General features: G+C 46.2%; 2 protein-coding genes across 2 annotated transcripts in view; both read right to left on the bottom strand.

Moving 5' to 3' along the window:
* LOC120841637 (acid-sensing ion channel 2-like) overlaps positions 1–51,920 on the bottom strand; it is a 56,649-nt gene extending 4,729 nt beyond the window's left edge. Inside the window, exons 1-11 of the mRNA XM_042286416.1 lie at positions 51,672–51,920; positions 46,866–47,012; positions 34,575–34,729; positions 25,094–25,200; positions 12,057–12,217; positions 8,687–8,791; positions 6,086–6,209; positions 4,883–4,955; positions 4,177–4,228; positions 2,380–2,426; positions 919–991 (exon numbers count right to left, since the gene is read on the bottom strand). Coding sequence (XP_042142350.1) covers positions 919–991; positions 2,380–2,426; positions 4,177–4,228; positions 4,883–4,955; positions 6,086–6,209; positions 8,687–8,791; positions 12,057–12,217; positions 25,094–25,200; positions 34,575–34,729; positions 46,866–47,012; positions 51,672–51,899 — 1,272 coding nt within the window. The 5' untranslated portion in view covers positions 51,900–51,920. The remainder of the gene's footprint in view (positions 1–918; positions 992–2,379; positions 2,427–4,176; positions 4,229–4,882; positions 4,956–6,085; positions 6,210–8,686; positions 8,792–12,056; positions 12,218–25,093; positions 25,201–34,574; positions 34,730–46,865; positions 47,013–51,671) is intronic.
* Positions 51,921–66,781: 14,861 nt separating this feature from the next.
* On the bottom strand, positions 66,782–115,336 carry LOC115323635 (amiloride-sensitive sodium channel subunit alpha). The gene is made up of 12 exons (XM_042286261.1): positions 115,094–115,336; positions 98,532–98,678; positions 94,797–94,951; positions 93,973–94,079; positions 90,864–91,024; positions 88,338–88,442; positions 78,895–79,018; positions 77,947–78,019; positions 71,693–71,744; positions 69,514–69,560; positions 67,865–67,937; positions 66,782–67,000 (listed from the first exon to the last, which is right to left on the bottom strand). The coding sequence occupies exons 1-12, from the start codon at positions 115,334–115,336 to the stop codon at positions 66,782–66,784; spliced, it is 1,506 nt and encodes a 501-aa protein (XP_042142195.1).
* Positions 115,337–144,179: the final 28,843 nt, after the last annotated feature.

Here is a 144,179-nt window from a genome sequence, read left to right as displayed (position 1 = left end):
CGTTCTCACAGACTACATACAGGCTTCGCTCCATGGGGACAGGGGAATTTAGGTTTCCTTTTGGCGCGCGGCTTCAAAAGCTGATTACGCCGGTTCTGAAATATTCCTCTATCGGCAAATATTTAAAATCGGGGCAGTCATCTAACAAGGGCGGACGCGTCTGATGACCATAATATTCCCCAAACTTCTAAAAACCATTTTTCAAACCAAGCGACTTTGGAAATTCTGCGGTACTAAAACCTGAAATAATTTACCGTCTTCAGCGACGAATTCATATAACTTCAAAAGTTAATTAAAGCACGATGCGTTTATAAGGAATATGTCTGCCCTCATCTTGACCCTCATTTGCTTATCAGATAAATATTTTTTTCAGAGTCACAATATGATTGCATTCATTCATTTCATTTCGGCCGTTTTTACATTATCTATCCATTTGCTTAACCTGACATTATGAAGTTCCTTATGTATTTTGTGTCTTCAATTGCAGTGCCATTCATCGTAATATTTTATTAAAATGGACCGAACTATAGCCAAATTGGCTATGGGTATAGATGGTTCAGTAATCTGTAATGTACATATACTTTTTATATTAAAATAAAATCGACAGTTTGAATTGTTTCGTCGACGGAGTCGCTCGCCATGCATGTGCGTTTCAACAACACAAAATTCGATGCTAATAACTAAACGTCTGACGTGACAATGCGTTTCGTGAAACCACCCTATATTACAATGTCCAGCACAGATAGTGCAGCGAAGTAAAGAGGAATAATAGCAACATTTAAACACGCTGCAGGAACTATTGGGCAATTGTATATAATGCCTCAAATTGCGAAAGACACTTTTAGAATTTAGATTGTTTTCATTTTGCATTTTATTGTCGAAGCGTAGCTACAGCGGGATTCGGAATTTAATGCTTACCGTGGACTTGGGCTCCTTGCGCCTATAGAGAACCTTGGTGGTCTTCATGTAGATCTGAATCCTGGCGTGAATTCTGCGCAAAAGAGAGCGAAAGGTTAAAGTAGGAACTTGATCTTGCGACGAAAAACAGATACCAAAAGGGAGAATGAGAATTTACGTGATATTACGAGCCAAAGCTTAGACTACGGTGGAACGAAATATGCAAGGCGGAAACACATTGAACTTGAAATAGCTTGTTTAGGTGAGCTAGTTGGATAAGCTAGGTTGTATCTAAGCGTTAATAAGAATGGCTTGCTTGCCTAGTGAAAAATTTTAAAACGCATGCGAACTAATTGCAGGTCATCTCACGAACGTACTTCGAAAACGAAAATATATTCAAACTGACCCCATCTCGCATTTTCTAGGTTTTTATTCGCCTGTTTTTTTTTTACGACGTGTGCGCTTAGTGTTTTACTCCGTAGGATTTGATAATTCCATATTGCTTTTGTCAATCCCGCAAGCTTAATTATAGTATATGGCCATCAAGGCGCCCTTACACTTGAGGATTTGCGGGTGATCCGTGCGGACGGAAAGTGGATATTAAAACCGCGTGTGGGGAAATCGACTCGTCCCTGGTGGATATTTTGGATAAGTCCGGGACGCATATTCAAAGTTTCCCGCATGCGGCGAGTTGATTTCGTCGCATGGCTCCAAAGTCCCCTTTCCGCCTTTACGGATCCGCTCGCGAATCCGCAAGTCTAAACGTGCTATTGGGGTTAAACGGTGGCCTACTTCGTCTTCGTTTCATCCTGAATCCGGCTGCAGGCAACGCTACAGTCGAATGAAGCCAATCAAGCAACAGAAAAAGTGCATTGTCACGATACTTGTGTTTTTGCGACGTTTTCTATTACTCAATAAACTATAAACCAATCCCGTGTGTGATTGATTTAACCGTCGACAGCAGACGACAAAAGGCGAGAGGGCCTGGCGATTTACTTTTGGAGCCGCCTGATTGGCTCCATCAAATCGCAGCGTTGGCTCCAGTTGAACTTAAAGTGAAACGAACTATTAGGACAAATAATGCTGGCAGTGAAAACACGCCTGACGATGTGTGATGGGCCAAAATATTGGGGTCAAGAAACAGTTAGAGAACCCATTCCCACGGATGGCACATTGGTACCTGGTTCGATGTGGCACGAGTATGAAGACTGCGTTCTCGTCGAGTTTATTTTACATGCTTTTATTTCTTGCTTTAGATTCGAAGCAAACATTTGGTGGCGAAGTGCCATCCTAGGCAAATACGCTTTGCTGAGAGTCAAATTGGCTTCTCGGACTTCATCAAGGAACATTGAACTTTCTACTTTCATTTAGTCGAAAGAGAAAACCCCACGGCACTAAATTCCTACGAAGTGTATTGACACCGTCATAACCATACTCGAGAATCACGTACATTTTGACTGCGTAGATTAAGGATGGACTTACTTTTTCCGATCCGGCGATTCTTCCTGTAGAGTGTATTCTGGTTTCACCTGAAGCATATCAAACATAATATTAAGCTCTAGATTTCAGAACCGTGCGACCCAAATGTATCCTCAAGGCCAATAATGGGCGAGGCAGACGAAAGGATCAGGGATTTCGTAGTTCAAGGCATCTCGTACTTCAAGGGACATTCATTGTTGACCGGAATTCCCAGAGTGGAAATGAAAAACTAAGACAAGCGCAAAACTACAACAGCTTTTCAAACTATTCCCCGTGGGCGTCTGGCAACTACTGCCATTGTTTTTGCTAGGCTCCTGATTCGTTTGGCGTAGAGAAAAATGGGCTGCACGCGACTGCAGTCGAGTGATAGTGTCCACGCAGTTCGCTAGTCACCGATTGTCGTTCTTCGCAAAACTGTTCCACCATTCATATACTCCTGTCCGTAACATTGCGTCTTCCTCGTACTCTGCTTGCAATCTTCTCAAAATTTAAACTGGTTTAGTTTTTTTCATTAGAAATTGGATCATGCATCGTTACTCCACTGCTTGCTAGTGAAACTGCTACGCACAAGGTATCAGGAGAGAATTATCTTAAAGTCTTCCACAACTTTCAGCATGATACACATCTTCAGCGATATCTTATGGGCAAATATTGCGCTCGATCTTTAACGATCCTTGCACAGTTCCTTAGAAGGTATATTGTGTTCAGCTGCTGCACTCGCAATAATACTACGCCGTCAAAAGGCACTTTGTGTGACAACAATCTTTGATCACTAGGCAGCATAACGACCCTACTAGTCCACCTGTAGGGTGCGTTGTCCCTAAGCACAACTTCATTTTTTTTAATTGATTCATCTTCAATCTTCACTAGAACCATGCTCTAAATTATACACCGGTGATTGTTGTCACAAAACAAAACGGCTTTCTAGCAAAAGCATCTATCAGCCCTCAGCGTTCTTTTGTTTCTTTTTAACGGCGGGTTTTACTGTTGGAGAGGGGATACAACCATCGCATTTGTTGCGGATAAGTCGAGAACAAAACCCATGGGGACAACAATAAAAAGAAAAATATGCTCGTGGTTACGACGCAGCTCTCGGGTGACGTAGCCGAACGCTTGGTGAGCATTCGGTTTGGGAATGATGTTCGATCAGTGAATTACCAATTTAACACGTGTACTTAGCTAACGCTAAAGAGGCGCTCGAATTCAATTTGTGCCCTGCGCTCGATGAACCCCACAAACATTGTGTTGACTAAACACCGAGTTCTGAAAGGAAAAAAGCGCCCCTGATTCGACCTCCTCGCCAATAACCACAAAAACTCTGACATACTTCAGGGTGAATATTGTGCCATAATGCACTCAACATACCAAGCTTAGCTCTAACAATGGCGACCAATATCACGCCCGTACGGTCATGCACTCCCATGGCAAAACGTACGTGTCGTGCGCCACGTTTGCCATTGAGACCGCATGGGCATAACCATAATTGTGTCTCAGTGCAGCACCTCTCATTGCTTGAATTTATTATAAAGAGATTTCACTGATTGGTGCTTTGATGTTCTATGGGGATCGATGTGCCGTCAGTTAGAGACGCCTGAGAGTACCACTGGACCCGACCGCTGGTCATGCACTCGGTTTTGGCCTGTTGGTTGTTCCTATATTCGGTGGCTTTTGAAAGTTCTCGCGTTCGGAATATAGACATATTAGTTAACCCAATTATTTACACTTCCGAGTGAAGCAGTGCATATAAATTGCTAAGCACAACCATTTTACGTTCAATATATCTAGATATTGTATGCTTACCAGGTGACTAGCCCAAGCAAGACTGCTCGGAAAGGTGTCGTAGTAATGAATCCTGGGTAAAATGAAAAAGATAAAAAATAAGAGAAGTGAACGTTTGTTATATGTATATTCTCGGCAAATCCAACACTGAATCATGTCATCCCTTGCCATCGAAAAGCGGTTTTATAATATGACGAGTGATTGCTACTAGAAAAGAAAACTTTCAATTTGTACTTTACTTTTTAAACAAAAAAAAAAAAAGATCAGTCTTTACATGATAACCGTCTAAGCTATTGCACACTCCACGAACATGGGAAACAAAGGGGGCACATTCAGGTTATTGCTTGCATTGACGTCACACCTGCTGCCATCGTGGTGGACTTCCTGCTCAGCCCGCATCTTCTGCAGCATACATTTGGCAAAACTATATTTTTTTCAGAACGAACAAGTAGGATTGTTTACCACCATGGTGCCTTTACGGCATGTGCAAGTCATGCATTGTATGAAGCCCTGTACACGTAATAAACAAAATCCAATACGCCCTGAGAGAAATACCGCATTTTCGAGGACATCATCCCGAATTTTATCAATGATTTTATACTTGAGAAATGATGACGTCATGGTTTTTGCAGGAACTTGCTCGCAAACAAAGCCCGTCATCTGATTGGACATTCGCTTAACTAGACTTGCTAACAACAGCAAGGGGTAGGACATGGAAAACACTTACTCGCACGCAGTAAGACATTTGCAGGTGATAAGTTTCTGGAGGATCTGAGCTTCAACCGCCCTTTCACAGTCACCTGAAAATAAAGCAGAACACTTAAAAAACGAAAGACTATAACAAGGATTCTGCGATAACGTTTCCTCGCTATGCAGCTTCAACATCCAATGCGCCCCTTCATAAACCTCACCTATTTTAGAGCTGTTCAAATGAAAGTAAGAGGAATTGTTATTTGCACAAAGGAATAATTCACCATTGCGATTTCCAGAAAAGCAACAGCTACGCGATTCAACGATCTCTGAGTGCCTGATTGACGCCAAAACATGTTTAATGAAGGTTTAGCACTGTAGGATGTCGCACCGGAAAGAATGGGCACGAGCCCGAAGCTGAGTGTCCGCCTGCGCGATGATTGAACCGGAGTCTTAATCGAATCCTGACATATAGAACCCGTGTCCGATCTGTACCCACATTCCGTCGCAGAGTGGTCTGGTCAAACTTTGACTAGTAGGCTATACACGTCTCCCAAATAATCATGTGTATTATGCCACACCGATGCGGTGGCGCTTCGAGCGTGTTTCCGGCAATATCGGTCTAGAACTGTCAGAAAAAAGACCATGGCGTGGCGAAGGAACTATGTCGTCTCGCTGAAATCGTGTCTTTGCCTTAACATGAAACAGGTTTGTATACACTCCAAAGAATGTCCTTTCTTTTTCGGAGCTTTCAACACGTAAATTATAGAATACCGAATCTGGACGCGGCCCAGCTTCACTGTTTGTTTCGAATAGAAGACTGACATCTTGATCACAGTCACAATTTCGTTATTATATTATTCTCGTTGGAGATTAAACTAGACTTCCTATACTCTGTCTGTCTTAAGTCGCAGTTCACTTATTGTCAAATATAGACCGTGTTATTGTGGCGGCCGCCATGTTGAATTTTGACATAGCTGAGGTAAATAAAAATAGCAAATCCCTTCACTTGCTGAAATGAGGGCGCTATAATTGAAAGGATTCTTGCGAATAGTTCTACTTTTTAGGGGGTGCTAATTTTTTTTTTTATTGTAGAGTTACGCTTAAAGCATTTGCTAAATTGTTGTCGCCCCACCCAACACGCAAAATCTTCAAATGGCAAACGACACACAAAAACGGTCTATAAGTCCTGCCAAACGAGCAACGCGATCATAATCGTCGTCAAGATTAAAAGAGCTACCTTTTAGCATGTCGGGACAGACCGGTGATTCCATGACGCGTGGCTCCAGGACCCGGATATGATTGTAGGAGCGGCAGCCGCACGTCTCAAAGATGTGCACTTGATAGCAGTACTCGTCGCAGGCCTGTACACGAGTCAGGGGCACCTAGCTTGGTTGAAAAACACCGACATTCCGAGAACAACCGAGGAAACAAAGTACGGGCGCACACAAAATGTCACACAGAGCTACAAACGTTCATTGACACCAACCATACATCACAGTCTTCCCTTAAACTTCCGCGTTTTATTTCTCTTTAGTCATTATCTAGCCCACCAAACTCAGCCCTACGCGAAACGTAAGTTTGTCTGCTTCTTGCGCAGGCGTTGCAGTGACGTCCGAACACCGAGCTCTGATTGGCTCTGATTAGAAGGATAGGGGGTAGACCTCTAAGCAAGCTGCCTTGAGTTCTACTCACTATCCTTCAATCAAAGCCAATCAGACCTCGGCGTCTTTCTGACGTCAACACAACCTCGGCAAAAAGAAAGCAGACGAACTTGCATTCCGCATACTCCGCTTAGCATTAAGTCCTAGCCAACGCCCCGATTCAATGGAGCCAATGAAGCTGGCGCTAATATGATTGTCATGGGCGCTGACAGTCTTTGTGCGTTTATTATATCTTGCTAACTTAATCACTCACACTACAATAATAGTAATTATGCGTTTTTTTGTGATAGTTCTAGCCGGTGATAGCAAACCCAGAAATTTGACGAGCGCCATGAGGATGCACTTTTGGCTCTGCTTGACTATTTACAATCGATCGTAGCGTTGGCTGCAGCCAAACTTAAAAGGGATATGCAAAGTTTTTTTTTTTTTTTAAGTAAATACCGTATAGAATTTGTTTTAAAATCATAAGCTATAAAACACGAGTCAGTTTTTCTCCTGCAATGGCAGCCGCAAGAAAAAAAAAAAAAGGATTGAAAAAAACTAGCAGGGTTTGCATCTTCAACTCGGAGCCAAAACAAGTGGCCACGTGATCTGGAGCCGATTATATGCCGCCGATGTTTATCATAACCATGCGCTGGGGTTGGCAAAGCACAGAGCACGCGTTGAGTTCCAGGCACGAGCCACTTCTCGAACGGATGTCGATGCATTGGCCACGTTTACGTGAATGCGATCGTAGCGCATCGAACCGAGCAGGGACCAATCGCACGTCGTCGGTCTTTCTACTTCTTCCTCTTCTACCCATCTACTACCAATCAAAGTACTCAAATCTCTATTCGCTGCGCTACAGTCGCATTCATGTAAATACAGCCATTGAGTGTTACCAACCTTAATCCACTGGTCACGCAGTGCACCCGTACACTGCACGAAACGCATCTAAATATTGTCACGGCGGGAGTCCCAAAACCGGATGACGAAATCCCAAAGTCTGTACTGTTGACAGGGCAAACCATGCGATCCCCCGAAATTGGTAATCAATTTTTGCGAAGGAGAGAGTGAAAAGTAAAACGGTTTGGTCAGTCGCGTTGCGTGCGAGACGTGCGAACACTGATCTCAATGACAATTGCTGGATCGCGCTTGCCGCTCCCGCAAGTGAAGCCACCGGACGCAACCCCGCTGGGATACGATTTCCCGTTTTACTAGCCTTTTGCTGCGGTTTTCCAGCGTGCTGTAGACACGTTTTCTACTCGTTCGTCGTCATTCGCCGAGGAAGTTTTTTGAGACTCTGTGTATTGTTGAGACTTGCCGTTGTGAACACGTGGAAAATTTTACGAAAGTGCAGTGTCGCAGGAAAAAGGCACAACGCGTCGAAAGAAAGGGCTGGCGGCGTGTTCAAAGCTTCCTTGGCACGCCGAAGTGCCGTGTCTCTGTGCCTTCGCGCGCTTGGATACCGACCAAGAACCGACGCTGAACACGTTAGGAGAAAGTAGTTAATTTAGGCGCGTGCTGCTAATAGTGTGTGCTACAGCGAAAAGACATCATGCATTTACGTGTGTACTATACTTTGTTGCTGTGCTGTTTTGACGCCTGCTTTTCTGTCGCTGTGCTGTTTTGACGCAGTGCTGTTTTGATGACTGCTGTTTCGACCGTGCTGGTTTGTCACGTGCTGTTCTGCCGAGGTAATTTTCCTCCCTTGCGTCGCGCTACCGAGAGCGGCGGGACCGCGCGCGTTGTACCGCAAGCGACCGCTCCTGACCGCAAGGACGCTGCAACGCGCTCAAACGCGTTCAAACGCGAATGTGCGTATCAGCCTTCAGCAACCACAAAGTACTTGCAGCTCGTGGATGTCTGCAACACGCCAGGGCGGCATCCGACAACGTGACATGCCGGAATATATGGGCTAGTTAGTACGATAAACACAACAGGTGAATGTGCGTCCCAGGTGCAGTAGCAATATTCCACCACGTGCGTCATAAAATGTTACCCAACATGGTTCAGAAACAAAGCTCGCTCTAAGAACCGCAAGCTTGCTCAGAGCGAAGCTTACAGCACCTAGAGCACCGCCATACTTCTAGCTCATACTTTAGACTTTCATGAGGTCTCCACAAGCATCGCACTGGACTCAATAATTTTTTTACGAGCGCCGATACGACATGTGCTTCAAAAGACTCCGTACGCACTCGTTTGGTATACACGACTCCCGGGACGACATACTTCTTGAGCTCCTCGGGCCAATCGTTCTGGCAGGGGTTCTTGTAAGGGGGCTCGAGGTTTTTGGAGGTCGACTGAAAGCAGCGAAAGAAAGTATTCGGGCATTGGGTTTGTCAATATCCAATGAGGCTCCGAACGTCGGAAAAATACAGGGCCTCCCGTTTTACATCGTAATCTGTACTGGGCTTGTACTGGGCGAGTGTGGTGTTTGCAAAAATGAACGGAGCATGCGCGCGTTTATTGCGGGTGGCTTTGGGCCCGAGTGAGGGCGAGTACAGCAGTGATACCCTCGCACTTTCGGTAATGACACTCGCGGTTCAGGCACATGGAGTTTGGCCAATCACGATTGCGCTGTGGGTCATGTGATCGCCCTCCTCGCCACCCGTTCTTTCTCGCCTTCGTTCGGCCGTTCCCTCGGCGCTCTAAGCGTTTGCGAGCAAGAATGGGCGGCCGGAGCATACGCCGCAGTAAGTGGCGGCTGCTCGACGGTGTTAAACGCGCCCCGTGAGAAAGAACGTCGTCGATGTGCAGGGGCCGACGGTCTCAACCTGGATGTAAGAATAGAGCGAATTCGAGGTCAAGAGCATGCTGTTTGTGAACGTGAAAGGCATCATGTAGAATAGAACGTTACAGAGCAAAAAATGGACTGGCTAGTGCTACCAAACAATATGTGCAGCGCGTCCGCGAGAACGTGTTTGGTTCGTTTGGTAAGGAGTGTGATCGGTTGTGGTTTACGCGAGGCCTGGTGTCTTTGCCGGCGGCTTACTATGAGAAACTTCAGTCGTTGTACCCGAACAGCCACCTGACTGCCTTCAAGCCGTGCGCTAGGGGCCTACGCAGTGTTCGTGCGTAGGCACGAAGCACCGCGCGACGCCAAAATAAAATAACGAAGTGTCACATCACCGCGCGAAGCAGTATCGCCGAAATTTCCACTCAATCACAACGCAATATCATCGAAATTTTGCACCATCTGACGCTGTCCATTCGCATAACGTGGCGTGATCGTCCGCACAATATATATATATATTTTTTTTATGTAAGGTGATTGGAAAATTATTTGCGATCTCGCTGTAGTTTGTTTTAAAACTCTCGAGAAATGAAAGGACACTTTGTTCATCTGTCAACATGCTTTCGCATTTCTTCATTTAAAATGCGGACGCTCAATGTTGACATAAGTCATGGACGTGGACGGGAGACGGGTAACTTCTGTATTCATTCAAACACACTTCTTCGCAACAGTACACTGGTTCTCTACACCTTTTCCACAAGGGCGCAGCCATATTGAATGTGGTCACTTCTAATATGCGGTAAAATATCGTTTTGATCTCTCCACGCCGCTGGAAGGTATTTAAGAAAAATTAGTGATTGTCACGCATTCTTGTTTTGCCTCACCTATATTTTCTCGCATATACCAGGTTAAACTGTTTTATTATTATTTTTTTTTGACCCGCATACCATGAACGGAACCCACGTGACTGAGAACGGCAGGAAACAGAAAACGTCTATACTCACAAGAAAGGCTTCAATAAATGTCGGCGCCAGACACACCCTCAAACCACACAAAAAAAAAAAAAAAACTAATTACTGCATTCCGCTTTTCTGCTATGAAAACCACAACTGGAGTGGACATTGTTTCTCGCATTGCAGTCCCAATCAAACTGATGTAAAGCGTTCAAACTTGCACAGAACTGGAGGGAAAGACAGCGACAAAGTATGAATATACACAGATAAGGCAGTGTGGCCGACACAATTTCTAAGATAACCAAAATGCGCATAATTTGTTTATACTCCTTGTAATATTTCAGACCGAAGCACCCCTGGAGTCATGTATACAGTAACGCAATATGCCTGTGTATGAGTCTACCGGTAGGTATAGAAAAAATAAGGCTTATATGGCTAATTGCCTAAAGTTATAAATAAATACTTGTCTTGCGCACAGTCAATATTTAGAGACGCTTGATCTTAATAGTTCCAACGACACTGGAAAATTGAAGAAAAAAAAGTGATATACACTAAAAACCCTCTTTTTTCGTTAAAAAAAACAAACAGACGAAGAGTTTTTTTGTTTTTTTGGTTTGTGCCATGTACGATAAACCACCAAAGCCCGAGACGTGTTGCGAATGGCGGTCCTGGGGTGAGTTATTACTAGCACGTTCTCTCCTTCGTGGGTGTTTGTCACGTCCAAGAAAATGGAGTCCGATGCACGGTATTGGAAACTCCCTCCGCGCAGTACTTGCCATTTACACCATAAAGCCGTAATCACACTGCTAATGCGTCATACAAAAGGCACTCTCTGGGGCGCGTTTCTTCCTTGTATGACAACATCCCGGCCACACTGGTCATGCAGAACCTGTCTGAAGTGGCTTTCAGGTCACCGATTCTAGTCTGAAAATATAACAAAATATTTCGATAATCTAGACTTTTACAGAAAACTGCAAACAATTTATTTACAATTCGCTAAATTATGAAGCAAAATTCTGACGGCGCAAATGATAATTCGTTTCAATCTTTGAGTGAACTATTTCTACGTGACGAATTTCACAATTAGAGTGCGCATTTAGTCTGAAACCTGCGTTCTTTCCAGACAACACCTGCCATAATTGCCTCACCGCCAGAGGCATAATTGTCTACGTGCAAACCTCATTTTTTGTTTTTGCAATAAAACTCCAACAATGCGCCAAAAATCTGAGAGAGAGAACGACACGAGAGCGCAGGGGGACGTGAGAACGCGCAGCGCGAAGCTCTGGTTCGAATGATCCGTGGGTAAGCCTAAAGCTAGCCGCTTTAGTCTCCACTGCACTCGTCGAATGCTTTCGAACGCAAGATCTAAACGCCGGAAGCCGGCGCGAGGCGTGCAGTGGCATAGCCTACCCTATACTCACAAAGCCTGGCAGTTCGACGACGGAGCCATAGAGTGCCCAGTCGCAGATTTGGAGCGCGAGCATCTCGTAGCCCAGAGCATCAAGGAGCCACTTCTGGGGGGAGCCTGGACGCCAGCGTACAGCTTTTACAGCGGCGAGGACCCGAAACACACTTGTTCCCTCGGGAGAAGTGTGTTTCGGCGCCGGTCACGTGGCTCTCCTCTAATCCGTTGTCTGCCGCTCCATCTTTCCCATTTCGGCGGTCGCTTCTCGTGGCGATCTGCCAGGCTTTGTCAGTATATGGGAGGCTATGGCAGTGGAGAGAAAGGAAGCTAGCTTTGTGTCTACCCACTAATTCCAACCAGAGCTCGGTGTTCCGACGCCCCCGCGCTCCATTCTCCTCATTTTCCCTCAGTCCCTCGGCAAGTACATGTACGAAATGTATCTTGTAAAGTTCATGGCACCCTCACGTGCCTACCTTGACGACGCCGATGTAGGTCGTGGCTCCCGGCGGGACGTAGACGGCGTTGTCGAAGACCTCTTCCTGAACGCCCGCCTGGTTGACCATCACGTAGAAGCCCGCGTCTACGGTCAGCGGAAGGAACTCCTCGGGCTCCATGTTCAGCGACATTCGAAGACCTACAGCGTGGGTCAGACCGCCGTATATTTTTTTGTCGTTTCGTGATTATTTTGTCTTGCTTTCGTACAATATAATTTATTTAAGTGGCATCTACCGTTTTCTTTCGTTAGTAGTGCAATACAGCTGTCGATAATAAATATAAAAAAGCTTTGGCGTGTTTATTTATGGAATCAGCCTTGAGCCTCGCCTCGAGCACGGTACCCGCGGCTGGCAATCGTGATTAATAAATAAATAAACAAATAAATAAATAAATAAATATCCATTTATTGTTTATTTATAAATTAAAAACATACCTTTTTCATGTACAGCTTTATTTGTAAGCAAAACAAGAAGACAATAAATCGCAGAACACTGCCATTATGAAAGGTTTGGTATTTAGTTACTTCTTGTCATAATACAGTTCCTGAAACAAAAAATCCTTTAGTTCGAAAGCGAAGCGTGTTTTTACGCCGGCCAAAGACTTGGCTACAGGAGCAAACCAGCGTTCCACCCACACACTACTTCCATAAATCCTTCTTCGCACGCGTGGCATTCTGGGAACCTGTGGGCCAGGAGCGGAATGCGTACGGATTTTGCTGCTCACTTATTCCAACAATGCATAACGTGGCACTACGCTGCGATGAGGCGCTTCGAGGTTAGGAATAAGTCTATCCCTACGCAAATCCCTGCCCATTAGGCGTAAACGCCGCACCTTGATTGACTCCAGACACGGATCATTGGCCTTCTTTCATTTGATTCAGAAATAAGAAGGGTAATTATAGTCACCGATCAAACCAAAACGCCAGGAAGGTCCTTCTGATGTCCAGCCCGAGCTTCCTACCTTCGATGACGCTTCGGTGTCTCGTGAGCATCGAGCATGCACACTCAGCCAAAGCACGAACGAAGGCAACGACCGCATGCTGAAAGGCCACGTGCATCGGCAAGAGAACTCTTGCCCTTCTCATCCACGGAATGGGTATATCACGCCCCAATGGCAACGCGGTCTCAGTGACAAGGAGGTTGATCAGATTTTGGCTCAGAGTGCTTGACCATCGCGGTGCAAAAACCGCTTCTTTCTTGTCATCTGTTTTTTGTTTTATGATAAACACGAATATTTCAGGGGTATTTATAGGCATAAATGTGCGTACGCATTTCTTTCTCCCTCTCTTTTTTTCACCTTGTAAACAGTGTTACCTTTTGAGAAGGTGAGGTTTAACGCAACTTGTTCTATGATTGGCGTACATTTGTAACATTCTTCACATATTAATAGATGATAAAAATTATGAGCCATTCCACTCTGTGAAGTTGGATGACCACCGGAGCTGTTTAGCAGACGACGTCGACGTGACAGAGAATTTTGAACAAAGGTACAAACTCTCGCCGCCCCGAGGAGCCGGAGGAAACTAGACACACGCGACGGGGCCGCCACCCGGCGGAAAGTAGGCACGCGCGAATAGACCGCCACCCCAAGAGAGCGGAAGGAAACTAGGTACGCAAGCGCTAGGAACGACGACGAATAAATGGCGGTGTGAGTTTTGGTTGACGAGCATGAAAAACCCACGGAACACTACCCATAAACTGCTTCGCTGTAAAACAAAAGCATAAGCTCGCGTTATGGACTTCACAACGTACAATTAGCACACACACCGCTCCTATCACACACACACAACACAGGATACCCACATGTGTGTATCTTGTGTTTTGTGTGTGTGTGTGATAGTTGTGAACTGTGTGCGCGCTAATAGACTCTTTTCAAAAGTCCATCGAGCCACATTGGCGGTCATCATTGTATCGGAAACCGGCGAGGAACCACCTTGTGGCGCTGGGTGTGTTCACATATTTCAGCTAGTACCTTGCTAGGTTCTCGGATCAGACCACCCTCCTACGGAACCTGCTCAAGACGGAGTCGGTATTCGAGTGGACCCTAGACCATGACAACGAGTGGAAGACCCTCAAAACCTCGCTGACCACCAGCACCAGTCCTTGCCTTCTACAAGGAAGCAATGAATACTAAAGTGTCCACGGATGCGTCCAGCTATCACCTTGGCGCAGCTCTCTTCCAACGCCATGACACAGAGTGGAGGCCTGTAGCTTATGGATCCCGAGTGCTGACAGAATGCGAATCGCGATACTCCCAAATTGAAAAGGAAGCACTGGCAAGGAGGTTTGGTTGTGAGCGGTTTCACGATTTCATTTATGGAAGACCCATAACCTTGGAAGACAGCGAAGTGGAGGACTACACATGCTTTGCCCCAACAACCAGACCCTCATTTGGGGACCAGCCTACTGGGATGGACACGGCGTCTACAGCCCCAGGGCCAACAACACGGTCACCGACCCCAATGGCAGTGATTGTGCCTCCAGCTCTAATGGGAGTTACTGTGCTGCCCACGGACTCAAGTACAAGGACACTACGACGCCTGCGTCGTCCACCTCATAGGCTGACGTTCGATGAAGCTTTCCGTCAAGAGCCTTGACCATAGTGTTGTTGTTCTGCCCTAAGAGAAGGGGGGTGTAACGGCAGCGCCAGCAACATGGTCTGGCAACTCAGCCACCCCACATAGGGACTCGAGGCACGAGCGCCAAAGCCGCCATTAAAGGGTCGACGTTCTTTTGGTTCACACCGTCGTCTTGGTTCCTCGCTGGTTTCCGATACCACCATTGTTTGGACTCGAAGCGTGTGATTGGCTCCGAGTTCACGCCGAACGCTGACGCCAGCCCTCATGTCCAATGCGAGCTCTCTGTATGTGAGCAAGCAATTGCGGTCAAGCGTTGGCGCGGACTTTCGAAAAAGGTGCGCTGTGAAGTCGGTAACATGTCCAACCGACTCGCACAAGCTGCAGTTTGAACACCGAGGTTGTGCGGCTCGCACGCTCGCGGCGCCGACCTTCCACAACTCCGGACCGGGGACAGCAGAGAACCCCAGCTACGCAGACGATGGCTACGCCAGTTAAAGAGAACACATGCATGACCCAGGCAGCAGAATACAAGGTCACGACACCGGACGGCGACCCAGCCATGCCACTAGGACCGCCACATAACGGACCCGCTGCTAGCGACGAGAGATCTATTGGCGCCGTGCCAGCAACGCAAGTACTGCAATTGTAAGAAAAGCGAGGGACGTATTCGACTTCGGCGAATGGCATTCCTGCTCAAACTGTAAACCTGGAGCAAATCAACACCCAGGGCAGCAACGTCATTGTACACAGAGTAAGCGACACTTACTTAAAAATTTGCCTCGAGAACAAAGACGCCATCTCAAACTTCATCGCAATGAAAGAAGACTTCGAGTACTTTATCCGAATCAAAGAAGAACTGCAGTGTATGATGAAAAAATTCCGTGAAACGGATTGGGAATCCTTCGAAGCTTTCACAGTAGAACAGAACCGCAAGAGAAAGCAACCTCGTGGAGCAAGCGCGACGAGAGAAGCAGTAGACGAACCGAAAGCCACCTCTTCAGAGGAAATTGAGATGGTAGAGGACCATCAGACCGCGGATGATTTGGCAGATTTCAAAGTGGTAACATACAAAAAGCCGAAGGCTAAACAACCAAAGACCGCCACCAATGTGTCAGTACAAGAAACCTCAACTAACAAAAGTTCGAATGGAAAAAAAGGCAAGTCAACGACTTCTGCCGCCGTCAATAAAATGCCGGTAGAAGAATCCCAGGAAGTGGACAAGCGCTCAGCAGGAAGAGAATCAGCGCCACTCGCAGCTGGAGGCCAACCAAAGATGCAGGCGGTAGTTTTCCGCCCAACTTGCAAAAGGAACGTTATGGAATTCACTCCTAGGCAAATCAAATCCGCCGCTGCAGAAGCGGGAGTTAAACATCTTGAAAATTTTTCGCTCAAGTACAACCAAAAAGCGAACACGATAGCTGCACTTACGAAAGACACAACCACCGCAGACGAGCTCACCCAATTCAAGAAAATTTACACCTCTGACGGAGCTATGGAATTCCAAGCAGTAAGAGCACAGAATCCCAACCAATGCAAGGGCATTGTATACTTCAAGAACATCCCAGAAGAAACAGACGAAACACTTTTGGAGGAAGTGTCCTGCCGAACACACAACATTGTCCAAGCCCATATCTTTGGCCCGAAGAGATCCACAGTCTTGCTTACGTTTGAGGGAACGACAAGGCCGCGCTACGTGCGCTTCTGCAATTTTACATACAAGGTGCACGAATACAGGCCTAAACCACTTATATGCTTCAACTGCCACCGATTTGGACACCGTGCAGACATTTGCCCCAGCGAAAACAGCTATTGTGGCAAATGCGGACACGAGCACGACGAAAGCAACGAGTGCACCCAGCCACCTAAATGCAGGAACTGCGGAGGCAAACATCCAGCTACAGATAGGAACTGTCCCAAGCGAACTATCCCACCCTCTTCAGACAAGAACGCCCCACCGAAGACAAAAAGCCGCCCCCGACTACAGAGGACATTGAAGCCTGGCCGGAGCTTCCCCAGAAGCAAGAGAAGAATGGCCAACAAACAACAGGAGAGACTCGCTCTCGGGCCGACACGGCAGGGGGTAACCACCAAGGAGGGTTCATCTTGGAGCAGCCGATCGCTGTAGGTCTTCATACGGCAATGGAAGCACGATTCCAAGCGCAAGATGCGCGCCTGGGCAAACTGGAAGCCATAATAGAAAAACTCTGTGCAACGGTCAACACTCTAGTCCGCGCCCATAATGGAGGACACTGAACAGGGACAAGGCACTCAGAAGATGACTGAAAACCCCCCATGGATTTTACAATGGAACTGCAGGGGCATGCGAAACAAGATGGCAGAACTAAAACTGAAACTCGAGCGTATGCAACAGAACACGCCGATAGTCATCATCTTGCAAGAAGTGGACATGATCCAACCCAAGATCACCGGTTATAAAACATATCAACTCCCCACTATCATATACAAGAAGAAAAGGTTGGGCCTCGGTCAACCATGCGGAGCGACAGCCACGTTTGTCAGAGAGGACGTGGCTCAGACTGCACTTGACACCTCGCACATCTGCAATGAACTTCGGGAAGTCATTGCGGTGAGAATTCGAATCAAGAAGATGTCATACATTGTAACAAACGCTTATGTAAGACCTCGTAAGAAAGACGCAGATGACATGAGCTGGATCACCGATCTGGCTCGTGAAAAGAGAAAAAAGGAGCAGCTCATTGTTGCGGGCGACTTCAACGCATGGGCAAAAACCTGGGGCTACCGTAAGAACAGTCAGAGGGGAGACAGCCTAAAAGAACATTTTAAAAGAGCCCAACTCCGCCTACTAAACAAAAAGAAATCAGCGACCAGGTTCGGAAACAACGGACGGGAAACTTCACCGGACTTAACTTTTTGCTCATACAATACGAGGATTCAATGGCAGACCCTGCCAGATGCGATGGGAAGCGACCACTTTCGAATAAAGATCACCCTCGCTGCTGAAAGGCCAGTGACAAGAGAAACAAAATTTATCCAGTGGGACTGCTTCAGGATGGCCTTCGAAAGAGAAGACCAAGGACAGAGCATCGAAAGCAGGATCTGCGCAGCACTCAGAGCTTCAACGAAAAGTTACAACGTCAAGGAAGAGGCCCCGGATCCGGACATTCACCTCCTTAACCTATGGGCCAGCAGGCCACAAGCGCAACAACGATATCGAAAGAACAAGAAGAACAAAGTCCTGAGAGCTAAGTTCAATGCAGCCTCTGCAAAAGCGAAAAGGTACACGATTCAGCTAAAAAGACAAAACTGGCAGAGACACTGCCACAGTTTTAACAAGAAGACCGGATCAAAAAGAATGTGGAGAACTTTTAGGGGTCTCAACAATAAGAAAAAAGCAAAGAAGACAGGGGAGAGCATCGCCCTCAGGCTGGGGATATCGGAGCAAGAACTGGCGGACACCGCTGGCTCCCAGTTCTCCCCCCCTGACAACAACAAATGGCCACTAGAGGACAAACCAGAGTATTCTGAAGCGACACCCATGGACGCTCCCTTTAACATGGGTGAGCTAGTCCAAGCACTAGCGAAGGCAAGGAACACTACGCCGGGCCCAGATCGGATCACCGTGGCCGCCTTGCGCAATCTTCCGGAGAAGGGCAAAGAACAACTGCTCGAAGTCTTCAACAAGGTCTGGGAAAGCGGAGAAATCCCGAGAGAGTGGAAACACTCAACAGTGATTCCCATCCCGAAGCCGGGAAAACCGCTCGATTCTCTGCAAAACTTAAGACCAATATCCCTCGCCTCCAATATGTGCAAGATTATGGAGAGGATGGTGCTAGCTAGGATCACCTGGATGCTGGAGGACAAGGGCAAGAACGAATTTCCCGCCTACTCTCCATTTCAGACCGGATTCAGACCTGGCCTTAGCACCACGGACAGCATAGCCCTCATTCACAAAGACGTGCTGTCTAAACAACCTTCTAGCAGACCAAAGACAGTCGTGGCAATTGATGTAAAAAAGGCCTTCGACTCGGTACCTCACTGGGCAGTGATTCGAGGAGCCATCAACAGAGGCCTCAGGGGAAAATGCCTACAGTTCATCAGGTCATTCCTAACTGAGCGAACATTTTCTGTGCAAGTCGGCAGAACAGAAGGGAAGACGACTGTCCTTAACAGAGGCGTACCACAAGGCGCAGTGATATCTCCCACGCTTTTCAACATGGTGATGGCGGACCTTGCATTCGAACTCGACAAGCATGAATGCTTAAATTATACTATCTACGCAGATGACATTACATTGTGGTCCGTCGCCCCAACCATCTTACTGCAGCAACACTAACTAAACGGCGGTTTCAACGCAATAGCCTGCTTTCTTGAGAACATTAATATGGAAATATCTGCCGAAAAGACACAGTTTGTAATAGTAGCCAACAAAACGGGCAGAGAAAGATTCAGCTCATTGCGGTTGGAAGTAAACAGATAGACCATTCAAAGGGTCCCGGAAATCAAAATTCTTGGCGTGATTATCCAAGAAGACGGCCGAGCGACCAAATGGTACGATAACATTAGAAGGACATAGAAGAGCACCATTGGAACAATCAGCAAGGTCACAAGCAAATCATGGGGGGCACAAGAACACACCCTCCGAAGGCTTGTACGTGCCCTGCTCGTCTCAAAAACGATGTACGGGTGGAACTACCTTCGCCTCTCTAGGGCTCAGAAGGACGGACTAGAGCGTTTGAACAACAACGCCAGAAGGCTCATCACTGGTCTCCCTAAGTGTACCAAACTTGAAGATTTGATTGAAATCGCCGATATCAACAGGCTGAGCGAGATTGCGGCCGAGGACAAACTAAGCCAAGTATTGAGACTACAGAAGACACCGGCAGGAAGACAGATTCTCAACAAGCTAGGATATCAATACGCCACCTACCTGTACGAGACTGCATCCCCGCCATGGCAAGACACCTTCATTACAGAGACAAAGCCCGTCCCTCAAAATATGGGCAAAGAACAAGAAAATAGGAGATGTACTATGGCAAGGAGCCATCTCAAACACGCGAAAGCCGACATAGAATCGGGAAAGATTGTTTATTACATGGATGCTGCCGTTTCCAAAGACGTCGTAGCTTTGGCGACAGTTAGCAGCAAGGGGGAATTGGCCCTCTTAAATCTAAACGAGTCCACTGCTTCTCGAGATGCCGAACTCAAGGCTATTCTTATGGCAGTTGAACACTCGGACCCTCAAGAAGAATGCCTCGTCTACACGGACTCTAAGGCCGCATACGAAGAATGCAGGAACCCATCCACTTCCAACAAGACTGCAAAGGCCATCAAAGCAAGCGTCATGAACCGACAAACAAAGCTTAGTGTGAGGTGGATCCCAGGCCACCAAAACATTCCTGGGAACGAGGCAGCACATGCCGCAGCACGGGTCATGCTCTCTTCTCCTTCCTCTGATCCCGGCTATGGTGGCCTCACGTGCTCCTCAGAAAGACAGGACCCTACAGCCGTCAAGGACGATGAGCGGAGAGAGCGCCGAGAGAGGCTCCATGCACTCAGAAAACAGGACTCGTACCCTTTACCGGATGGACCCTACTCCCGATGGGACAGGGTCTGCCTCAGGCGACTACGCACGGGAACCGCCATGGTACCTAAACGTACTGCAATGTACACTTGGAACAAGCAACGACTGAAAAGGTACAACGAAGAGAACTCAGAACCCGCAGACGACATGGACGAAAGTCTTTGCCGACAATGCAAGGTCGTGGCCTCAGAAAATCACGTTTTCTGGGACTGCATAAACATTTTTGAGAAAAAAGAAGAAATTTTACTGACCATTCCCGCGGATCAAAGACCCAAGAGCTTGGCGGAATGGACCAGACCATCCGGCTCACCAAAGCACCGAAAGGAACTATTCGACTCCCTCCTTCGGTTCATTAAGGAGGCTCACCTGACTCACTTCATTTAATCCCCATCCCCCACCCCAGGACAGCACCGACGGCTTAAGCCCAGCTGACCTGGCCCTGATGTTTCTTTTATTTTATTATGATTAAAGACATTTTCAAACAAAAAGCTGCAGTTTTGGCATAAAAGCTCGCGCTCGCTTGGAGCATGAGGAATGGCGCCGATGGCGGCGTGTCCGTGGGTGGCAAACTTGATTGCACGGGAAGGAAGTTTGGCCCAGCATGCCCCCCCCCCCCCCCCCCCCAACCAACGACTGTCCATACAATAGAGCAAACTAAAACCCGACGTAAAACAACGACAAAACTGCCATCATATGGGAGTAGCCATCGGTTTTCGTAGGCGCAGAGCAAGTCGTCTGATTCTTGCGCAGGAGTTGCGGTGACATCACAACGACGCCGAGCCCTGATTGGCTTTAATTGAAAGGATAGTGGGTAGAATACCTCAATGCTAGATACCTTCAGGTCTACCCACTATTTTTTTTTTAATCAGTCAATAAGAGCTCGGCGTTTTGACATCGTCGCAACCCCCGTGCAGGAAGCAGACGAACTTGTGCTCCGCATAGATACCTTTTTAGTGACATTGGCATATTTCAGGACTGAAAAAGTATAAACGTTTTGTTTGTTCCAAATACATAATGTCTATAGTCTTATTTTTTTGGTATTCAATAACACGATGTGCACGAACAAACTACGCGTGCGCAGGCGCTATATTCGCGCGAAATTAGGCGTCTGCCCATGCGCATTGACGAAAGCAGCGCCATCACTGTGGTGCGACATCAGAGTTGAGTCGGTGTATACGATGTGAGGGTTTTAGATCAAATTCTACGCCAGGCTTCGCTCGATGACGTCGGCTGACGCACGTCGTGTGCGCGCCCTCGTGGTTGGCCCTTCTCTCCCTATAGGCCAGTTTTTCTCGGCCAGTGTTCACTGTAGGGTCCACGAGACGCGACCACAGAGGAGGCGCCTCCGCTAGCGTCCGCGCGACGCGTACCATTTAAAGGAGCTGTGCAACAGTTTCAGTGCTTTGCTTAAATAATTTGAGAGAATGTGTCGCCACCTTTCTGAAGTAGAGAACAAAAAACCCCTTTGCCTGCATGTCCTACTTTTTATTTTTCAAAATGAACAAAGATTCAGGTTTTTGGCGTCTCTCAACTCCTTCACCATCTTCCGAGTCACGTGCCCTGTGACGTCAATGGGGTTGGCGCGGGATTCCGGTGAAGGTCTCTCTCTAGAGCCATCTGTGAGCAGCGAGAACTGATCCGCTCGCGACCGTGTGACCACGTGCTGGCGGGCACAGCGCGAACAATATGGTGAAAGGAGGAAGGCCTCATCCGGGTCCGGCCATACCTGTCCGGTCCTGTCCCCCTCCCGCTCCGGCTTTTGGCGGCTGTTCGCAGGAGCAGATAGAGCTGACGGTTTTGTGAACCTAGAATAGATGGCCCCACTAAAACTCCATCAAATAAAAGTTTTGTCGATGATACCAGGTTTTTGACGCATTGATATTTACGTTGGAATGAGAAGATTTGTGGAAAGGTTACCTTTTTTCGAGCAGGTATTCGCACAACTTGCTATCTTTCTGCAAGACCCCAATTGACGTCACGCTGAGTGTTTTTCACGGCCGCCGCTCGCGGTTGCAGGTCGGGAAATATTCAATTTTCGCCTCGCGATTACGCGGCGGAATCGCAATATTTCGAAGGAAGGAGGTGTGTTTTCTGTCCTGTGTGACAAGGTGAACAATATCAAAAGCAGAAGATTCCAATTCTTTCAACGTTCAAATCGTTGCACAGCTCCTTTAATGCTGACACGAAACTATGGTGCCTGTAGCGCGTCTTCAACTGTTGTGTTTAGCGTCGGATGCTGGCTATACATCAAAAGTGCTCCCGCGAAGTGTCATTCTGTTGCATATCGCGATCCTGGCGGTTGGTCGTAGAAATGCTAACAAGAAGCTCCGACAGGATCGCAACTAGCGAGATCATGACACTTCTATGACGTCATCAGGTGGAAACCGAGGGCCACTTTTTCGGACGCGGTAAACACACCAGTCGAAGACGCGTTCCAGGCGCCATAGTGAAACGGCGTGCTAGTGTCCCATCATGCACGATCCATGTGGGTAAACTATAGCTACTCTCAGTGCCCCTACGAGTCTGCCCGCGGCAAGGACGGTTAAATAGGGCAGGACTCGGCATGACGTCATGCCCAGTGACGTCGGAAGAAGAGCCCAATCCCAGACTGCCTTGGGCTGACGCGCACTTATCCAACATAAATCCAACCAAGCTCCCATCGTCTTTTCGCCGCTCGGTCGGCCGATTGCGTTAGGCTTAAGGCCCATTCACACATATGCGTCCGTAGCGACCGCAACGACTGGAACAACCGAAACGACCGTTGCAAGGGTCTGCAACCCTCAGTTAATTGCCATAGCGACGGAGGGACCCACGCACGTGTCGTTCACGTCGCAAGGAGTTGGAACGAGCCCAACCTTTTCCGCTGCGTTGGAAACAATCGCAACGACAGACCAATCACAAGTCGAGGAGAACTGGTCGCGCGCGTTGCATGCCGGTCGTGCCGGGCATCTTCTATATGCAAACATGGTGTCGGTGGTGATCGCCGACGTGGACGGCGTGGTGAAAGCTCATCGTTCCGTGTAAAAGCGCTATCCTTGACTGAATTTTCGTCGTGTGTCGCTATGATAACCCAGCACGCACTAGAAGGGAAGATCCACCAACTCGTGCGGCGATGTCGTGGCGGCACTTTCAAAACAGCAGAAACGCCCGTGCCGTCATGTTTGTTTACTTCGATTGCAGTGGTGCTTTGTAAGCATTTGTGTCCTCGAACATCGCCCAGATTTTTCATTTAGCGCATTTCATGCGTGTGCTCAAGTTCAAGGTATTACTGGCGTGTACCGTATAAAGGATGCGAATTTTCACGCGTTTTCATCACCGGAGAAAAGTGATTAGTGTTAGCAATACTGAACGCTCGCAACGTCTATCTAATCACAAAATCATATTTCTACGTTGCTATATCGCTGCTAAGATTACATCGCCTATTGTAATCATAGAAAAGGCGTGTGGTGAGATTTGTACTATTAGCAAAGATGCAGTACGCCGTCTTGATTGTCCAAGACGGCGTACTGCACCTTTTTCTTTTCTTTTTTTTATCCACTGTGCCCTCCAAGCCTATCATCGTGACTCAAAAAAAAAATAATATTAATAAATCTTTAGGCTATAGAAAACTGTCTGTCTATATTCTGTTACGACATTAAGTGGCAGTGCGTCCTCTTTTTCGAGGCACCGCTGAAACAACTGACGGCGGCGGTGGTCGCCGTGCTGTCGACCGGCTGCGCTTGTTGCAGTGGTTGCAGTTTGTGCACGCGCGGCACAGAGCCGTCGTTCCGGTCGCTCCAGTTGCAAGGAACGCAGTCATATGCAACCGACGTGTGTGAACGAGCCTTTAGACTACATCTTCTCCGTCCCTGCGGTCTGCGTCGTCTGCTCGCGGTCGCGGCTTGCTTTCGATGCAATCGACGCAACAAAACAAGTTTCTATGCGAACCCGCATTCTGAACACGACGGAGGGGCACCAACACCTTCTGGTCTGGTTGACATCATTCTTTAATAAACGCCTACCTCTCTCTCTCTCTCTCTCTCAACACCTCCTGGAAGCACGGCCTATACGGCTTTCTCAACCCGCTGTGCAATTCTCAGCGTTCATGTGTACGACCACTGACACGCTCGCTTTCCAACGCCCCGCTATGACGATTGGCTCTAGACGACGCTCCCGGCGCGGTGTCGAAAGCGTCCGCCCTTCGCCGACTTCCTACTGGTCTGGGAAGTGTTGGGCTCCGAATCTCGCCTGTCCTGCACCGATTCAGTGGACGCCGCCATGCAAGTATGGGGCAAACAGCCGCGTTGCCACTGCAATATCATGGCAACGCGGATGTTTGCCCCATATTTTCATGGCGTCATCCGTGAACCGAGTTTCCTAATCATAATGAAAATTACTCGAGACTGTGGTACAAGATGCGGAACTTTGTAAAAAAAAGAAACAGGAAATAGATATTCTCAGTAGCTGAGAGAATAAGACATTTCGTGACCACGCCTACTCATGTTACACTTTGCTCCATGTATGAAAAATACGGACGCCACCTCCGACGTATTATAACCTCCTTGGCCCGCGAGCACTAACCGAGCGTTTGAAGGGACGCAATGCGAAGAACAACGGAAACGTGACCTAACAAAATATCTGTGTTTTCCCGGCAGAAACGCTGCTCAAAATTTGAGATCCGCAGGTTTATATCAGTGCTGCCAGACGTGCTGCTAAATGCCAACGCAAAAAAAAAAAAAAAAAAAAAAACTTCAGGAAACGGTTGTTTGGGGACTATGCCTCTATTCTGTGCGCCACTTTTCATCCCACTTTTTGTTTACCAATGATGTAAAGTGTTTACCACTTTACATCATCATCATTCGTCGACTATACGGTACAAAGAAATTTTACGTTACCTTGGTCAGGATCTGACATTTGCATTGACGGCCAGCTGAAACGACTGCTGTTGCAGCCCAAGCAGTAGCAGTTGCCGTAACGCGGCACCAGTCGAAGCTCCAACAACCTGGAAAGACAGCAAGGAAAACAGGGGCTTTCGTACGGTCATACTTTTCAGCCCGTTATACACGGAAAAGACACTCCCTCAAACATAAAAAAAAACTGAATATATTTTTACAAAATTTGTATTTATCTTTGCATGTTCAAATTTCAGTCACCTTAACGGTGCATTCCCACTGGCGTTCGAATCGCAACCGGGAAGCGAATCCGCTACTTTTCATCATCAAACATGCGAAAAATTCTGTTGGATGTTAACAACCGCGTTCGCCACCGCTTTCAGAACGCAGTTTAACCGCCAGTGTAAATACGGCGTTATTGTACTTTACGTCTTATGCAATACACTTGTCCATGTGTTTCTTTCAATGATCAAAACAGCCGTTAATTGCTTTAACCTCGTCGATCTTGATGCATTGCCGTGCTTCTGCCGTTTTTTTTTGTTTTTTTTTTTCACCTCTTTCATCTCAGCAAACATATTTTCTTTTGATAATTGTTTTTATGCTACTAAGCAAAACAAAATGTCACGAGGGGTGAGGTCAGGTAAAAACGAACGATGGCGTACGGGGGGTCACGCCGTTTTCATTCAAAACTTCTGAACTCTCAGCGCGGTGTAGGCAAACACGTTTTTTGGTAAGCGAACCAGTCTCCTGTTTGCCAGAACTAAAGACGTTCTTCCCGCAAATCGTTACTAACCTTCTCTTAAATCCCAGATAAAAACCTTGGTTCATTGTTTGACCAGGAGGAACAAATTCCGAATCCACAATCCTTCTCGTGTCAAAGAAAATATATTTTCATTATCCTTATCACTCTAGTTCACCTGCCGTGCTTTTTTGGGTCGTGGGAAAAGGTACGTTTTCTATTGACTGGATTGCTGTTCCGTTTCGGGGTCGTGGCGGCAGCACGAACACTAATGATCGGTTAAAAGTTCGAAACAAAAATCACGGTCCTCGTTCAACACCTTTTTCAAAGCACGGCACGCAGCCAAGAGATCGCCTTTTTGTTCAGCTGTGATCAAGCGAGACTCGAATTTTGTTAAACCTCGTTTTATGTGTAACTGCTCTGATGAAGTTTGGTGACAGCAGCTCCAAACACTGCAGTGAACTTCACAAGTTCATCAATCGTCTGACGGCGGTTATCAAAAACGGCTTGACGAATTTTGGCCAGTTTCTTCGACTCGGCTAATTAAAGGATGCAAGAAACGAGGTTGATCGTACATAGACACTTCTCCTTCCAAGCAACAATCAAAACAACCAAGTGCAAAAAGAAACTCGACAACTGCATACAAACAAGAGCAAGACAAAAAGGAGAGCGGAGGTGCAATTTTAATGTACTTTAATAAACACTGACCAGGCCAGTTCTGTGACTAAGGTCTCACTAGCTATAATATTTCTTCTAATTAGTACTTACACAAAAAATATTTTTTAGTTGGTACATTTACCTTATTAATTTATTTAAATTGGCGCTAAGTTTTCTGGGATAGCGCAGGCGCAGACTGGGGTAACTTCATCGTTTATTCTTTTTTTTTCTAATTAGCCCAAATCAAGATATGTTCTAAACATGAAAACCCTTCGTAAATTCGTGTCTTATTCAGAGCGGCTTCATTGCAAGCCATCTGTAGTGTAAAAGCCACTTCCGTCATATTTTTTCTCAACAGGAAACAAACCGTCACAGCTGCACGTTGTTCGTATAAATCAGCCATCACGAAATAGGCCAACGCGTATCGTCTCCACAAACAATCAACTGAAGCCGAACGGAGCTCCCACAGGAGCGGAGCCTACCACACTGATGGGTCCCTCGAACACGTACCTATTAAGGGAAACTTCTACTACAAGGAGTCTGCACTCCAGGAATTAATTCCGGCTACTTTTGGGTGCCCCCTGTATATATATGCATGTTTTACAGCAAAGCTGTATACCTCTACCGGCCAAGGAAATTTTCGTGTCGTTGGCGTTGTAAGCAATAAACTCCCGGCGAACAATTGAAGGCAAAACAGGATATCTCTTTTGAAATCAGGCATACGGCATACAGCTCAGTATCCGTTTCGATAAGGAAAACCACAAAGAAAACCACAAAACAAGCATCAAAACCACATGATGGATGATAAGGCGCGTGTTAACAATAGGAACACACTCCCACGCGTTCCGGTAAAGATCAGGCTTGCAGCTGCTTCGAAAGGGGTTGACATTATTTGAAGCCCTCGTGTGAAGTGCAAACCGCATAATGGATGAAACGGCGCCTGCGAACGATGCGAAGCACGTTCCTTCTCCCCGCGTGTGTTTTCGTGTCGGCGTTCTTAGGGAAAAAAAAAAGACTTCAGAAGATTGAAGCGAAAAGTACAAACACCATGCATACAACATCCAGCACAACATTTGTTTCAATAAAGAATAATCACAAAACAAGCATCCTAATCATATAATGAATGATATGGAGCTCCTGAAAACAATGCGAAGCACGTAGCGCTCACCGCATACGTTCCCGTTGAAGATTACTATTGCCCAAGCTGCCAGGCGACGGCAGCTTGCGACGTGGGGACTCACGTCACTACCCATTCATATATAAAAGAAGAATCCGCCTGTACCCGGTTTCACCTTACGTTTGGACGCAGCAGATGCCACGAGCTATCCCAGCCAATCCCGTTCTGCGGACGTGGCCCGTGATACGCTTTCCGCGCGTCGCTGTGCCCCTTCTCTAAGGTCACGTGACACTCACACAGCCTCCGATTGGCTCGTAACATCCGCTGCGCTTGGACGTAAGGTGAAACGGAGTATAGCAACTGATTTCAGTGTTGCTGCAGCACCGCGATGAATAGGCCACGCATAGTTAGGACTCCCGAGGAGCAGCGTGAATACTAAGAGCGGCAAAGGGAAATGAAACGGCAATACGACCAGCGGCGGCGTGCTGCGACCGGCGGCGGCATTACGTATAGTGCATTAGGGAATCGTTGCAGGTAATACCACAGCTTCGCTCACCAACGACCTTCACAGCGTGGATTGGAGCCCAATTTGTTTGTAGTGATTCGAGTCATCCCAGCTGCGGTATACGAACACGCTAAATACGCATATGCTACTTCTAATATTCAAATGGACTACACAGCCATAGATACAGGTCACCGGTTTAGATCACAGACAAGTTGAAACCGATCGTCATATTTCTCCGACGTCAATGTCAGTATTAACATACCACGTGTCTTCTAACTGGCTAGTGACTAAACCTGGTAGACCGCGACTTTAGCGATAAGTGAGTGGAACAATGTAGAGATTATTCGTTTACTTTCCTCGTCAAGTATTGATATTAAACAGAAGTTGTCCCCTTCTATGGCATATTACTGACTACACACTGTCCTAAACATCCAGTTTTTATTTACTTATGACCTACTAGCTCGCGATTCGTATCGTGTTGACACAAGTTTGTTCACGAATATTATACTGTACTTCATGTGTGCAGTTCTTCAAAAGGAACCGACTTTTTGCTTTTGGTTGGCTAGCACACACCAGCTTGGAGCACGAGGAGTGAAAGCTCGCGCTGCAGAACCCAGAGATGCTGGGTTCAATCCCACCCCTATCCGTTTCGATCTGGATGAGCATCGTACCGGCGCGCGGTGGTGTATCACAACGGCGTGGTGCACGTTAAAGAGATACTGAAGCGAAACTTGAAATACAGCTATTACGGTCAGAGATAGGTTCAATATGACCAATGTTATCCGTAAATCATAATCGCGCGTTTGTATTTTGAACGGATGGCTATATTTTTCACCCTGAGGGGCCCGATTGGGCGCGCGCTCAAAAATCAGCCATCGGAGAGCGCGATGCGTCTTGGGATATTGGGCGCATTCGTGATGTCACTTGTGCCAGACGGGAAAGGCTACGGCATGAATTCTGTGGTTACGAGCGTTGCCAGTTGGTGGCGCGTCGACGATTTAGGACCTGTGACAACTTGGCCGTTTGAAATGTGCAAGGGCTGCACGCACGCTGCACCGCGGCAAGTGGCAACCACGGCACCACTGACAAAACCAGCTCTGAGGCCGGATTCTCAAAGCGAACTCACGACGAAAAAAGTGCGTACGACAAATCTGAGAGAAAACCCGTATTCTCGAAACGAAATTGTCGTAACTTTTGCGCAGGTTACGACAGAATCCTACGTCAGCTCCGAAGCTTACGCACTTTTTACGATCAAGTCAGCATGGCCGACAGCGTCGCTCAGTTACTTGGTAGCGACCACCAACGGACATTTATTTTTCTACGCGCTCTTCTCGTGCGTCCCGACTTCAACCAGCAAGAAAAAAGGAAGGAGAACTTGAAACGGACCACGACGATCAAGAACGCAGGATCCACAAACACCCGAGAAGAGCTACAACGGCCACGATTCTACCGACCAAGCGAGCTCGGCAGAATATAGTAGGCCTAGCAGCAACACCGACTCGGCGCACCGTTGCTCCGGCGGTCCTTGGCCAAGACCGTCTGCCCATGACCGGCTGGCCTGCTGAATGGAATATGCCCGCGCGACCCTTGTGGACCCTTCCCGGATAAATGGTTTGATCCCTGAACTAAATTTCAGAGGTCAATCTTTTCCCCTTGTCATCTCGGTCTCCTTGTTTTCCGAGACAGCGGTGAAGAACGCTGTTGTCGAAAAGGGACTCTCATTGATTCTATCTGCTTGTTTTGTGTGATATAGAGCTCAAATAAACGCCATACGGATTACCTCCGCAACACGGTATGTACACTTTGTTATTAGTATGCCATTTTTATTCTGACACGACGCTACGTCACTGTCGAGCTATAGCAGTTCGTGGGAGCTACGCGATGTCGGTCCAACCTTTCTTTGCCGAGTGTCATGTCAGTATCGAGTTGCAATCGTAAAAGATCGGTCCAGAAGCGCTTACCAAAACGCGGTCTAACAGAGCGAACCCAGCACTTCGATCAAACGCGCGTGTCCGCTCCGAGTGTGAACAGGTATTTGCGTGGCTCTTGCTGACACTCTCGTAGTTAAAACATATCTTTTTTAACGTCGGGTCGCAGCTCGTGACTCGCAGCAACTAATACCGGCCGTGCCAGAAGCATGCTCGGGTCGTGTCGTGCAAAGAGCCGCAACGAGAACGAGCTCACTGTGGCCAACTACGCTTTGGCTTTCTCCGCCAAGGCTTTGCAAACGCGTTCAGGCCTAGGCTAATTCTGCCGGCATGCCGTATTTCCGCAGAACGGCGCTGCTCCTATGCCACAAGTGATGTCACGAAAACTTCCCACCATCCACCAGATGTGAATTTGAAATCGTTTAATTAAGTTTAAAATTAGTTCTCCTGTGTTTTACAGCGCGATATTGATATTTCCGAGGTGGTGCCTGTCCCTAGCCCATATTTATGCAGAAAGATCGGCGCTAAAATTTCGTTTCCGTACTCCTTTAAAGACCCAAGGCTAGCGGTCGTACCGCACTGACTAAATTGCTCATCCACAGCTGAGACACCAGACGCCCACTCAGGCGGCTGTAAAAATATACACACAATAATTTGCTTTGTTCTTGCTAAGTAGCCAAAGCAGCTAGCTGAAGCACGTTGGTGTGTGGAGTGGTACAAAGCTTCCATTTCATAGAAAAGGATGCGTTGACTTCTTTGGTGACTAAGACATACATCCGTACACCATCGTCCCCACGCAAGTGAAAATATAAACGAGTTTAGAAGAAATGATCGTGCCTTGTTTTTAAAGTGGTATTGGATCGGCCTCATTCCCAATTGACACAATCTAAGAAGACTGCTTTAGAGTAACCCTACTTCAGCCAACGCTTCAGTCATGCTGTTGCATAGAACCAGGGTGGCCCGTGGTAACAACGTCACACTTGTGGGAGGAGCCGCGCTGACGTAGACATGCCAGGGGGATGGGGAGCGTTTGCTCGGGCTGAACAGACACACCCCGGCTTGGGATCTCCTTGCAATTGTCTGTATTTTGTTCGTGTGTCTGGCAACAAACTTCACAGATTTCGCTCAGTGAGATGCCGGCTTGTGGCATCGCGATCACCTAGCTTGTTGCGGCTTGCGCTGTTGCACATGTCGTTGGAGGCGCCCAACGGGTACTTTGATATTAACCAAGGCAGTTCTCAAGACGCTCTTCAAACAACTCGTGTCTGGTTCCACGTCCTCTGTGTTGCATCCACCCATTAAAGACGCGTTTTTCTTTTAGCAGGAACCAGTTTGTCCTCTTGTGCATCTAACAGCGCTGCTGCCAAAATCGCGTATCGCCGTTTCAAGTACGCCTTCATTTTTCTTCTCTCGTCAGCACTTATTGAGATTTATTGTCGAGATTGCGAATCACTAAATGCGCCTGATAACACTGACACCCCTCTTGGCACTCCACCATTCGTGGGAACTCGTGGGAAATGCACATCCCTCCCCGAGAAGCATACCCCGTGCGAATACCCATTTAAGGAGTATTTACACGGGCGAGAGGTAGCTCGGTTTTCTCCCAGAGATGCGCATCGCATGGCTGCAACGTCACGCATTTGCGCGGAGCTGCGCTGACGTAGGCATCCCAGGGGGATGGGAAATTTTCACTCGGGTTGCACGAATAGTCCTCTACTTGGCCTGGGATCCCTTCGCCATCGGTGATTGCTTGTTCACCTTTCGGGAAACTTAAAAGATTTTGCTCAGCGGGATACCAGTGGTGGCACCGGAATTGCCTAAATTGTTGAGGCTTGCGCTGTTGCGCATGTCGACCGAGACACCCGAAAGAGTCTTCGATATTCATCAACACACTCATCGAGCCACTCCTCATACAACTGGCTTTGGATTCTACGTTCTCTGCGCACATCCGCCCATTCGACACGCATCTTTATTTAGCAGTAAGTAGTTCGCCGTCTTTTGCAACAGCGCTGCTAGGACAATCGCCTACCGCAGTTACTCTCGTCAGCGCGTATACAGAGCCTTGCTGTTAAGAACCTCACCGCTAATTGCGTCTGATAACACTGACATTCCTCTCGGCTCCGCGCCGTTCGTGTGGATGCTTCAGCCGGGAAGGGAGTCCCGCTGGTTTCGCCAATCACCTACATCACACACATCCCTCCCAGAGAATATTATCAAGTGTGAATACCCTTTACTATTACTGCGTTATATAGGAAAGATTGATATTACTACAGCTTTTTTTAAGATACAAAAAGTGACACTACAGAACAGACTAACTGCCTCCAACAGCTTCAGTGCTACGATAAGCAACCAAATGGCCGCACGCACAAGTCACTCGAGCGTGTTGTTGGAGCCTCGTCAGGCGGCGACAGTCAGCCTTTTGCGCCATCAGCCGAGATATAAAATCCGAATAAAGTCTTCACATTATTATTATTATTTTAGGCTTTTTTATGCTTCTATTCGTTTATGCCTAATGCATAATTTTGCTTTGTCACCAGAACTTTCATTGCTTGTGTTTGTTTGTTTTTTGTTACACTGATTTTTCACAAGTTTGACGATGCATTTACATACGGATTCGTATATATGTGTATGTGTGAGTGTGTGTGTCTGTGTCTAACTGTGGCGTAAGACACCCGTGACATCTTAGGGACATCTAAACATAGTTGAGCGTCAGTTCGCATTCGGGTTCCAAGTTGCTAAGTTTGTATACCTTAACTGTTATTTTAGGGTAGCATCGCACAAGCCTCACGCTGGCTTTGATGCGCCCGTTGTGCAACCTTGCTTTGAGCTAGACACAATAAAAGTATGTATGTATTCTTCTTCTTATTATTATACTTAATTATTCTTATTATTATTATTATCCAGACCGAATGGTTGTTCCTGGACACTCAAAAAATTTAATGATTGAATGATTAATATTATTATTAGTAGTAGTAGTAGCAGTAGTAGTAGTAGTAGTAGTAGTAACAGTAGCAGTAGTAGTAGTTGTAGTAGTAGTAGTAGTAGTAGTATAAACAGTCCTCACGTGACGCGAGGGGAGGAACTACAGTCGAGGCGGCTACTGAGAAGCGACGAGACGGCGAATCTAATCGCACCCATAGTTCGCTCTTTCCGAGTGCCCGCTGGCAACACCATATTTTCCGAAAAAAATATCAATCATTCAGTTACTCAATCAACCGATCAGACAGATGTGGATTACTCTTGCCGAAATGATTGATAATAGACCATTTGCAAAACGTGCTGGGCCGTACGCATCGCCAAAAGAAATTCAGGAAACTGGCTGTCTAGAATCACCTGTAACAGGCGATTGAGAAGGCGCAAAAGAGGGAACAACACCCCCCATGTTACCATGGCCACAATGCCACATTGCTGAATTTACTACGTCACCTAGCGTAGACCAAGGCGGGTACGTATCATACACGAGTGCTGCGTCAGCACTCGGTTCGAACTTATGTCCTCACTGATTGAACACGATCCCCAGCCGAATGCAGACGCGGGGTTCGTGCCCACTGAGTGCCTCGCGATGAATTCCGGTATCTGACGTGGACAACTCTGCACTATGGCCTTGATATTTATGAACAATAGGACTACGACGCCCTACCGCTTCCTCGCTCCCTTCAGTGTCACGTGGTAAATTCTGCGGTAGCGAGCTGGAGAATGTAGCAAGTTCTCGTAAATTGTCACCCGTTTCATTTGCTGTATTTTGTGAGTCTTGCAAAAGGTTCATTGCAGTACACCGGGAACCTGTCGAAATGACTGTAATACGTACGTTCTACAGGCTGTTCGAAATGCAAAACCAAAATTCGGAAAGGGGTTAGCGTGCACGTCAGATGCATCAGCCAAGATGGAATTGAAATTAAGAGAAAGAGTCAGTATTTAAGTGGACTTCAATTCCGACGACGCATAACGGACGACTTTTGGAGGCGCTGGGAGCGTGAATGCAGGCTTATACTTAAGTCTGCGAGCCACGTAAAGCAATATTATACGTCAGGTCTAAATCCAGAAGATGCCATTTTGCATAGAAGCAACACACCGAGCCTTTTTTGGCAACTGTGAAGAGTGTCGCGGGCTCACAAAGAAATGGAAACAGACGGTGACAAACCATCAAATTGAAGCTTGATAATGTGGATGCTTGGGCTAGTTGGTAATTCATGCTTTCTCTGTTTCTCTTCTGTGTCAAATTGAAACAGAAGAGAAACGGTCTCATTACTGACCGACAGATTCAACGGCTATATCCACTGGAAGTTAGCGCTTGAATAGGTTTGGGGTGAGAATATGTAGAAACTACTAAGCCAAAACCAAACCCGTCAAGTTCAAGCGAATACGAAGATGATGGCGGTCCTGCGCTCGTGCACGTAGAGTGTGGGGCCCGTTTCATTGATTTCGTGGCTCTTTCCTATCCCCAACCAAATAGACGTTGGGTATAAAGCACCTCTAGTCTTTTGTAAAGAGCTGCTGTTCCTGGTCTTAAATTCAACGAGGCTATTTGGACCTCTTACCGTGTGTTGAGGCAGTCTCCGTCGGGAACCTGGCATTCAATGATCATGTCTTCGATTTGGTGGCCCAGCCGCTCTGCCCGACTCAGATTGCGGCGCTGTTCAGCGGAGATCCACGTCTTTAGCTTGTGAGTCGTTACCAAGTCTTCTTCGGACATCTGCAACTCGTACACAAGAGAAGAAAACCCATGAAGGAAGGCGGCGACATCGGCGACCATGTAAAGGCCACTAAACTTTGTTTCAGTTCCATTCTGCGAACGAAATCAATTCACAGCGTACGCTACAGGGCAATGGGACCCATCAAGCAGCGTCAAAAGCTCAAGTCACTGGTATTTTCTATTCATCATTAGTGTAACGATAATAGAACACGTACGGAAACATGACGAGCAACATGATGGCGTGCTTTTTGACGCTGTCTCATTGATCGCATTAGCCCGTACCGTTGGCTGCGCATGCCCTCAAGGTGAAACGAAGTATAGGAGGTACTCAGTGGACGGCATTTTTCGTGCCGATTTTTGAATGCCCTGTTTGAAGCCCAAGCTTAGAACAAGCTTACAATAAAAGGCTGCTAAGACAGGCAATACTGATGTTATAGAATGCACGATGCAAAATAAGTGTCACTACTGCGATAGGCTCAGTGATCACAAAGTTCTTCACATCGACTCAGATCACTCCCTGTTCTTATGGAGCATTTCATTTCCAAAATCGATCACGACAATAGCAAGGCAGACTACGCATCAATTAACCGTGAGTTGACAATTTTCTTCGACCATTTCATTTCTAATTCTTATTGTAGACCCGTAGAAGAAAACTGGGTGTTATTCGGGGCTAAAATTAAAAATGTTGCTCACATGTTTCTTCCAACCATTTTATACGTCCTTATGCAACAAACCCATGGTTTATAAAATCTGTGCTTTCATGAGATAACAGAAAGGGAAACCAAACCTTTTCGAAAGAGCGAAACGTACGAACACTCTCCTCTCTTGGGATGCTTATAATTCTGCCCTGAAGGTCTAAACCAGTAATCTCAGACTACCTAAAAAAACGTTTTCTTTTTTGTTTTTTTTCTCCTGACTTTTCCAACATACGTCGTAGTAACCCAACGCAGTTTTGAAACTTGATCTCGCCCAAAAGTGCCAACCCGGCCTATCATCCATTTACAGACGCTAATGGTAACCTGGTAACCCTATATTGGAGAGCGACTGCGCTAAAGTTCTTAACAATTACATTTCTTCAGTTTTTACGAACTAGTGTTTGGACAGCGTTCCCATCCTTTCCGACAAACCCAATGTGCCCATGCTTTCTTTCATTGTCAACTCTGCCGGAATAAAGGAATCTCATTGATGAACTGAAACGTACATCATCTGCTGGCTGATAACATCAAGTTTAAAATCTTAAAAATACTAGAATAATTTCTATTGAGTTTTTCAAACTGATCTTTACAGGATCACTATCAGAATGCCGCCTTTTCACCGACTGGAAGGTAAGCGGGGTCATCCCAGTTTTTAAGTAGTCTAGTCACTCTTCTGTGTCTAATTATCGGCCAGTATTTTTAACCTCCAGCTAGAGCATACACTTTACTCCCACAGTATGACTCACCTAACAATTGATTATTTTTTTCTTTAAGTGGCAGCACGGATTTCAAAAGGGACTTTCCTGCAAGACTCAACTTTGTAATTTTATTAATGACCTGCACATTAACCTTCAATGTTATACTTAGACTGACACCGTTTATCTTGATTTCTCAAAAAGATTTGACAGTGTCCTTCATCAACGCCTACACTCTAAGTTGTCATACTTTCGTCCCACTCACATATGCATGGATACGTGACTTTTTCTCGTCCCGCGTGCAGGTAACGTCCATTAATGACAAAGGGTCTTCCATACAAAACGTGTATTCTGGTATTCCGCAGGTCGTCTATTGTTTTTAATATATATTAATGACCGTCCTAGCACTGTTTCTTCTAAAATACGTCTTTTTGCAGGTGGCAGCGTCGTCTATAACGGAGTAACGAGTGTACAAGATAACAACCAACTTCAAATGACTTAATTAAAATTGACAAAAGGTGCAATGACTGGTTGATGTTGCTAAACAAACCTTAATGCAAACTAATTCGCTTCACCGGGAAAAACCACTGTACTGTCCTACCTGAACTCCTACCTCGACTCCCATTTAATTGAGCCTGTTACGATGTATAAATATCTTGGTGTAAAACTAACACCAGACCTCTCCTTAAAATAATAACATTGAAGCCATCACTGCTGACTCATCAAAAATCTTGGACTAATAAGTCGTAACCTACAATCTGCACCTCCCCTTGTCCGCAAGCAGGCGCACGATACGTACGTCAGACCTAAATTAGAATCTGCCGCTACCATCTGGAATCGCCATAAAATGTACCTAATTAACAATCTCATAGCAGTTCAGAAATTGGCTGCACGTTTCATCTTGTCCGACTTATGATCTTTTATTCAGTGTTTCCGCCTTGAAAAGCAACTAACCATGTGTTCTTCGCAGCTTCACAGAAAAGAATCTCAGCTCTGCCTTCTTCGTGAAATATACGACAATATTCCAGACATCAAAAATGAATTGCTGTCGGCTCCCGACCGAACTTCTTCGCGCTTTAACAACACATGTGCAATGAAACGTATTTTATGCTCTACGAACGCATTTAATCGATCAGTTTTTGTTCCTCAGGCTATCAGCGACTGGAACAACCTCTCATCATTCATTGTCAATACTCTAGACCCGAGTCATTTTCTATTTTGATCGCACGATTTCTGTAATTCTGAGCTGTGATGAGCTTGTCAAGTGTGTTAAGTTTTTTAATTTCCTTTTGTGTTTTTTATGTATTTGTGTTTCTTTATTGCATAAATCTTAAATACCCCACCCCCCTTTTTGTAATGCCTTTCAAGGAGCCCTTAAGGTGTAAATAAAGGAAATAAATGAAAATCAGGCCTTTAGCAAGTGTTCAACACTCGCGCACACAGGTATGGCGGCCAGTGAATACTCATAATAGGAGCTCTGCACACGCGCCAGATTACAGCCCCCTTTCTAATCTCTTGTATCAATGAGATACCAAGCCAAGGAAACGGGCGCTGACGAGCCTGTGTAAAAGACAATGCTGAGGAGAAGGACGCAATGAAATCTAAAATGGCAATGACCTGGCCTGCTCTGGCAATGATAAAGTAAAGTAAACGGAATAAGAGGAAACAAGAACTGAAGGCTGGTGATGACGGCACCCACGCACAGCTGCTGCAAAGCGTCTATAGACAATAAACCTTTTGCAAAACGTACAGTGTCACAACGGCAGGGAATTTTGGGAACCCTCGGTACAGATCACGCGCTTTCTAGTTGCACCTCCGCGACCCCGCGTGAGTCGCGGCAGCTACCGCCAGCAGCCGTCGCAGCCATCCGCCATCCGCCATCCCGCTTATCCGCCAGAACGTCGTACCTCAATGGCGGCGTGCCATATCTGTGGCAACGTAAACGTATCGCCACAGGTAAAGCTATTCAGTTATTTGAATACGTTATTCATCGTAACTTAGCTTCACGTATTGCAGTGTCACCGAATCCACACGCAACCGTGGCACGGTTCGACTGGGTTCGACAAATCGCTGGTGCAGCAGACGACGGAGCCAGTACGAAGGAGAGGGATGAGAAAAGGGCAGCCTCGCAACGCAATACCCTCGTTCCCATTTTTGTGCGCTCTTCCGCTCGTCGCTTGTCCGACTCGCCTCTCGGCTGCTCGAACGCTGTTGCCTTGGTAACCTGCGTCTGCACTCCTATGCCAAGTGGTAGAGGGAGGAAAGACGAAAGGAGGGGCGTACCGAGGATTTACATAATTCGTCACGCGGCGCGCGCGGGCTTCTGGGATTTTTGCAAAGGGTCTACTCGCGACTCCAGCAAAACGGACGCCACCAAGCGGGGAAACCGGGAACCAGCCGGTCCAGGTCGCTCCGCGCCCCTCCGCGTCTCTGGTGGCTTTCGCAGAGACGTGTTGTCGGCGCGGTGGCGAACAATGTAATTTGACGAAGGTCCGAATATTTCTTAAGTTCGCCTGAGTGGTCATTAGTGTGGTGAAGCCTCAGTAGATTGTTTTCTTCTATTACGTGCTTGAAAGCCCGTTTAGTCGACAACACACGTTCGCGTGCTTTCGATTTCTTGGATGGGGAGGAATCGCGGAAAAACGTTTTGATTTCTTGTCTGTCTCGAATCACATTCAAAGTTACGACTACTTGGTAACTGATAAGTGGTTTCTTTATAAGGATGTAGGACAGTGGACTGAGGACGACAGACGAGGCATTTCACTGGAGGGAACACGAATGTTGCAGTAAAGTGAATGGGAAGGTTCGATAGCTGCTTTTCTTGAGTTTGGTTATGTTTGGTTAGCTTCAAGTTTGAGCCACCCACGCCGGTCGGTGCGTTGGCTATTCATCTTGGCTGCTTTTCGCCGAAAAAGCCTCTGGGCCACACTGAAGGAGTTGGGCTGATTTCGCAATTACTTGATTCAGGAAAACCTGCTCGCTGCAAATAATGAACAAGGGAAATTATCTGTTTTCAAAAGGTGGTGGACGAGTCTAGATGCTGTCACGGCATTTTGACCTATCGCGCCTCCATTTATATTACGAGGACGTCGAAGCCAGCAACAGTATAAGTCTACATTGGCCAGGCTGACCGGCCAAAAAAAGAAAATATACTCATTTTCTCCGTTCAGGATTCGAAGCAAAGTTCAGTGCAGAAAGGTTCTGCGTGAATCTTCGATGAAGACGCTTCAGTTTGTCTCCGTGCTGCCGGCTATAGAACCATTTGGCTAAGTTTAAGTAGTATCTCTCTGTCTGTCAAATATACTTTTATTCAGCAGCTCACCTAATAGCTAGTCAACTAAGCTCATATTTCAACCCGAAGAATATACTAATATCGATTTAGTGGGACATAGTACGTAATATAATACATAACACGCTCGTCAAAATGACTTCTCGATTGCTACTAAAACCTGAATTAAAATACGAGTATCAGCTGCTTAGTGGGGCGCCGGCGGGTTAACATGGTCCTTGGCTCCAGAAGCGCTTGCTCAATTTTCGTAATTTTCGTGCAGCCTGTGTTGTTGACCGAGCAGACGACTGGAGCTGTTTCTTAAACGCGGATACGCGCAAAAGCTCGATTTCGCGGACGGATAAGTCGCATGGTCGAGGCAAGCGAGTTAGCTGAAAAGTTACTCTCTCTGGAACAATTCTGTAGCCATCGCCGCTTTCTTTAGATGATCAAAACTGATTAGTATATTGACGTCTCTCCGGAGCTCATATTTTCGGTTTTGAGCGAAATCTCCGAAAGTTTGACATGAAAAGAACGAAAAACACCGGCAAAACAAAACTATGCTTTGCAAGTTTATCTGCACCGGCTACACTTAACTGTCTCAGTTCAAATACCTATAAAATTGGGCATTAAACAAAAGAAAATCTGTTAAATTGAACGCGCCACCTGTTCAGGCGGCCCGGCCGAGCCGACGCGACCTGGACTCAGCCGCCATGTTTGTTTGGTGGTGGCGCCCCCTATAGGTCGCTGGAGTCGCGAATTGCAAGGAGGGCGACTGGCCACCGCCATGTGTTTGCAAGCACGTGCAGCACGTGCGTCAAGATTGCTTTTGCAGGCCTTCAATTTCATGTTCTTGCTCACACGAGAAGGAACATGGCGGCCGCCGGGTGTCCTTTTTTTAATCGTTTACGGGCTCACTCTATTTTATTTGTGTTATATTTTGCCATTTCTGGATGGAAGCTTCTAGCACAAGTCTCGGTTCAACTCGGTCTTCTGCGCCGGCGCCCTTGATTAAGAATGTTACAGGTGTTGTTTACACTTTTAACAGGAATTGAGCTAGCCTTCAGACTCTACAAGGTACCGCAGTGACTAATAAAATGACTAGCCTGTCAAAGACTCCTATTCTGTGGATAGCCATTCCACAAAGTTTAAGCAATGCAGCAGTCTTCGTATTTCAGCTTTGGTGGTTGGAATTCCCATCATTCGCTGAGACGGAACCCCTACTCTAAATTCTAACGCGTTTCGTCGAGAATCAGCGTAGAGACATCAGTGATTTAGGTATAATTTTTACTGCTTTTGTTTTAATATTATTGCCAGTTATGGATCCTCGAAGGTGGTCGTGAAACATGAAATAGCCGAACCATTCCCACAAGCCCTAGTGTGATGGCAAAAATTATTTCTGCAAATGATAAACACATCTAACTGTTTTGGTATACGTGGTGGCATCACAACCACAACTGGCGAAATCCCTTTTATGGCACCTATTTCATTTGTTTTGCGCCTGGCACGCATTCTGACGCACAGTGGAACGCGCGCAAAACCAGCTGTGGTGTACCCGCAGGCTCGCGCTTGTTGTTCTGACATCACCGACTCGCTGACGCGGGCATCGAGGCATCTCACACCTAAATATCTGGCGCTGTTTCTGTCTGTCACGTTGAGTTCAAAGTGGCATACGACGGCAAATACACATTAACCCTTTCCCTACATGGACGACATGAGTTCGTCCACACTGTTTGTACCGCTCCCCCCGAAGACGAGCTAGGCTCGTCCACGTTGATTCAGGCTCCAGTACGCTACCATGGACGAACTGGGCTAGTTCACGTGTTTCTAGTGAGCTTTGCCATGGATAGATGGCGCTTCACGGAAAATAAAAACCTAATAAATTTCTGAATTTGGCAAAAAAAAAAAAAATTCCAACGCAGGCAACAGGGGATTTAAAAATGGCGACGTCAACTTCTGGTCGCTGCATTCGTAGTGACGATCTTGCCTCAAAATTGGGGCGAAAACGAAGATATTGTGACGTCTCTACAGATTCAGAAGACGAGGAAATGAATCTTTCACCGCAGGGGTCAGTTATCTCACCGACTCTCTTCAACTTGGCGATGCACACCCTCCCACACCGTCTTGATGCAGTGCCTGGACTAGGTCATACAATATATGCCGATGACATCACGCTTTGGGCAACAGACGGGTCCATCGGCCAGCAGGAAGACATACTCCAAAATGCCCTAAACATTATCTACAGTTTTGCAACCGAAATTGGCCTCAGCACATCCCCAGAGAAAACTGAATACTTAGTCATACACGGCGGCCGTAGTACTCCCTCCAAGAGAGCCGAGAAGAACATGTACAACCTCTCTATCGGAGACCAACCCATCACCAGGAAATCCACCATTCGCATCTTGGGCATGTACCTGGACGAAAATTGCACAGCCAACACATGGTTCCAGAAAACGACCGGATCAGTAAAAAAGATCCTACACGTCCTTCGACGAGTCTCAACACGCACCCGTGGTGTCCGCGAACGCGAGATGAGGCAATTCGTGCAGGCATTTGTCGTCTCACGGCTCCTGTATGGTCTTCCCTATCATCCAGTCAATCGGACTCAGATGATAGCTCTAGAAAGACTTATCAACGAGGCCCGAAGACTCATTACTGGCCTTCCCAGGTACACACGCCTAGACGTGCTCAAGAGTTGCGGGGGCATTAATGATCTCAGCGAACTCGTATCCGCGCACTACAACATCCAGGAGGCACGGCTTCGCACAACACCAGCCGGCCGGTCTATCCTTGCAAAACTAGGCTACGCCGTGCACGATCTGCCCGAACTCCCACAACAGACCCCGCCGTGGGAACACATTGTCCTCACCGACGGGACTCCTCTACCTCAGCGGATACAGAACACCGGCAGGCGCCTCCCCCTAAAGAGACGGCATTTAAAGTACATTCGCTCGCTTGACGATTGCACCCACGTGATCTACGTCGATTCATCCCTGCCAGCTGATCACAAATGCGCTGTCTACGCCACGGCGTGGTACAATTGCAATACAGAAGCACAGGCACGATACCTGCACACAACGGCTACGCCCCCGCTGAGCACCCAAGCGGAGCTTCAAGCCATCACGGACTATGCGCGCGACGCACTTCTTACGGCAAAGGAAGACGCACCAGTCACGCACATAATTTATACTGACTCGCAAGCGGCACACCACATATGCTCGGACACCAAATATACCGGACCTACCTTACACGAGCTCAAGGTGGCCGTCTCATCTCTGAGAGCGTCCGGCCATCAATTCATCATACGATGGGTCCCTGCCCACTGTGGCATACCCGGTAATGAGAAAGCCCACAGACTAGCGCGCGCACACCTCCTCTCCGCGCTGGCCAAGGGACCCTCCTCTTCCTCATCTCTAGGCAACCCCTCACAGGAAATTGCAAACCCTTGGCACGACTTGCGCTCTACCAAAGCCCAGCGAGCCACCTACCTCTCCATGGCCGCTAACCCGCTATCCATCCCTAAGATTCCCTCCCAACATTTCTCTCGTAGGGAAGCCGTCATGATTCGGCAAATTCAGACAGGGACCCTACTGACACCGCATCTCTTACAGCGGTTTCGCGGGAACGACGGGGCGGGACCTTCCACAGCCTCTGGCATCTGCAAGAACTGCAATTCTAAGGCAGACCAGGTCCATCTCATGTGGTCTTGCCCTTTGTATAATATTCCACGACAACAGGCTTTGGACCTCATCACAAACGCCCCAGTACCCGCATCCCTGAACGCCTGGGCATGTCCAGACACCACCATATCCCCCAAGCATGCTTTGGAGCTCTGGGAGGCACTACTCACCTTCATAAAAGACCCAACTGCGCCTCCAGTGGGGGACCGGCTCTTTCCGGCTACAGCTAAGAGGATACGGCCTCCCCCTCCCCCGTCGACGAAGACCTTGAAGCCATGAAGTGTTGCCCTCCTCCTCCTCTCCTCTTCTTTGGCCCCCGCTTCCTAATCCCTTATCCTCCTTCTAACTGACCTCCGCAGCGCGCTCCGCGCAATATAAGGTCAATAAACGTGTTTTCAATCAATCAATCATCGAACAGCGAGAGCGATGCAACTGAGTTGTTGGATTTGAGCTCAGATGACTCCGATTTCAATGAGGACATCGTGTCGGCGTGTCGGCATGGACTAGAATCAATGTAGAAAATCTCCCTCCAGCCCCTGCACGTTTTGCGTTCACTTTGCGTGCAATGTGATGTGAACTGTAAAATAGTTTGTTGTTGGGCGAGTTGGTGAACGTTTGGATTCATGGTTTTGCGCAAAAAAAGACGGACACAGGAGAGAGAAACAAACACGAGCGCAACTTTCAACTCTATTGAAGAAACCTTTAGAAAAACATACAGATATATCGTTGATTTCAATGCGTCCACGCATGCGTCATGTCACGATCACACGCTCGTCACAGAAACTTATCAAGGAAGCGTTTTTCAGCATTATACAAACTTATCGAGGTATCGCTCACACATAGGTCGCCTTTCTTATATTTACCTTATATATACCGATGTGTGAGCGATACCTCGATAAGTTTGTATAATGCTGAAAAACGCTTCCTTGATAAGTTTCTGTGACGAGCGTGTGATCGTGACACGACGCATGCGTGGACGCATAGAAATCAACGATATATCTGTATGTTTTTCTAAAGGTTTCTTCAATACAGTTGAAAGTTGCGCTCGTGTTTTTTTCTCTCTCTTGTGTCCGTCTTTTTTTGCGCAAAACCATGAATCCAAATGTGATGTGAACTGTCTGCAGTACTGCTACGCCCGGCCTGAACGTCCATGTGCAAGGTGATGTGAACTGCCTGCGGTAATGCAGTGAAGCGGCACTTAGTCCCTTTTTTTTTTTTTTTGCAGTCTGTTCAAACATTTCTCATGTAATAAATATTTTGGCATTTGTTTTTGGCCTTTGTATTGCGTATTAAGTTTATAGGGCACATAAAAAAATTCGATATTTTTAAATCGTTTTTTTTTAATTATTGCGGTAGGCAAATGGTTAAACTATTCAGGGAAATGTGTCGCCAGCTGTATTTGATATAAAACACCTGCAACTTGCCACAACTGTACGGGAAAAGATTGAAGTTTAATACTGAATTCCACGTGTAACGTATCATGCAACGTCTGTAACATGTAATACTAAGAGAGGCTTCGTAATTTTAATTAGTTGACGTGACTCAGTGTTTAAAGCACAAAAATAACGTTATTTTAAACATTATTTTTCTTTTGAAATAAAAATATTTTGTTGAGAGGATCGCTGACTTTTAGAGCGCAGCTGTTAGGGTCCCGTTTCCGAATTGAGCGGCGTCGGCATAACCACAGGCGTTGCATTATGGGACGTTTCCCCTCTAGATTTAGCGGATTAAGCTTCCCCGCTAAATTTAGCGACGAAATTGGTGCGACGTGACCTCTATACCATTTCAGTTTCTCCGCTAAATTTCGCGGAAAAATTGACGTAACGTAACCTCGACACCAATTCAGTTTCCCCGCTATATTTAGCGGAGAAAATGACGTCACGGCTTCGTGTCACGTCACCCATGAGCAAATTCAGCGGCCGGAGGAGAGGAGGAGGAAAGGAGGAGGAGGGGGTGCATACCCTCCCCTTTACACCCTCCCCTCCTCCTCCTCAAGAGCTGCGCTCTAGTTTCGCATTACAGAGATTTGTAAACGTCTTTCATTTTTTAATTGATTATATATCCCACTAACCGTTCACATGAATTATCGTGGACGTTGGGACGTTTTAACTGGGGAAAAATGAAGTTCAATTTATGAAACTATGATCGAATTACAGCTAGATAACAAATTAACAACTAAGGATGAACGTAACCTCAAGACATTAAAGTATAGCTGGGTAATGTCTCTTTAATTTGACATTCATTATAATACTCTAGAAAACATAAAATAGTTATAAAATGTTAAAAAAAGCAAAACGGCAAGAACGGTGGGGTGGCACCTTAATATAGCGAAGTAATGACGCAACTGAGTCAGCTTGCAGGTCTGCCATCGGCCACAATACACCGTTTCACAGCGTATCACTGAGGCAAAAACATGTCAAGTCACTGCGCTGTGGAAAAATGCGCGCTGTCTAATATCCGCAGAGGAGAGCTAGTGCGAATATCCATAACGCGTTCCACAAAAAGATTGCAGCGCGCTGAAGCAACACCTCCTGGACAGCTTTCAAAGCCTGCGCGTCACGTGACATCACGTCACGTTCCGGAGGCCTCCACGGGCGCAGATTGGATGTGAGTGCCGCGTCAGCGTTCGCGTGGGACTCGTTTCCTATCGTAGTTCCACGCGAACGCTGACGCAACTCTCGAATCCAATCAGCGCCTGTGCAGGCCTTCGGGACGTGACGTCACGTCACGTGACGCGCAGGCTGGAAAGCTGTCTAGGAGGTGCTGGCTGAAGGCGACTGTTCGAATGACCTACATAGAGTTTTCATCAGCGATGTAGTATTCCAACATTGCTTTGCTGAAGGCAGTTTCCCTTTAAGGAGCACGTATTATTTTCTTCTTTTTTTTTTCTTGTCCGTCTTTTTTTTTTTTAGAATTGTACGGAAGGAAACTGAGGAAGAGAATGAGATGAGAGCGTGCCGAAACGGCGGCTTTGTGATGAGCTCTGATTGGAAGAATAGGCGGCGAACGCAAAGGCCAAGTTGCTCCCTTTCTTTACCCACTGCCTCCCTGCAATCAGAGTGAGCAAGACCGTCGTCGCACATGCCGGCATTCGAACGCCGAACCCGGCCTTCGCCGTTCCAACGCCGGACCTTGCGCAAAGAGCAGACGGCGCTTTGGCTGGCTCTAATTGGAGAGAGACGCTGGATAGAAACCAGACGTGTACAGTAATCATTGAGAGTATACAAATTACTTGTGTTTGATTGCTTTTCGAGGTAATTTTGGAACCGTTTGATTGCATTTATAACAGGGTAGTCGCAAGAGTAATTAGGTCACTTCTCGAACGACTAAGATGACTTGCAACGGTTACTACCTTGTTCTCCCCTTTCTAGTGTCTGTTTTGTTATCTACAAGTTTTTCCCCAAGGAATCCTCAAACCAAGTCCCAGACTTGGTTTGAGGATTCCGTTTTCAAAGCGAAAATAATTTTGTTTTAAAAATCTGAAGTACCCAGATAAGTAGTGGTTACTTCTACAAGTGACGCTTAATTACTTCCTTTTCAAGTAATTAAGTAACCTAATTGAACACTTTTGACCAAAAGTAATTATAATTGTTATCGATTACTTTTTGTTCCGTGCGATGTCTACAAAGGCAGCTGGCCTTTGTGTCGTCTACATACCACCTTTAAAAACAGAGTTCATCGCTCTGACGTCGCCGTACGCTCTCATTTCCTCCTCTCTTTCTGGTTTCCTGCGTTCAACTAAGATGAGCGTTTCAACGTCTTTTTCGCCCTGGATACGGTGGTCTTCAGTGTCCTCACCGTGACGTTCCTGGGTACGCTGTTGCAGAGCTCGTCAATGAGTGCCTTGGCAGACTTGCTCACGAAGCTTTCTTCGCTGCAGACCATGGACTTCCTCCACGGGTTCATGTTGCAGATGGTGACGGCCGGGAACTGAACCTGCTTCGTCTGGAACCGTGAAACGTATGCGTTCTACACCTTGAGACTTGGTAGAGAAAGTTTCTGAAACATTTCGCAGCGATAATAGGGTGCCTCGATGTCTGCGTATAATACGTAAACACTGCGTTATTTTTGTTGCAGCCACTATGATATGCAGTGGGACGGTAAGTTTTTTTTTTTTTTTTTATTGTAATTCTAAGCCAGATTTTTAAAGTTTAGTTAATATTGTATCTCAGAGTTCTTCATTTGCATCAACTGATGGGTGAAGACAACGGGCGCCATCCCATTTTCCTTCCTGAAGCCGTCTGTATCTGCGTCTAAAATGTTCAATTCCGCCGTTTGGCTAGCATACAGGGTGTTTCTTTCTAAGCTTAACAGATTTGTTTGAGAAATCTGTGCGATCTACACTAATACGGCGTGGTAAGGTGAGTTATACGGCCAGGGAGATATAGTATAGAGCAGGAGTGGCCAGGCTGACCCGGCCTAAACGCCGCAAAAAACAAACAAACACGAAACTTCCAAGAGCCGCAGGAGGGGGGGGGGGGGGGGGGGGGGCAAGCTTTTGTCCAGAGCAATAAAAATTCTAACTACTTTCAATATATCTGAGTCAAAAGCAGTCCAACTGTACATAGAGTAGTAGCACAAGACTACCAAACCGCAGCCTGTCTTTCGATTTAAAACGCGTTCCATTTCTCTTTTTAGGGAAGTGCTCGTGGAACCGGGAGGGAGGCGGGGAAGTGGGGGAGGTGGGAGGGAGAGTCACGAGCCGCAGCCTGGCCACTCTGGTATAGAAAGATAATCGTAACGATCATTCGGCTAATAACCTAAATATGTTAATTAACGTTTTAATTATTCAGAATACATATATGGTTATATTTAGGAACTTGCGGTGCGTATTTGAAAACCACTAATTCAGTAAATCTTTACATGAAAAAACTTGGATTTTCTGGGAAGCATGGTGGAGTGCTAAAGTTACCACTCGTGCGATAGGAGGAAGCCTATCGGTGCGATAATGCCCCCGCGTGGTTTTTCCGTCTCTTATCATAGCCCCAGCCTTGTGTCTGTTGCGCGAGCGGTACATTTAGAGCAATACTGAGCTTCCCACACGCTCAAAGTCTTACTGAAAATGACTGATTTAGTGGTTTTCGACGACGCTCAGCAAGTAGCCAATTGAAACCCTATGTACAGGTTTTAAGTGATTAAAAGTAATTGGCATATTTTAGTTGAATATTTTACTTAACGTAGCAATAAGACCTCTATTTATGTCCACCTGTCCGTATAAGTTACCCGCACAAACTGGATTAGTGTGGTTTTCGGGGCTTTTTTAAGCAAATCTCCTAAGCGTAAAAAGGAACACCCTGTATGAATATATATGAAGGCGATATATATAGCCAATTCAAACTAATCATTGTGTCGAAAACGTAAAATGACATAGGGTGTCTATAGCTATATTATTATTTCTAAGACATATGCTAGAAAACTGAGCCGGCAAAGTGATTGCGACCAAATCAAAATGAATGTTCGACCACTGGAGTTAAAAAGAAAATAATGTTTAAAAAAAACACGTAAAATTGAGCTAAAAGACGACAAACGCCTTCTAGAAACGACGGCGGTGTTTTTAGACGTACAATCATAAACTTTAATGAATGTTTCCAGTAAATGACATTTTTTAGTACCTGACATCAATAGTCGTTAGGTATGGTAATTAAGCGTATCCAATTACAAACTTTTTCACTAACGTACTATTCATGTAAACTTTTAGAGCCTATAAAATATTCACCCGGAATAAAATTTCAGATGCGGACCGCAAGTTCGTCTGCTTCTTTTGCAGGTGTTGTGGTGACGTCAGAACGCTGACTTCTGATTGGCTCTGATTAAAGGGTAGGGGGTATACCTCAATGCAAGCATGCCTTGAGGTCTACCCACTATCTTTCGATCAGGGCCAATCAGAACCCTGCGTACTGACGTCACCACAACACCTGCAAAAGAAGCGGAAGAACATTGCGCTCCACATTTACTTCTAATTACATACTTGATCCTAACCAGAATTGTTTTCAACGTGGTCTTTCGTGTGAAGCTCAACTTTTTAAGTTGAAAATTGGTTTACTCAGAGCCATTCCCTCATATATACAAAAGTGACGCCTTTTTATATAGATTTGGCAAAAGCAATAAAATGTGTCCGTCACATTCGTCTTTAAAGAAATACCATGTCTTAAGATGAAGGAAATTGTAACTACATAAATTCGAGAGTGTTTGTACAATAAAAATCAATCGGTTGTAGTAAATGGAAACAGCTCAGTTACCATACTGTAAAATCGGAAGTTCCCAAGAATCTGTTCTTGGCCCACTTTAGTTTTTAAAATATATAAACTGCTTTCCTAACGACCTTTCTTCGAAGATCGCCTATTTGCCGACTGTGTTGTTTACAGTTAATTTCAAATCATTATGAATGCCTTGCTCTTCAAAGAGACTTGGACAGACTATATTTTCATGGCGTGATACAGACTAGAATAAAATAAATTTTAAAGCAACGAAAACTATGCCATTTACTATAATCATCTTACGAAGCTTCATTGCATTTACAAAGGTAAGGATTTCAATTGATAAAGTAAGTTAATATAAATAATTAGACATTCACCTAACTTCTAATCCTTCATGAAATGCACATACACAAAATAATTTAGTAAAAGCGACACTAAAACATTACGTTTTTTTAATATTTTTTTAAGAAGACATTTGTATATGTCAGCAGTGGAAACTAACAAGCTTGCGTACACCAAGAGAAAATAGCCCGAAAAGAAAACAGGACGATAACAAAACAAAAAAGTGGTAACCAACGATTTTGTTTTCTTTTTTAATTTTTTTATCCAAGACATAAAGGCAATGAAGTGGAAAAAAGAAAAAAAAAGTCTAATTCACAGAAGTACACTTTTTCAGTGAGCCAATCGAAAAAAAAAACACGAAGTGTCACAGAATATCTAACACATTTAAAAATCGTAGGAACTAAACCCCAACATTTACACGTACGTTCCCATTCTACCAATAATACCAATAATTTATTACGGTAGGCTATGCCTAGGACAGACAGGTCGGTGCATAAATGATCGAGCTAAGAAACACACTCTCTCCTTGAGGTCTACGCCATCAGGTCACCTGGGAGTTCATTCCAATAGATAGGGTTGCACACTACTGTTTTAACACGTTGAAATATTGCCAAGACACCCCAGACAATTTACTAGGGAAATTCATGAGGCATATTACATTCGTCTACACGGTCCTGATGTTTGCGTTAGTGCAGACTAAATTACGATCTATAATGAAGAGTTTCACTTTATTCGTAGAATGTTAACGTATGTATAAAAGTTGGGGTTTAGTTCCTACATTTTTTTTTTTAATTTGTTAAATATTCTGTGACAATTCGGTTATTATTTTTTTGTCGAATGGCTGACTGAAGAAGTGTACTACTGTGAATGTTTTTTTTTTCTTTTTTCCCCTTCCTTTCCTATGTCTTTAAGAACAAAAAGAAAATTAAGTTGTGAGTCAGCGCTGTGTTGGTATTTTGCATTCACGTCCAGTGTCTTTTTTGCGCTATTTTATCCTCTTACCGACTAGCCCAACTTCAAAGTATATTGAGTTCGCCCCTCTAATTAGGCCAAAGTTTAAATATGCAAGTATAATTTGAACCCCACATCAAAAATACTTAGTCGACAGACTTGATTCAATACAAGACACGGCAACTCGGTTCATACTAAAAATGTATGCCCGTGTAAGTATACCTCAGCTTCGAAATTCAACCAGTGTATTGACATGCAGTTACGAGAGGTAACTCGCAAGGTTGTTTCTTTTCCATAAGTTTTATAGCTCACCCAAATTTCGTCGAACTAACATCCTACCGTCCACTCGCACTTCCCGTTGTCATGATCACCCTAACAAAGTTCAGATTCTCTTTGCCAAGAATAATTGGTTCGACTGAGTGGAATGAGCTAAGCAGTGAAATAGCCCTCACCAGAGACCATGACTTTTTTCATTTCACTGCTGAGAGGTTTTAATGACACATGGCTCGAAAACATGTCTGTCGCGCGGTTGGCAACAATGCGTATTTTCTGGGTGAATGTGATTATTTGTTGGGGATTCGTCACTCATGTATATATATTAGTTTTATTCAAGTATTTATATTTTGCTTCTTCTTGATAGGTTTTTGTTCAATTCTGCATATGTGTAATATCCCCATCGGGTACTTTAGAGGTAATCAAATACCTAAATAAACGGAATGACATATCCCACCTCCTCCCCTCAAATAAAAACACGATATAAGTTTATGGTATGTAGCTGCGCATGTGAGAAACAATTTATCTGTTTAGTTTCACGTTTACTAAGTTCATGGCAAGCAGGCAATTACGAAAACTGGTCGACGGCTTGGGATTTTCTGCACTTCGTGTTCGATCGAACAGTCGGTAGAAATAAAGGCAGTTAGGCGTCTAGCCACTAACTATTTCTACCAGAGATCGGCACTTCGACGTCACCACGCGCTCTCATCTCCTCCTCTTCCTTAGTTCCCCACCGTATGGTAAAACATTCGACAGGGCCATGACTTGGTACTGCTTGCACGGGGACGCTCAGTCTGCCTCATCGAGAACCGTACAAATTGAGCCGATCCGTGGTCCTTGCCTCCATGATATCCTGGTTGACGCGGTCTTCGTAGGCGTAGTACTCTGCGAGCAGGCGGTGCGTGTCCCGCATGGTGAGCAGGAAGAGAGTGGCGTACAGGACGAGCCAAGCCAGCCGCCGCGGGTTCAGGTGGAAGCCCAGCACGAAGCGCAGGCCCGGCAGGCCGGACTCGTCGAAGAGCAGCCGGTACGACGTCACCACCTCTCGCAGCTCGGCGCGGAGGCCCATCGAGCGCTGCTGCGTCTTCACTGGCCCTGCAGACGACACCCTTGTCTTAGTGAGGCATTTTGAGTTTTTTCTAGAGTCAGCACGCGGTGTATTAGCGCCCAGACGTTTTGGTGGCGCCCTCCTATGGTTCCCTCTCGTGACGTCATTACTTCGCGAACAACAAGTTTGATGGTGTCTGTAATTAGTACAGTGGAAGCCTGAAACCATTCCGCTCTGAAATCAAAACCGCACACACCGCCAAAATCGAAGGTCTTCCATAACTCTTATTTCCGTCGATGAGAGCTCCTTTGCTGACGTCGTAGTCAGCATTCGGCCAATCGTGGAAGGCCGACCACAGCGACGCTTTCGATCGCGCACGTTGCCAATAGCCTACGAGAGAAAGTTTCAACTAATAAAAAAAAATTTTTATTATTAGTACGTGTTTACAGCACCGCGCCCGGTGCGTATATATATACACCTGGTGCATACTCTGCACGCAAAAAAAATAATTTATCGTACACAAAGAACTTTGAATATTGCCGGTGTTACTAGCGCGTAAAGAGGCTTTTATTGCACACCACTAATGATTAAAATAATCAGTTACTCCCAAGATCCGTCACTTCTCGTTATATAGACGATTGCAAGCCGGGCGATTGGCCGCCGCCATGTCTCTGCTCGAGCAGGCACGCCCGTGCGATTACGAGCTTGCGAAAGTTACGTTCACCCGCGCGTTGCACGCGCTTGCACGCATGGGGCACCACTTGTGGCGCCATGCTTGCAATTGTCTATAGAACGATCTTAAAAAAAAAAAAAAAGAGTTATTGTGTAAGACAAAGTATAAGTAGACAGGCCAGCTGGCTTATGCTACACATTTTGTGAAAAAACCGGAGAGGACGGAAGAAGAAGCCAGTTCTTTACCATTTATAGCATTATAAAACTGTCTTTAGAGACACGCTGAAAAGGGAACGGCAAGTATTGCGGCCAAGTTTGATGTTTCAGTGGTTTCCTGTCTTAACTGGACATATCATTAGCTTCCACCCCTTTCCAAGCTGCTAAAGTCCGGTAGCATATCCTTATAATGAGTTTCCATGCCCAGACGCGCTAACTCTGAAAAAGTTTAGCCGCTAGGCGTACGCTCGAAAACGTGCATAAACAGCGGGGTGCTACTAAAACGCCCTATCTCGTGGACATAATGGTACAGAGAGACGAAGTCAAACAATCGCATTCACCCAAAATTGATACAGTCAACGTGCGAACCGTCCTAGTCTGCGTCGCAACATCATCTCAAATCTGGATCATGAGTGTGTTGCGATTCCCGAGAGCAGAGCATGGCACATCAAAATAGCTAAGCCTCAGAACTGCACAGCGACAATAAAACCCCTGTCTAAAGTGCGCGCCACAAAGCACTACGCTTCAAAACCACAGAAAGATGCGCGTTGATATCTGAACCACATTAAATGTCGGTTATCGCAGCGCTAAATCAACATTCGAAACAACGCTGACGCTGCGCTGAGATAACCCAACGCAACATTAATACTGCGCTGAATCTGTGCTGGAACACTTAATTAATGCAAAGTCAGCAGTGCATCAGCAAGGTCAGAGCTATTTCCAGCGCTGCCTAATACCACTGAGGTAACGCTGTAGCGTAGGTGTAAACATGCCTTTAAGGAGGATGTGGGGATTAAAACAATTTTCTTATTTATCAAATAATGATTATCATATTACACACTGATGTAACACATCTCGCGCCTATTCCGAAGATGCAATCAGATATTGACTATTTTTACTAAAACCCGAGTCATAGGAGATGGGTCTCATTGGATTAGGTCATTTTGTTATGGGTCATTTAAGAAATATCATTCGTAAATTATCAAAATATGTAATGCAACTGCATTCATAAAGGTGTAATTTGTGCGGTGATGCTATTTTAGATCTCACCTGAGAGGGTTATGTTACTAAAAAACGAGTGTAATTATAGTGTAAAAGACATGCTTTTTCGGTATTTAAAAAGTAATTAATTGGATAAAACTCTTAAGTTGAAAGACTATAAAATTAGCATCACCGCACAGCTCCATTTGTGCCGATCGAAATGGCACCAAACGTGTTAGTATTGTCCAAGACATATAAACGCCTGTAAGGCGTCGGTACTTGTGAAAGGAGTGCGGAGAGAGAAAGAAGCTTGAAGTATATGTATTCCTACTGAATGTTCATAAAAAACTAAAACTTTATTTTTCTTACATTTAAAAATTAGATAAACCAATAATATTTGTACAGAGCAGGATGGGTATGTCTAAATATCAGAAAATCCATTTCCTCAAAAATGACTTTTCCTTAACTATTTCCCATTTAAAGACCATGCAGCCTCCCCCTTAAACCGCCTAGCGACAAAGCAGCAAGAATCTTGGGGGTATGGCGTTCGACCAACGTGCATCAAAGCAGTGTTTGTGAATCGTTAATTGAAAAATAAAATTAACAAATATTGAACCGATAACACTAGTTTCTAAAATTATCCTGTGAATCACTTTATGTCAGACTATAGGCATTATATGTATCGTATCTAACATTGAAGCCATTCAGAACAGTGGCGTGCGTTTTATCTTTTTGTAATTATCATGGTTCAGCCAGTGTGTCATCCATAAAATATAACTCATCTTTGCCTTTTCTTTCTCTGCGCCGTAAAGTATCTCGTCTATCGCTTTTTCATAATATTTACTACTCTGTCCCTACTCTGCAAGAAAAGCTTAATCTCCCGTCTCCGCATATCTCCTTTCGCCTTGATCATCAGTAGAAAGTTGGAATTCCCCAGTGTCGCACCTCCGCCTACCTCGACTCTTATTCCCAGGTCGTCATTGGAATGGAACCAACTTCCCGCATCTTTAGTATCTATATAATCAGTTGACTATTTTAGAGATGAAATAACCAGCCATTTTTGTCAGCAGGCAGCCTGACTGTTTTTTGTTTTGTTAAATTTGTGTATTTGTTCTGATATTTGTATAATGTTTTGTACGTGTCTCTCCCCTCTGTAATGTCCTGAGGCCCTGAGGGTACAGAAATAAATAAATAAATAAATAAATAAATAGATAGACAGATAGATAGATAGATAGATAGATAGATAGATAGATAGATAGATAGATAGATAGATAGATAGATAGATAGATAGATAGATAGATAGATAGATAGATAGATAGATAGATAGATAGATAGATAGATAGATAGATAGATAGATAGATAGATAGATAGATAGATAGATAGATAGATAGATAGATAGATAGATAGATAGATAGATAGATAGATAGAAAGATAGATAGATAGATAGATAGATAGATAGATAGATAGATAGATAGATAGATAGATAGATAGATAGATAGATAGATAGATAGATAGATAGATAGATAGATAGATAGATAGATAGATAGATAGATAGATAGATAGATAGATAGATAGATAGATAAAGCGTTTACGCAATTATGGCTCTTTAAAATGATGCTTACGGTTTCTAGCTACGTGCCAAAATATAACCTACTTTCCGACTTTTCTGGTCATAATTATAACCATCATGTCTTTATACTGTGCCCATAAACAACCAGTATAGCTTTGTAATGTAGCGCAATGAAAAGTAATACATATATAAACCATGCTTGAAAAAGAGTGACGACTGTACTAGAGACTCAGATCTTACATGAGACAAGATGTGAAAATGCATAACTTCAGGTAAAAAATCATTGTGCAGCCTCCTCATGAAAATCAGTTGTCAAAAATGTCTACGTCCCCATGACTATATCTATTCACAGATGACCGCATTCTTGTTGCGGGTGATCCCATGTATTGATCGGGAAAATAAAAAAGCAAGAGCAGTACTACTTGAACGAACGGGTACATTTAAATTCACAGTGCACAAAATATGAAAGTCCATGCCGCTGTGAAGTACTTTGTGCAAAAATAATATATCACGATAAAGCCTTTTGGAGGTAGACCTTAAAGACCGAATTTAGCAAGAAAAAGTTCATAACTATAAAAAAGTCCTTCGATATATATATATCTAAAAAAAACTATACGGACAAAGCACTGGTGAACATATTCAGCGTTGGTCTGCCCCCTTATCTCTGCGACTTCTTACATTTTGCCTTTGAAGTTTTCTTCCCGGTCTAAGGATTTTAACATCATAATAAACATATTCAATTTTCGCAGCTTCTGGCAATAAATGCATTCCACACAACAGAGCCAAACACTAGTCTTGATCTGATGAAATAGCAAAATAAACGAAGTAAACAAGCATGACCCGCCAAACTTCTAGCCATGAAGGAGTTATTATATTGAGAGCATTTGCATAGGAAAAGAAAGGCAATCTGCTGACCCAATTGGCAATTTTTATATTGGCGGAAAGAGTTTTCTCTGGAATATAAGGGTAATCGGTTGCCGAAAACCACCTAATTTGGCCAACAAGTGTTCAGCTGGTAATACGCTTTTTTTTAAGACAGTGCATGTTTACAATATTCGGTTATTGAGTATTTTAATTATTTTAATTCAATTATATTTTTTTAACGCTGTGACACCAAGCTGTCAAACCCTTTGTCCTTGCAGTGACCATTTATTGTGTTTTATTTGTCTGCTCTCCGGCTATAAAATACAACTCATGATCGGATGGAAGCCGTCTTCATGAATACCATGCGCTCCCGCAAACACAGATGTGCGTACACACAGCCACACTCACGTGCATGCACATACATAACGTTAATACCAATGAGTCAACATTTTATTAATTTGAGGTTTGCGTAAGTTAAGGCACCGATCTTACAAAATGATATAAAAAGATAAGTTCTTTAAAGTAGATTCGAACTCTTAACAAAAGTTAAGCTGCTGCAATTCAGAACGGAATAGGTGGCAATAATAACGTTGAGGTTATATGCTGTAAAAAAAACTTCATTTTTGCGAATTTTGCGACTTCGCGACTCTAGAATTACCGCAAAAGTGGGTCACACGAATGTACTACACAATGTAAACGGATACATAGCATATCACTTTGAATCGCGAAGTTTTGTGTCCGCAAAATATTCCCGAAACACAACATTTATGTGAACTTGCTGCATGCTTAGCCCCAGAAAATAAAGTCGTTGACAATATGTATCCGTATAGCCATCTACTTACCTCTCGGGGTGTCTCGAATTGAAGACTTTCGAAACATTATAAACTGGTCATTTAGAAAGAACCGAGCCTTGTGTTCGGAGGGGTTATAAGCCGGCCAGCGATGTATTTTCTGACAACTTTTTTGTTTAAATATATTCCTTGGTTTAGAACCACTAAAGAGAAAGCTAGTAGGTCATTTTGCTATATGATGTGCAGAGAATCAGATCCTTAGAGAATATGCACAAGCAAACGCACGTCAGTCGGCTAATTCTTCTTGAAACATGTGCTTGACGCACATATACCCTTAACGCCCTTAACGCAGATAATTATCATCCATGAAAATGAAGCCTTAAAAGGACGCCTCATGATCGCACCCGATCGTGTACAATATAAGGGGCTCACTGACAAAGTTGGCTGCGGTCTAATGTCACCTCAATATTTCGAACAACACAATGAGCATTTAATGAAGTCAAAGTGGGAGGCGAAAGGGGCAAAAGGGGTAGTTCAGGGTTCATCAATAAATGGTCGTCGTGCAGACATATAAATGAGCGATCGAACGCACGCCTCTAAAACTTGTTTTGGACGCCCCTGGTGACTGTTTTGAGTCCCGCGTGTTCGAATGGAAGCACTAATGTTTGCCGTATTGATCCGTTTTTCCTTTTCATCGGGCGTAGAAAGTAGGTGGGCGTTTCCGTCGCCCCCTTTCTAACTCCACTTCGCAAAGTTTCGTTATTGAACTTAAAGGTATACCGTGAAACGATTGTCTGGCTCCTAGCTGCTTAGCTGTCCTCCTCAACTCAAAAACAAAACGAAAAATCTCGTGGCCATGACATATACTTTCACCAGAATGCGATGACTTCCGAGCTTCGACCCTGCTGTTCGCTTTTATTGCTAAGAGGTTTCTTGTTTTTTTTTTTTTTTTTTTTTTTTTTTGTAAAGTTTGAATACGTGTGGAAGAGTGCATTGATCGACTCCAATAGTTGTACAGACGTTCGATACCAAATGCGCCTTTTATGCTTCATGTCTGTTTGCCCTTTCTATGCTGTGGTCTGGCGTCGCGTGCTCGGTCGAGGCTAAACGAGAGATTAGACCGTTATCGCAGTCAAAATAAATGAAATCGAAGTAGAAAGAAATTGAAATGGGTAGGGCGGTAGAGCTGGTAGGGCGGTAGAATCTACAGGAGAGGATTGCTGTCATTCATAGGTGGCTGGTTCGAATCCGCGGTTCTACGGCGAAAATTTCGTCTCCTTATAAGCTCAGCGGCGGCAGCGGTGCCTGGGAGTGGTCATGTGATTTATGAAGTCATTGAAGGCTTTCGCGAAAGACGACCAGGCAAGTTCCCGGGGATGTGTCCATTACCAGCCGCCGCAGCAAAGCGAACGCTGTGAGGATGCCATTTCGGCTCTATTTGACTGGCTCCTGCGTATCGTAGTGTAGGCTGCAGGTTGGGCCTATAAAACAGAGTTAAAGCAACAAATTTTGCCTTCTTAACCCGACAGCGTTTAGGAGCTCGTGTAAAAGAAAATTCGGCGTCGGCATTGGTGTCGGTGAGAACAAGAAATCCCATAATGCAACGAGCGCAGCCTCATGTGACGTCACCCATGACATCACACGTGGTTGCGCGCGGTGAATTATAAAACTTACCTGCTAAATTTGGCAGAAAACATTTCCCGCCAGATTTAGCGGAAAACGTTCTCGTCAATTTTAGCGCAACGTTTTCTTTACTAAATGTAGTGGGTAAATCCCATACTGCAACACGTGGCTGCGCGCTGTTCGAGGCGGGGTTTGAGCCGCACGTCCGGAGGCTTCCTGTTTCGTGACAGCGTCCAATCCCCGAAGTGAAGAACCCAGGGTTTCAGTGGAGGTGGGAGACTTTGTAACGTAACGAACGGTTTAATTACATGGTAGCGATACAGTCGTCAAATCCGAGAGAACAACGGAGCAGCCTCACGCTCCGCCTCATATAGGGTCCGTTTCTCCCTCACTCCCCGCGAGGGCAGCCAGTGCGATGCAGCAATCCGCCGTCAAGTGCGATGCAGCAAAGTCCGCCGCCCAGTGCGGCGTAGCCAAAGTTCTCCGCAGTTAGGCCGTGCCTCTCTCCCTTTCCCGAGCGCACCAACCACCACGCGCACACACACGTCCCGCTAACGTCACGGGCGCGTTGAGACTTGTTGCCGCAGCCCCGTCACGCAGGCCACGGTGCCGGACTCGTCGGGACTCGTTTCGCGCAGGCCCCGACAAGTGGGCGACGGTCCCGGACTCGTCTTGACTCGTTTCCGCAGCGTTGAAACTCGGAAGAAGGTCGCCGAAGGTTCCATTCTTAACAGCGCGTTGCATTATGGGACCACGCGCACACGCGCGCACGGCTAGGCAACGAGCTCGCCTTTATATGAGAAGGCTTTGCGAACGGGACCCGATAATGCTATCGCTTTCCACTCTTGAAGGCGAAGCTTAAGCGTCGTTAACACGGCAGCTTGGGCTAGATAGTTTTCCATAATTTGTACTTCACAGCGCATGAACGTCTCACAAGCAAGCACTCACTCAAGCACAGACAGACTGAAGGCAGCGAGCGCTGTGTGTATGTTTTTCTGTCTGTGCTTGAGCGAGTGCTTGCTTGTGAGACGTTTATGCGCTGTGAAGTACAAGCTTAAGCGTCCCCAAGTTTTTTGCTAGTTGACCCCAGAGGCCAGCCCCAATCTTAGCCCCAGGGCTTAAGTCACACTACAGTCACGGTCACGCTGTTGGCACATCATACAAAAGGCATGTCTGCAGAAAGGGTATGTTTCTTCCTTGAATGACGGTCCTAAAACATTGGCTCAAAAGAACTGTCACACGTCCGAAGCGCAAATGTACCTATTCATAGTATATACCCTCAGGACCCAAGGGCATTGCACTCCGTTTCGTACCTGGTATACACCGCTGTCGAAGCTACTGGCGCGAGCGCGTGGCTTCACCTATGTTTCCCTTTGCGCAAGAACGGGTGCGAATGACCTGCGAGGTCAAACCCCATGCTCGCGCCCGAGAATTTGACAGCATTGTACACTAAGTATGAAACAGAGTACAGAGAGGGAAGCGGGTATAACCTCTTGTGATGAAGTAACAAAGTGTAGTACTATTTGTATAGTAAAATGGCTTTTCTTGCATAATATTAGATATGACATTCTGGAACTATTGGTGATCTTCGATTGTTACTTTTGGCGCGGGAAGCGTAATCCACTCTTGAGTCTTTTTGGTGTCCGAGGAAAAAATGACTAAAAAATGCATTAGTTCTGCACGATGGGAATCCGACATTATGAACATTTTCTAATCGAGATTAAACATACGGGGGTAGGGAGGGGGGGGGGGAAGTTTGGCGCGCAGCTAAGGGTGATGAAATAACTTTTTAAAAAGCAGAGACGAATGGTTTTATGGCAAGATGCTAGGAATGACAGGTCAAGGTTAGGTTTCATTGTACTCATGCTTGCAACTATGTTATAGTTGGACAATATGAAATGAACAGAATTGTTCTGAACAATTTTACACACGCATAGATTTACGTTTGCTAATGTTTAGTTCCATGCACCAGGTTTTTCACCATACGGAGGTTGCGTCAACCCTTACAAAAATATGTATGGGCACTCCTAGGACGTTCTATAGTTCAGCGTCCGTAGGCAGAACATAAGGCGTCTAGAGGCAGGCCACGACTGCCGTTGCCTTCGTGAAGTCGTCCTATGGCTGCCCTATAGAATAATCACCAACGAATGTTCTATGGACGTCCTATTCTATTAAAGGTGTAAGGTCATCCTATCCCTCTCTATAGTAAGGCACCATACAGAGTCCATGCGAACTCTGTAAGGTGTCTACACAGGATCTATTCGGTGTCTTTACGGTACCTGCAGAAAACCTATACGAGGTCTACAGGGAGTCCCTACGGCGTACCCAGGGAAGCCATGTAGGGTCTACACAGGGTCCTTATGGGGTCTGCACAGAGCCCATACAAGTTCTACAGAAAGTACCTACGGGATCCACAGGGAAGGCGTACAGGGTCTACACAAGGTCCCATGATGTCTGCAGAAAAGCCATACAAGCTCTACAGGGAGTCCCTACAGGGTCCGTAAAAAAGCCGCTGAGTCTGCAGGGGGTACAGCTACAAGGTCCACAGAGATCAAAGTTACTAGAACAAGTCAGTTGGGAAACTGCTCTGAGAAAGTAGCACCGATCCGTACTCGAGAACCGAACTAATTGCTATCGCAACGCCGCCATTTCTCCCGCAGCGGCCACTCGGAGAACTGCACGACCGCGTGTATTGGTTTGGGAGTATCGATGTTCGAGAGCATGTGACCGTTCTATTTCGGCTTTAATCGGCCATTTTGGCGCGGAAACATATACGGTAGAAAGGGCTTTAGGGATGCCAACGGACGCGCCGCGAATCGCCACCAAAGCTAGGACGCACCCAGGTCGCAACGGGCTACCCGAAGTCACCGGTGAGACATGGCTGTATAAAAACAATATTAATTGTGCCAAAATAAACTATAAGGTAATATTTTATCTATACATCACGCTCCTGTCATTTTGTACTAAACTCCAATAAAGGTTTATACAAAAACATTTTTTTCGTTTGTTTTTACGCCAAAACGCGCTTAGTAAAAGCTTTTTTAAGAGTGTAGGGTCCTTATGGGTCTGCAAAGAGGCCATACAAGGTCTACAGTGTGTACCTACGAAGTCTGCAAGGAAGCCATACAGGGTCTACACAGGGTTCTTATGGGGTCTGCCGAGTAGTAGCCATACAAGGTCTACAGGGAGTCCCTACAGGGCCGTAGAGAAGCCACTCAGTCTGCACGGGGTATAGGTACGGTGCCTGTAGAGACCCACATACACGTACCTTTCACTCAGAAAGTAAAGGAGTTTCTCCGGTACATACTGAACACTCCCATCTCCACATTAATTATGCCCCGATGTTGGGCATGTCTCCAGACATAAATGTAACATATTGATGCCCGGAGCTTAATTAACAACTCTTTAACTCGGACACCTTCCCTACACCTAAAGTAGACATCTACCCGGAATCACTTTATTAATCTACCAATATATAGCTCACACCACAGAGAGGCAATATGATGCCCATAGACTCACCAGGACCATAGCATGAAAAAAGGAAGGAATGAAAATCTTTTTGTTTCGCGGAGATCTCTATAGTGTTGTTGTGGCCACTCTATGGCAAACCAGCGGTACTTATATGGTCCAAGAACTATCTACAATAATCCATAGGATAGACAAAGCGGTAATATAACGGCAAAATTATGGACATAGGACGTCTACACCTATTTTTGTAAGGCAAGTTCAGATTGGTGAGTGGTTATATAGTTGTCACGTTATTTCTTGAAAACCACAAAGTTTCCTGTGAATATATGAATGTGGGAAGAAACAGTAGAGGGAAGATTATTCATTTAAGCAAGAAAAAAGGAGAGCTCCTTGCAGAGATCACTGGGACACACCGGGGTAGACGCCACTTTGCAGATATGTAAGATTGTTAGCTGAAACCAACTGTAAACGGATAACAAGAAAACATTTAAGCCACGTGCGAAGTTTGGGATCAAGATAGAAGTCACGTAATTTATGAACTAATAGCGTGTGACACGCCTTATGAAATACTTAATAAAAGTATAAATATATGGCAATCGTCAAGAGATGATCGATCAAGAATGGTGTTTAGTTTCTAAGTGAAACACACGAATTGCGCTTTGAACGAATGCGTTTCCCGCAAGCCATGTTGTGAAGATGTAAAAAAAAAAAAACGAAAAAAAAAACATGAATTAGATTCTAGAAAGGTGAACAAGTTAGAAAACAAAATATGCTCTAAAAATTTACATGGAATGCCGGTGAGCGACGTTTTTCGGTAATTAATTGCAGAATGCTTCTTCCCTGCTCTGTGAAGCGGAATAACTTTTCTGACTTTCCACTCAGCCGCGAGAAGACTATTATGCAGCGACTGCTTAAACACTTTTGATAACAGAACGGCAAAATAACACTAGCACTTTTAAGAAATTAAGGGCAATTAAATCTAAACCAGAGATGGATGAATGTGTAAGTGATATAATGATATTTTGAACACAAATTGAAACAACAATAACAAGAAACATTGCAAGGTTGTCATATTAGTTTGCAGTAGGTAATAAGACATTTGTAGTAACAAAGAAATTCCTTGTGAATATTTTGATAAGATCGATCGAGCAATGATGAAAGGGGATGTTATCACCAGCACTGTTGACGAGGATGCTCTAACAAAAGAGTTATAGTTCAGATATATTATAAATGTTTTTTTTTTTTTTTAATACACGTGTTTTTTCTACTTTTTGGTCCAGATGCAAAATTTTTTTTCTGAAATATATCCCTAAGATATTTTCCGGGTGCACTAAAATTATGGCAAAAGTATATTCCAAAGTAGATAAAAGGTGCACCTTAAATACGACCTATGATATATTTAAACTGCATCTCTCAGTTCCATAAAAACACGTATAAGCTGTACAATGTTAATACATTCTATATATAGATATAGATATATATTCTTTTTCTTAAATATTGCTAGTGGATGTCTCTCCGCGACCTCAGAACTGCAAACCATCCGTACAGCAAGCGCAAAGTGGTACTCACTAATTGAAACTAAGCGAAAGAGACCACTCCTAGGGTGCTAGCAACACAAAATAGAAATATAAAACGCACTGAACAGTTCACGCAGATTGAAAGTAGAAACTGGTTTATTTTGTACTACCGGTACAGTGGTAAATTCTACCCATTCAGTCTTCTCAGGGTTTTTTTCTATAAAAAGCCTTATATTTACACAACACTATTTCCATATCATTACAGAATGCACTTTTCTGCTTAACAAAAGATAAGCATTTGCTTCCAGCTACACTTACACGCGCGGCGAAAAATTCAAAACGAAAGAGAAATAACAGAATAGACAGAACTTCTGGCAGACAGACTTAGAGGTAGAGAGGAAAAAGAGTTTCCCCTTACGCAACATTTGGGACTCGGATATATATAATCATATATTAAGAACAGGCTCGACTACTAAAAAACGCTTAAAAGAAAAACAACCTTGCCTTGTGCTGTCGAAGATGACCTGTCGTTCGACCTTTTAGGTCGGCGGCCGATGCCTGAAAAACCTAACCCGATGAAGACGGATTAGCGTCCGGTACTAGCGATGGCCGCAAACAAAGGTGGACGGACTCGGCACTACGCTTTTCGCCTTTTAATAGCCTGGTCGTGATACAGTCATCCAGCGAATGCCTGTAGATTCGTAAAGGCGTCAGGCGCGCCTGCTGACCGTCAGAAGGCACCGCGAAATTCCACAAGGTGCCGGCAGCCGCATCATGATGGGAATCAGCTCCTCGGCGCTTGAAGAGGCACGCAAATGGCCGAGCGACGTACCTCTGCGCCTCATTTGTACATCCGTGAGGACTTTCAGGAACTTCTCGGCAATTATTAGGCTCTTTTCCTGCAGAACGACTCGGCTATACTACTGGCCGCCAGTGGCGGAAAGATGGCATCCATGTTGAACGTTCCGTCCCTTCACTTTAGAAACGTGCACCTCAGAGTTTTAAAAGCTACACGATCGATCGGAAAACGTACCGTATGCTTTTTTTTCAACAGTCATGGAGCCCTCCAGGAACTTTTCAGCGAGGATTCAATAGTTTTCCGGCTAAAAACGGTGAAACTCACGGCGTCAATGGTTGGGATGCTACCAGTTGGGCTCATGCTGCAGTGTTGCCAACCGTTAAAATAAGTGAGGATTTTTTTTTAAGTCTACGTATTGACAATAAAATCATTGCATAAAATAACTTCTCAAAATTAGCCTTGTTTTCACAAGCCAGGTTTTGTGGAAGCCTACTTGTGTATTTTTGGTCTTTTTCGGCACCAGAGAAACGGCATTTAACGTTTCTTCAGATTATTGGTATTAATGTATTATTATCGGTGTCAACTGCGCTTCAAACAATCCGTGGTTTCAATATATTAACAGTGTGTTCTAAGTACACTGAGTTTATATTTATAAAATACATGTACAATAAATGTTTAACGTTTTTACATACTACTTAAGCACATAAGTGTATTTGAGGAGAGCTTATATCATATTCGCAGAAGTATATTTTAGTAAGTGTATATTCAATATCTTCCCAAAAAAATATTCATACAGAGCAAATTAGACCATGCTTGATATATATTTGAAATACCTTTCGTATGTACTAACATGGCATTCATGCATTTAGGTCTATTTTAGGTATGCTGGGAGTATATATTTAATGCACATATTTTTAACGTATCTTCTTTGATATATTTTAATAGTAAGTAAAAAGTTAAAGAGTATATAATTAGTACACTGTTAGTGTATCTAAAAATACGAAATACACACTAAAACAAATTCGAAATACATTAGGACATACTTCATACATAATAGATTTTTCAAAGGGTTATCATTATCAAGTTTTGTACCGATAACCTGCCAGAATTTTTCAGTTTCAGTTAGCATGTACGGCAAGGTATTTTTTTGGGGGGGGGGGGGGGGAGATATCCTTTGAATGTTTATGGCTGTTATCTATTATTTGGAAGCAAGCTGATAACTGTTCAGCGGACATCGCTAGAAAGTGATTTTGCTGGTGTGTAGGGTCGATTTTTTTTGTTAGGTAGGCACTTAATGTGAATGTTATACAGCTGACCTGATGGCTAGAAATGATAGTACGAGTAGGAAGAAACAAAATGTACCTTGGCTACAAACATGTCCCAGTTATTTTGTAAACTACGATTCAAACTCCTTAAAAAATATATCAAAGAACGCAGCTAATTCAGTACCAATGGCTTGGTTCGCACATTTGTAGTTTAGAATGGTTTTCACTTTTTTGTGTGGTACTAGGTCGCTACGTCTTCGAGGTTTTACGTCGAAACATGTTAGTGTGAAGTAAATTTAGGAAATGACCGCAAGCCAGGTAAATAATGCCAGAAACAAGATCAGGCTACCATGTTTTCACTAAACTAACTGTGTTCGCGACAAGAGACGTTGCTCTGGTAGGTTGTTTCCCAAATTGTGCAAACAAAAAACCACAAAGAAAAAAAAAACATTCGCTAGAGTGGAGAAGGGGTACATCCTGGATGTTTCGCTATCGCGTGTTTTACATTCAGAATGTTAAAATTACCACGCAGTGATAAAGAAAATTGCGGTGGCGAGTTGTGACAATATTGGTTACACAGTGTATAGCTGGCTCATTAAACCGGAAGAGTAAAGGGGGGGGGGGGCGAAAAAAACACCGATGACAATTTTTTGATGACCAAGTTCCAAAATAGCCCACACAATTTCTAAGTTAATGGGAACATAAATACAAATGAAATTTGTTTAGAAACTGCCTAAATATCACCGCCTTCTTGACGGGTTGAGAGGTCGAAGCGATAAATAAAAAAAACTTATTGCGCCGTGGAAGATTTCGTCATCACGTAATTGCGAGCGCAGCCAGGTCTCGGCTGGAACTATTATGTTAGCATTACAGCTATTTATGGCCGAATCTAAAAAAATGCGCTTGTTAAAAATGCTTAGAATGTTGAGAAAAAAAATGTTTCACGTATGTTTGACGAAAACATGCTTCCAACATGCGTGATGCGTGCTTGCCAATAATTCTTGAATTCTGCATGCAGCAAAAGCCGTCTCTTCCGTATGATGCATGAGCAGCAAGATTGCGACTTCACGCAAGTTTTCATTTTTCGAGAATTCCGGTCCCACCCAAAAAGCAAACACCTCGGGCGAGCATATATCGTTAAGTTGACTGATAACTTGTCAGTACATATCTATCGGCAAGGGTTCGAGAATGAAATTCGCGCCGGGCTTCACGGGTGCGGTTCCTTCGCGCCAGGATCCTGGAGAGGCTGGACCAGGCGCCGTCGAACAGCACGTCGAGCACGTGAAAAATGTGGAGCGAAGAGTAGCCCAGGTAGACGCCCATCAGGCCGCCGATGCTCCGGAACAGACTGGCCAGCTGCGCCGCAGACGGGTGGAATGCGTCAAGTCCTCATATTAAATGTGCATTTCGCGCTTCTTAATAGTACCCAACGTGAGCTTAGCTAAGCTAGACAAACCTAACTTAACATAACGCAAGCTAAGCTAACCTCTGATAACATAATCTTTTTAACCCAACCTTATCTTTACTAACAGAACCTAACCTATAGCCTACTTTAACCTAAGCTAAGCTCACATTGGCTAACCTGCCCCAACTTATAGGGATACTGAACCGAAATTCGGATTTCGCAAAGTAAGGCTGTTGCGTCGTGCGCTTTGATATGGTGGAATATAGTCTATTATTCATGTAGATCTTTTTCGATGTCCCACAATCCGCTCCTCACTGCGCATAGGCGCCACTTGACTTGCTTGTAGAATTCCGGTTCACGCAACGGGTGGCGAAAGAAGATTGTGAGACAGTGAAAACCACCTAAAAAAATCCTTTAACTAGATTGGATAGCCGGCGCCATTTCAAGGCTGCTAAATTCTCTATAGCACCATCTATTTTCTTCTTCTCTAATAGAGAGTTTGAGTAGATTGTTCCGACGACTCCGATAGCAATACCCGGTATTCCGCCGACGCCTTTCCGCGTGCATGGTATTGTTGCCGGGTGCCGTTATTGGAGGTATCGGAACGTCCTTTAAAAACTATCTAATAAAGAGTTTCAGTAGATCGTCCTGATACGTCCGATACCCACGAGAACAATACTTGATAACGATATAATGCATGCACAAAGCGGGCGGCGGAGTATCTGGTATCATCATTGGTGTCATTGGAATGATCTAATAAAACTCTGAAATTTATTACACCGATAGTGGGAGTTGAAAAATAAATTATTGCTTACTGTGGATTTGGGTTCCTTGCGTCTATAGAGGATTTTGGTTGATTTCATGAAGACCTTAATTCTGGCGTGGATTCTACGCAAAAGTGAAAGTAATGAAGAAGAAAATATTTATCTTTCTAGCAAAGTTAGATACCAAAAGTAAGATTGAGAATTTCCTTAAATGAAAAACCAAGCTTGGTCTGTGGTAGAAATATACTATATATGCAAAGCGGAAACACATTCAACTTAGAATATCTCGTACTAAAATTTTAGGGTGGGCTCGTTAAATAAACTTGGTGGTTTACTAAGCTTTACTAAGAAAAACTTAACTGTTTAGGGCAAAAGACAAAACACGTGCAAGCTAGCCATACTCCAAACATAACTCGAAAACTAGCTTTAACGTAAAATAACCCCATCTTACGTCTTCTAGGTTTTATTCGCTCGTTTCACAGGCTGGAGCCCAATATTTTTATTCATTGACATTTCTTTCGTCACTCTGGGGTGCTTTTATTTCCAGTATCTTATCTTTAGGCCTAATTGATGGCATAATGAAAATTATGTTAGCCGTTGAAACGCACCTGGCTGCCCTTAACGGCACAATACTGGTGCGAACAAACTGTTTGGAAGCCGTTTTGAATACTAGATTTCGAACTCTGCGATTCAGAAATTTGCTCAAATTTTGCAGCGAATTGAATCTGCTGTTGCTCGTGAATCAAAGCAGCACAAATGTACAAAATATGTCATGCACTCTCTTGTACCTCAGTCAGTCAGAAAACGTTTAATGCCATAGAAGAAGAAAAGTTCAGATCTTGATACCACCTGCGCACTCCCTCATACCCCCTTCTCTTGTATGCAATGACGTCTTGATAGTTTTTATATATTAATGCCACGCGCGTCGGCGAGCGAGCGCGTGCGTGGCCGAGTGGTTACCGCGCTTGACTCTCGTGCAGTAGCCCAGGGTTGGATTCCTGGGAGCGCCGCGTCTTTTATCTATTCTTTCTACTTGGCGTTCTCATAAGTTCGAGAACCTTCTCGTCTGATCGAGCTACGAATGTTCTACGCGCCGTACGTTCTAGGCCGAATGTTCCAGAGACACACGCGTGTACAAAATGTGCTCCGCGTGGCGAGCCGCAGTCAGTCTCGCTCCAGCGTTTGATCCTGCTGCTTCGCCGCCATCGCCTCTTGCGACGCTAACCCCTCTCTAATATGTTTTTGACAAAAGTTCGCCCCAATAAACGTCCAGTTTACTTCAGTTTTCGTCGCCTCATCACATGTCATTCGTGACAATATTGATGATTGCTGTGAACTCTACAGTTGGGTGGGGGCTGGCCAAGTGACACCAGTCACATTCTTGTCCCCTCCTCCAAGACATTTGTCTGACTAAGAAAATTTCGTTTTAATTTCGATTTGTGTCGACAAGTCTATACGAGTACTGTTATTTGTGGGTTGAGATCTCGAGCAAAACTGTCGTGACGAACCAACATACTAAACAAATATACGTTCTGTCGAGAACGAAATTTACTTTTCAGCTGATGAGGCAAGTCTGAACAGCTTAGTTTTAATTAATAAAACCACAAATACCCATAGAACTATGATTATACAAAATGATATAAATAACCATATTCAACAAACACGGATATTTTGGCAGGCTACATTAAAGACAGACTTACTTCTTGCGATCGGACGATTCTTTCTGTAGCCTATATTCTGGTTCCACCTGAAGGAAAGGAAACAATATAAGTCCTCAATTTTTAAACTGTCGGACCCAGTTGTAATGTAAATAAACAAAACAAATTAAACGAAATCAAATTGTACCCTGAAGGCCACTAATGGGCGAGATAGACAAGATGATCAAGGTATCTTGCAGATCAAAGTATCACGCGTACTGTATTTGCATACCAGATGTATTCTCTTCGTGCAAGTGCACTCGCGATAAAGGACGGTTTCGAGAAACGCCTTTTCTCTTCCGATAAACTCCTTCCCATCATGTTGGTGAGCAACGTCCGCCACTTTCCCCACTAGTTTGCATGCAGACGCTTAGTTAGTGGCATGATTGTTGAAGTCGCTGAAACACACAGGCATGGCGAAGTACTCCGTCCATGACAGAACTCAATATGTACGACCGGGGACATCTTTCGGCCGCATAAATTCATAATCCCTCCGCTTTTTTATTCCTTTGAAGTTTGAACTCGTCCCGGCGGCATCTGCCAGGGCCATTCTGGCCACCGACGTGGCAAGTTTTTCATCGCCGGCTCTTCGTAAGTACGAATAAAGCCAGGTATGTATCAAAATAGAGCACCAACCAATCACGCAAAAAACTTTCGAGAGAGCTTAAGACACTGCCTCCGCGCGTGAACATACGTAAGGCGAAAGTTTATAAAACAAAGCGTCCTGCGTAATTTCATACCGAAAGTATGAAATTACGCATTAAATTCTCATATAAATACGCGGTAAAAAAACGCTTTTTCTATGACAAAATGTTCCGTGTTTCGGCAGAATAGCGAACCTTTTGATCCGCCTCCAGGACTCATTGTCCACAAGAATATCATTTTTTTGTTTTATTGATTCCCCTTTTATCAACATTTGTTCGAAAGGTGTTCCTAATTACACACGAGATATTACATACTACAATGAGCAGAACCACTGCCCACAAAAAACTTTCGTTAGACTTCAGCGTTCTTTCTGAAAACGACGGGTTTAAATGTTAAGAGAAAATATCCCACCGTAGCTCTTCTGGCGGCTGAGTCGAGAACTAAACCCACTACAACAACTACCTGAATTATTTGTTTGTGTTTCCGACGGAGCGCTCGGTTGACGCAGTCGAACGCTTCGTGAGCTTTCGGTTGTGGCTGGTGTTCAATCAGTGAATCACCAATTAAAGATGAGGCCTTGCCGAACGCAGACGAAGCGGTCGCGTCCAATCTGTGCCCGTGCTCGATCGAGGCAGATGACGTAAAAAATGCAGTCCACGAGCATTGGGCTGAATAAAAAAAATCGTGAGGGATTCCAGACTGCGAAGTTAGATGACCAGCGAAGCTGTTTAGCAGACGACACAAACGTCACACTGGGTTTCGAACAAAGGAACGAACACACGCACACAAGTACGCACACATATGTCGAGGACTATCGCCACCCCGAGGAGCCGGAGGAAACTAGACACGCGCGACGGGACCACCACCCGGCGGAAGGAAAGAAAATTAGGCCCGCAAGCGCTTGGAACGATGACTAAGAGAGGGCGGTGCGAGCCCTCTCCAAGTTTTTTGTTGACGCACACGAAACATCCACGGAACCCCAGCCATAAACAGCTTCAATGTAAGACTAAGTTCTGCGTAAGACAATGCCGCCCCTGGTTTGATCTTCTCGCCATCAACCACAAAGCTCTCGCATACTGTTGTCTGAATATTGTGTTGCGATTAACGCGACATACAAAGTTTAGCTAAAACAATTGTGAGCATATCAGGCCCGAACGGCAATGCACTATCAGCGGCAAAACGTGCAGTTGTGCACCGGTTTTCCGACTAAGACCGCATGGGCATCGCCCCAATGGAGTCTCGATGTCCCTTTTGATTGGTTGAATTTCTTAATGGAACTCCAAATGGCGGTGTTCCTAAATACTAAGTGCATTGGCGTGCCGTCATGAAGAGACGTTTGAGAGTACCAGTGGCTAGTTAACCCACCAGTGGATATACACTATACAGCTGGTTGTATACAGCCTGTTGGCTGTCCCTGCTTGGTGGTTTTTGAAAGTAATCGTGTTTCGAATATTGATATATTACTCGATGTATATCTACATATTACTCGAGTTCGGGCAACCATTTACCGTACGAAATATCTTGATATCGTACTTACCAGATGACTAGTCCAAACGAGACTGCTCGCATAGGTGTGGTATACATGAGTCCTACGTAAGATAGAGAAATAAGAAGGTAACACTTGTTACACGCATATATAACCTTTATATGACTCGACATGGGTATTGATGAAATACATAGGTGTTTATTGCACGACAAAATAACCCCCACTGGCGTGGGGACGAAGACACCGAGGGACCTGACAAGGCCCGCGCGGAGGCGCCAAACAAAACGAAACGGGAAGAACGAGGAAGCCCATTTCGAGGACTTCAGATGCACTCTTGGAACAAAGGGCATAGTCTTACACCGCTTGTGCCATATAATGCACCCCAAAACTTGAGTTCCACGTCGAGCGGTTTGTGTTCGAACCAACGGATGCCCTTCGGGAGAAATAAGAAGGGAAACATAGGCGGGTAACAGCTCAATAAATTGTATTCAGGTAATGGAGGAGTTTTCTGGGTAAATATACTGGAAAAGACCAACCATCATGGGCTACTGATAGCCCAGTGGTACAACTTTTTAAAACGGCTAATGTACGTGCTACTCACAACAACAAAAAGAAAACATAAATCGGAGTTTTTTTGGCCCTACTGATAAACCTGAGTGTTTTTTTTTTTTTTTTTCGGCAGTCTTTGATACGTATTTCAGTTGTTTAACAAGTTATATCGCACCGTTATCAATTTCTCGTAAAAGTTGGGACGGTCAGTTCAACATCCGTGCGCTGTGCGTCGAACTCAAGTTTCGAGGTGTATTATATGGACAAAAGAATGCCAAACTAAACTCGTTTTCATGGAGTGTGGCTGCCAGAATCTCTGGCTAAAGGGCTCCGCGGTAGCAGCGCTAATACAGTTTAAAGTCAGAGGGGCGTCGGTAACGCCGTAAAATGCTGACATGCACAAAGTCTCTTTAATAATAATAATAATAATAATAGTGTTTATTTCCACCATAAGATGATGGGGGCGTTACCGACGCCCCCATCATCTTATGATGTTTGGATAACCTACACAAAGCGCTGTCGATCTCATAGTTTGCGCATAAAACTTTTCGAAGAACCAGGTAAGGGCCCTCGAAGACAGGAGACAGCTTTTTTCTGTTGGGATGCCACGCCATATCCGTTCGACATGCTCGGCCCAAGCTCCCATGAGCGCATCCAAACTGCTGCGACTAAAGTGATATCGTCGTGATAAAAAGAAAAGGGCGACGAAAATTTCTATTCCGACTGGCTTCGCCAACACGACACCAGAAAAGCCCAGGAAGAGTACATTAACGTCGGTGCCAAGAAAGTACTGAATTTACTCTCTTCACGGCACTACTGACCTAACATAATCACGGAATTCTCTCGTTACGTCATGCATTGCGACGAATGCTAAAAGTGCAAGCATTATAAGCTGAAGTTCGGCTTCTTCGAATCTCAGCCACCCACCGAGGCCCTTGACCTGCTGGCAACCGACATCGTTGGAGGATTGACCGGCTACAACTCAACAAAACGCTTCATACATATCACCATCAATAACGTAAAGGGGCTATGTCTGGGCATTCGCACACAGAGAAAGACATCAGATTTTAGAGAGGCGCCGATTCGGCAGAAACTCTGACTATCCGTGACTCTTCGCCGATGTTTGAGACGAAAATTTCTGCTTGAACCTCAGGCTTCAGTATTCTCAAGATCCCAAACAAACACTGGAGCTATAAATCTCGAGCAGTGCACCAAAAACGCCTCCAACCACGTCCCCATTCACAGTACACCCTGGACATCGCTGGCTGACAAAGCGGAAATTGAAAAGCAAGTGATATTCCACCTAGAGCAGAAGTTAATTCGGCCGTCCTTGTCATCCTATAGGGAGTATTCACTGGACACCATATTTGAGGGCGATGTTTAGAGCGCATGCTCGGAACAAGCTCACGTTAATAGGCCGCTAAGACCGGCAATCTTGGTGGTGCGGAATGCACGTGGCGAAATAACTGTGGAAGCTCGCGGTCAGCACGCGCTCAGCAGTCGCGCACACAGCTATGGCCGCCAGTGAATACTCCCTATAGACAATTAGCTATATTACCCAAGCATCAAGGAGAATGCAGGGATAGGTGTTCCACGCGCCACACGCGCGCGCCTTCCCCGTATAAAAGATTCGAAGTAAATAACCAAAATAAAGTGTTGACTAACGCGCGTGCAAGATGCAATTTGTTTAAAGTATTTGCTTAAGAAAAGTTACTACTGCTGAGGCCAGCACGTGCGGCGCATGGAACACCACTCCCTGCATTCTCCTTGATGCTTGGGTAATATAGCAATACGTCTATTCCGCTACTGTGGTGTTAGCATCGAAAAAAGACGAACAGGAAAACTCGGTTTTGAATTGACTACCGCAAGCTGAATCCCGTCGACTATGTGACTCGAGACGGGCGTCGTTGAAATAATTTATTGCACGACGAAAAAACCCCGCCTGGAGTGCGAACAATGGCCTAGAGGGTCTGAGAGGGCCCGCGCGGAGGCGCCAAACGAAATAAACAGAAAGAATAAACACAAATTCGGGACGAAAACAGACGCATACAACTCTTTCAACTCTCAACGACATTTATTTCGGCTGCGTTCAAACGACGGCCTTCGAGCAGGTTCAGGGGAGGGAGAAGAGAAGAAAAAAAAAGGGGGGGGGGGGGGTTGAAAGAGGAGGAGGGGATAAACGGGCTATTCGCGGCCTTCCCTTTAGGCCTCTGGTCCCTTTCGCCCAGTTCGGGACGGAGGAATGTCATCTCGCTGTCAGAACTTAAAGGGCCCATGAAACGATTTTTGGGTTGGGATAAATCATTTTAGATTGGGATTTTACTAATAGCACATCGTTCAGTGGACCAAAAGAAAAAAGGTAGAAAGTCAAAAGCCTGACTTTCAGTGCGAAAATTTGAAAACAGAGCGGACTATTTCGTACCTCCTCCCCTTCGCAACCTCTCTGCCTTTTCACAGTGATACATCCGCAGTCCCAAAAGCGCGTTATCGGGTCCAAACTGACGTCACACGCAACCGGACCTCACTTATTCCCTTCACCCCTAAGCTGACATTGTGGTGGAAGCTACGCGCTTGCCGGACCAATCAGCCGCCTCCCTTTCATCACCTGACTCTGCAGCCACATTTGCCACGCTCACGTGGCAAGTGTGGCTGGCCCAACGAGCACGTAGCTTCAACAGCACTGTCAGCTTCGGAATGAACGGGGTGGGGAAAGCAACTTTTGTCTGAATTTTGAGCGACGGGCTAATCTTCTAGGGGGAGAATAAATGTGTCCGGGATTACACAAACGAGAGTGCGAGCAAGAGGGGACTCCCCCTTTTCGGTGGAATGCGCTATTTATGAGTTGAGGAGGAAAGCGAAACAAGAAAAAGTTGGAAAAGCGTTTCATGACCCCTTTAATGAAACTTTTCTTTTCTCAAATTTCGCTTTATTTTAAAAGTTATGGGCAAATTAGAATTACAAAAACAAGCAAAAAATAATCGACTTCATGACGTCAGTGGTTGCTTGAGTGGCCGTGACTAGAGGAGGGGTAGTGAGGTCAGCGAGCGCTCACGGCTGCCTCACTCCGTGTCGTTGGCTCGATAGGGCGGCACTAAAGCATGCTCTAGATAGGCTGTATGAAGCGGGCAACCAGGGCGGCTCACATTGCATTTGCTTCGCAATTAAACACTAATTTGGCATGACACTTCATTGGCTACAAACGACAGTAAATACGGGGTAAAGGTCAGTTCAGAACGGGAGCCACTTCGCGCTGCCATAGTGCCAAACCCGCTCGCCGAAACAGCCGAAGGCCTACGGAACGCTCGCAACCGGTTGGATCCTCGACCGCAGCGCCGCCGCGTACATCCGGGATTGGTGCCTGATCCCACTACCCCTTTCTAGTATCCGCCACCTTTTCCACCGCTTGGTGGAGGGTATGTTGATGCGTCATTTCTTGTTTCCGTACTTTATAAACTGCCTCTGTTCCTTTTCTGATCTAAAATACTGAAGAAAAACTGCTTTCATAAATAACTGAAACGGTTCGCGCCACTTATATTTTGTATTTCGACTAAAAAGAAAGCTTTTAGCGGCTCTGACCAGTAGTAAGGCCAGGACCAAAAACGTCACATATCGCGTGCTTTCGGCACCGTGGGTCGCCCTCGTCGGTGGAGAAGGTTTCCGCGACGTCCGGTTTAAATATGACGCACTGGTATTTAGTTACTCTCTCTGTGCCCGCTGGCTTGCCCGAACCCCAAGAGACGTGGAAACTGAAAAAAAGGTAGACGCTTAAATATGATTGCAGGGCCCCTTTAATGGCGTACGATTCGGCGACTTCCCTGCCAAATCTTTGCCGGTGTCCTCTCAATAGACCCTTTCCGAAATTCAGTCTGGCCACTTTGATCGCTATCATCATCTGTGGAAAGGCATCTGTGCCATACCAATGGCGGCCTTCCAGTGACTCATAAAGGAAGACGTTGAAGATGCTTCTAAGCGGATGATGCGAGGCCTGTACATTCGGGGGTCAGTACGACGCGACGTAGGAATGAAACACAAGAGCTGCGTAAGCGTTTATTTCTAATAACTCAGATTCAGTCAATCTGCGGGCGGCACAAAATCGGCTTTAAAGCATTTTGGTGTATAGAGTTTTCCCGAGGCATCTGAGTGGGTTGGAGCTTTGTTTTGAATGCAGGTTCTTGGTCACCATCGAACTGAAAGTGATCGAGAAAGAACTCACACTGAAGAATTTCTCGCGTGCCGTTGACTTGCAAAAGTGACGGTGCCGATACAAGTTCATTTCCGCCATTGATACGGCAAAGCCTAAACTGCTTTACGAACCACCAGGTGGTACTGAATTTCGGAAAGGGTCTATACGCGCGTAACTTCGTATCTGGATGAACAACCGCCGCACTTCATATGGTGTATACGACTATTGGATGCATGGAGTCGTCGGGGGGTTCGCTCACCTCCCGCGGGTGTTCCCCCAGGCGGTCATTTAGGCACCTGCCGGTCTGCCCTATATACTCCCCCCCCCCCCCCCCCCCCACACACACACACACACGAAAAAGAGGTAATATAAACCTCCTCCTTCCTGCACTTAACAGACTGCTGTCCGTGCTTTTTGTTGCATTGGGTCGCGGCGGGTGGGGTATACACCATTCTGCACATATGTTGAAGCTTTTGCTTGCAGCTAAACACTACCCCTACCTCGAGGCGAGAGGCGAGTCCCTTTAAGGCGATGTGCGGTGCTGTGCCAGTAGGGGATAACTGCAAAACGTTTTTTGCGAGGAACAGGAGCGGCTGGCGGCGCCCGGGAGGCGATGATCAGCCTCTTTAATGTATTTGCCACTAAGTCTTCAGGGTACCCTGCCCTCTTTAGCCTCTCTGTCTGTAGAAGCAGACTGTGCGCGGTGAGGTGGAGGCACGACCTGGTTCCCGAGGATTTTAGGAGAGATTTCACGAGACCCCGTTTTCCTGCTTTGGAGTGGGCACGCGTGAAGGGTAGGACCGGCTTTTGTGTGCGCTGTCTTAACTCTCCGGTTGTTTAAGTATATTTACCAACAGGCTCGTTTTTAATGTTAAGAAAGAAAGGGGGGGGCTCATTTTTAGGACTGTGTGCCCGGCCCTCCGGCTAAAGGGTTCCGGCGGAAGACGGGCTTTATATAGTTCATGCCAGTGGTGCGGGTATTTCCTACGTTACCTATAGATTTTCGGCCAATTCAATAATAAAAGATGGCGTCACTTGACAACAACGACCTCTTTCGAATTTGACAACCCACGTAGAAACAAAAACCCTTTCACCAGATATTTATTGATTTAGTCTTTACACCACGGGCCAGTGATTAAGTTTTTGCACACCGCATGAACATGGGATATGAAGGGTGCACAATCAATTCATGGCTTGTATCTACGTCAAAAATTCTGCTTTTGTGCTGGACTTGCTACTGCGTATCTTCAACAGAATACATTTGGCACAAAACTTTTCTTTTAAGAGAGAACGAGTAAGAATGGCCATTACCATGGTGCGATGACGGTAACTTGCAAGATATGTGTTGTATGAACTCTGCCACGTAATAAAAAAAAGTTCAGTACGCCGGCAGAGGGGTTCCTCGGGCCTGCAAACATGTTCCTGAATTTCATGACTGATTTCATATCCGAAAAGGGTGAAATCACGGTTTTTGCAGGAACTTGTCTGCGGAAAAAGCCCGTGTGGGGAATGATCCCTTGCATAATTAATTAAACTTGTTAACTGTAACTTTTTGGACATTGAAAACACTTACACGCACGGCGTAAGACATTTGCACGTGATAACTTTCCGGTGAACCTTAGCTTCAATCTCCCTTTCACAGTCACCTGAAATTGAAGCAGAACATTTGAATGTCAAAGAACTATGGCCTGGATCCTGCGATAACTTTTTTTTCATTTTGCAGCTTGTACATCCATTAGCCTCTTCCTAAATAGCACATATTGTTAGTGTGCTTCAAATGCAAGGTCTAGGAAATGTTCTTTGCAAGGGGGGGGGGGGGGGGGGGGAGAAAGGATGGATCATTAACCATCATTAACCAGTACGGTATAAATAGAAAGAACAAGGCGATTCAATAATCTCCGAGTGCATGATCAACATCGAAAGTATCTTTTTTTCGTACATTTTCACGACACTACAACAGTGCTTACGCAACGATTGTGCCCCGATCTCGATTCTGAGTGCCCGACTGAGACCTGATCTCATCGGACGTTGAATTAGAACTCGAGGTCAATTCGTGCACGCATTCAGTCACAGTTCGAAGGCGTTAAACTCGTCTCCCAGAAAATCATGGCTCTCGTGCCACACGGCGGCGGTGGCGCTTTGAGCGTGTTTCCGGCACTTCCTGTCTCGAACTCTGTTAGAAAGGACCGTGGCGTGGCATGGGACAGTTCGTCGTATTGCTAAAAGCACGCCTTCATGTTAAAGTGAAACAAGCTTGTGTACTATCCGTATGGTTTTCTTGTCATGTGCGAGCTCTAAATGGAATAGAGCACTCATAATCTGGATGCCACAGAGTCACTCTTTCCTCTCGCCATGATTACACTGGCATATGCGTTAATTATGTGCGATATTAAATTGCCCTTGCCTCCCAAGAATCAGCTCGCTTTAAGGTGCACTTCCCTTATTATCCCATATAAATCTTGCTGAAATGGCCGACTGTTAGTCGTTTGCATAAAATAATTGTCTTATTTAAAAGGGCTACCTCTTAGCATGTCGGGACAGACTGGTACCGCCATGACGTTTGGCACCAGGACCCTGATGTGCTTGAACGAGCGGCATCCGCACGCCTCAAATATGTGTACTTGATAGCAGTACTCTTCACAGGCCTGCGCAGGGGTCGGGAGAAATAGCTTGCTTTAAAAACTGCAAAACCTCTAGACCGGTGAGGAAGAAAAAAAAAAAAATAAAATGAAAAGAGCTGCGGAGCTGCGATGTCTTATAAAAGAAACGTCAAAACTCCATCGCATTTCGGCTTTTCTTTAATGAGGGTCATATTGTGCTGGTTATATTGAGGCAGACCTCCTTTCTTCACTCAGCCCTTTCACGGTGACAGGACGTGTCCACCTGCTTCCGTGTTCCTAGCCAAACGCTATATTCTCTTTTCCGGCGTACCATTGACACAACGAACGCTCTTATACTTAGTGGGCTGACATTTCTGTTGAGCGATGTTTTTTCAGTGCGCTCTATTTCTTCGCGGGGCACTGCAAGCCAGCCAGAGCACTTCTGACAAGCGAATGTATTCTATTAGAGAATGGACAAACAGATTAACCGTGTTGACTGTGTCCTTTGTATTGAGAGGTAGCTTGCGTCACCCAGCCTAGAAACATTTGCACCTTTCTTCTTTAAGTTTCAGGATAACGTTTGTCTCTCGTTAAATCACCTACCGAACCCGTTTTTAAGGTTATCGAAATTTTTAAACCTCCTCCACTAATCTTCTAATTTTCTTGTTGTGATTGTAATCCTTTGCTCCCACGTTGTTCTATCCGCGCCAGCTGAACCTAGCACTTCCGCCAAATCCGTTACCTTTTCAGGGAGGGTAGGCTCTTTGAAGAGGATGGCACCACGCACTTCAAAACAGCATGTTCTGGTGTCTCGCTATTACTATGGTATACGGCATATATCGCTATCTCCTGAAATTTAGTCCTATATTTAATTTTCCTTAAATCTCTATAGTTCTGGGCCGTGATGATAGGATCCTTGACACCCACTGGGGCGTTGCTGTCGGCGATGCCCGGAGATACCGCTGACGCTCACGTTGCTCCGTGTTTTCGTTGGTGATGCAAGGACGGTGACGCTTCAAGTAGGAAACTGGTTTAATATGAGGTGTATTTACACAATATTTACAATAGAGCCGAAAGTACAGTTCATTCTCTAAACCTCCGCGGTCGCTGCTCAGATATATGTTTGTTTTTTCTATTTCTTTCTAAATCTCACATCGGCTCCCTCGACTCAATCTCAGTTACTCTAATCTCTCTCGATATTCCTCATCAAATGCCGCCGGTCGACTCGTCTCCAACCTCCTGCCCCTGACTTCCTCGGCCCGTGCCTCTCTTCCTCTCACATTCATGTGGTTTCGTCCCGGCGCCCGGGAGGCAGCGTCCCCCGCTCTTTTCCCCAATTCAAGACGCGCCCGTGTCCCCCGCTTGTTCTCCTCTCGGCTCACTTCAGAGAAAACACGGCGTCGCCGAAACCGGTTGCGGGACGGCCCTCTTAGCTCCCGCTTTGCAGCTGTGTTCAGGTCCAGGCGGTCTGTGCACGACTCAGAAGAGTCCCCTCCTGTGCCACCCGGTTTCATGACAAGGCCTCAAAGAGGAGAGAGCTTCCTTGGAAATTATAAAACACTTTATCGGACTTAGATTGCTACAGCTGACTTCCTTTCCCTTCCCTCCCCCCATTTTAATTTCAATTTCGTTTACCTTCTCTTGCACCTAAACCTTTCCCTTCCCAACCCCATTTCTAATGTGCGCAAATGTGTGGGTACTCAAATGTCGACTTCCGAGTTCGGTTAATTTTTTGTTGTATGTTTAAACGTTTTATACACGAATTCCCGTGTACTTGTCGTGCCCACCGCGAATCTTCCATCTCCGTTTACCTTTGTTAAAATTTATATTTACCAACTCCTTCACTGCTTTCAAATCACTATCAGCCCATGTCCCTTTGTACCCTCTCATTTGGTGTTTTCTCATACGTTCCCAGTGCCGATCTGCCCATGCTTCTTCTCGAATTTCCAATCGTGATTGAACGTCTGAGATTATGCGCAATACTCCATTCACAAAAGATAGTCCAGACGCCATCACTCCTTTTCATGTACCCCTGACCACCTCAGGTCAATTGCTATTCTACGGTGCCTTGTGTTTTATAACAGATGAATTTATGTACCCTTTTCTAATTATATTTCCCCCGTATTCCTCTAGATATTACTTTCAGTTCTTGAGCCATATACCTTTCGATATTTATACTCTTCTACGTGGTTTATTACAATATTTGATGTTTCAGGTGGTTTCTTCTTTTCGTTGATGAACACCATTACTCAAGACGTGTTACGTTAAAACTCGGGCCCAAGATGTTTCCTTGTTTTCCACGTACCCCAATTAGTTCCTGCTACGTATGTACTTTGGATGTTTAGCAAGAGTACTATGTACTACGACCCCTTTCGAAAGTGTGTCTTCCGTTGGAAGCTGTGGAATCCCTGCACGACGGCGGACACACGCACGAGCTCCTCGCGTCCCATTTCGCTTCAGCTACACCAGCCCTCGTGCAGAGGGTACAAGCATCAGAGCTACCCGCCGGCTCCCCTTCCACGTTCCGCGGTGTCGGTTGGCGAACGAGAAGTTATCACATTTCTTAATTACCACCAGTCTCAAGTCTCCTCGTTCGTGTGCAGCACAGAGTTATTATAATCTACGCTAGAGGTTCAGCTGGCGCTACTGTGTTATTACAAATTGAAACAGACAGCAACCAGTCGAATATTGATTTCCGGTAAGGCATTCCTAAAAAAAAAAGTGGGTACGTTTTTTTTTTTTTTTTTTTTTTTTTTTTTTTTGCGTTTGATTATCAGAGCAAATTGAAGCAGACAGCAGCCAGTCGAAAATTGAACTCCGGTAATGCATTTCTACAGAAGAAATCGGGTGCGTTTTTTTTTTCTTCTCTGCGCTAGATCGAAGCAGACAGGAACAAATGGTAAATTGACTTTGGGTAAAGCATTTCTGCGGGGAAAAGCAGGTAGATCTTTTTAGAGTGCAGCTCTTAGGGGCCCGTTTCCGGCTTGAGCGGCGTGGGCGGCGCACTTTTTGCACCTTAGTAGGTCCTCCGGTGATGCACCTTTGCCGCTATTTGATTGGATATGTCGTTTCGTAGCGTACGCTGCACTCGCACGTAAGGTGAAACGTAGTATGGTCGACGTGGGAGACTAGGCCTAGACCAGTCCCGCTACGAAAGCAAATACACGCAAAGCACTTCCGGAGGCGCGTACTTGCGACACTTGTTTGCTGCATACTAGGTCCGTCGATATAATTTTCCAAACGCTGAACGCTGAACGACGGGCACTCATAAAAAATAACGAGGTCAGCGTGGTACGTTCGCTGAGCGCACCGCAAACGCCGACAGCCCCATTTGTTATCGTTTGAGACCGAAACTATGGTGCCTGGAACGCGTCTCCGACTGGTGTGTTTACCGCGCCCACAAAAAGTGGTCCCTCGATTTCCGCCCGATGACGTCGCAGAAGTGCCATGCTGTCGCCAGTCGCGATCCTGGCGGCGTCCCAACGGCTGCGTTGTATGTGGCAGACGCCTGCTTTGCTGCACGTCGCACTCCAGCGTGGCAGTCTACGGAAGATTTGGCAGCCAGAAAAGGCAAAGGGTACAAAGCACCAAAAAAAAAAAACACGGACCGAGACAAGAACAACGACACAGGGCGCACTCTCAACTGAAGTTTATTAGACAAAGTACACATTATTATTCCCAACGGGAACACACAGTCATCAATCAATCCCTGCCCAGCTCATATTTTAAATACTCATATTCCTCCGTAGATAGGGCCACAAAGACGTTTCGCTGATACACTTGTTTCCTCTAGCCCTAATCTCAAAAGCCTCATGTAGTTCGCGTGACACTTTGTTTTTGTATTTTGCCAACATGTTTGTGCAGTTGAATGACAAGAGCATCTGCCGCGATGAACGGCGAGATGCCCTGGCAGTGTCGTCCTAGTGGACGCTGCGTGTTTGCGGGCTCGATCATTAACATATATGCCTGTTTGCCCTACATACACTCTAAAAAAACTTTGTGCGTCTACTTTCACGCACAACGCTCGGAGAGCCAATCACCGCAACTTACGGAGGCAGCTCAGCGAATGACAATGCCGAAACATATGATTAGACCAAAAAACGCCGTCTGAGTTGTGATATTAAGCAATGCAAAACGTCACGGTTGAATTTCTTGATGTAACAACTCAGACTGCGGTTTTCGGTCTAAACATGTTTCGGCATCGTCATTTGCTGAGCTGCCTCCGTTAGTTGCAGTGATTGGCTCTCCAAGCGTTGTGCGTGAAAGCGGACGCACGGGCATTTTGTAGAGTGTAGCTTAACCCACACGGTCATCGGAATCTCATACACGACGCCAGTCGTGCAATCTCTGTACTTGTTCTTATGCTTAGTGTTGCACGGGTCTATGATCATTTGGGGATTATTGATTCTTCGGCATAATCGCGACATCTTATTGGGCGCTGAAAACGCAACCGGGACATCGCAACGTTGAGCCGCCTTCTTCAGATTGTGTATGACGCCGTGCATATATGAAACAACCACCGGCCCTTGAGGTCTTATCTCGCAGGATGGTTTTTGTAATGCCTTAAATTTATTTATGAGGCTCCCGGCTACCTCGACCAATGTGCTTATTAAGTATATCCCCCTCCGCAATCGATCTAGCTGTCTCAACGGCCGGTGGTTATTCCATATATGCTCGGCGGGCTGTAACGCATGACTTTCTTGTTTTAGAGTGCAGCTCTTAGGGGCCCGTTCCCGGCTTGAGCGGCGCCGCCGTCGCCGTCGGCGTAACCAAGGTCATCCCAAGGTCACTTGACCCCCAAGGCCATCCCAAGGTCACGTGACCCCAAAGTCACCCCAAGGTCACGTGACACGCAAGGTCACGTGACTCCCCAAGGTCACGTGACCCCTCCCCCAGGGTCACGTGACCCCCAAGGCCACGTGACACCCAAAGTCACGTGGCTCCCCAAGTCACGTGACCCCCGGGGTCACGTGACCCCCAATAACGTCATCAGTGACGTCACTGATGACGTCACCGGCATCCGCATTGTCAGCGTCATCATCACCGATGACGTCATCAGTGACGTCACTGATGTCGTCACCGGCATCCGCATCGTCATCGTCATCATCACTGATGACGTCACCGGCATCCGCATCGCCATTATCACTGATGACGTCATCGTCATTGATGACGTCACCGGCATCCGCATCGTCAGCGTCATCATCACCGATGACGTCATCAGTGACGTCACTGATGACGTCACCGGCATCCGCATCGTCATCGTCATCATCACTGTGACGTCATTGGCATCCGCATCGTCATTGTCACCATCACTGATGACGTCATCAGTGACGTCACTGATGACGTCACCGGCATCCGCATCGTCATCGTCATCATCACTGATGATGTCACCGGCATCCGCATCGTCATCGTCATCATCGCTGATGACGTCATCAGTGACGTCACTGATGACGTCACCGGCATCCGCATCGTCATCATCACTGATGACGTCACCGGCATCCGCATCGTCATTGTCATCGGTATCCGCATCGTCATCGTTACTGATGACGTCATCGGCATCGTCATCGTCACGTGACCACCCTTGGTCACGTGACCCCCACCCAAGGTCACTTGACCCCCCCCCCCCAGTACCCTTCCCTCCTCCTCCTCAAGAGCTGCGCTCTAATTCGGCGTTACAGGGAGTTGTAAGCGGCTTTCACTTTTTCCTCCCTGCTTGATTATAAGAGAAAACATTACGAATAATTATAACGTAGTAGACAGTTTGAAACATTTATCATTTACGCAAATAGAAATATTGGTCAGTTAAAGTGTTTTTCTGTGAAATTCACATAAGTAAAAACTGTGGTAAAACAGCTTCCTGCATGCATTGATGTGCGGTGTTGGGCAATATCAGCGCGAACACGGCGTCGGCGCTTTCTGCATGGGGGATTTACGTACCGGGCGAGCGAAGGACATGTGGAAAACCAAGAGAGACGACGCAGTAACCCTGGATTAGTAACTCCCTGTGCACGTAGGCGGTCAAATAAAGTGAGGATCCAGTTAATGTAGTCTGTTATGTAATAAGTAAGTATTGCTTTATTCGATCTGCCGGTTCATATCTGCGTAGATGCTTGTTCCGCGTTCAAATTATCACTCACACGCTTGAAATCTTTGAAAATGGAGAGAAGCCAGAAAACATTCGTCCGATAAAAGCTATATAGAAAATAATAAAAAGAGCCACCTTTCATAGCCCCACGAAGTTTATTCTTCACGTTTTGAACAGTTTTAACCGGTTGTAAAAATGCGCGACGGGTCATATATGTCACAGGATCGGCGTACTAGCAAGTTATATAAGCGTCATTGGAATTCTGGCGAACCTCGACCATACTCTTCATTCCTTACGATTGTTATTTTGCTTAGATTCGTCGCTCGTGTTTACATAAGCTTCTGTGGAACATCCGTTTGGGCCCGAAAGATAGCAGAGTTTAACATCGTTCGCTGATTAAGAAAAACGCTGTAACCAAAGCAATTACACTTTTACAATGTTAATAAAGGTACATACTGTCCGATAAAACCCAAATAACAAAATTCATTTATGTTATTTACCGGAGAAGAGACAAAATGCACACCCGTTTTTCCATAAGAATGTGCAGGAGCACAGTAAAAGTAGATGGGTTGCTGTCTGCTTCAATATGCATTCCAAAAGTCGAATAGGCTCTAGCGCCAGTTGAGCCTCTAGCATACATTGCAGAGTTATTATAAAAATCTAAAAAAACTTCCCGTTTGTTTTATGGTTGAGCGTATGACTCGCAATATCTAGGTCCTGGGTTAGATTCTCCTTCGGGAAGTTTCAATTTTTGTGATGTCTTCTCACTTTAATGCTCTCGCATGAAAATTAATAAAAGGGGACTCAGTGGTATCACATCTAACTGCGAAGTTGGTTGTATCTGACCAGGCTGTCAACCTCAGTTGCCCCACTTTCCCTTCCATAATTCAACCCACAAAACCAAGTTTGTAAACTCGGCTAACATAAGCATTTACGGTTAACTACGGTGCAGTTTGATGTTGAACGGCGACTACACAATGCTTGCAAGGAAAATTTTTGAGCGAAGCCTGCTTACAGGGTTGCATTGGAAAGCGCCGTCGACCGCAGGCAGCCACAATGAGCTATACTCGTGGCTTCAGATTGTTTCCAACTGACTGATACCACTCAACCCAGTCTAGCAACTCTGACAACCTCCAATGTTGCGGCGCCGAGGGATGTCAGAGCTCGGGGTCCTGGACACCCGGCTTCTCCGAACATTTTCCGATGCCTCATCCAACAACTCGTTACCCCTCATGGGATCGCAGCCGCAATTACGATCCGATGGTGGTGATGAAACAGCGACCACATCGTATGATGACAAAAAGTCAGATTGGACGTTTAGTGATTTATACAGCGTAAGGTCCGTTCTCCAGGATGGAGAGCCACTGGTTTACGCTGTAGATGAGCTATTTTGCCAGTGCAGTACAACTGCTAACCTGGGGTCCTTAACGTGCTCACACAGTAGTGATACACGACCGCACGCCGGTACGATGCTCGTCCAGATCAAAACGGGCATGGGTGGTGATTGAACCCAGGATCCCTGGGTTCCGCAGCGCGAGCTTTGGGTCTACATGCTCCGAGCCGGGTGTGCGCTTTAGCCCACTTGGCCACCGAACCCCCCAACGTATAATGACACTTGTTTCCTTCGTGCCTGTGCGATCGCTAAATAAACTAATCACATGCAATGAATGAGGCGCGATCCTGCACTTTTTTTATGTGATTGGTTTAGTGGGTGACTGTAAACGACAAAGACGACGAGCGCGCGCCGTGACGATGAATTTTCAACGCTGCTTGATTGGCTCCACAGGATTGTAAAGTCGGCTGCGGTCCGACTTAACTTGAAACGTATGGCAAAGCCCTAGTGCTGAATGTTCAACGTCCCTCGAAGAAGAGACTAGGCACGACCGCGGTGTCAGTTTTCGGCTGGGTCTTGTGTCATCGCCGACTGAACGCGAGTTTCGTCAGAACGCTGACACAGCAATCGTGACCAGTCTGCGCCCTGTTTTGGCCTTCTTTAGCTGACGCAGAAACTTCAGTACTGTGGTTTTATTAATAAGGAGGTACTGCCTCAGCCTCAGGAGCACCAATCGGCAGCAACTTGACGTAATTTGTTACTCGACACGCTTCAAGAAAAGTCTCGTTCTAAGAACCGCGAGCTTTTTTAGAGCGAAGTTTTCAGCTCTGAGAGAGCCACCATGCCTGTGGCCAGTGTTGGGTAAAGTTCATATCTAAAAAAGTACTCCGAGTGAAGTGCCAAGTAAATTAGAGTTTATGAACATCAAGTGAAGTAGTACGCACACCAGGCGCAATGTAGTTAAAGTAAAGTGCTATAAATACAGTGTACTTTCAAAGTAAAGTACAAGTAATTATTAATTATTCAAATGTTCGAACATCAACCAAGCCCTTCTATAGGGACCCTAGGTTTCGAGGCCTATTCGGCATCTTCTTCAGGGGCGGCTACGGCTATGGCCGTTGAGGAGCAGCGTCCTTTTCTTTTTTGCGATGTCTTCTCTACGAAGTCAATGCGTAAAGTCTTTAGGCATTGACTTCAGAGAGGAGACAGCGCAAAAAAGAAAAGGATGCTGCTCCTTAGCGGCCATAGCCGTAGTCGCTCCTGAAGAAGAGGCCGAATTGTCCTCGAAAGGTAGGGTCCCTATAGAAGGGCTTGGTTGGTGCTCTAACTTTTTAGTAATTAATTAGTCCCAACCAGAAAGATCTCTGTCAAAAGTTTACTTTTAAGTGCTTCTGAACACAATCTTTTATTGTCTACTTTCATTCCCCTACACAGTGTTTTTTTTAACTGACAGGCGTTGTCCTAGGGGTAATCGGGGGTCATGAGTTATTTTCGTAGGTGGAGGAGGATATTGGATGAAGTCAAGTGGCCACACTGCAGTCCTCTTACTCTAGCTGACCAACTCTTCAACACAATCAACTTATAAGGCAATTATTTGTTGACAAATCATCATTTTGTAATACAAATTTAAAAAAAAGACAAAATTCAGAAAATGTACTTTGATGTCGGGAGTTGTACATTTTTCGGGAAGTGCCAGGAAAATACTTTAAGTAAAGTACAAGCTCATACTCGGAGAATGTGCTTAAAGTACTAGTTTTCTAAACCAACTTGAAGTAGTACTTTGAAATAGTACTTTAAGTACAATGTGCCTAATTAAAGTACTCCCCAAAAACTGGGTGTAGCCTATAATCTCTGATACCGTGACGTACCAACAACCGCCCCACTGGCTTCGACTATTTTTCTGCAAGCGTCGATAAGGCATCTAATTGAAAACACTCTGTACGCACTCGTTGGGTGTACCCTACTCCCGGGGCGACGTACTTCTTGAGCTCCTCGGGCCAATCTTTCTGGCAGGGGTTCTTGAAAGGTGGTTCGAGGTTTTTGGAGGTCGACTGAAAGCAGCGAAAGAAAGAGTGCTCCGAAAACGAAAAAGGGACATAAACGATAATACAGACATCTGTATTCTTTCCTATGTCCCACTTTCGTTTTCGTAATTTAGCCACCAACAAGCTAACTATCCACAAAGGGTATTCGCTGATCGAAATTTCTGCACATATCCGAGGAGGTTCTGAACGACAAACGGAATCCGCATCCTCCTGCTTTTGTTTAAAGTATACGTGGGTTACTCTAAGTTATTCGCACTCTGGCTGTAAAGTTTATTTTAAACAACTTTCAGAAAAATCTAATAGATTATTTTCAAACACAACCGCCCAGATTTTAACTCAACTTCGTCCAGCTTTCAAAAGGCTTGACTATTCACTTAATGAAAGATTGCACACGCTGAATGTTGTTATCTGTCGTGAACGTAGACGGCGTCCGACCTCCTTCTTCGTGGCTGATACGGGTCCGTTTTTCGTTAAACCTCTGCATTCATTCACATGCAGTTTTTGGTAACAAAACACTCGGTCCAGACTCTGCGGAAAGTCTTCCATGAACATCGGCGCCAGACACGCCCTCAGACTCCGAACACATAATCACTGCACGCGGCTCTACTGTCACTGAACGCACAACTGGAGCGGCCGTTGTTTCTCGCACCGCAGTCGCAATGGTGCTGATGTAACTCCTTCAAACCTACATAGCCGTGAATGGAGAAAAGGCTACAAGATACCAAAATTACTGATAAGGTCGACAATTGCGAATAATTCTGTACCTACACTCGTAATATCCCAGATCTCAGTGTTGCCGCGGTCAAGCATAGTACCAAAATGTGGCTATGAATCACTCAATAGCACTGACAGCTTCAGCAGTGCCGGGTGTGGTGAGTCATTACCATCTAATTATCGAGTTGCAGCCAATAAGCTTGCAGTTTTGGCCGATAAGAATGTCGAAGAAAAAATTCCAAGGCAACACTTGTTAACACTGTGAGTCACGCCCTGCCTTTCTTGAGATGTCAGTGGCAATAGCCTTAGACATTTGGAAAGTCGAGCTTGATTACCCCTGTTCACCGGGTTCGTTCCTTGGCGAAATCCGTTCAGCGATTTCTTAAGATTTTTTCTTTATTGAAGACAAAATGTGTTTGAAACCGAACTGAAGCCCAATAACGTGACGTAGTATCGTCCAACCAATAAATGAACACCCCAAATAACTCGCTATGGTTATCATTCACAATTTATCATTTGAAGATTAAGTAAGGTTGAATATTTATTAAACTTTTTTAAATACGCATCGTAACGCTCTGTTGCTCATACTTCCGAAGAATGGTGCATTGTCGTTTTAAGCACGCCAAAAAGCAGGAATTTCAAACGCAATTTATAAAAAAGCAGACGCAATATTTTAAGTATTCTATTTAGAAATCAACATCGTTGTGGTTTAATGAATATAAGTAAATTGAGAACAGGTAGATATGTTCTCTTATCATGATCCCTTTAAGGAAACGACAGGTAAGGTTTACGTTTTCTGAGCGGAATCGACTGGGGCGCTAGCAACATTCTCATCACAGAGCCGGTCACGTGAGCTTAAAATTCCTCTCGCTGCTTTTTTGACCAATGGAATCGATACCTATATTTACAGAAAACCGGCCCAGGAGGATTATGGTTGTTCTCAATTTCAGTCCCAATTTGTATCGTCACCCCAGGCACGTGTCCAGGGGGGGGAAGGGGCATGGGGCCCGGCCCTCCCCCCCCCCACCCCCCTAAATCTTCCATTTTGCTGGGACCCCCCTCTCACCCCTCCTTCTCATAAAGCATTTTGTCATGGGCCGCCCCCCCCGAAACAAAATCCTGGCTACGTGCCTGCCACCCAGACCCGTTCTAAACTGTCGGACCTTCCCCTAAATAACCCAATCCACTCTTTAAAAAGAAAAAAAAAAAGATATTTCGACAATCCCGATGTTTATGTGAAACCCATCATAACTTAACTAAAATTCGCGAAACCTGGAAGCGCAACTATGATTGTGAATATCTTTATTTGCTTTCATTTGCGGGTTAAACATTTCTGACGGGAATTTTTACATTTTTAGTGTGTGCATTCAATCAAAAACTCAGCGTTCTTTTCGGACCACGCGGGCCATAATTGTCTTTTAGCCGGAGATATGATGGTCAATGTCAATCTTTTTGTAACCGATAATAAACAGCACAAAAAATACAGACAAGGACAAGAGACAACTTTCGAACGACGCAAGCGCTGGAAGCTTTCGCACCTTCCCTCTTATTCCTGTCTGTAATTTTTTTTTCACGCTGTTTATTTTTGATTACCATTAACCAACTGGGCTGCATCACAAATCTAATCCAATGGTTTTGATTACTACTAACGAACTAAATCAATGCATGCAAGAAATTTCTTACGAAAATTCTTTGGCACCCTGTCGTGTATACCTTTAGGACGCCGATGTAGGTCGTAGCTCCCGGCGGGACGTAGACGGCGTTGTCGAAGACCTCTTCCCGAGCACCCGCCTGGTTAATCATCACGTAGAAGCCGGCTTCTACGGTCAGCGGAAGGAACTCCTCGGGCTCCATGTTCAGCGACATCTGAAGACCTACAGCGCGTGTGCGAGCATTACTGAAGCGGTATTAAAGTGGTAGGTGTATTTTGTCAACCAACCTCACTAGCCCGATTACCACGAAATGTGTAGGTCGTTCAGTACGTAACCGCTACACGACCTGAGAAAAAACTGCAACCGTTGCCAGGTATCGAATTCCGGTCACCGGCGCGGAAGCTGAGTGCGCTGCTGACTGAGCTACGGACCCAGCACGCAGGAACGGGGGGAGAAGAAGCAGGTAGTGTGAGAAAGCGCACGAAGCGGAGATGGTTAGAAAGGGCAAGGACGAGAGGTGCAGAAACATGTGGTTTAGGAAGAGCGCGCGGAACAAGAAGTAAAGGAGACAGGAAATGGCGCTTCCCTTTTCTTTGTGACCCAGAAAATTCTGCGCAAAGGTTTTTTATCTGGGTGGTGCTGAAGGAAAGAGCGCGGAGTGTCACAAAGAGACAATGGTGCGACGTAATCCGTTTTCAAACAAAACCCTCTCCTAGTCACCACCACCCATCCCGGGCACTGAAAGACTAAAGCCACTGAATCACACTCCTCATACATCATACAAAGGACAGTTTGCAAACATAAGTCACCGCAATATCCGTGGTGCCATGTTTCTCCTTAAGCTCTATGCCATGCGGCATTCGAAGCACGGATCTCACGGCGACTTGCGTTCGAATCTGTGTGCAGGTTGTCTTTTGTATGATGACTAGGCAGTGTTACCCCGGCTTAGAGGTCATCCTGCCATAGGCGCCAGCCGAGCTAAGAGCACCAACCAGCTTATCATGGCCTTTGAGATTTTTCACGCCCTGGCTGTGCTCCTCAGGCCCTTGCATTCGCCGGTTGTTGCTGTGGAGCGCTTGGTGGCGTTCGCAGCTAAATCAAACTAAAACCCCTTTTATACGGAAAAGTAGCGCCATCCTTTGAAGAATGCCGCCTGCTATCTTGGCCCGATCCAGGCGACACTACAGTTGATGCGCGAGTGTAAAAAAGCAGAACATGAAGATAAAAGGTGTGTGTTTCAGAGAAAAAGGGAGAGGGAATGCCTATGCTGTCGGAGTGCAGTGCATGCTATGAGCTCATGCCGCCAATCAAAGAACACCGACTGTGCAACGTCATGGCTTTCATCGCCTTTCTTTGAGCCGATCCTTCGAGGCTGGTAAACCGTGACAGTGCGCTTTTAGCCTGTGTGTATGTATTTGCGCGTGTCTTTCAGCCTTTGACTGCGCTCTGACTCAAGTATAGTAAAGCCGTCTGATATCTTGGCCCGATCCAGGCGTCACTACAGTCAATGCGCGGGTCTAAAAAAGCAAAACATGAAGATAAAAGGTGTGCGCGTCAGAGGAGGGAGAAGATGGCGCTACCTTTCTTATTCAGGGGCGTTAAATGGAAACAATTTAAAGACATAGCCGCGAATTATAGTTATCACCATTATCGTCGTTCTGCGGAATTTAGGAGCAGCGCGAAATCTGCTCCCCGCCTCTTGCCGCAATCCACAGACCTTTGGCAAGGACGGAAGTTGTTCGAAATTTGAAGGTTTATATCTTAAAGGGGCAAAAGGTGTAGAACCGATGTCCGTGCATCTAAGCGATGTTCAAAAAGCTGTTTTCATGCCTGACGACAAAACTATTTCTCTGTCTGTACCGCAGGCCCAGAACGTATCCGCAGATGACAATCATGGATTCGCAATAAATCTTTCGTAGTGAGGTATGCAGTGAAACAGCACAAATACCGGAGAAGCGAATAAAAATTACGTATCAACAGAGATCGATTTATCTGCCTCTATTCTGATGATGAGAACAACAACATTGCAAGCTTCATGATGAGGGATCACACCTGACAGAGAGCTTTGAGGCGACTCTGTTTCCGGTTTGGTTATGAGTGCCACATGCAGAGATCTAGAGAACTGGCTCGGGTCGCTTTTTCTGCTGGGCAGCCGAGCGTTTGGACAAGCCGGGGGCAGAGCACGCGATAAATCTCAGAGGCCATGACCTTATAAAGCTGCAATATTTAAACGCGTGTGTCGGTACGGCCGGCAGTCATGGCGGCGGTCGCGTTTCTCTCCACTAACACGTTCCCCAGATGGCACTCTTAAAAACACAAGTAGTACCCCCTCCCCCCCCCCCCCCCCTCCTCACCAACCACAACTCACCTCCCGTCGTTCGACGTGCCGTAGCTGCAGTGTATGGTACTATGGTACGTACCTGCAGTGTATGGTGCTATGGTACCTGCAGTGTATTCTATGGAATACACACGTTTCGTAGCACAGCGCTTAGATGGCGTTCCACCGTACTCTATGGAAAACACAGTTATGAAACGAAAATCTAGATCGCGCTTCAAACGACGGAAGGCGGACTGAAGTGAGTGAGGGGGGTACCCCCTTCCGCGGGAGTTCCACAGCTCAGGTCATCTAGTAACGTTGGCTCAAACTTAACTCGAAGCCGATAGCTGACGCAGCAGTCGTTTGATATCTGTATGTAGTGTTAGCCTTCGCTGGTGACGCAAATATGTCAGCACTACGGCCTTGTCTTCTAGGGGGTGTTTGCAAGGCACTGAGAGAGGAAGACGCACAGCAGACCATGCACAAGGCTGCACTAGGCGAAATGACTTGGAACCAGCGGCCGGGATAGGCACCGACATCGCGCCTTCATCGATATTCTAAATTTGGCCATATTACTGTAGTTTAAAAAATTTAATATTTTAGTTGAAGAAACTTCACAACATTGGTAACGTCTACACCGGGGGTCGATACCCGACCTGCCGTCTTGGGGGACGTGTTGGTGGAGAGGAAAGCGGACGGCACTATGTCTGTCGCCCGCACCAATCCACGCGTTTGGGAAAATTACCAAACATACAGCCAATTTTTGCCCCGCCTTCTCTCTACGTCCAGCCCAGCTTACTAGCTGACATCACTGACATTTGTCGACCGCATAGAACATGGTATCTCACGTTACCTTGCTCAGGATCTGACATTTGCATTGCCTGCCAGCTGAAACGACTGCTGTTGCAGCCCAAGCAGTAGCAGTTCCCATAACGCGACACCAGTCGAAGGTCCAACAAGCTGAAAAGACAAGGGCGGAATGGACGTATAGAAAGTAGAAATTGCCAGACTGCAGTTATTCATGCCATTCCAAATGCATGGTACGTGCACGCTAAATATTCCATACTTCGTCTCGTCTTATGACGGACCAAAACCGTAGCTACTGAGCTCACTGGATTCATTGACTTTAATAGTTACAGGCCGCCGGATCCGGTTACAAGCCAGTTAGGTACCCCTCAACATATCTCTCAGGCGTGCGTATCAGTATCCACGTGTCTTCTAACTGGTAACCCATTGAACCCTCCGGAAGGTAACTTTGCCAGCGGGGCGTAAGATAAAGTATAGCTAAGCACTTTTGCTGCACTGAAAAACTTGTCAGCTTTGACATAATTTGTCTTAGATCATAGCAGAAAGCAGACTAACCTTAAACAGTATAAATAATAAAGACCAGGTTTATGTCCGTCTGACCATCTATCTCGCGACTTTCCGACACAGGGTTACCCTTCCTCAATCTATGAGGTGTTACTGACCTACACTATCTCTCTCTCTCTCTCTCTCTCTCTCTAATCTTTCCAGTTTCACGTGGCAGATTCAGCGGGAAGAGGAAAGAGAACGCAGAAAGTTCTCATACATTTTTTTTTTTCATCCTTCGCTTTCGGTCGGTTGGAATGTTCGTAGATGGAACCTCTTCCAGTTACTTCTGCTATTCGCGTCTTGCAGACTATGTGGATGTCTTACTGAGTGCTGAGGCAGTCTCCGTCTTGAACCCGGCACTCGAGGATCATGTCTTCAATCTGGTGACCCAGGCGCTCGGCCCGACTCAAATTGCGGCGCTGTTCGACAGAGATCCAGGTCTTCAACCTCTGAGTCAATTCCAGGTCTTCTTCGTCCATCTGTAACTCGGGCACAAGAGAGGAGAGCGCGTGTAGGAACGCGGCGACATTGGAAGCTATCTGAAGTCTGCTAAAAAACTACAGGGTTAAGAAAATTGTTTCCTGTTCATATAAACCTATATTTTTCTTACTGAAATATATTTTGATCACGAAGCTCACTGTAAAGTAAGCCGGAAAAACTGGTTTCTTCACTTAGCGAGCTTTACCTTTATATTAGAGCTACGGTTAGACTGATCGTCATGTATCATATACATGATTTCGGAATTATCTCAGGGCATGCCTCAACCACCTTCGAGGTATGTTTGCAATTCATACACAAGTATGCTTAAAAAATGTCTGGGAACAGTTTTTTTTTCCTGATTAATGTGACAGGACCGTTGAACGACGGGGGACTCAAAAGTAACCGGAAGGAATTTCTGGAGGGTGGGCCGTTCTTAGTACCAGCTTCCGCCGCTAGCAGCGCTTAGCGGTATGCCCTCTTGAGCCAGTTTGCCGACCGGCGTCGTCTGCTAAAGCTCCGGCTGCATGTTAAAATTTTTTGCTCCAAATGCTTCAAAAATTATTCCTCTTTCTTTTTTTTTTCTTTTTTTGCAATGTTTGATTTGAAGAAACAACGTGCGGCCGTGAAATTCTCCTTTTTTTTTTAAAGGAAAAAACGGCAGCGGTAACTTTCATAATGTTTCAGACAGCTTACAAAGAAGATGATATGTAGAAATCGCAAGTCTGCGAGTGGTTTTTTCGCTTCGAAACCGGTGAATTATTATTGATCACCGACCAACCTCGTTCAGGGCGACCCTCAATCTCCTCAACTAATGATAACTACGAAAAAATTTCGCCACTGTTCACTCTGAGTTTGTTCCTCCTGGTGAAATTGTAAATCAGATGTTTTATCTCGGAGATCTGCATGCGAGGCTTGCGCAACCTGCAGTGAGTCAGAAACCCCCAATTTGTAAAAAAGGGAGTAGCGGTGGTTTCTTCGCGATAGCGCAGCAGCAAACACTGTCCTGTGAGCGCAACAATTGTTGAACACAAATGACATAACACCGCTTCTGCCCCCGCACCCCCCCCCCCCCCCTTTTTTTCGTCGCACCTCGCCCCGTGTAACCTTTTCCTGTTCGCCCGTCTAAAAAAGGTCCAGAAAGCACAGCGCTTTGTGGATGTGAAAGGTCCTTGAAATCAGAAATTGCAAAAAACGAGGAATGACTTTGAAGGGTTTGGGGAAAAATTCAAAACATGACTCTAGCTAGAACTTCAGGAAACGACCCCGGTCGGCAAACTCACTCGGAAGAGGTACCGCTAAGCGCTGCTAGCGGCGAGAACTGGTACTACGAACGTACCACCTTCCATAAATTCATTCCGGTTACTTTTGGGTCGCCCCTCGTACATAAAACTCGCCGCGGGCAGTGTCTGTAAACTCTCTTATGGTAATGTATTAGCAGTACGACTGAGGCTTAACGGTGATTTTAATGGTACATTTTCCGTTGTGAAGCCATAGGTAAGTAGAAGCAGCTGAGCTGCGCGTTTGCGGCAGGTTCGCACAATCGTGTTTGCCTGAAGATTTTTCTTTTTTTTTTTTTTTTTTGCGGTGGTAATATTTTGAAAGTTAGATGGCACCATGATTATTCGCAGTCTGATCAACCGCCACCGTCGTGGTGTATTTCAATAACGAAATGCTGCGCCATCTCTCGTTAGATTCTCCCTGTAAAACTCTCGGCGTGTCTCGATTGTCTACGTTTTCACCCGTACTTTAAATTATCACTGATGTTCACAATTTTTACACAAGTGGAGCTACGCCTCGAAAGTTTACAAGATAATCTGCACCACTAATAAACACATTTGAATAAAATTTGAAAGCAAAGGCTACCTACCCTTGCCTCGACCGACCTACTGTCTCCCTTCAATCAAAGCGAGCAAAAGCGTCACCTGCTTCTCGCGTGAGGTCTGTACTTGGAAAGCTGAACGCGTTCAAAATTCGTAGTTCGAACGCTAGACCCTGTACAAAGAAGAGACGACATGTTTGCTCGTTTTGATTGGAGGAAGAAAGTGGGTAGCAACCAAGGCAGCTAACTTCACGTCTACCCACAATACTTCCAAACATAGCTTGTCGCCCTGATGTCACCGCAAGCTCTTGTTTTCTTCTTTAATGTGGTTAATATCGATATAGGCCTCCTGTGACGAAGTTTTGAACCAACTCTGGCGCCCTCATTTTGGGTAGTACAAGCTCACATGATAGGGCCTCGGACTACTTTAGTGCCTTTGCTGAGCTTCTTCTTTTTTTTTTCTTTTTATGTAGTGCTGGAGAATGTAAAAACACCTTTCGACGTCCGAAATCGGCTAGATTCAACGCGGAAAGAAAATCGGAAGTGCCAGATTAATGCCACCACCGCTATGGTGCGCGTCTCTGTCTCTGGGTGGTGACGTCAGAACATCTGGCGTCCTGACGCTATTTTGTTTTAGGCGTAAAACGGCGGTTTTTTTACATGTGTGGCACTTTGAGACGCTGAAGTTTGTCCTACCCAAAACAAGTCCTAAAAAATCTCTTTGTGCACAAACATAGCCTCCTTTATATTCACAAAACCTGGCAATACGACGACGGAGCCATGAAGTGCCCGGTCGCAGATTTGGAGCGCGAGGATTCGGTACAGGGTGTAAGATAGACAGGTGGGCAAACGACCCATAGAAGCCTACCGCAGCACCGTGACCGGATTGTGTACTCGTCTGCTTGCGGGTACGCCCGATTTGCGACAGATGGCGCTGCGGCAAGAGGAAAAAAATGGAATCGGATTTGCATGGAACTTTATGGGAGAGTGCGCAAAATAAACCGAGAGCACGACAGTCCTCCATTAAAAATCCACGAGAAACCATCTCTGTCAGTTTAGCCGGTCGCTACAGGTCGCCCATCTGGAGTGAAAGTTCGCGGTGCTCCACATAGATGGCACCAGAAAAAAAGAGAAAACCAAGGGGGACACAATCCGGTCGCTCATTTGGCTCTCGTTTCCCCACCTGTCTATCTTACACCCTGATTCGGTAGCACAGAGCATCAAAGAGGCATTTCTTGGGGAACCTGGACGTCAGCGCAAAGCGTTTACAGCGGCGAGGACCTCCAACACACTTGTTCTCTCGGGAGAAGTGGGTTTCGGCGTCTCGCCGCAGCGGGGTGACAGTCACGTGGCTCTCCTCTCATCCGTTGTTTTCCGCTCCACCTTTTCCATTTCGGCGGCCGCTTCTCCCAGACTCTCTCAGTATATAGTAGGCTAGGGCAGTAAGCACCCTTTTTGCAACGCACGATGGCTATGCGGAGAGCAAGTCATCTGCTTCTTGTGCAGGAGCTGCGGTCGCGTCAAAACGACGCTGAGCTCTGATTGGCTTTGATTGAAATATAGTGGATAGACCTCAATGCTAGATGCCTTGAGATCTACCCATTATTTTTTTACAAGCCAATAATAGCTCGGCGTTCTGACATCGTCGCATCCCCTGTGCAAGAAGGAGAGGAACTTGCGCTCCGCATAAAATATGTTAAACTGAGAAGAGCATTTCAACGCCTTTATGTCCTGGACAGGTTTGTTTCATGCTCGCTTACCGCGACGTTCCTGGGGACGCTGTTGCAGAGCTGACCGATGAGCGCCTTGGCCGACTTGCTGACGAAGCTGTCTTCGTTGCACACCTTAGACTTCCTCCACGGGTTCATGTTGCAGACGGTGACGGCAGGAAACTCGACCTCCCTCGTCTGCAACCGTATTACCAATGCGTTCTACGCCTTGAGACTTGAACGAGCCAGTGTCTGAAACCTCTTTTCACAACAGTAAGACGTTGGTTGGACGTAGGGTGCCTCAATATCCTTCCGTCTATACACGTTTGCAAGTCCGGCTTCAGGGCGCTGCCAACTTGCCTGTCTGGGGTGCGCTTGGACCAGTCATAATCCGATTACGAAGCCTTGCTAAGGCGTCGTAATCGGATTATGGCCGCTCTCGAGAGCGCACCCCACTGAGGAAGATGGCGGCGCCCTGAGACCGGACTTGCAAACGTGTATACTTCGTCTCACCCACGGTGTAATACCCTTGACAGACGTTCATTATAAAGACCTTTAGAACAAGCTCCTTTATAAAATCGGCGAACCAGCTCACGCCGTAGGGCACGTGCGCACTCAAGATCGCGAGCTGATTGGCCAATTCTATATAAGAGCTTAGTGAAAAAGACGTTTAGAGCGCCGTCTGACAGGGGTATAAGATATATACTCTTTAGGTGTAAAGCCCCTTCATGCTTCAAAATTAGCGTAAGGTACGTCGATGCACGAGGCACGTGCAACGTGCAGCTTTTGGGAGGATCATGGCGGCACAGCGCAGCACTGACTGTAACTGAACTACAGTGTAACTGAACTAAATATCAGACGCCACGAATTTCCCAGAAGTGGCGCGCGGCACGTGCCTCGAGCATTTCTACAGCAATGAATGGCGCCACTTTTCCCAGGATAGAGGGGCTTTATTTAGGTGAGGACACTGGCGCGAGTAACAATGAGACGCGATCGACTAGATAAAGTCCTCTCACGAGAGCATGCGCGCGCCCAATAGGGTGCCTACATGTCTGTCTGTCTCAGGGTGGGGGGCGCAAGCCCCCGCGGTTGTTGCCGCGTGGGAAGTCAACCTCCACCTGCTCGTGGTGCGCCCTGCCAGCTTTATTGCTGCAACGGAGGCTCTGGCGAAAACCCCCCCACCTGGGATGGGGAACCCTAGCACTGGGGTTCCGCATGTGGACGGGGGGGACAAAAAGGGCCTGGGAACCCTAGCTTACCCCATGGAAGCGGAGCCCCTGAGGCGGGGTCCATACCAGGGGAAGCTATCATAAAGGTGGTGCCCCTCGTAACTTCCCACGTAGGGAGGTGCCCCCGCATGGTGGCGGGGGTGATCTCCAGGGGAGCCGAGGGATATAAAAGTGATCACTGATCGGCGGGGCTGGATGGTTCATGGTTGCCATTCAGTGACCGTCGGACCCGCTGTGAGACGCACTCATGTCTTAGTAGCGGAGCCGGACAGTGAGTCGAGCAGGTGGGTACTTTTAGTACCACTGGTTTTCCCGGGCCGTTCCACTGGCTGTACGATACAATAGTTGGTTTCATTTATAACCCCTTAATTCCAATTGGCTTTTTCCTGAAATTTTCACTTGATCACATGATCCTATTCATTTTTATTGGAATTGGGTTAAGCCTGCGGTGCGAAAGCGGGAGCGGGCAGGGGACAAGTTTTTCTTAAATTTTTTACAAGAGCCCCGACTCAAAAATCTGTCTCAGGGTGGAGACATCCATTGTTGTCCTGAATATGCCAGCCCGTGACGCTCTCGCGCACCCGGTGCGTGACTTGGGCGGTAAAATGGCGTCTATGCATTAGCCAAAGCTACGCGCTCGAGCTGAGTGACACCGGATTGCACGCACTTCAAGATGCATAAAAAAACGATTGGGCTGAAAAATGGCTGAGATGTCACCACTCAAGCAAAAGCGCGCGTGTGTATGTAGGCACTCTAGCGCCCAACAGACCGCAGCGAACTAGCGTCACTCGCTGGCGATACGACGTAAGTGTAAAAAAAACAAAAACATAAATAATATATCTCGTTGCAATGGCATCTCTCGTGCAGCCTTCGCACACTTATGAGCAAAGAGCTCGTGCTATATCAAGGCGACGAGGTATTTTATTTATGTTTTTTTCACAGATGCGTCGTTCTTTCAGCGAGTGACTCTAGTTCGCCGCGGACTCTTGGCCGTGCGCATGCGCTCGTGAAAGGGCTCTATCTGGTCGCTCCGCGTCGGGCAGAGTCCTCACGTAAAGAGGGTATCTTACACCGTGGTCTCACCTAAGCATGAACCACGGTGGCATGGACTGACTGCGAAGGTTCCGCAAGCAAGAGCGGGTAGCATTGACTGCGTTGACTGGAGCGCTCGCTGCACGAGCGCTCGTGCAGCAGTCAAGGCTTCATCCAAAGGAAATAGCTCGCGCTTTTAGCTGCTGCATCTAACAATAGTAACTAAGGCAACGGTGCAGACGAGCTGGTTCAATACTGGCATGGTAACCCTGGAGCCGGGGAAAAGAAGGGACGTAGGACATGTGTCCTCGTTCTGAGGTTCTTCGTAGTCAAACCTTTTGTGTCTGCGTCGCATGGTCTTTCTAGAAGCGTACCTGGTTGTCCTTTGCACCCTGCTTCCGGTGGTTCTTTCTTAGAAGTATACCTGCTTATATCATGTGTCCTCGTTCTGAGGTTTCTTGTTGTCAAACTTTTTGTGTCTGCTTCGCTTGGCCGTACGTAGGTTCTTTGTTGACAAACGTTTGTTTTCTTTTTGTCTGTGTCACTTGGTCGTAGGTTTATATAAGGACGTGACGGGGAAATAAAATCTTAGCTGTGTTTGGAGTTTTTTGTGTGTCCTACGTCGCTTATTCTCCCCGGCTCCAGGGTTACCATGTCAACAATACTTCATGCTAAAGTGAGACGAAGTATAGAGGTATTCACTGTTGGCCATAGCTCTGTGCGCGAATGCTGAGCGCGTGTTGATGGCGAGCGTTCACAGTTCTTTTGCAACGTGCATTCCGCACCATCAAGGGTGCCGGTTTTAGCAGACTATCGATGTGAGCTCGTTCTGAGTATCCGCTCTAAACAGCACCCACAAATACTGCGTCCAGTGAATACTCCATATAGTGTGATGATATCCACTGTTGTTCCTGATGCCGACATCACGGGCTCAGAAAGAAATACAAAGAAATTGGCGAAAACAAATTGTAGCCATAGCAAGGATAAGAGCGCGTGCAAAGAGATGCCATTTCACGCGATTTAGAACAAATAAAACAAGTGTGCGGAACAAAAGGGCCGGATGTCATCAACCTTAGTAGAGCACATGAAGGCACATTACTTCTACGTCTCTCTCATGCGTAAACTTTATATTACTTTTCAAGGCAGCCACTTTGCTATGCAGCAGGTCGGCAATCTTTTTATTTTAAAGCCATTGATGTTTTTTTATGAACCCCCCCCCCCCCCCCGATCCCAATGTTTTGTCCGTTCGTCCGTGCATTTTCGGCTGAATATAGCGGAAAAACTGAATTGGTGTTTAGGTCACAGTGCGTTGTTTAGGTCACGTGATCTATACAATTAAGTTTCTCCGACGAAGTCGGCGGGGAAATTGATGCCACATGACCTGACGTCACATTACCTATGCACCAATAGTTTCACCGATAAATTTAGCGGTAAAATTGATGTCACGTGACCTGACGTCGCGTGATCTCTACACCAATTCAGTTTCCCCGCTAAATCTAACAGAAATCTTGATGTCACGTGACGTGACATGACGTGACGTCAGTCACGTGACGTCAAGGATACGCTGCCTCTTCTCCTCTAAGCAAAAGATCCTAAGGTCAAACAGAATAGAAACCCAAAGGGGAGCCTACAAAGATTAAGAACCTTTACAAAAAACACACTGTAGGAATGTCTATCCGCCAGGCCCTACTCCCTGTCTCAGGGATTCGGGCGTAAAGATAAGACCATCCTCACTCGCATCACGATGAACGACGGTCGCATTTCGGCCAGGATTTGCAAGGGAAGAAGAGATAAAAAGTCCAGCACATGCGCCAAATATAAACCCGAGAACCCTCGGACATGCACGACATCCTACGGTGCTGCCCCAACTACAAGGAGGCCAGGGACCAAGTTTCGGCTCAACCAAGCCCACTCTTTGAACGACTGGCTCCACCCACCAGAACCACCAGTTAGAAAAGACGCCTTGCGAAGCCTCGTGGATTTCGTCTACGAGGCCAATCTAGACGTCTTCATAGATCTAACCATCTTCTTCCCTTAGTGACGTGCCACCTGCGTTCAGGTCATCAAAATACCGGAGCCATCTCCTAACTAACCTCCGCTGTTTATGGCAGATAAACGCTTACCGAATCTGAATCTGAATCCCCTCTAATTACGACGACTAATAGACGATACGACTTATAGAGTCATAATGCATTAGCAGACGCTACTTTCCTCCAGCTTAGGTTAATGTCCCCAGGGGTGGCTTGCTAGTGATGCAAGTGTTCCTCCCGGCGGGTATAAGAAATTTTGAGGGCTCGTGGCCGGTCCGATAGTTTCCTGAGGGGAGGGGAAATAATTAGCGTTTCAGACAATTGCACTCCGCAGACGTAAACCTTGCCTATTATATGTTTCTTTTATTATTTTTTTTTGTTTGTTATTAGAGCAGTAGCTTTACGGGCAACACTTCGCAGAGATTTTGAACTCTTGGCCTACCGTCGCCGCTATGAAGAAGCACTTCTCTTCACCCATGGCGCGAGGCCAGGCAAGTCGGGTTTTCCCGTCGGCCGAGTAGCGCGGAGACGGAGAGAGTAGAACGTGGATCCCCTTCATCCCGCCAGTAACGACACGACGAAAGAAGAGTCTTTCTTTCCGCTTCTAACACTTATTATTAAACATTACTCGCGTTATGCGAAATCCCACTTTGGCAGTATCTAGTTGCTACGCGTAATGTTGGATGGTTTTAGAAACTTCCCCGTGCTTAACCACTTACTTCGGAGATCACCGAGCACTCGTGGTGGTCGTCAGTGGCATCCAAGATGCCAACCGCGACGGCTATGAGAAGTAACCACGTCGCACCTCCGTCTTCAAGTACGTGATGGCACCATTCCATTCGCATTGCGCAACCGTGATACAGCTATCGCTAGCATTTCTTGGCACATTGTATTTCAAGTCTCGCTTAACACGACCTCCCCCATAAATAACTTTCCATGCCGCCGTAAAGCGCACGAATACGATGAATTTCACTTACGTCTCATGCCTGATTACCCTCTTCCTGCGCGCGATTGGAAGCGAATAATTGAAGCGAAGTCAGGACCAGCCTCCAGGTAAGGTCGCCGCGCCTTGTGCGTCTTCGTTCGAAATGCGGATACCCTACGACACAAAAATTACAAAATGCATGAGCTCCGCCTTCAAAAGTGGAATGTGATAGCTTTATATAAACCCCCCTCGTTCCCAAGCCGAGACAGCCTGTCTCCGTAGATTAGTGGTAGAGTATTTGGCTCGCAACCGATGGGTCATGGGTTTGAACCCCGCTTTCGCCTAAAATTGTTCGAATTGTTCCTTTGAGGCATATGAATTAAGATATGAAGTGAAATCATTTGAGACATTCGGAGGCCTTTACTTCGAGTTACATATCATGCTTTAAACATAGTTATTATAATATACGCTAGAGGTTCAAATGGCGCTAGTGTGCTGTGGCAAATTGAAGCAGACAGCAATCAGTCAAAAATTTACTTCCGGTAATGCATTTCTATGGAAAAAAGTGAGTGCATATTCGCCCTGCGCTCGATTATAAGGACAAATATTACGAATAATAGGTACGTACTAGGGAGCTTGGAACATTTCTCAGTAAGGCAGACGAAATATTTGGTCAATTACGGCGTTTGTCTTTCTAATTCATTGCATTAAAAATGGTGCTACAACGGCTTCGTGCATGTATTTATGTTCACTGTCGGAGACTGTTAGCGCGAAGACGACGTCGGCGTTTTTCAACATGGGTCATATACGTGCCCAGCGAACGAAGGAAATCTGGAAAACCAAGAGAGACGGCAAGAACGACGCAGTAACGCTGTATCAGTAACTACCCGTGCATGTACGATCGAAATAAATTGAAGGCTACGTAAAACTGTATTTCGATTTTCGATAAGTAAGTACTGCTTTATTTTTTCTGCTCTTTGCGAAGATGCTTGTTCTACGTTCAAAACATCACCCGCACACTCTAAATCCCCAAGTACAAGTACCCAATAAAAGCTGCCCGGCAGAGAAAAAAAATACAAAGAGACACTCTTTTATTGCCCACATACTTTACTCTTTACGTTTTTAATGTTTTTATCTGCTCAAAAGGATGCACGACTGGTTCATTTTCATATAGTGACAGGACTGGCACATTAGCAATATATAAGCGTCACCGGAATGCTGGCGAACCTTGACCACACTCTATACTCCTTCCCATTGTTATTTTGCTTAGAACCGCCGCTTGGTTTTAGACACCTGCTGTGAAACACAGCCCTGGGCCTGAAATATAGCGAAGTTAAACATAGTTCACTGATGACAAAAATGCGATAACTAAAACAATTACACTTTTACAATGTTAATAAAATACATGCTATTCGGTACGACCCCGATAACAAATGAGTTCCATGTTATTTTCCGGCGAAGAGACAAAATGCACGCGTGTTTTTCCATGGGAATGCACAGGAGTACAGCAAAAGTAGACTGGTTGCTGTCTGCGTCCAATTTTTCGCATTGAAAAGTCTCATTATTACTAGCGCCAGTTGAACTTCTAGCGTATATTATAATACCTCTATGGTTTTAATCACTTTCATTTCACGCGTGACATCACGTGAGCGAGGGGGTTGTTCGAAAATCTCGCACGAGGTCATGTGGCTTTGGCTTCATGACCCCATCGACCAGTCATGATTTTCCTGTCCCACACCGCCGACGCCGACGCCGCCTTTTCTGCAACGTGAGCTCCTCAAAGCTCTCGCTTTAAAAAGCCTTAATGCAGCGCTGCGAAGTCATGGCGTGACAAAACACTAGGGCCGCGGCCATGTACCACAAGGTGCGCGCTGGCACAGTCTTACGCGGGCAGGTCAGTATTACAGTAGGCCGTGGTCGCAGCCACGACCAACCCTACGGGAAAGGAGCATGCCGGCGGCGACGCCACTGTCGCTCATGGTTCGTAGAGAGCCTAGATCGTAGAGAGAGTCCAACACAAACCATAGGGAGCGTTGGCAGTTTAATGGCGGAGGCCTCCATCGGAGATAGGTCGTAAGTGGGCACGCGCTGCGTCATCGCGTGGCTCGGAGGAAAGCAGGCAGAAAGGTGGAGACGCTCGCGGACGACCAAAGCGTTCGTCACTTGTACCTCGGATTGCAAATGCGGCCCATAAACCACGTAACTCAGAGATGGAGCAGTTGGAAATTCCGTGGAATACAGGCTCTCTAATTGCTCGCTGCCACCTAGCGGGCGTCGCTGCCTACTTGTCGGGAAGTAATTGCGACGGGTGGCGCGGAACTAGTGTACCCCTCATTATTACGACGGGATTTAAGGCGCTAGAAACTCCGGAATAGTTTTTTTTCTGTGGCGCAAAACTTGAACGAACGTAATCTGTATTGAGATTGAAAGGTAGGCTAGTTGGTACATGGACGGAAGAGCCGAACAAACAGAGACGAAGAAGTAGACAAAGACGTGGCGCACTCACAACTAAAAGTTTATTTAAAAAAAAACATACTAATAGTACCGCCTATCTGGCTGCTCGTACAGAAACAAAGGCTCTTTCTGTCAGGTGTAGTGACCGCGCACTGACACGTGTGCTCTCTCCTTGTTGTCTAAAGCAAAATTCCTCGTAAATTTCTGGGTCAGTTTTGTCTGCGTAACTCCCGAGAATTGTTGTGCTTTCCAATTGCGGGTTTCATGGGCACCTATCGCAGTGCACTGCCAGATTGCCCGACGGGGACTGTCTTAATGACCACGCATGTTCTCTCGCCCTCTCGTTGATACATCTACCCGTCTGCCCGACATACGATTTTCGACAACTCAAGGGGGTGTTGTACACCACAGATACGGCACAGCCTGCAAACTGCTTTACAGGCTTCTTGTGGCACGCCTTGGCATCTTCCGTTTCTTTCTTTATTTTTTAACATAGATTACACAGCTTATTTGTGGCAGAAAACACTACCGGTACCTCGAGGTGTGAAGCCCATTTTTTAAATTATGAAACAGATGATAAAAGTTAGGCAATCCCGCCGGTCTCGGAATCTGAATGCAGCGGCTAAAAAGGACCCACCGATGGAAATGATCTGCTTGCCGCTAGGGGCGCCCTGGTCGGGGCGCGAGTACCGTCCGCTACTTTCCAATATCTACAACCATGTCACCCGGAGCGCGCTGGGCAGTTCGGTACTTTAGACCCATGTTACAGATTGAAAAATTCGGGGCGAGGGATGGCAAACAAACAAACAAAAAAAAGCACACTTTTTGCGCAAGGCTTGTCAAATTCTGAAGCGCTGGAGAAAACAAGACTTTTGCGTTAAGTCCTTATTTCGAACTTTTTTTGTTCGCGTTTCGCCCATTGAAAAGCATGTGGGAAGCGCCTCAACATGAACCTTGTATCTCTGCGCCGCAGTGTTTTTTCGCAGAATAAAGGCCGTCTGCTTTCATCGCCGTCACCATGGCAACGAACGCCGAATGACTTTTTCGGACAGCGCATGTATCACTTCATAGGGCTGCCACCCTAGGAAGTGTTTCTGTCCGGTTATTTGTTTCATGCAATTCCTATTTCAGCCCAAAAATTGCGTTTTCACGGGCAGTAACCCAAAGCAGTTTTTGTAGCGTGGTGTAGAGTTGAACTGAGAGTGCTTAAAAATTGCGACACCGACGCGATCGAACTTCATAACAATCGGAAAAATAAATATTTTTCAACCCCGTATTTTTTTCTACCGCCTGCTATGTGATCGCTTCCTTCCCCTAAACAACCCGGGAATTGTTTGAACAATTCAGATGTCTGGTAGCGGCTGTTTCCAAACTCCAAGCATCAACAATTATGATCAGAGCGATCGTTTTAATTCTACGACTTTTTAATCTTTGCTTTCCTGGATTATTTCTCTTATACTTTATCAGCGGGTGAGCAGGCACGCCATTTTATTTAACTAGCAGTAATGTGAGCTGGTCTCTAAGCAGTTCTAATTTCAACACAAGTCTTAACGTTCACTACCATAGCTGTGACCATTTCGACAATAGCCTTCCGTAACTACGCAGTAAAAACATTCATCAAATTATATAAGCTGCATGCCAGCCGTAAGTATTGATAAATAACGTTTTCCAAGCCTTTATTTGAGTAAGACGTTTTGATAGGGAACTAGTTCTGCGATCGAAGCTATCTGTGTTGTGTTGCCAGCCCGACATTCGCGTAGCCAGCGACCAGGGCAACACACGTTGTCCAAAACAAGTTGCTGCTGTTTTCCTTGCCGAAAGCTGTCATACCGAGGCAACATTTTCGTTGTCGTTAATACTGTGCTGCTGTTGCCGCGATGTGACAGGGGTGTAGGACAACACGGGGTGCGAGCAAGTAGTTGCCCGAATGTTGAACAACATGTCGTGTTGCTGTTTCCGTCGTATTCCCTCAATGTGACAGGGCCTTAAATGCAACATTTGCAGCGTTTTCTAGATTCATGACGAACCCCAACGAAAGGTGGACGCAGTTACGAAACCCAGCATGATTTATATAGAAAGAAAACTGTGTTTAAGTTTTCAACGCCAAATATACACTACGCGCTAGCGGTTGGAGCCAGATGCCAAAGTTTTGGAACTCACCGTTATCTGATTTTCAAGTTATAAGAGATTTTCTGACATTTTCAATGACGATAATTGGGGCATGTTCCCGGTAGCAGATGTCTCACACCCATGTATATGCGGACTCTGTTAGCCGACATTTTGTCGTGAAAAATGTATGAGAATTGCTTATAAACTTTGAATTATATAACTAAAAGTTCTGAAACACTGCCGTCTGATCCTAACAGGAGAAAGATTGTTACGCCACGCGTATATCATTTTGACAGTAAAGAAACCACCATTTCAAGTTCCTCCCCAACATACGATATCTTTACAATAAGTACCGTGGTCGGAGGATGCTCGCGCTTTAAGAATATTAAAGCAACACGCGGCTTGATAAAACAAAGCAAACGCGGAAGGCAGCATACGATGCGTAGAAAGGCCTCCGAAGAGCATACAACAGCTGAAGACAGCAGCGGAGGACCAGCTGAGTTGCACCGCCATCTCTTGGGAGGAGTGCAAAGCAGGGCGCGACCAAAGCGGGCGCATTGAAACTCTCGGGTAAAGTGGTCGTCAGTTAAAATAAAATCAGTCGTGGTCTAAGCTAGCGTAGCTTCCACGGTGCTTTAACGCTGCTACTTGCGTAGGTGCATTGCTTCATTCTTTTTGTCATGAGAGCGCGTACGAATGAGACGCAAGACGAAGCCGCTTGCTCTCGCAGCAATGTTGAGCTGGAAAACTCTGGAAGCTTCGCTACGCTAGCCTTGACAACGCGTCAAAAAATATTTGACGCGCAGTTTCTTTTTATATCGCAACATTTTCCCAATGAAGCCGGTAATGTGAGAAGACAATCCTTCTTGCGGGGAGATCTTAGCCGCCGGGAAGGATACCCTCATCACGAGCAAACGTCCCCAGGGTGCACTTTCCACCAATCTAACATAGCAGGTGACAGTTCAAATGCTGACAAAGGCATGGGTTCAACCACGCCAGGGCTAGTATCCGAATTCCCGAGTTCAACTGTAGCAACAACAACGAACAACAACAAGTCCCAAGCATGTGCAGCATCATGTGAAAGTATTTTTAGCAGGCAGGAATACTCGCGCTTACTTCACGTGCATGCTAAGCCTACAAGCCTGGGAAAGATACCTTCGCGTTCATGCTGCGCGCGTTTGGGTCTTGTTGGTGTCGCATGTTTCTGTTTATTTTTCTAATGCCAGAGTCTCATTATCACCGAGTGCCACTAGAGCAACAAAATGAAACGAACACCACCGACAAGCCGCCTCAAACACGTGCAGCATGCACGCCATAGTACCTTTAGGGAGACTTGCAGTCTCTCGATGCCCATAAAGTAAACACGAGTGATTGCGATGCTGCAAAAGATAGGTTCGCGTACGCTTACGAGGCTTGTCGATGTCGGTTTCTTTTCTGTCTGTTGCTCTCGAGAGACTCGGGCATAAGTGAAACTCGGGCATTACGGTGTAACGTAACAACCTCAGGATGCTGGCGAGCACCCTAAAAATAGTGTGCAGACGATCTTAGCATCATCCAAGGAATATCTTTTGAAGAGCAGCAAGTTTACAATCAACGAGCACCAAATGCAGCTGTGACGTGCACAGAAAGAACAAATAAAGACGCAATGAATCACGCACGCAGAAGGAATCATGACGCTACGGGGTGATTTCAGATAAGATCGAGCAAAGGGTGGCTGGTCGACATTGTTAAATCAACTGATGTTTTTATATGTCATTGTCTAGTGTCTGGTATAAACGAATCTACACTTAGTTTTGGCAAGAAAAAAAATTTGGGGGACAGGATACACCGTAAGGCATGAAGAGGTGGACAGTTGCCTTAACACACACTGATAGAGGGGCATGTTTGAAAGTGAATAGCTAAACCGATAAAATTATGAGAATTCTAATACTTTTTAAAAACAAACTATGGGTATAGCTTGCTTGTAATATATAGCAATAATATTTATTTAAAATTTGTTTCTTCTGAAAATTGCCAGTATGGCTCCGCTACCGCTGCCGCAATGCATCGAAGGAACTTTTGTCTCTCATCGCGTGTGGCATCACGTGTGTCATCAGCCAGTATGGCTCCACTACCGCTGCCGCAATGCATCGAGGGAACTTTTGTCTCTCATCGCGTGTGACATCACGTGTGTGTCATCAGCCAGTATGGCTCCGCTACCGCTGCCGCAATGCATCGAGGGAACTTTTGTCTCTCATCGCGTGTGACATCACGTGTGTCATCAGCCAGTATGGCTCCGCTACCGCTGCCGCAATGCATCGAGGGAACTTTTGTCTCTCATCGCGTGTGACATCACGTGTATCATCAGCCAGTGTGGCTCCGCTACCGCCGCCGCAATGCATCGAGGGAACTTTTGTCTCTCATCGCGTGTGACATCACGTGTGTCATCAGCCAGTATGGCTCCGCTACCGCCGTCGCAATGCATCGAGGGAACTTTTGTCTCTCATCGCGTGTGACATCACGTGTGTCATCAGCCAGTGTGGCTCCGCTATCGCTGCCGCAATGCATCGAGGGAACTTCTGTCTCCCATCGCGTGTGACATCACGTGTGTCATCAGCCAGTATGGCTCCGCTATCGCTGCCGCAATGCATCGAGGGAACTTTTGTCTCTCATCGCATGTGACATCACGTGTGTCATCAGCCAGTATGGCTCCGCTACCGCTGCCGCAATGCATCGAGGGAACTTCTGTCTCCCATCGCGTGTGACATCACGTGTGTCATCAGCCAGTATGGCTCCGCTATCGCTGCCGCAATGCATCGAGGGAACTTTTGTCTCTCATCGCATGTGACATCACGTGTATCATCAGCCAGTGTGGCTCCGCTACCGCCGCCGCAATGCATCGAGGGAACTTTTGTCTCTCATCGCGTGTGACAGCACGTGTGTCATCAGCCAGTATGGCTCCGCTACCGCCGCCGCAATGCATCGAGGGAACTTTTGTCTCTCATCGCGTGTGACATCACGTGTGTCATCAGCCAGTGTGGCTCCGCTACCGCCGCCGCAATGCATCGAGGGAACTTTTGTCTCTCATCGCGTGTGACATCACGTGTGTCATCAGCCAGTGTGGCTCCGCTATCGCTGCCGCAATGCATCGAGGAAAATTCTGTCTCCCATCGCCTGTGACATCACGTGTGTCATCAGCCAGTATGGCTCCGCTACCGCTGCCGCAATGCATCGAGGGAACCTTTGTCTCTCATCGCGTGTGACATCACGTGTGTCATCAGCCAGTATGGCTCCGCTACCGCTTCCGCAATGCATCGAGGGAACTTTTGTCTCTCATCGCGTGTGACATCACGTGTATCATCAGCCAGTGTGGCTCCGCTACCGCCGCCGCAATGCATCGAGGGAACTTTTGTCTCTCTTCGCGTGTGACAGCACGTGTGTCATCAGCCAGTATGGCTCCGCTACCGCCGTCGCAATGCATCGAGGAAACTTTTGTCTCTCATCGCGTGTGACATCACGTGTGTCATCAGCCAGTGTGGCTCCGCTATCGCTGCCGCAATGCATCGAGGGAACTTCTGTCTCCCATCGCGTGTGACATCACGTGTGTCATCAGCCAGTATGGCTCCGCTATCGCTGCCGCAATGCATCGAGGAAACTTTTGTCTCTCATCCCGTGTGACATCACGTGTGTCATCAGCCAGTATGGCTCCGCTACCGCTGCCGCAATGCATCGAGGGAACTTTTGTCTCTCATCGCGTGTGACATCACGTGTATCATCAGCCAGTGTGGCTCCGCTACCGCCGCCGCAATGCATCGAGGGAACTTTTGTCTCTCATCGCGTGTGACAGCACGTGTGTCATCAGCCAGTATGGCTCCGCTACTGCCGTCGCAATGCATCGAGGGAACTTTTGTCTCTCATCGCGTGTGACATCACGTGTGTCATCAGCCAGTGTGGCTCCGCTATCGCTGCCGCAATGCATCGAGGGAACTTCTGTCTCCCATTGCGTGTGACATCACGTGTGTCATCAGCCAGTATGGCTCCGCTCTCGCTACCGCAATGCATCGAGGGAACTTTTGTCTCTCATCGCGTGTGACATCACGTGTGTCATCAGCCAGTATGGCTCCGCTACCGCTGCCGCAATGCATCGAGGGAACTTTTGTCTCTCATCGCGTGTGACATCACGTGTATCATCAGCCAGTGTGGCTCCACTACCGCCGCCACAATGCATCGAGGGAACTTTTGTCTCTCATCGCGTGTGACAGCACGTGTGTCATCAGCCAGTATGGCTCCGCTACCGCCGTCGCAATGCATCGAGGGAACTTTTGTCTCTCATCGCGTGTGACATCACGTGTGTCATCAGCCAGTGTGGCTCCGCTATCGCTGCCGCAATGCATCGAGGGAACTTCTGTCTCCCATCGCGTGTGACAACCTCACTCGAGTATTGCGCGTGTAGAGTACAAGACAGTATAAACGTCTCGTGCTCTGTTGCCCGCCTATTCGCGGTCCGCTAAATAGGCGATATTTCAGAGTAACGTCGCTTACCCATCTTGGGGCTTAAAATTGCGGTCACTAGTTATCAGAAGCTTTATCTGAAATTACAGGAGACGCCTTTCCGTCCTCCATAAATGTTTAAACAGTTCACGACAGAGTGAAGCAATATTTCATGAACTTCCTAACACCGAATTAAAGGCTGAGGAAGTCGCAATATTGAATCATGTCGATCGGCAGTTACGTTTGCTCTGCACAAGGACCAAGATGGCGGCACCCACAACAATATCGGGGAAAGGGCCACCCACACTAGCGAGAAAACGCGCCCGGCGCGCCGATAAATCGGTTAAGCGGCAAGATAAAGGGCGTGTCTCTGCACGCGCTCGTGGCGCTGACTGTGCTTCGGCGACATTTTGTTACTTGCCGCGATCGGCGTGCCACGCGCGTTTTCTCGCTAGTGTGGGCGGCCCTGAACAGAGTGCCGATACTCTAAAGCGTGTTTCACATGCAGCGATTTTGGCCCTAAAGCGGCGCGATTTCTGCCGTCGCGGCGCTCGTGCCGCAGAATTGCTGGTGCTAGCCAGAGCGCCGCGACGGCAGAAATCGCGCCGCTCTAGGGCAAAAACCGCTGCATGTGAACTAGGCTTTAGCGTAGCTCATTTAGTGGCTCTATTCGCCGCGAGAAGTTCGTGTATCGCCGCGTGATGGAATTTTTGAACAACCCAGAGTGATGATGCTTTAACTTCCACTGCTGATTCAAGCACGTGCAATGCCATGTTTCTAAGTACCATGAAAATTAAAACATACCGGCGTGGGAGCACGTGCACTACCCGTAGTTAGGATGAGGAGGTAGAGTGCCTTCATACACACGCGCGCTTTTGCTTGGGTAATGACATCTCAACCATTTTTCCGCCCAATCGTTTCTTCATGCATTTTGAAGCGCGCGGAATCTGGTGTCACTCAGCTCGAGCGCGTAGATTTGGCTAATGCATAGACGTCATTTTACCGCCCAGGTCACGAAACGAGTGCGCGAGAGCGTCACGCGCTGGCACATTCAGGGCAACAATTGATGTCTTCACCCTCAGACAGATAGACATGTAGGCACCCTATGATGAGGAAAACAAAAGCGCCCTTAGCGAGCCTCTCACCGCGATTTACTGGCCACCGTAGCTGCGTGCGCGGCTCCTGAAAGCATCCTGACGGCGAGCAAAGCTAAGCAAATTGTTGTGTTTTTGTTTATACAGCCGTAAGTTCTGGTGTCTCAGCTCTAGATGATCAATAGACCCTTTCCGAAATTCAGACCGGCCACTTTGATCACTATCATCATCTGTAGAACGGCATCTGTGCCATACGAATGGCGGCCTTCTAGTGACTGATAAAGCAAGACGTTGAAGATGCTCCTCAGCGGATCTTCCGAGGCCTGTACATTCGGGAGGTCAGAACGACGCGACGTGGGAATGAAACAGAAGAGCTACGTAAGCGCTTTATTTCTAATAACTCAGATTGAGTCAATCTGTGGGCGGCACACAATCGGCTTTAAAACACTTTGGTGTATAGAATTTTTTCGAGGCCTCTGAGTGGGTCGGACCTTTGTTCTGAATGCAGGTTCTTGGTCACCATCGAACTGAAAGTGATGGAGAAAGAATTCACACTGAACAATTCCTGGCGTGCCGTTGACTTGCGAAAGTGACGCTGCCGATACAAGTTCATTTCCACCATTGATATGGCAAAACTTTAACTGCTTTACAAACCACCAGATGGCACTGAATTTCGGAAAGGGTCTGGGGTCTTTAACGTGCACCACGTAGTAGTGATACACGACGGCACGCCGGTACGATACTCATCCGGATCGAAACGGGCAGAGGTGGTAATTGAACCGAGGATCCTGGGTGCTGACGGCGAGCTTACGCAGTTCTTTTGCAACGTGCATTCTGCACCGTCAAGATTACCGATCTTAGCAGGCTATTAATGTGAGCATGCACCGAACGCTTGGAGAGATCGGTATACTGTGAGATAAATATATTTGAATGGTCGGTTGGAGAGGATCAAAAGGGTAAAGAGGTGTTTCAGCTGTGAAGTCTACGGCAAGCAGGCAATTAAAAGAACATGCTGACGGCCTGGCATTTCCTGTACTCACTGTCTGATCGAAAGGTGAATAGAAACAACGGCAGCTAGTGCGTCTACCCACTAATCATCTCAAGCAGAGATCGACGCTCTCAGGTTCCGTGCTCTCATCTGCTCCTCTCCCTCAGTTCCTCACCGTATAGTAAACTATTTGATAAGGTCATAACTTCGTACTGCTCGCCCGTGGACATTCAGTCTGCCTCATTGTGAACTGTACGAGGACAGAAGATCCGGGCTTCTTACCTCGAGGACCTCCTGGTTGACGTGGTCTTCGTAGGCGTAGTACTCGGCGAGCAGGCGGTGCGTGTCCCACATGGTGAGCGTGAAGAGGGTGGCGTACAGAGCGAGCCAGGCCAGCCGTCGCGAGTTCAGGTGGAAGCCCAGTACGAAGCGCAGGCCCGGAAGGCCAGACTCCTCGAAGAGCAGCCGGTACGACGTCACCACCTCCTGCAGCTCGGCGCGGATGCCCACCGATTGCTGCAGCATCTTCACGGGCTCTGTCGACGACGTCCGTGTCTTAGCAAAGTATTACCCTATTTTCTGCAATTTAGGCTTATATATATATATTTATTTTTGCTTAGAGAATCTGAACTCAGTGCATATACAGCGTGTCCCCCGAGAAATGACAATGTTTTACCTTAATATTAAATATTAAGTTCGCGTCGCCGAACGCTCACTCTCTGCCCAAATTAAGTGGTAGCGGCCCCAACTTAATGCAAAAGTTTCGAAACTAAACGGGATCTTCTTCGAAGGTTAAAATTATTTTTATTAGGCCATTCCTGTACCATATTTTAAATGGCCCACAAATACGTGGGCACTTAATCCCCATGTGTTCGCGAACATCTCTGTTTAAACAGCGCGACAAGATAAGGACAAAGTAATTCATAAACTCTTTTGGCCACCGTTTAAGCATTGGAAAAATTGGGGCTCCAATCCACGCTATGAAAATTCTTGGCCAGCAAAGCTGTAGTATCACCTGCAACGATTGCCCACCGCATTATACCAAGTGCTGCCACTGCTCGTATTGCCGTTTCTTGTCCATTTGCCGCTCCCAGTATTCACGCTGCTCCTCGGGAGTCCTAACTATGCGTGGCCTACTCATAGCGGTGCTGCAACAACACTGAAATCTGTTACTCTACTCCGTTTCACCTTACGTCCAAGCGCAGCCCATGTCACGAGCCATCGAAGCCGATCGGAGGCCATGTGAGTGTCACCTGACCTTAGAGAGGGGGCACAGCGACGCACGGAAAGCGTATTACGGGCCACGTCTACAGAACAGGACAGCTCGTAGCGTCCGCACCGTCCGGACGTAAGGTAAAACGGAGTATAGGCGGGATCTTCTTTTGTATATAAAAGGCTAGTGACGTCACTCCCCACGTCGCAAACTGCCGTCGCCGCGGCAGCTTGGGCAACAGTAATCTTCACCGTGAACGTATGCGGTGAGCGCTACGTACTTCGCATTGTTACCAGGGGCGCCTTGTCATCAATTATGTGGCTCGGATGGTTGTTTTGTGCCTGTTCTTTATTGAAACGAATGATGTACTGTACGTTATATTCGTGATGTAGGCTGGACGCCGACAGGAAAAAATCAAAAATTTCAAAAAATCGCTTCTAACTTTTGATTAAGGAAACGGTTTGCTCTAAAACTCGGGGATCCTGTTCGGACCGTTAGCGCTACATTTGGGCGGAAAATTTGCGTTCGATAAAACGTAAATTAATTTTGCGAATATAACAAAAGAAGTCCGGGGGGGGGGGGGGGGGGGCGGGGGGTTGGCATCCTGTACTTGGCGGGCGCTTGAAAATGTTCCGAAACAGAGGGAAGTCGTTGAAATGGAATACCCTCTGGAAATAATCGTAAACGTATTTACTTCTATATGCAGAACAGATGGATAGCATAACAACAAAATGCAGAAAAAAACTCGGTGCTTTACAGAACGATGAAATTGTTTAAAGATATTGCAACGTAGGAGCTTAGATATTGAAAGCAGGAAACCTCGTGGCCCTTTGTCGCAGCATCATCGCAAATTAAAATCAAGACGTTCTGCAATGCACCAGAAAAGGAAAGCGAGAGAAGGTTTAGCCTGTGTGTAAATTCCGCGCGACAAGACGCTTCAAAACAACAAAGCAACGGAAGGATACACGCTAAATTTGCGCGACTTTAAAACTGCCTCGCGATGAAACAGCGAGCATCTTTGGAGCTCTGGCGTTCGATCAACGCGCCTATGTGAAGCTTCTGTGGATTGTTAATAGTTATTCAATACTAATTTCTACCATTGCAAATGTATTTTCTTGACGCGAGAGCATTATTATCTTTTGGCGGCGGGTAGTAAATGTGTAGAGCTCTATGGATTTATATGGTTTGTAACTGCTTCCGAAGATATCTATAGACAGCGACAGGCCAAGAATTGAGTGGAAGCCAGGGTTGGGCATTAATATTCAAAACTATATTTCGAAATACAAATACTGCGATACATTAAAATAGCAGCTAAAACACTGATCCGAAAATATATCTGTAAAAAATGTATCACGATGCGTATCGAAAATGATTTTAAATAGAGGCAAAAAGTTTTTGGAAATACAAATACAGGAATACATATTAGGGAGGGCAGAAATACAAATACAGAAGTACTGATAGTGGAATACATTTTTCAAAATGTGTTTGAGTTGCCAACTGAGATGAAACTTAAAGTTTGAAGTGGAAGTTTTTGATCCCGAAATTACTTTCCCGTAGGCTTGGTCCTTTGCCTCGAAGGTGGTGGTTTCGGCCGACGAGGAGTCTTCAATGAGCTTGTTGTAAAATAAAACGAAGAGAACTTGGGGATGCCCAAGCCGGGAAGAGGGAAGGGAAAACGACTTCGAAGACGAGCCGAAACCGAGGCACCAGCCCCTTTCCAAGGAACCGCGAAGAGGGACGGGGAGCCGCGGGGAGGGCGCGCCCCACTGTGAGGTCACAAATGACGAGCTCCGACTCGTGGACCGACGCTTGGTGCGTGCCACTTTTTTCTTCTTCAAACGACGGTCGAAGGCGGGTGTCCTTCGCTCGCTTTGCTTAAATGAGTTTTCACTAAAATAAACCACGTTCTGTTATCTAAAAAAACAACGAGTCCTTTCCCTAATTCCACAAGGCTCAAAGAAACGTTCCATCAAGGGCTGACCGCGGTCCCTTCCCTGACATCCCGTCTGTCTGACGAGGAATGCGAAAGAACATCTGCCTCTAAATAAATTTTATGTCACCGTAAATCCTATCAAAACGTTTCCCTGCCCCTGTCAACATTGATCACATGATGGCACGGTGGATTGAACTGGTATTTTAGAGCGCAGCTCTTAGGCGCCCGTTCCCGGCTTGAGCGGCGTCGGCGTCGCCGTCACCGTCGGCGTAACCGCGCGGTGCATTATGGGTATATTTCCCCGCTAGATCTAGCGGGCAAATTTCTCCGCTAAATCTAGCAGAAAATTTTCCCCGCTAAATCTAGCGGAAAAACTTCCCCGCTAAATCTAACGGAAAAATCTCCCCGCTAAGTCTAGCGGAAAAATTTCCCCGCAAAATCTAGCGGAAAAATTTCCCCGCTAAATCTAGCGGAAAAAATTCCCCGCTAGATCTAGCGGAAAAATTTCCCCACTACATCTAGCGGAAACAATTTCCCCGCTAAATCTAGCGGAAAATTTTCCCCGCTAAATCTAGCGGAAAAACTTCCCCGCTAAATCTAGCGAAAAATTTCCCCGCTAAATCTAGCGGAAAAAATTTCCCCGCTATATCTAGCGGAAGAACTTCCCGACTAAATCTAGCGGAAAAATCCCCCGCTAAATTTAGCGGAAAAACTTCCCCGCTAGATCTAGCGGAAAAATTTCCCCGCTAAATTTAGTGGGAAATTTTGGTCACGTGACCCCTTCCGCGAGGTCACGTGACACCCCCAGGTCACGTGATCCCCTCCCGAGATCACGTGACCTCAGGGGGGGGGAGCACGTGACTCCCCCTCCACGCGGACCCCCCCTCCCCCGAGGTCACTTGACCCCAACAAGGTCACGTGCCCTCGGGGGGGTCAGGTGACCCTTTCCCCTATGTCACGTGAGCCCCCCGAGAAACCGTGGCCCTCAGTACCCTCCCCTCCTCCTCCTCAAGAGCTGCGCTCCAATTCGGCGTTACAGGGAGTGGTAAACGGCTTTACTTTTTTTCATCTGAAGATGTGGCCTTGAGCATGAAACATTACCACGCTGCTGTATGAAAGGACAATACGTACTTTCGTTGTCGGTTATCTCGTTGAAGATCGTGCAGGCAGTGTAATTTGGAATTTCCGAGAATAGTGGACCACCTAAAGCATCCTGGAACGCATGTCTTATCTTCTGTTACGGTTGAAATAACGACACGGTGGCATCCCTGTTGTGAAGGTCCTTCCTGCCGACCCTCCGCCACCGACGTATGGATTGCAGTCCTCAGGTTCCACCTAGCATCGTCCAAAGAGAGACCTCGTGGATTGCGACCTGTTATTGCCGGCACAGGTGCGAGCTCTCCGAGAAAACGCGCTTGAGAAGAGTCGCAGGTGTACAAAGTCTGGGTCAGCACAGCGAGGCCACGTCTGACCTCCTTCCTGGGTTTCGGATCACCAGAGCAGCGGGTCACGTTCGCGTCGGCTGATGACGTACCCTTGAGCAGTGCAATATTATGGGCGCAGCCGCAAACGCATTCGAATAAGTGTTGAACTTCACTGCGTGAGTCATCCTACTATTTCAAGTCAACCACCGCCAGGCTGGTGTTGCAACGGACTGTGACTCAGCTTTGCCGGCTGGGTGTACTGAGTACGCTAAGGTAAGAGAGACGGTTACCAGCAGGCATTGGAGGCCAGCAAACAATGACTCAAGAAATTTCTACCTAAGGACCTGCGGCAGAAGACGCTCCGACTCCAGTCCTGGCTCGCCACCTGGTTGGAGTCCCCGACTACGCAACACTTCTCAGAAGAGAGAAGAGGACGCATAGAAAACTAGTTTGGAGAATCGGAAGGAAGCTTGATCAGCATAGTAACAATGTACCAGCATTCCGTTGACCCTGGTGGCCTCAGAAGTAAAAACAAAAGTTCAAACTTGATTTTTTTTTGGTGTGGGGTGGGGAGTATTTCTTAAGAAATGTAACGAAATGCATTTCATCCTGATTGCATCGCGATACCAAGAAACATTCCAAATGTATTTCGATACAGGAATACAGATACTGGCGAAAAAATGTATCGCGACACAGAAATACAGATACGAAATGTATTTCAGAAATACTATCGCGATACTGTCCAACCCTGAGTGGAAGCTACGCCTCCAGCACGCGCTTGTTGCCTTTCACCGGTCTTCAACTGCGCGTGCGATTAAGTATTACCAAAGACAAAAAGCTCGGGATGAGGGCGTAGCACGCATTAGATTATTAGCCTGCCACAGCCTATGTAACGTACTTTCTCACGCTTTATTGACCATCAACGAATGATTGGTATGTGTATTTTAGAACAAAAAACGTTCAGCCTTTCCACTCTTGTGAAGAAGGAAGACCAGCGGAGCTGTACTCTATACACTGTGCGCTTCTTCTTCGTCGTCGTCTGTTCTTCGCGCTGTTTCCTACGATAAATTCCCACCAACGCGCCCAACTATCCATTTTTCTATTATAGCTGGAAAAGTTGCCGCCACCTACGAGCAGCGGCGGAAACCATACTGGTTGTGTGCTTGCCGCCGTCGCTTATAGATGGCGGTAGCTGTCCAGGTAGGTTTGTGTCGACATACACGGACACGATCCTGGGGAACCTAGCCTTTAACAGCTCCGCTCTAAAAAAAAGAAAAAAGAGGAACCAAAGACTACCGACTGGTCTCAGTGACAATCGCGGACTACTTGACATTGGGTTTGGTTCAAAATATGGGGCTAATGCGTAGCGGAGGCCCGCCTAACTTGCCCCAAAATATGCGCTGTTAGTATTACAGTTACTTGTTCATGATAAAAGAATGTGCCTTAACCTTTTGTGTGTGTAATTACTTCGCTTTATTCCCTTTAGTCGACAATCAAGTGCCTGCTGAATATATTTTGTTTTAGTCATTCTGGCGAAAGCACTTGGTTAGTGTTAAAAGAGGATGTTTTGAATATGGTCTAGATTTTGTAGGGTTTTTTTTTTGGCCCCACAGATAATCGTTCCCTGCATTTATGACCCAGAATGTATTTTGTATTAATTTTTATGAAAGAAATCACGATGACTAATTTTATTGTTACATTGTTCGTTTATTTGGTTTGAGTTTTGTTTTTTGAATCCAGTTCTAATTTCTCTTAACGCTGACGTACTAAGCTGGTTCGGGTTTTTTTTCGGTGAATAAAAGCTAAAGCTGTGGATACTTAATTTTTTTAATGTAGTTACAATGTTACGCTTCAGCCCTGACGGCCACCGCGGCTGATATTCGTATCTTGATTGAAACATCTCTCAGAGCACATACAAACTGATATTGGTTTATTTTTGTATTTAAAGGGGGATTGTCCGGTCAAATTTTGTATTCGAGAAAACAATTGAACATCATTGCTATTTCCTCGAGACCCATCGTACGTGCAATACCTGAATTTTATATGCCTTTCTCCATGAGTAATTGAATTTATACTTCTCCAATCGCACTCTAGCGTAAACGCTGCTTTCGGTGGCAACATTGGAGCTCTGACGTCAGACAACACAAAGCGAGCATATCTGTCTCGTCGTTTACCTGCGAGTGAACGGGTCAGCGTACATCGTTTTTGTTGATGTGCTCGAATTTTTTTGTGGTTGGGTGAGATTTTTGTTGCGCGGTTGGGTGCCACAACCACCGGGCAGCGCATGCGACCCCAAGACATGACGTTCCACACTTTTCCGCGAGACGTGCAGTGACGAGCAAAATGGATCGTCGCCGTGCGTAGGGACTGGGTTTCCGTCAAGATCGAGGTCCCGCTTGTGCAGCAATCATCTCACAGAAGAGAGCTACAAGCTGAGCTCTAAGCGGACAGAAGGCTCGTAGGCTGAGGTGTGATGCTGAGCCAACGATATTAAACTACGTCTATCCACTCCTCGCCCAAATCGGATCAATCAATTTGATTATGCAGCGAAACCGAAACCAACAGCTAGACCACCTGGAAACGGTACCAAAAGTTGTATTTAGCACGCGTGCAGCCAAATTCTGTTTGACTCGCATGTGAAAATAGAGCGTGGCTACGATTCACCAAGCTCGTCCAAGTCAAGTGACGACATGCGTTTGAACGATTCACCGTTTGCCTTCGACCCGCGGACATCGCCTCTGAGGGAAGGGCCCGCAGCCTCATCACCGATCCAATGGATCCGCCGAAATGTGTACCCAGATGCCGCTTCGTGTACCTAGTTGGCGCTTCAGAGACGAAATCTCCGTCCTTTGCTTTGCAAGCGCTCTATAGTTCGATCGGTGGCCGTCGCAGTTGTGTTTGCGCGAAACAGCACACGTTTGCTCGAAGCTTATAGCTGTCTGCGAGTAATAACCTGCTAAAAGGCGTGACTTTTTTTTTTTTGGACACGCTTGGGAACTGCATTAAAAGAATCGTATTTCAGTAGCGTACAGTCTAGGAGACTATATAATTCGATACAAAATACAAGATATCCATTGACCAACGCTTGATATCCCGATTTCCGACAATCCGACAAACCTTTGCGTTTTGTGATGTCACGCAGCCGCTACGGATGTCAGCCATTGTCACTGGCGAAATTTGGGGGTGCAGTTTTGTACATACGCACATGAAAGGTTTTTTTAATAACGGGAGATCATATATCGAAATAAAAATGACGCTTGTCTACACGAAGGCTCCCTCCACGTAACGAGCGCAAAAACTTAAGTACTTCCGGTTTCGACCGGACAATTCCTTTAAGAGAACATCCTAAATGAGACAAGATTTTGGCAGCCGTCTTACTCTTGCATTTGTGCACTACTCGTCTCGGAAGCGACGATCTTATGTATTATTCGTACGGCTATCGTTTTATTGTAATCAATAGTAGGAGGAATTCATAAATATTACAAATTTGACCTCCGCGTCGAAACACCACACTTCACAACTGGTGGCACAGTCTTCTGCATTGACTATAATGACTTCCCTACTAGAGCTGTCTGTATGGCGCCGAGAGCCGACGTCGCGACGCCTCCTGGCTTAACCCCCTCCCCCCCTCCCCCCCCCCCCCCCCCCCCTTACCAACACGCAACGCTACAACCTTCGAAAGACCGACTCGCAAAGTCCTCACCCAAAGGAATACTGGGTTGTTTCCGGTGAATCCAATTCCTTTCCACCAAGCTACGGTACCACCTTCCTTAAAGTGCGAAGATTCACACACAAGCGAATTAGATACGAACACCCCAAATCAACTCTGCAAGTGTACCTGAACGCGGGAGTCTCTCCGGACGGTATGTAACTCTCTCTCTCTCCCCCGCTATCGCCAACCTCGATTGATGTGACCAATCGGAATGGGATTCTGCTACTTTAGAGGCGTCACTTAAACTGGTGAAAATCGCAATTAGTCATAACCGGAGAATCAAGTAAAAAAAGTAGCACCTCAATCACCACTGTTATCCGATCAAACAGCCCGCTTTCGACGCATGAAACAACCTCCATACACGAATTTGAAAGAAAGAAACGCCGCCAGCATGAAACAATCAAGTTACGTAAACTCGTGCGAGACAAACTGCCACACCCCATATAGGGAGTATTCACTGGCCGTCATAGCTGAGCTCGCTGCTGCTTCCTGACCACGGGGGAAGAGAGAGAGGGGAAAGATGCTTTTGTACGAATTTTGAGAGGCAAGTTAATCTTCTATAATCTTCTAGAGGGAGAATAGCGACGTTTGGGGAAGCCTGGGACCCACAAAGGAGAGTCCGGTGATAAGAGGATTTCTTCTTCCCCTCTTCTCTTGCGGTTGCCCGAGAGCTCACCGGAAACTCTTTCCGGGCATGCGCTGTGAGCAGTTACCACAAATATGGCGTCCAGTGAATACCCCCTATTACCTCCATCCGCGCCAAACCAAAATAATGTCGATATTCTGCTAACCAATAGAATTACGGACAGCAAACTCCGAGACGAAGTTAAAACTTTAAATATTAACGAGGCGAGCGGCACGTGCACTACCGTGAATTTGTCTGGAATTCCTCTATCAGCCGAAGAAAACGTTCTCTCTAAAGGGCTAAACTTTTGCCCTGCCGCTGGTACCTTGATGAGTTCCATGCTGTCCAAGACCTCGGTAACTTTGCCAGAAATTTAATGTTGCGGGTACTCTGTAGACAAACAGTCCAACTCCCAAAACACACCGTCACGTCCAACTAGCGACTGGACTCCAAAGACTCATCGCAACAACGGCCTGGACTTGTACATATCCGCTGCCCAGAAGGATATCATGCGAGATTACCACAGCTGCAAAGGGATAAGGTTGTGGGGACCCTCTCCCTGGCTCCTCCGCTCTCCGTGACCTTGCCGCTCCCTGCCGCCGTACTGTCGGGCGCTCCTTCGTTCCCCGTGACCTTCCCGTTTCCTGTCGCCGTCCTGTCGCGGAACGTCCGAGCTCTCCGGGAGGAACGGGGCAAGCGCCCCCTCACCCAGCGCTGACGTCGGAGGGTCGGCTCGCAGCAAGGTTCCCGATTGGACGGTCGGCGGGACAAGGACTTGGGAAGGTCTTAAGAGGGAAACGGAGACAAAGGAAGAGAGCTTGGGCTGCCGACTTCACAAGGGACCGGTCATGGAGGCGAGCTCGGACGGCGCTGGACGCTGGCGCAGGGAGTGCGGGCACTACGTCGAGTGGCGGACTCGACAAACGGACCGGACAGCGACCCTGGACGACGACGTCCCCATGACGCGGTGTGGACGACCACCGCTGGGACTCGGAGAAGCTGCTCGGGCAGCGGACTCTCCCCCGGCCTCGCTGATGACCGTCCCCCGATCCCGAAACCCCCCAAGGCATTGAGTGAGTGAATAAACCCTTTTGCCGAGAGCGAAGTATTGCAGTGTCATATTCATCCGGGAACAGGGTTTGTGGGAATCGGAGCAGGAAGAAGCCCGCATAAACTGGCGCCCAACGTGGGGCCTGATTTTTGATCAGGCAGGCATTCCGATTCCCAACCTGTTTCCGGTTGAATTGGGGCACTGTTTCGCGCTCTTTTTGGGGGTCATCTTTGTCGCGGGAGCGCCGCACGAAGTTTCGTTGCGGGAGCGCCGCACGGAGGCCCAGACATTACCACCTGGAGGAGGCGCGGTTTTTGACCGCTGTTTTAAGGGGTTAACCCTTTTGCCAAGCCTGTCAGGAATTTACTTATCCCCCGTTACGAGAAGCGCCATGAGTATTTTCTGTTCAGCGCACCGTTCGCTGCTGGCAGGTTGATCCTGCTACGCAAAAGCGCTGTGTGCGTCGAATTTACCGCACCCCTCGAGGCCTGTAGCGTCGGGCTTCACCCCACCTACGCCTCCGGCCGTTCACGTTTGCTGTGAAAGATGCCAGCTCACGGTTTGGGGGATGTGACGCGCTTAACCGCCTTTGCTCGCGTATCGATGTAATTGTTTGTAACGCTCGTTACGGATCGGACGCGTTAAAGAGGCATCGCTCTGGGTGGACAACGCTCCCAGTGCGGATGGCGGTTGCATGTACTATGTTTGGAAATTATTCCCGCATTGCATTTTGTCCGGGAGGAGACTAGCGTCTCGGTTTGACCGCATGCTAGCTCCCAGTTGGCCTTGCTTGAGCTGTCGGCGCGGTTTTGAGCGTCGTTAATTGACAGCGTTTCAAGGTACGGATGCGCTCTTGTGGTTCCGACCAAGATCACTTTGAACGAGTACCTTGTGGCCAGAGGCTACATTTAGGGGCTCAGCCCACTAAATTGTGCCGGATACGCGATGTCTGGTGCGTAGAGATTGGAATCCCGAAAACCACAGAGTTTCCGTTTTCACTTTATCAGTGGCTGTGCGTGCGTAATGCTCCGTGGAGTCCAGTCTGGCGCGATGGGCATGACCCGTGCGTTTCTGGTTGTAGAGTCGTGAGGTTGATCCCGTTTAATTGTGCGCACAGTTCGTTCCGGATCCTCACACCGCTATATCGAGGGTTGAGCCTTGCGGCGGGGGTTACTCTTTCATTTCGTTTTCGACGCGTCCGGAGGAGCGGTGGCAAGCGCGCGCTTTGCGCTGCCGCCGGATACAGTATACGGCTCTCGGCCGTGTTCGGGTTTGCGTTGGGACGCGAGGGCGTAGGGAGCATAATTGGTCGTGCAGAGACCTGGACTAGAGTGAAACTATAAATTTAGGGCAGAAAAGACAGCTAGGTGGGGAAAGAGCTGTGCTCGTGCAGTGAAGAGCTGTACGAGGGGAGTGGCGGTCTTGCGAGGATGTGACGAGTGGTTCATAGTTTTATCCTGTACAGATGCGCGGTTGGCCCGGGAAAACGTACGGTTCACGTCGGCGGGTACGTGCCCGGGAAGCCTAGAAATTATGGCAGCGGCATGGCCGTCGGCGGCCTATAACTGTTGTGCGTTGGGTCAGCCCGTCGCTGTACTAACTGCAGCCTTTGCATGAATGGGTAGCGGGTGTTGGAATGTGGCGGTAAATGCTGTAGACACTTCGACGCTGCGGAAACTGTTTATGCAGAGCAAACATAGTTTATTAGCTCGTCCATTTCCAAGACCGGCCGGTTAGATTATTTGGCATTTCGGTATCGCGCTCGTTGCGCGGAAGTTGAGAGGTGCGCGTGTGGGATACTTACATTGTCCGAACCCTGCCTGTCCTCACAGTCGCAAGAAGACTTTTCAGTCATGCGGCGTGTTGACCTGGCTGGGGGCGAGCTTTGTGCGTAGCCTACTGCGTTTGTATGTGGACACGTTGCTCGATTCGAGAACGTTGAAGAGTCGCGAGACGCGTTGACGGCGTACTTTCATTGCTCGATCCCGGCCGGCCTTTTCATCAGCTGGAAGACTTTTTAGTTATGCGGTGTCGGGTTTGGCCGGCGGAGAACTCTAACGTGCGTCGATGCGCTTGTCGCGATTGTCGAGCCCGTGCGGGGTTCGGTGCGGACCGCCGTTACGCGCTCGTCGCTCCTGTTGGGAGGTCACCTCCGAGCGGTGAAGCGGTAACGTCTGGTACATGCCAAGACGTTACGGACATAGCTTTGTAAATGGGCTGTCCAGTGAGATCTGCTGTTCGCACGATCCAGGTACTGTTCCCTTTGTACTGGTGTAAGTGGCCGGTACCACGGAACAGCGGCCTCTCAGTAAGGCGATTACCCCTTCTGATGAAGGCGTGCTGCGTAGCTTGGCTGTAGCGTGTTTGTAGCTCGGGTGTCGCTAACGCCAAATGCATGGGTGCCTATCTTGGGTGATTGCTACTGTTGCCAGCGTGTTTTTTCGAGTCGCACCTCGCGAACGGGACTGGATTTGTGACAGTTTCTGTTTTACAGAAGGTTATTCTTAGTTTTTAAGGTTTTGTGCGTTCTTCGCGAGTGTGTTGAAGACTAATATTGTTGTCAGAGGTGTGCGGTTCTGACGCTCTGGTAGATTGTTTTCTGTTTTAAAAGAATGCGGTTGAGTTTGATAGGAGCAAATGTTGTATAGTGGGCGTATGTACGATTTGAGTATACAATGAGTGCTCACGCTTTTTAGCTCAGGAATAGATTTCCTCTTATGTACCTCTTGAACGTGTAGCGTGACGTTCTTGATGATTGCCTGCCCGTTAGTATTGAAATGAAAAGTTTTGTTTTTAATTCGTGGCATGTCCAACGATCGAAAGATTTTCGTTTCGTCTCGCTGTCTGATATAGCGTGCCGCTATTCGTTTTTGCGCGATTCGCTGTCTGCTACATTAGGGACGGAAGCGAACTTTAAGTGCCGGCGTGTTGTGTGTGCCTGAGTGCCCGTCCGTGTTGTGAGCTGTAGTGCTCCGGACCAGTTCGTGGACCGTGCTCCGTCGGTCTCGAGCTTCCCAGTGAATCAACGTTCACCGCTGACCTGCTAGGTTTGATGCCATCATCATCATCGAGGGTGCTCGTCGTCATCGGTGACACTCACCTGAACGAGCTCCCTGCCAAGGGTCCTGGAGACCACGCAACATCAAGCCCCCCGGGGTCCGAGCCTTGAGGGAGGGGAGGTGTGGGGACCCTCTCCCTGGCTCCTCCGCTCTCCGTGACCTTGCCGCTCCCTGCCGCCGTACTGTCGGGCGCTCCTTCGTTCCCCGTGACCTTCCCGTTTCCTGTCGCCGTCCTGTCGCGGAACGTCCGAGCTCTCCGGGAGGAACGGGGCAAGCGCCCCCTCACCCAGCGCTGACGTCGGAGGGTCGGCTCGCAGCAAGGTTCCCGATTGGACGGTCGGCGGGACAAGGACTTGGGAAGGTCTTAAGAGGGAAACGGAGACAAAGGAAGAGAGCTTGGGCTGTCGACTTCACAAGGGACCGGTCATGGAGGCGAGCTCGGACGGCGCTGGACGCTGGCGCAGGGAGTGCGGGCACTACGTCGAGTGGCGGACTCGGCAAACGAACCGGACAGCGACCCTGGACGACGACGTCCCCATGACGCGGTGTGGACGACCACCGCTGGGACTCGGAGAAGCTGCTCGGGCAGCGGACTCTCCCCCGGCCTCGCTGATGACCGTCCCCCGATCCCGAAACCCCCCAAGGCAATGAGCGAGTGAATAAACCCTTTTGCCGAGAGCGAAGTATTGCAGTGTCATATTCATCCGGGAACAGGGTTTTTGGGAATCGGAGCAGGAAGAAGCCCGCAAGGTACAACCTAATTAAATCTCAAAGAACGTCTTTGAAATCACTGAGCACTAGAAAAGAAATCACAATAAAACCGGCAGATAAGGGAGGGACGATTTTAATTCTCAGCACTGACGACTTTGTTCAGGAAGAGTATACCGCCAACTAAATCATCCCAAATTTTATGGGCACCTCCCAGGTGCCCGTTAGGGAACATCACACTCAGATCGTAACATTAAAGTTCAAACAACTATTAAACAGAGGGAAGATAACCGTTAATTATATTGAAACAAAAACAACCAACCCCGGTTGCTTTAACGTGCTGCCGAAAATTCACAAAACTAGTAATCCAGGCCGCCCAATCATATCCGGGGTAGGAACAATAACGGAACCTCTATCGGGCTATGTAGACAACCTAACTCGGCACATACCTACAACTCTCGACTCGCATGTCAACGGCACTACCCACTTCATCTGGGATTTATTAAATTTACATATACCGAAATGATCAAATCGTGTAACCCTTGACGTGTCTTCATTTTACACGAACATTCTACACGACGACTGAATAGCTTCGTTAACAGACATGTACGGGTTTCAAAGAAAACCAGATAGCCCAGATGGCCATGTCATTGCCACCCTAACACGGCTTGTTTTAGAACTAAATAAATTTGAATTCCACAGTAAATATTTTAGACAGGTTAGCAGTACCGCAATGGGCACCAAGATGTCACCCAGGTGTGGCAACATTTTTTTATGGGGAAGTGGGAGTTAAACTTTTTGTCCGATTACCCACCACGGCGAGGCGGACCTGCAGGATTTCATAGTTAATTAGAATGCTGTACACCCACACATCCGTTCCACTCACGCTTACTTTCAAACCGACACTAACTTCTTGGACCCCTTACAATAAAGGATGGCAAATTAACAACCAAGCTTCATCGCAAGCCAACAGATCGGCAACATTAACTTCATTACAAGAGCGACCACCCACGTCACTGTAAGAACAGCATACCCTAAAGCCAGGCCCACTGTTTCGAAAGCATCTGTTCAAACAAACATAATTTTGATGTGAGCACTCAAAACCTTAAGAACGTGCTGACACTACGGAAATATCCGCCACGTCTAATTAATAATGCGATTCATAAAGCCAGAATGTAGAACCGCACCGATCTGTCCCCCGCAGAGCGGCACACACCGCACAAATATATGTATCACCTAGAGCACTAACTATCCTAACGTAGATAATATTTTAAGACGGTACTGAAACATGATCGAGCAAAGTGACCGTTTGAAACGCGCATTTCCATAAACCACCGGGGATGATCTATAGACGATTACGCAACATTAGAGATACGCTAATAAATTCTATGTTAAACTCACGACTGCGACACAACGAACGCAGGCACTATAAAACACAGCAATGTTTAATCTGCAAGCAAATTCAGCAAACAAATACAGCCAGAAGCACGGATTCGCAGTACTCAATAAAAATTATAGGGGAACTGACCAGGGTGTCGAACCGGAACCGAACCGAACCGAAAACCGGAACAGAACCGTTATTTTTAGCCGAACCGGAACTGAACCGAACCGAAATCTTCGCCGCCATCTTGGAACTGAACCGGAAAAAAATATAACGGTAACCGGTTCAAAACGGTTCACGGTATTTTTTTTGTTAGTATTACAAATTTATTATTATTGGCACGTGTATTCCTCTACGTATTGATCAAATCGTCATATACAGAATTGCAATGTATAATAAATCCTGGTTTTTTGCGGCGTTTTCTTATTGGCACTATGATTAGCCATGTGTCACAATGTCACGTGACGTCATGATGTCAAGACATGCTGTCAAGTAATGTCACATCACGTGACCCCGTGACGTCACGTGACTCACCGCGTTAAGTCTATTCGAATTGAGGACGTCGCTAGATCTATTAACGTTGTTGATACCGTGACGTCACATGACATCACAACTTCGCACTGAGAGTCACGTGACACCATGATGTACCCGATTGTCATGATCCCGAGTCAAATGCTCTGGTTCATGACAACCAGTATCGCCAAACATTCGGGTAACGCTCGTGTTCAACTCAAAGATTATGATGGGCCCGAGTCCCACTGGAGCTAGAAACAGAAACAAACGAAAGCGACAAGCCTCAGACACATGCAGCATGTTCGCGATGGTACCTTTATACGGCTTTGAGTTGTTCGGTGCTCGCGAAGTTAGCACGAGTGTTTACAAGCCTGCAAATGGTACCATCGTGTGCATGATACTCGTGTTTGAGCATAGCCTTCTTTATTCTACAAAGCCTGTCAAATCGCGAAATACTCTGGTTTAAGGCTAGCCGCTGTCGTTTGTTTCTGTTTGTCGCTTTAGTGGGGCTCGGGCATTATAGCCCAACTAAAATTATATCTGAAGATCAGCCCATGCTCTCTGCTTTGCCAACCCTGCGTATGACTATGATAAACACTGACGGTGTATATATTAGGATCAGATCACGTGGCTGATAGTTCTAATTGTGAGTTGAGGATGGGAAAGCTGTTTCATTTCTTTCTTTCGACTGTCTGCCATTTCGCGGAGGGGCAAACTAATGGATGCTTTTGCAAGTTATCAACGTCAAGGATTACAACTTAGCGGTATTTATTGAACTTAAGGTAAACAAAAAGATGCTGCACGACGCATTTTACATGTATGCACACCATTGAGGCTCCCAAACATGTTTTCGTTATTGCTGAACTGCCTCAGAAAGTTGTCCCGAGAATAGAAGTGTTGAAGGGTCTAAATGTGACGTATTAGTCGGACGTTACATGGAACTTTTAGTGTGTACGGGAAAGATACCTGAAAAGAAAGATCCCAGTGGCCTCACGGGGATAGCCGAACGTTGGCAGCCGCTCTAAGTCTCACAGGAGTGTCGCTCTCAAGTTCTCCAAGTTTCGACCGCCCTGTATTTTGTTTAACCTTCACAGTTTGGTGCAAAGTTAAAGCAAGGAAGAATTACTGTTAACAAGTGACACAAATATAATTGTCGAGTGAACACCACTCAATACGGAGCAGGCAATCCCGGAGGAATAAAAAGTATCTTGAGGAGCAACTAAAAAAAAAGGGAGTGGGGAGGGGGGTAGTTTTAAAGCATACTGTGTCTTAAAGATTCCTCTGCCCCACATTTTCGGCGCAGACTAGAAAGCGTGGCCTGGAAACGGTAGTGACAGATGGGTAGTTGGTACAACTTTTATTTGTAAAAACACTCTTGCCAGAAAGCACGTTTTCGTCGTGCCAGATACTCGCGCCGTGCCTAACGACGATGTACCAACAAGAAAAATGTGTGCCTCTCAAATACATAGCTTGCACTGAGCGCGAAACTTTTGCAGCGTGCATTTTGCCAAACCGGATTTGATTTTCTCAGCAAGAACAACTCGCAATGACAACCAGTATCTAGCGCGATTACGTCACGTGCAAACCATGTTAGATACTTCAGCTTTCTGGTGAAGTGCGACGTTCGCAACACCAGCAGTAGACGTCCAATGTGTAAAGTTGTGTAGTATTTATAGTAGTCTTGCGATGATATACGGCAGTATAATGAAATGTTGGAGCACATGACTGATAAAGAACAGAGTCATGAAGTAAGGTCTCAAAACAAGTGCACGTAAAACCTAAGATAACATTAGCCTCCCGAGGTAGTATCCCCCGACGTTTCGAGCAGAGGAAAGCTGATGCCCAAAAGTGATTTATATTAGGATTCTAAAAAATCATTGTTTGCCCTGCGCGGAATCTATGTTTAAGTAGGAATATCATTTTATGCATTTCTATGCATTTCTTTTTGCAGTAAAGCGTTGTGTAAGGGATTATTTAGAAAAAATTGCGTGTCATCTCCTTATTTCTGCACATTTCGTGTATTTGCCTTCCGATATATCATGTGACCACAGTGTTTTTTGGCATGCCCTGCAACCCACTATTTTACACTGCAAAGCAGCTAACAAAAGCACGTTGCCGAAGACACAACAGCTGGCGTATTTTCGAGTATCGTCCTTCCGTGTCGGTCTCAGGCGGTTATGTGAACTTCATAAACTCAAATTTATCGATGATAATAAAAATATACTTAATTCCTGTCTGAAGATTTGGCAGCATAAATAGAAGATTCTCACCTCCAAGATATATAAGTAAATGCGCCTTTAAATTATCTGAAAGATGTTCGGCAAATATTTTTCGGCGCTTTTATCTTCTATAGACACGTTATAGGTGATTTTGAAAAGAATTAAATAATGTTTTTTTTTTATTATTTTGAAGCTCATTTAAATAACTATATGTGTTCCTCACGCATGTATAACTTCTCAAATATATATAAGTTTTTTATCGCGTTTTTTATGTGTTTTTACTATCGCCTTTTTTTACTGGAACGAATGGTGGAACTATGACGATTGCACACTTAAACTCTCAGAAAGTGTCCAATTAGGTAGCTTCCGAATTGAGTAGAGCATGAAATACCACTTTGTTCTATTTAACAAAAATCATCAATTAGCGAGAATGATGCTTATTTGCAAATTAAATTGACCTGCATTTTGTCAAGAGTAAACCTCAACAACCAGGCTATGCCAGTTTATCCAATATAAGAAAATGTTCACATGGGTAAGCACTGTTTTAGGTCAGATTCGATCTCAGTACTAAGGTGCTCATAGGTTAGAGTGAACAATTTCAGCCACTCCTTTTCGCATGATTCGTCGCCCGCATCATGGTGCTGAGAGCAAACAATATGATATAGTTAGAAAAACAAGCATTGCGATTGTCGCTTAGTGTTCCTATAAAAATATAGACTGGAAGGACTTGTCCCGTGACTTTCGTGACATTTTGAAAATTATATTCCCTTAAAGGAGCTGTGCAACGATATTCAATTGGAATGTTTTTCTTTCTACACGAGCTTACTGGCACTAGTGGGACTCAAGGATACTCACACGCAACGCCATTGGCCAAGAAACTCCTTTGTTGCGGTGTAATTTCAAGGACAAAAGCGATCATTTTCATTCAATCTCTCCTTTGCAAAATTTGATGACGTAACTCGGGGATCGCAGTACACCCAAGTGACGATATTTGAATGCGGTTCATAGATTGGACCCGAGCATTGCGTGGGCACTCGACTTGTGCTCGTGACAATTGCTAGCTCGAGAAGCATTCAGGTTGTGACCCGTGTCCAATCGCTGCAACGACGACAACAGCCGAGCCATAACAATGTCTGGAACTCAGCGCGTGTCCTGCGCTTTGCCAACCCCAGCGCGTGGCTATGATCAACACTAGCGGCCTATAATCGGCTCCAGATCACGTGGCCGCTTGTTCTGGCTGCGAGTTGAGGGGGTGAACGCTGCTCGTTTTTCTTCAATTGTTTTCTGGGACTTCTATTGCGTGGGGTGAAAAACGAACGCGTGTTTCATAGGTCATTAACGTCAGGGATCCGTTTTAAGCGGTATTTGCGCAAAGTACAAAAATTGTTGCATTGCTCCTTTAAGCTCAGTCGTCTCGTCATCATATATATATTGTGAAACGTATTCCGTAAAACAAATTTCATGATATATATGGCGACGAGGTGCCCATTTCATGATTGTATTCACTGTAATTAATTCCTTAGTTCAAGGGCAAAACCACGATTCAACATCTAATACTGCGATACAAAGTTGTACCAATCACGGGTATTTTAGGCAACCTACTTCACTTCCGAAAACATTTCGATTCAGGTACAATATATGTGACTCTGGTAAACGAAGGGAGGTTGAGTGGTATAAACACGACGTTTTGTATGTTAATGTAGATTTTCTTTTCTTGTTGTGTAGGAATAAATAACAGAATTTTATAATTTTGGTACCTGAGAATAAAACTGAATTGAACAAACAATAAAAAAAAACTATATACTGTAAACGACTATTTTTCGTGGGCTCAATATTTCGCGATTTAGGTCAAAGCTAAAGCTTTGGAATAATTCTCGGGTTGTAATTTTCTCGACGCGGTGGAATCTCACTATAAATTTCAATCTGTTTACATTTTACCGAAATTGTTCGCGGGACCCATTTTTCGTGAATTGTAGGCGATTCGCGAAATTCTCAAAAATAGGTCCTCGCAAAAATCAGATCGTTTACAGCAGTTAGTTTCACGGCCTAAATAGCGCCTATTGACAGAACAACGCGGAAAATATATTCCCAATTTAGCGGTTCGAACCGGTTCGAACCGGTTTGAACCGTTATTTTTTGCGCCCCGGAACTGAACCGGAACTGAACCGAAAGCCGTGAACCCGAACCCGAACCGAACCAATAAAAATATCGGTTCGACACTCTGGAACTGACACGCAACTCTTCAAACGTAGTGTACTTGCTAGAGTGTAGAGTATGCAAAATGCAATACGTAGGGCAGACTGAGACAGTGTTTAGACTACGCTTCAAACATCACGGAGCTCACTTTAAAGCTAATCCAAGCCTCCCTTTTCAAAACACCTCCGTCTCCCAGAGCATTCTCTTTGTGAATTATTTCTGACATTACTGGAAACTGGATTTTGATCAAACCGGGAGCGCTAGCAGCGAGACCTCATATACATATTCAATACAATATAAAAAAGAATAAATGCATGAGAGTCCAGGAACACTGGCATCAATAAGGGCATTATTCAACCGTGCCTTTTTATAATGGTGCTCTATTTTCGTCTAGAATTGGACCACGTGAATATTCTATTACGACTACTTTATTGTGGATGCTATCTTCTGTGCAACCGTGCTGTTCCTTTGCCCATGCGTGTTTTGTTACCTACATCTCACGAACGTACCCCCCCTCTCGATCCCCCCTCCCCACTTTTATCTTTGACGGTCGAGAACAAGAGGATCAAACCATTTTTTTTTTGCGATGTTTTGTTTCTTTGGTATCCTTGACACGCGCAGTGCCCCAGACAGGACAGGGCGACCGTCGCGGGGATGCATCGGCTCGCTGCGCGACTAAGTGCAATCAGCAACGAAGACCTCGCCCGTTTAAGACCACTGCTGTAGGCGTCCAAGCGCACTTTGTATTTCGCCGCCCGCAAGAGGAGAGGTCTCAAGTCCAGTTTTTTGCTACCTAGGAACGCGTACTATGATATACTATTAAAAATTTTACCATTTTTTTTTGCATTTGTGTTGTCACGCTCTTTTTTTCCCAATTTTCAACTTCTTTGCCCCAAGGCTACGTTCTCACTTGTAAGTCATCTCCTGACGACGCTGAGTCTCTGGGCGAAACTGTTGATTAAACTTCCGCTGTTTGCTGTTTCTCACCGTGAGTTTTTCGCTTCATTATATATACGCCTTCGGCACCTTGGCTCCTATGTTTTTGAGGACACTCTACAACTTTGTCATTGAAATGTTTGCTCTAAATTGAATATTTTAAAAGTTAATTAATTAATCTTCATTAATTACTTAATTTCGCAAAATACACAAAAGTAGCCTGACTTGCTCCAAACAATGAACAAACTTATTCCTTTCTTTTTTCTTTTTTGTCTTCCTGAAATGCACCAAAATATCTTTAAACCTTGGCTCAATTTACGTGGAATATCCTGTATAAATACGTATATATCATAAGCTCAATTGAGCACACAGGCAGCTGCAGTGCACATCAAACCTAAAGCCGCCTCGTGGTTAACAAAATATTGCTTCATTGACGGCACCACCACGTGTCGGCGTTAAGTTGTACATTGTATCGTACACAAACACAGAATCACGAGAGCGCAGAATCAAATGCACATATGCCTAATTATTACCAATGAAGAATTTCTTAATTCTGGGTTTACTCAAGTCAAAACACCAGTCGAAATCGAATTGCATACAATGAAAAGCTGCTTAAAGCAAACTGAAATGTTTACCGAAACTTCAGCGAGTCCGATTCAGAACGCAATAGGTTGCAATGGCGAAGAAGATGTTATTAATTGAAGTACCCGTTTGCTTACCTTCCGAAGTGTCTCGTGTCGAACAGGATCGAAACGATCTAATGATTCTGTAGAAAAAAAATGACATAGTTACGGGGAGCTTAAGAACCACAAGGTATTATCGCAATGCTCCTCCGTTCGTGATAATTGTTTAGGCTTTTTTTTTTATCACCGAATGGTGTAATGTCATCAGCCGACAAGTTATAACTAGTTGCTCACAATAAGATACCCCGTCCGGCGTTGCGTGCGCTGTTAATGATTATGCGGGGCGAAAGCTCGCCTGCTACTTTCGCAGTGGTTGTGGTGACGTCAGAACGCCGGGTGCTGATTGGCTCCGATTGAATGGATAGTGGGTAGACCTTGAGGCAGCTAGCATTGATATCTACCCACTATCCTTCCAATCAGAGCTCGGGGCGGTCTGATTTAACCGCACCCCTATGCAAGAAGCAGACGATCTTACGCTACGCTTAACCTTGAGCCGGGAGAGGTCAAGAGCCAACCAGTGAGAACCCAATAGCCCTTTTTTCCATCTCCTCGCTTACAGACCACAGAAGAAAAAAAGGGGCCGGTACTTTCAGTATTTCATTTGCAGAATGGTTTAACTTTCTAGGTATTATACACCAAAAATGCCTTTTATCACCTTGGATAAATTTTGCTAGAACATTCCAGCTTGGCACTTATACTCGCAGCTACTCGAAAACTGTATTGGGCTCCTCGCGGAAACTTACCGATTTACTGCTTCGCGTGGTGAATTAAGATACATGTGAGCGAATTTTATATTAGCTTTCGGTTATTTTGTCAAGAAATAAACGTTTCAAACGCAAAAAGAATAGTTTCTTCCTCCGTCAACCAACTATTGTAAGGACTACTTCGTCTAGCCCATGATTAAAGCGCAAAACTTTCTGTTTCCTTGATGTGACGAGCACAGATACCTTACAAAGTTTGCTGCGTTCTACTGCAACTCTGAATATTTTTAGCGGAAACGCAATAAACTATCATAGAGGTAGAAATGAGGGGCGGGGGTATTCTTGGCTTTAAAAATAAGTTATAGGCGTGTCGCGAAATATAAAAGAGGTACCGAACGCGGGATCCAAAAACACGTTTCCGACGCCCCTGCGACCTGCATTCAGTCCTGCATGTTTAAATGGAACCACTAATGTTCGTCTTATCGATCGGTTATTTTTTTTTCAATTCAAACTCGCGTAGAAAGTAGACGGGCGTCGTTGCCGCAACCCTTCTGAACTCTTCTCCTCGGAGTTTCCCCGATGTGACCTTAACGCACGAACACTGCTTTAGTTTCCCAAGCAGCCGAGTTCTCTACAGCGGTGGCTTGGAATGGATCGTTAACAAATGCAGGATTCTGGAAGCAGAATTATTCCGGTTTTCAAAGGTGATGGTGGAAAATATAAAGTATGTTTAATGACCTCCCTTGCAAATCGAGAGAGAAAGAAAAAAATAACTCCGCATCAGGTATTGACGTCGTTAGTTTTCTCAAAATCGTTGAGTATTATTTAGGTTCTACAGTGATTATGGTTGAAGATAAGTTATTCTTGCAAAATAGCGGAATTTGTATTGGTTCTCGGATAGCGGAATTTGTATTGGTTCTCGGGCTATTATCAGAGGTCTACCTTCGTGTAATTGATATTATGGTATCTCAGTCACTTGAAACGTATGCCGAGGGCTCTGAGATCGTTCGCAGGTATGTGGACGACATTTTGATGTGTTCCTTGGATTTCCACGTTGGTGAACGCGTTAAGGAAAGGTTTGTGAGAGCAGCTCCAGAGTTAACCTTTCCGGTATAGAATATGCAGGGAGGTTGGCTGCAATTCTTAGGTATTCGTTTTCTAGTGAAGAATAGTCTTTGTTGGGGGTTTGGTAAGACCGATTCAAAACCTTTGCTTTCCAGGTTAAGTTGCCATTTTAAAATTCTAAAGAGGGGAGTAGTCAAATCCGTGCTAATGAATTCGATCAAAGTTTCTTGCTTGCATCGGTTGGGAGTGGGTCTAGAAAAGCAGATTTGTAGGCTGTTCTCGGCAAAATATAGCAGTGATTTTGTTTCCTCCGTCATTCATCGTTGGTTAACCAGTATAATGACAGTAAAGACACCACAGAGGAAAAAGGCAACGTTGTATGTTTACCCTGTTTTCATGATGTGTCTCCCATAATTTGATGACGTTGGCTGAGAAGTTTGGTGTGAGAGTTGTGTTTAAACCTGATTTTCGGCTAGATAGATTAACTCCTTTTTTGTTGCTAGAGATTGCTTGTAACAAGTATCACAGGGACTGTTCCGTGGATTGCGATCTGGGCGTTGTCTATCAAATTCCATTCAAATGTGGGGCTTGTTATGTTGGACAAACGGCCAGGTGTATTAACGACAGGTTAACTGAACATAAGCGTGCAGTCAAAACAAAAGCCGAGTCTTCGGAATTGTCAAAACACCTTTCTTCTTGTAATAAGTGCGTAGTTGTGTGGCAGAACACTATGGTCCTATTAAGGAAAACAATTTGTAGAAACGTCTAGTGATAGAATCATTGATGATAGATAAGCAGAAACATTGTTTAACAATGTCTGTTTCATTGGGAAAACATATTAGAACGTTCCTAAACCAGTGATTTTTTTTTGTCTTTTATCTTTGGTCACCTATGTTTTCTAGGTCACCTATCTTTGCCCATTGTATATATTTTCCCCCAAAAAACATTTTTTTTTTCTTGCTGTGGTTGGTTGTTTGCTAGGTTCGAAGTGTGAATCCGTTCCGATTGTTTGAGTGTCGCCCCCCTCACCCTAGTTCAAGGTTGTTTCGCTTTGTGTGTCCGGGTCGTCATGTTACCTTTTGGTCTTTCAATTTCCTTCTTTCTTTACACACCTACATAAGGTCGTGAAGCGTGAAATAAATGTTAGGTGTGTTTGGAGATCTGTGCCGTGTTTGTCCTTCTTGTCTCCACTCTCCAGGGTTAAAATGTCAATACTGTTCACTCGTTCGACCCATTTCGGTAATATCTCAAATTTAATAAGAAAGCCAAAAAAAATAGCAACTTAGAGGACGCTTAAGTTTCGCCTTTAAAAGTGGAACGCGATACCATTATCGGGCCTTCGGGTCTCGTTTGTAAAACCTTTTCATGTTGGCCCTTTTTTATTAGGCAACAAACTCAGTGGCGCCATCTACTGGGTGGCCCCGGAACACTTCCGGCTCACATATATTTCCTAATTTTTTACTCGTCATTGTTTCGTCATAAGAGTTAATTAAGTCTGACAGTGCTGTAAGTAGCCGTTTCCAGAAGATATCGTGTGTATTTGATTTTGCAAATACTGCGAAAACCGCCGTCTAGTTCAGGGCCGGAAGTGATTGGGGGCTATATGCACGCAGGTGCCGCCACCTCTCAACTCACACGAGAAAGAACGAATAAACCCGTGTGCGCGTGGCCCAAAGCGTGCAAGCGTGTGTGCGCGGTCCAGTCGGCAGCGTCACGTGTCACGTGACGTCACACAGACACGCGACGTCACGTGACGTCACACGTGAGCGTTGTCTGTTGCTTGAAATTTCCGCGCGAGGTCAAGTGGCGTGACGTCACACATGGTTGTGACGTCATGCCCTATCGACCAACAAGGTTTTTCCGGTCCCACCAACGCCGACACCGAATTTTCTGCGACACGAGATCCTTAACACTATCGCTTTAGAAAGGTTCGGCGCTTTTTTTATTTAGTGACCCAATTGATAGTCACCGACAACTTAAGAAATGCAGGGCGATTTCTTAAGATTTGACACTAGCCGATAAGAACACCTAGAAAGGACAGACATATTAAAAATTTTTAACATAAAAATTGACAGCGATTGCTGCCAGCGATTGCTTCTCTGCCCGATAATGCATGAAATGCGGTATTTATCAGCGCAGACTCTACTCTGTTCACCTCTAAGCCGAGACTGTGGTGGAGGCTACGTGGGACCGGGCATTTCATCGAACGCCGTTTTGTCGAACGCCGTTTCATCGAAGCCGTTTCATCGAACGCCGTTTCATAGAATACCGTTAGATCGAAGCCGTTTCATTGAACGCCGTTTTATCGAACGCCGTCTTGTCGAACACCAGGGTGGCATTCCCGCTTCCTGAAGCTGGTCGGAGGTGCCCATCCCGCGTTCTGGAAGTTTTTGACTTGCATCGCCACAGATCATCAACTGACGGAAGACAAGCGGGAGGCGAAGCTGAGTTCCCAAGAGCCTCCTCAACAGAAGAATGCCATAGCGGCTAGAATTGAGAAGGTCCGCCTTTTTTTATGAGAACCGACGGAGCATGGCTGTGGGGTACTTTTTGAGAGCAATTGCTCATCATTTAAAACGGTGAAAATGGCTGTCGCACGTACACATGAATCCCCGAAAGTTTTCAAATAAATTTTGAATTGACGTACTTACTTTTTACTTCATTGAGTCTTCGAACTAAAAAAACAATGTTTCGTTGTAGTTTCATAAACAGCACCCCAGCTTTAGCTACTGCAAGCTTCGGGCAGTAAAAAAGTATCAATAGAAAGACATGATAGGCTAGGAGGCTCACATGGCTAAAGTTGTTGCGCCTGCGCAAAACGTAAGTCGCCTTCTGGCCTCCATGAGTTGGAGTGCGCTCTTACCGGGAGTGCGACTTTTTATTTATCTGTTACAATATACCCTCAAGGCCCATCGGGTAATACAGAGGGGGGAACAGATAAGCACAATATGCGAAAACAAACATAAAAAATCGGTACAAATATCCTCATGGGTTACTTGCATCAACAGAAATTCTAACACCTACAAGTTTGGACATTAAAAAACCTGACAATAGAATGGGTGAATGACACGTTGAGACGTCGTCGTGTTTCTTCCACCCAGTCTCAGGTGGTCTAAAAATGGTAAACTTACACCAGCTCGCCTGCGCCCTAACTGTGTTTTCACGAAAATGCATTCGATCCGTGCGTAAAAGAGCATCTTTCACACTTTTTATATAAAATACATTCGATGAAACGGCCGTCAGCGATTCGATGAAACGACGTTCGATGAAACGTCCATTTTTTTCGATGAAACGGCGTTCGACGAAACGGCGTTCGATGAAATGTCCGGGAACCGAAGCTACGTCCTCGTTGGACCAGTCATACGCCTGTCTTCCGCCACGTCATCACGCTCCCGGTCATACCTACGCGCAGAGAGACGGGTCAGGAGATAAGAGGAAGGCGACTGATTGGTCTGGGCGGGCACGTAGCTCCCACTGGAGTCTCAGCTTAGTGGCGAATGGAGGAGAAGAGTGCTATTTTCCCAAGAAAAGCCAAAACTCTGTATGCCGTCACCTTCCCGAACATACGCAGCCTCATGCCGAAGCGCGATTATCTTTATGACGTCATCAGCGATTTTAACTCTAACAACGTTGTCGCAACTAAAACGTGGCTTAGACAAGCCGTCAATTCCGTGTTTACCGGTGCGATACGCTTAGGCAACGTGAAGTGGACGTTCTTGTACTAACAAAGAACATTTATTCTTGTTTAGTTGATGTCAATAGACCCCTTTCAAAATTCTCGTGCCCATTGTTAGAGGGTCGGAACTACTGCACTATGGCGGAGCGACTGCTTCTATCAACGTGCAATCATTCCATAAGACAGCGAATAGCGAACGTCGGAGCGCGGCCAACCCTACGAGCCGACGAGTCAATCAAACAGCGTCGAAAGTGCAATATCTCTGTGATCATCACCTTTTTTAGTGGGTGTGTTTTTTCCAGTGTGGCCGTGACGTTGAGGTTTTAGTCTGCCATTGTGCAGGGATTTCACAGCTGCCAACAAAAGGCAGTATTTCAAAAGGGGTCTATGGAATAATATTCTTGAAGCAGTGTTTTTTTTTACGCTAACGTGTTTTTGTTTTATTTTTGGGGGGAGGGCGACTTTAGTTTTCTAAACATTGATTGGGAAGGCCTAACCGGCTTCAATAAGTCCAAACAGTTTTTCGGCATGTGTTTGAATTAAAATTTGACCCAAGTAATTGATTAGCCTACTGGAGGTGGAAACATCATGGATATGATGCTAAACGCCCCTCAAATCTGTTGAATATACTCAAGGTTTAAGTGATCATCGCTTGATGCATATTGAACTGTTCTTTCCATCCAGCACAAAAAAAAAATCTGCACTCTAAAACAAGACGTGATTACAAGTGAGAAGTTATGCAGCCATTAGCAAAAACTTAGCTGCATTTTTTAAACTTATATCGCTAATAATTTTTGTCTCCATCTATTGAAGAGAACTGGAGAATTTATAAAAATAAGTTAAAGCATCCTGTTGATAATATGAGCCGTTCGCACGCATAAGGGGCAATGATGGTAACGCTTTGTACGGTAAATTGCTTAAAACGCTGAGTTATAGAAAGAGACGCTTCTCTTTTGAAAGCAGTGCGAAAAAACTCTTTCTTCGTAGGATGATTATGCTGTTCGCCCGAAAATTTTTAACAATAACATGTGATAAATGAAATATATATATATATATTTTTATAGGGTCTTCTTATTTATGTTAGGAAGCAACCCGAAGAAGTTTTGAGTATGAAAATCAGTATCTTGAGTTTGTTTTTACTGTGAAAATACTGTTTCTCACTGAATGATTATTTTGCATTTGTTTTTACTGTCAAAATTTAAAAAAAAATGTTCCTAGATTTATTGTCGGTTTCGGATATCACAATTCTAGAAGACGACAATCCGCACACCGCCGCCTCGGGCTGAGAGCGCGCGCAAGGACTCGCAAGCATCCGAACGAAACAAACTAGAATAAATACAAAGTATTCGGTGGTAGCCTCCCTGTCTAGACGAATACAACACTGGCGACGAGACCTGGTTAACGAAGACTGGACAAACACCCAAGATACCATCGAAAGGTTCACGGGCAAGTCATGGGGGTCATGGATCGAATGAGGGATCAACGGGTGTCCCCAAAAAACATTTTTTTTTTTTTTTTTGTTTTTCTTTCACCACACAAATAAATTACGCGTCGCTGAACGGTCATTACCCACCGAAAGGTAGCCTTATAAGCGATTTTCTCGAACTTTCAATCGAAAAAGGGTTGTCAACAGTGCTCTGGAATACTTGAATACTCTATAATGCCAGAAACCGAAAACGCGCGAATATGAGCCCCATTTTTTTTATTAAACTTTCAGTGGGAAACTTTGGCACCTTGTTCTTACGTGGTTCTGACCTAGCGCTACCTTTGCGTGGATAATGTGCGCTCGGCAATGCGTATTTTAGTTTTGTAATAAAAACAAAATAAAAAAACTACAATGTTTTAAACGAAACCCTGTACTTTGTAGCCAATTAAATCACCAGTCTGGAAAAGAAGCGAGAGTTGCTACTTACGCTTTGCGACCCAGAGTCGTATGACATCCTTTGAGATTTAGAGGCTCCCAGGACGCCTGAAGGCGTCAGCTTCGAGGAACTTGTGTCGATCCTTGGGACACATTTTTTCCCTCACGCCTCGGAGCAATTTATAGCCGGTACAAGTTCTAACGTCGGGACCAGCTAGCCGACGAGTCAATCAACAGTTACGTCGCGGCCCTGAAGCAACTGGCAGCAGACTGCAATTTCAGCAAACGTCAATTTCATCGACCACTGGTGAAACAACTGCAACGACGGCTGCGACCGCGACACCAGCAACGCCTCTTAGGATCACCAGACTGCCGCATACGCGACGAGTTGCTGCAGCAACGTCTGTTTGCT

This window comes from Ixodes scapularis, unplaced genomic scaffold (genome assembly GCF_016920785.2).
Source record: "Ixodes scapularis isolate PalLabHiFi unplaced genomic scaffold, ASM1692078v2 PGA_scaffold7__128_contigs__length_106722199, whole genome shotgun sequence".
NCBI lineage: Eukaryota > Metazoa > Arthropoda > Arachnida > Ixodida > Ixodidae > Ixodes > Ixodes scapularis.
Note: the sequence above shows the minus strand (reverse complement) of the source record. Positions and strands in the feature narration are given on the sequence as shown.

What these genes read in the sequence shown, in the direction of transcription:
- LOC115323635 (XM_042286261.1), bottom strand. Translation starts at nt 115,336, where the DNA reads ATGCTGCAGCAATCGGTGGGCATCCGCGCCGAGCTGCAGGAGGTGGTG. An exon ending in AATGTCAGATCCTGAGCAAG is followed by an intron (nt 91,025 to 93,972) that starts GTAACGTGAGAT and finishes CACGCGCTGTAG; the next exon opens with GTCTTCAGATGTCGCTGAAC. An exon ending in GAATCGTCCGATCGCAAGAA is followed by an intron (nt 67,938 to 69,513) that starts GTAAGTCTGTCT and finishes ACTTTTGCGTAG; the next exon opens with AATCCACGCCAGAATTAAGG.